Source organism: Aquila chrysaetos, chromosome 24, assembly GCF_900496995.4.
Source record: "Aquila chrysaetos chrysaetos chromosome 24, bAquChr1.4, whole genome shotgun sequence".
NCBI classification, from domain to species: Eukaryota; Metazoa; Chordata; class Aves; order Accipitriformes; family Accipitridae; genus Aquila; species Aquila chrysaetos.
In genome coordinates this window covers 17177607-17315426 of record NC_044027.1, presented here as the reverse complement: position 1 = coordinate 17315426, position 137820 = coordinate 17177607, and the positions used below count along the sequence as shown (strand labels likewise).

The 137820-nt window shown below is 53.7% G+C and overlaps 6 protein-coding genes, 2 long non-coding RNA genes and 2 other non-coding genes across 13 annotated transcripts; 4 read left to right on the top strand and 6 right to left on the bottom strand.

Moving 5' to 3' along the window:
* The first annotated feature begins 36817 nt into the window (after nt 1-36817).
* EGFL7 (EGF like domain multiple 7) lies at nt 36818-56576 on the top strand. Its single transcript, XM_030000161.2, has 10 exons — nt 36818-36975; nt 41836-41904; nt 47872-48057; nt 49775-49897; nt 50126-50238; nt 50980-51075; nt 52542-52706; nt 53622-53686; nt 54042-54204; nt 56248-56576. Exons 3-10 carry the CDS (start codon nt 47978-47980, stop codon nt 56268-56270), a joined length of 828 nt encoding a protein of 275 aa, XP_029856021.1. The 5' UTR covers nt 36818-36975; nt 41836-41904; nt 47872-47977; the 3' UTR covers nt 56271-56576.
* A 1305-nt stretch (nt 56577-57881) lies between these two features.
* Nucleotides 57882-68435, bottom strand: AGPAT2 (1-acylglycerol-3-phosphate O-acyltransferase 2). The gene is made up of 6 exons (XM_030000162.2): nt 68152-68435; nt 63872-64005; nt 63144-63319; nt 62870-62965; nt 61077-61149; nt 57882-60144 (listed from the first exon to the last, which is right to left on the bottom strand). The coding sequence occupies exons 1-6, from the start codon at nt 68337-68339 to the stop codon at nt 59993-59995; spliced, it is 819 nt and encodes a 272-aa protein (XP_029856022.1). The 5' UTR covers nt 68340-68435; the 3' UTR covers nt 57882-59992.
* A 2649-nt stretch (nt 68436-71084) lies between these two features.
* On the top strand, nt 71085-73568 carry LOC115335044. Its single transcript, XR_003921341.2, has 2 exons — nt 71085-71172; nt 73245-73568. It is a non-coding gene; the product is annotated as an uncharacterized LOC115335044 (long non-coding RNA).
* Nucleotides 73569-80761: 7193 nt separating this feature from the next.
* DIPK1B (divergent protein kinase domain 1B) lies at nt 80762-88744 on the top strand. 3 transcript variants are annotated; one of them, XM_030000355.2, is made up of 6 exons: nt 80762-81063; nt 83462-83584; nt 84035-84169; nt 86388-86495; nt 86695-86871; nt 87504-88744. In XM_030000355.2, the coding sequence occupies exons 1-6, from the start codon at nt 81001-81003 to the stop codon at nt 88314-88316; spliced, it is 1419 nt and encodes a 472-aa protein (XP_029856215.1). In that variant the 5' UTR covers nt 80762-81000; the 3' UTR covers nt 88317-88744. The 3 variants fall into 3 exon arrangements, with proteins under 3 accessions (XP_029856215.1, XP_029856216.1, XP_040975807.1); XM_041119873.1 differs by lacking the exon at nt 80762-81063 and adding an exon at nt 81594-81691; XM_030000356.2 differs by lacking the exon at nt 83462-83584 and having other exon boundaries at nt 80764-81063.
* Nucleotides 88745-90355: 1611 nt separating this feature from the next.
* On the bottom strand, nt 90356-96485 carry LOC115335119. 2 transcript variants are annotated; one of them, XR_003921365.2, is made up of 6 exons: nt 96421-96485; nt 95974-96151; nt 95349-95405; nt 94485-94534; nt 93259-93308; nt 90356-91298 (listed from the first exon to the last, which is right to left on the bottom strand). It is a non-coding gene; the product is annotated as an uncharacterized LOC115335119 (long non-coding RNA). The 2 variants fall into 2 exon arrangements; XR_003921364.2 differs by lacking the exon at nt 96421-96485 and having other exon boundaries at nt 95974-96414.
* Nucleotides 94311-94444, bottom strand: LOC115335504. The gene has a single exon (XR_003921448.1). It is a non-coding gene; the product is annotated as a small nucleolar RNA SNORA17 (small nucleolar RNA).
* Nucleotides 95025-95157, bottom strand: LOC115335503. The gene has a single exon (XR_003921447.1). It is a non-coding gene; the product is annotated as a small nucleolar RNA SNORA17 (small nucleolar RNA).
* A 515-nt stretch (nt 96486-97000) lies between the features above and the next one.
* Nucleotides 97001-98946, bottom strand: MRPS2 (mitochondrial ribosomal protein S2). Its single transcript, XM_030000023.1, has 4 exons — nt 98847-98946; nt 98694-98756; nt 98328-98457; nt 97001-97935 (listed from the first exon to the last, which is right to left on the bottom strand). Exons 1-4 carry the CDS (start codon nt 98872-98874, stop codon nt 97392-97394), a joined length of 765 nt encoding a protein of 254 aa, XP_029855883.1. The 5' UTR covers nt 98875-98946; the 3' UTR covers nt 97001-97391.
* A 135-nt stretch (nt 98947-99081) lies between these two features.
* C24H9orf116 (chromosome 24 C9orf116 homolog) lies at nt 99082-101303 on the top strand. Its single transcript, XM_030000024.2, has 3 exons — nt 99082-99213; nt 99292-99370; nt 99600-101303. Exons 1-3 carry the CDS (start codon nt 99101-99103, stop codon nt 99783-99785), a joined length of 378 nt encoding a protein of 125 aa, XP_029855884.1. The 5' UTR covers nt 99082-99100; the 3' UTR covers nt 99786-101303.
* On the bottom strand, nt 100934-113946 carry PPP1R26 (protein phosphatase 1 regulatory subunit 26). Its single transcript, XM_030000022.2, has 3 exons — nt 113805-113946; nt 106474-110586; nt 100934-101692 (listed from the first exon to the last, which is right to left on the bottom strand). Exons 2-3 carry the CDS (start codon nt 110523-110525, stop codon nt 101644-101646), a joined length of 4101 nt encoding a protein of 1366 aa, XP_029855882.2. The 5' UTR covers nt 110526-110586; nt 113805-113946; the 3' UTR covers nt 100934-101643.
* Nucleotides 113947-137820: the final 23874 nt, after the last annotated feature.

The following is a 137820-nucleotide window of genomic DNA, read 5'->3' as shown; positions in this document are numbered from 1 at the left end:
AACACGTGCATGCAAGCCCGAGCCTAGAAACCTGCCACGTGGAGGGATGGAGGAACCCAAAAATCCCAACTTCACTATAAAAATATCAATCATCTCTAAACATCCGTGCGATGCTGATCCTTCCCTCCCTGCCTGGTATTTTCTCACGCTCCGAAGCTGGCAGCAGGCACTGGGAAGCAGTGTTGGAACTTGTCCTGCCGTCCCATCAAGGCCGTTTATCTCCACCATCAAGCCCTAGAGCTGGAAGAGCTGCAAGTAGAGGCAAGGCACGCTCCTGCTTGCCGCTTTCCATTGCGTCACTTCAACATGGGCTGAGCGAATGCCCGAGGGCCAGATCCCACACACACCACCTTGCCTGGTCCTGCAAAGCACAGCGTCGTCCTGGCAGCCTGGTGCTACCCTGCTGATTGACAGGATGCAGGGACCCTGATGATACCCCTGAGCATCACTGGGAACCCTCCCTTGTCCTCCCTTCCCAACAGCCTGCAAGGAACCAGTGTATGACTGCTCTGCACCTCTTCCAAAAGTCATTGTGTCCAAGGGTTGCACACCCAGGGTGACCCCAGATGTCACCCTTGCTGTCTGATGGGGACAGGGAAGCTGCTTGGGAGCCACCTTCAGAGAAGAACATGGCCCAGGCCTGGCTGGATGCTCCCGCTGGGATGGTGGGGACAGGAGGGGACGGTGACACTGCTGGGGCACAGCTGCCCGGGTAAGGGATGATAAGGCACCTGCCCTCGGCACGGACAGCACAGCCCCTAACGTGGCGTGCTCAATGTGGGATCCTGCTCGGAGCGAGCCTGGTTAATTAACGCAATTAAGAGGCAGGCTGCTCCCTTGCCCCTCCCTTGCTGGCTCCTCCGTGAACCAATGGGTTTGAAAACCCGGCCAGCCTGCTCCACACCCTCCTGCTGCCACAGCGCTCCCGGCCTCAGCCGCCCATGGCTTTGAACACAAACAGCTGAGATTCCTCCTCCGAGCCCCGGCGAGCGCCGGCCTGCAGAGCCCCGGCCCTTCACCTCCTCGGGGCTCCTCGCCTGCACCAGGGCTTGGCCACCATGGCACGGCGTGGCTTGGCCGGCTGTGTGGCACAGCGTGGCACGGCATTGCTTGACGTGGCATGGCTTGGCATGGCATGGCACGGCACATCATGGGATGGCACGGCATGGCATGGCACCACCCAGCCTCTGGGGTGGGAAGGGTCAGTGCAGATCTGGGGAGGGGGACGCCTCGGGCTCACCTTCCCCATCGCAGGCCAGACCGAGGCATTTGGTTCCCTGCCTTGGCCACGTTGCCACCAGAAGTTTGTGGAGATCACAGCGTGATAGTCAGTGCCACCAGGACCACAAGTCCCATAACTGGATCCTTCCCACCTGTGCCCCAGAACAAAGAGAAGCCCATGCCTCCATCCTGGGGCCTGGAGCCCAGGAGCTTTGGGGCAGGAGGGTGCCTGCTGGAAGGAGCCCCCTTTTTTCTGGGAACCTGGCCCTGGGCACTGGCCAAGAGCATGCTCTTATCAACAGGGGAAGCAAGAGTTCAGCAAAACCTTCTCTGGTGTCACGGCAATTCCTGACAGAGCTGCACAGCCATGGGCACCGCGGTGGGGGCAACTGCCGGTGCCCCCCAGCAGGGCAGAGCTGCCGTGATCCCCATGGCACTGCTGTGCCACGCTGCATGGGAGCTGGCACGGAGGAAGCTGGGCCTCATGGCACAAAGCAGTGCCGGGAGCAGCAGATCCGAGACAGGAAACCAGCCTGGTTTCCTACGCACTTACCACTCAGAGGGTTTCTCATGTGTGGGTGCTCTGCTGTCTAATAAGAAGGCTGAGCTCCCCATGCAGTGTCTTTCTCTGAGGTGACACCAGCAGTGACACCAGTAGGGCCTCTCTGACCTCTTATTCCACCGCCTACGTGCACGAAACTTGCTGGCAGCAAACAGTTTTGAGCTTGTCACTCCCAGGTCAGAGGAGGCTGGATTTGGCCACACGCGCTCCTGCGCAGATGGAGCCGCGCTAGGCACGAGGTGGGGGCAACTTGAGGGCTAGTGGCATGGCCAAGTGGGCTGTGCCAGCAAGCTGGGAGGGCAGGAGGAGTGTTTGGCTTGTGCAAAACCCACATGGCCAGAGAAAGCTTCTCTTCACAAAGCCAAACATTAAAATGTGATCTTTTGGGACTGATGAAACAATTTTTGGTTTGATTTCAAGTTAATTTAAAAAACTAGCAACCCCACATTTGAGGAGTATTGCAAGGTGAGAAGCTCTTGTTAAATGGAAAGGCACAGATGGCTGGTGCTGAAAGCGTTAAAAGCAAACACTCAGAATATTTGTCTCTGGCCAGCCAAGTACTTGTTTTTCTAACAGAAAAAATAGTTTTATTTCAAAATCACCAGAATCCTTTTGCTCCCCTGGGCCTGGATGTCCCGGCGGGTTAGCTCTGGGGCGGGCTTTCCCACCCTTAGAAACAACTGAGCCCTTTCAAAAAAAAAAACATCTAAGCAGTAAAAAAATAGGCAAAGCTGCAAACGCTTGTTGACTACATTACTTTCCCATTTTGGTCATTTCCCGGCTTGCCCAGCTGGGTGTCTGTGTGAGCGGCATCCCATCCGCGCAGGGCAGATCGTAGGGCTCTGCTGCGAAGCGGTGGCCGGCGGGGCTAGCTCAGGGCTGCCTCGACCCAGCATCCACATACTGCGTTGGCCACCTCACCTTGGGGCAGCTGGATACAGGGAGCTGGGATTTGATGGGCAGGAAGAAGGCAAAAAAAACCCCAAAACTCAAACCGGGCTGTTTTGATGGCAAGAAACCAAATGTCCCTCTGCACCCTGACCTTCATTGTGTGGGGAAGGAGGGAGCTGCTGAGAAAACGTGATAAGGATTGCCAGCAGCACCCGGGGTTGACACCGACGCTGGGTTTGAGCTGCGCGTGCCAGCGCGTGCAGCGAGCTTGCCCGTGCTCAGCAGCGGGGGAGCATCGAGTTCTGGGTGCTGCGGCAGCGGGCGGCTGGGGACGGCAGCGTTGGAGCCAGCAGGACTGCGGCAGAGAGAGGGGCTGGAGGAGAAGGGTTCCCGACTGGCCGGTGCCCCAGAAGCAGACGTGGTGCCCGAAGAAAACAGACCTCGCTGGAGGAGTCAGGACCAGAGAGCTGTGGGGGGAAGATGCTGCTCTGCGGAGCTGCTCCGGGGGGAAGACTGCAGCAGCTCTTCCCTGTCCCCAAACTGGGGGTGCCTGGGCAGGACAGGGTGGGAAATCATCCCCTGGGGGCTTCTCTCATATGGGACCCTCCCTCATCCCCTGCCCATGGGGTGCAGTGCCAGCTCGGTGGGGGCTGACCCGATCACAGCACCGGGGCTGGCAGGGAGCGGGGGGCCGGGAGTCCTTGCCCCCCCCGAGGGCTGGGGGGGACAGCATGCTGTGCCACCGCCTGCTCCAGCATGACAAACGGCGCAATTAGGGCCGAGGCTTAACTGAGTGTGCTAATTTGACATCTGGCGATTTGATCGGGCTAAAGAAACTGTTTACGTTCACCTTCCACTATGTTTGGTTTGCGATAGGAGCAGAACAGAAGGCGATGCTGCGGGTGTCCTGTTCTCAGCGGTTTTATGGGGGTTTCCTATGAGAAAAGCAGCGATAGGGCTGAGCCCTGGCAGCCGCCCATCCAGACCTTCTTTCCCTGATTTTTTTTTCCTATATTTAGCCTTTACCTCATCTCAAATAAAAAGAGTGATTTAAAACTCTTCGTAATAAAACAATTCAAACAGAAGTCAATCTACAGCACTGTATAATGGGGGAGAGGGCTCATGTTATTTGCTTAATTACAGGTTTTTGTTTGTCGAGTACTTGTGGGTGAATTGTTTGCAAATAACAGGTGAGTTTATTCATGCTCAGGGCCCTGTGCCCTGAGATTAGAGCTGGGCTGGGAGATTGGAGGCTGGAGGGTGCTCAGGGCTGTGGGTGACCTCTGGAAAGCCCCTGCTGTCTGGTCCTGGAGGGCTCGAAGGACCTGGGATCAGGGTGCTGGTTCCTCGGGGGAGCTGACCGGGAGCTGACCGCAGAGGGCTGCAGGGATGCGATGCTGTTTTGTTGGAGCTGAGTGCACTGTATGGTCTTAATCATGTGCAGTTTATCCTTTTATAAATTGCAGATAAGGATTAACTGCTTTATGGAGTCACTGTGTAAAATGTAGTCCATTAATGTGTAGTCCATTAATTACAGTGGATGGAGGCTGCCTCAGCTTTGGGAAGCCTGGATTTGGCACATCAGTCTAGGCCGCTCACTCCCAGGTGGTTCCTGACCTCCTGTATGTCCACCAGAGATAACACCTCTCCTTAGGACTTCTTCCCTACTTTATGATACAGATAAGGGCATTTTAGGGTGTTGGAAGGAGAAACAGCTGCCGGGTGCTCTGCTGATGCAATGGTGAGAGTAGGCGGATTCAAGCTTAGAGGAGTCAGATGTTCACAGAGTTGGGATGGACATGGGATCTGTGTGACCACATCTGGTCTCAGGCATTTCTGGGCCATCCTGCTGCTAGTGATGTCCCAGCACTGGGGCACGGGTATCTCCCTAGCGTGTCCAGACTGATGGAAACGGCAGCTGCCCTGTGTGCGTGGAGCAGGGAAGTGACACCAGGCAGGGGGACATGGCCCCAGCCAGAAAAAACAATGTGCAGGAGGCAAACACGTCCCTGCAGCCACCCACCTTCCTCTCCAAAGGCTGCAGAGAGCAGAAGTCCAGGTGTTCAGATGGAAAAGTGTTCCCAAAGCTTTGCCGGCAACCAAAGAATACCAGTGTTTGCAGCCCCCACACCAGGAAGAGGTGCACCTAAAATTGTAACTGTGCTTCCAGGGCTGTGGCAGGACTCTGAAATGGAGATTGAGGCTGAAGTGATGAGGAATACGTGAAAGGGCAGCAGTCACACCTCTACCTCCCACCTTGCTCATCCGGCATCTGCCCAGACCCCGCTTGGTCAAGCCCGTGTGAGCCCTGCAGCAGTGTCCGACGTGGGGGCGAAGGGGTAAGAGGCAGCCGCCCGCCTGCCTTGTGCTCGACGCAGGTGTTGAACTGGGATCAGAGGGGAGGCTGAGCTGGCGCGGCTGTGACTCAGGGCCAAGTCACGCAGCACCCACTTCACCCCGCCGGCTCTCTTCAATTGCCGCTTCGCCTAAGTCTGCGCTTGCACATTGTGCTGGAGGTGATATGGAGCCGGCACGGAGCCACGGGTGATTCCTAGCCATGATCTGGAGTGTGGGAAAAGCGCAATCGCTGCAAACAATCAGAGGCAAAGCCGGCAGCAGCACGCAGCAAGCCAGCGAGGAATTCGGAGGCACATTCCAGCGGGGATGACAGAGGAGGAGCTGGGAGCTGGGAGCTGGGCCGGGAGTGCGAAAAAAACATGCTCCGATTTGTTTTGGTTTTTCTCCCTCTTTGCAGAGCCGTCACACCCTGCTTGGCTTTCGAGTAAAGCCATCGGGCGCTGCAAGCGGGTGGCATGGCAGGGACCCGGGTCGCGGTGAGCCCTGGCTGGGCACAGCACTGTCCTGCTGCCAGCAGGGACCTGCCGGCACCGGCATGGAGGGCAGCTCTGCCTTCCCCTCCCACACCTCAGCCTCACTCCCCGTGACTGGGATCTGGGCCACGGGGACCCAGCTCCACTGACTGCGTGTGGCCATAGTCTTTTGGCACCAACTGCCACCTGGACGGTGCTAAGGGCCAATAACACATGTGTCAGGAGTCACCCACGTGGCTCAGCACCCATCCACCAGCAGGTACGGCAGCGCTGGCAGGTTCTCCTCCTACCAAGGCTGCTGACTTTGGGCAAGCTGCTTCTCTGCTCTGTGCCTCAGTTTCTCCTTCAGTGCAATGAAAAAACACATCTCTGCACCTCAGAGACTGACAAGGCTTTGCCTTGGAAGGAGTCAGCTTTGGGCATGGGGACATGTCTGTGTGCATCCCACGTCCGCTTCAGGCAGTGCAGGCAAGAGTGCTGGCACACAGGAGCCGTGGTGGCCACGAGCCCCGGCATCACCACGGGCCAGGGGAGCACGTCCCCTGCACACACTGCCAAGGGGCTGCAGCACAGCCTGCGACCTTGCAGCTCCCTCCCTCCCCTCCCAGCGGCTCCTCCCGGCTCTTCCTGACCCACTTTCTACATCGCACAATTAAAGCAAAGGAAAATGGAGCAGGAGGGGGGGGACGCTGGCATGGCCACCAGCGCATTGTGCGGTCACTGCCAGCACAGCCCGCTGGCAGCTGCTGCATGGCATGGGGCAAGGCATGGTCATGGGGCAGGAGAGCGGGTGGTGCTGGATGCTGCTCAGGCTCAGAAAGACCTGGGGTTGCATGTTCTTTTCTTGCCCGCTGCCCTGTGTGGAACACATACAAGGCTGTGGCTGCCTCAGAAAGCCCTGCATGCCGGCAGTCACTGACACCCCCACTCATGTTGCCGGTGTCCACTGACCCTCCTGGGAAGGGAAGGTGTGGGGCAGAGCTGGAGGGCCAAGAGGGGACAGGAGTTCGGAGGAGCTCTCAGCCCCTCCAACTCACAAATTCACAGCCACCTCTGCACCCTTGGTGTCTGTCTTCATCCCACCCCACCAGAGTCCTCATCCCTTGCATGGGTGCCCAGTGGGCAGAGGCTCCTTCAGAGGCACAAGCGAGGGATAATTGCTAGAGTGTGCGGGGTGCCCTGTGCCATATTTCACTCATTGCTTCAGGCAGCGCAGCCATCCGGGAGCTAAAAGCATTCAATTGTTCACTGATGCTTTTCTTTGAAGCCCTCATTCATCCTCCAAGGTCTGTATTGATTGGGGACTCCAGGAAAGCATCTGCCCTTCTCTGCCTTCATCAATGACTTTCCCACATTAATCCACCTCTTCCCTTGATAACCACACTAATTACTCTCAGCTAAGTTGACTCTGGCAGGTCACTGGAGGCTGGGAAGAGCAACCTGCTCTGTGGCCTGGCTGTGCCTTAAAGCTGCAGATCTGTCCAGTAACCGGCCCCAGTGCTGGAGGGAACTGGCCATACTGGGAACATGAACACTGCAGCATGGGTCTGACCATGAGGCAGCACAGGAGTTCGGCAGGGGCCATACTGGGGATGTATGCTGCTGAGAGAGGTGTTTGCTTTCCATTTTTGAGGCTTGTGTACCTCCCAGGGAATCACTGATGATTTTGCATGGATGGGGACCCTGGATCCTGCTCTGGTGGGGTGCACATTCGCACTCCTCGCCTGCCGTCTGCCCAGGCTTGGGGGTTCAGCACTGTGAAGGGCTTTCCTCTGTTGTGCTGCAGGGTGTTTTAGACCACCATGGGAGGTTCACACCCTTCAACCAGGGGTGGTCTAGGCATGAAATGAGATCTTTTCCATTTCTCCTCCTGGGTTTCCTTGTTGGGGGGGGGAAACGAGAGGGACACAGTTCTCTGACCTCCTCTCTGCTCTCAGCCATGGCCAGGCTGCGCTGTGGCTCAGGAGCAGCCCCGCAGGAAGGAGCTGCGCAGATGGAAGGCTGGATGGGCTTTGAGGGGCCGATGGCCGTAGGGCACGTGCCGAATATCCTGCTGGAGGGCTTCCACACTCACACCACTCCCAGCAGGGTGTAAGCTGTCTCACTGTCACTGCTGCATTGCAGTAGGCAGCTCCCAAAGGCTTCCAGAAGACATGGGAGGTGCAGAGGGAAATGCATGGAAGAGATGATCCTGGTTAAGTGACGTGGAGCCTACTCTTATCAGGAATTAATGCAGGAGGGAGTGTCTTGACCTGTGAAACCAGAGCAGCAGAGGTCACAAACGTGCCAAAGTGACCTGTTTAAGGGGGTATGAAAGCCTGAGGACAGGAATTGGGTCAACAGCTGGCAAAATGGGAAGGAGACCTCAAAGGACAGACAGGTTTAGCCCTGACTCATCTGGGATCAACTTGGCAGCTGTGGGACAACCCCATACCACTCTTCAGGGTTATGTCACATACCCACTGGCTTTCTGAGGCAGGCTGACTTCTTTTTCCATGACATTCTGCTTGTTTAAAATGTAGTGAATTAAAAAGTATGTCAGTCTGGCAAGGGGAGGGAGGAATTTTATCCTGCCACGTGAGTCTGCTCATGACCCAGAAGATACTGGCTTTTTGCTTTAGGCCTCCCTCAGGAAAATCCTTCTTGCATCTTCTAACTCAAAGCCTGTCTTCCTGTCTCTCTCCAGCTGAGTGTATTTTGCCTGCAACTTTAATGTACATCATGGGCAACTCAGCAGCTAGCAGATGAACATGCTGGTAAGTGGGGTTAGATGAATTCCCTGGGATTTGTCTAATGAATTCGTGCTTCTTCTTCCCTGGGAGCAAAAGTAGCCCTTCAGGCTGCAATAGACTCAGATTCAAGGGTAGAAAAGAGAGACAGAAAGTAAAGCTTGCAGGAGGGAGGTGACTGCGTGCGCACACGAGGAGTGTGCTGGAGCCGTCCTGAGGACAACGTGGCTGCTGAGGTCTTGAGCATCAGGAATGGTCCTGTAAGGTGAGGCTGCAGTGAGCAGAAAAATAAAAGCCTCCAACTTCACGAGGTGAGGTATATCACGTCTTTATTTACTCACGGGCGATTGCAACATGGGCCGCCCCTTCCTCATCCCTGCGTGCCATCTGCTGTCCTGGGTGATGGCGGTAACACCCCATACCTGGGTAAATACCCACAGGCGGGGTCTCACACTGGTGGATGAGCGGTGCCAGACCACCGGGTCCCATGAGCAGCACCCTGCTGACCCACTTCATCCCCCGTGGGGCTGCGGGGGCCCGGGGACCCATGCCAGCTCAGTCTGTCCCGGCCCTTCCCAGTGAGGAAAATGGCAGCTGATGAGGCCCCAGCTCAGCCACAATCGCTCCTTTGTCTCCCTGGCAAGACAGCGTCAGCGAGAGCCCCTCGCTCCTGGCTTTGTCCGGGCGGCTGCGGGGCTGGGGGGCAGCGGCAGGGCCTGGGGAGGATGAGCGCTCTCCTCCATGCTGCCGCCTGCCACGGTGCCGCCGGACCGTGTGCCTCCCGCCATGGCCTCGCGCGAAGCCCTCCTTCTCTGGTGCCGCTTGTGCACCCGCGCTGGGCTGAGAACCAGGGGGCAGGTGGGCAGGATGGCCACGCGTGTCCTCCTCCTCCTCCTCCTCGGGATGGCTGCAGTCTCTGCAAAGATGCACATTCCGGCCTCATGCCGGCTGTTTTACCACAGACTTCTTCCCCCACAGCGGGAGAATGAGCTGGCTCGGCAAGGTCTCCATGGCGGCCTCCACTGGCGTCTGTGGGGACACCGGAGTGCCGGGGGGGGGGGGCACGGGGGCTTCACCGGACCCCTCCAGTAGCCCTGTGGGGCTGGAGGTCCCCCGGGGTCCCCCTGTGAGGACAGGAGACCCCCCAGGCTGGCCCCCGCCAGGCCCCCACGGCCATTTCTGAGGTGGCACCGCCATCTAGTGACACGCAGCCAGGCTGCCCCTGCTCCCCCCGGCGGGTCCCCAGGGCGGGTGGTGGCCCCGGCCCCGGCCCCGGCCCCGGCCCAGTCCCCGGCCCCGTCCGAGTCCCTGTCCCAGCCCCCGGCCCCGGCCCCGGCCCAGTCTCTGTCCCAGTCCCCGCCATCCCCCAGCTTCTCAGGGGGGAAACAAGGGGCTGGGTGAGGGAGGGAGCAGGAGTGGGCTCCCCTCCACGCTGAGTGCCTTTTCGGGTGAGGTAGTGCAGAAACACCGCAGTGCAAACCAGTGTTGGTTTATTTTGTGATTTTTTTTCTTTAAAAAGCTCATTTCCTCACAGGACTTTTCGAGGGAAACCCAACCCTCTCCGAGGGCCTGGCTGCAGAAACCAGCCGCAGGGCCGCTGCTCTCCTCAGGGTTAGCCGGGGTTTCTCCAGACCTCCCCCGGCTCCTGGGGGTGTGTGGGAGCCCCACGGCCCATGCGTGGGGACCCGGCCGGGTGCCCTATCTCCCCCCTGAATACCACCCATGAGCGCAACAGGACAGACCCAGAGGAAGACCCCTGCCCTGCAGATGCCCAAAGTGAGGGGCTTGGCCCTGTCCTTGTGCCCAGCCCGCCCAGAGCCACCGGCAGTGACGACCAAACCTCGCCTGGCCCCAGCCTTGGCAGCCCGAACCCTTCCCACCCCATGCTGCTCCTTCACCACATTCATTATATCTTTAAACCCCCCATAACGTCCTCTTTCTGCCTCCGAAAACTGAACAAAGGCACTGGCTGTCCCGCTGGCTGCAGGAGGGGGCACGGGCCGACCCGTCTCTTGTCCCCCCTCCATTTTCCTCCCGCTGGCTGCCGAGAAAAGAGATTCAGCCGTGCCCACCGCATGTGAAAAGCCCCCGCCTGCCTTGTGTTTTATGAAGGAAAATCTCCTTGGGAGAGCAGCCAAACATTCCCAGCCTCCTGCTGGGTGTTTCAGACGGGCGCGCTGGAGGATGCAAGGGCACGGCGGTCCTGCGTGTTTGGGGGGAGAGCGGGGGGACGGGGACGGGAGCTGCTGGGCTCTGCGAAAGCCGCCATCAGATTGCACCGGAGGACGAGACGAGGAGGTCACCGCCTTGCTTGGGTGACTAGAGCCTGCTCTGTCTCTGCTGCCTGGAGGGAGGGAGTTTCACTGTCAGGCTGGGGATGCTGAGCTCCATGTACATCCCTCAGTAAAGAAGTGGAAAGACGGCGTCTGGCTCGTGTCTTCTGTGACCTGGGCACTGGCTGGGCCACTGCGGGCCAGGCAGGGTCCCGTGTCCCTGCCATGAGATGGGCTCCGCGGTGCATTGTGCTGGGTGCAGCCCCAAGGAGACTGGCTCTGCTGGTCCCTCTCCTGTCTGGATGTTCTCCTTTATTATCGCCATACTTTTCCTTTCTCTTTCCTCCTGGCCTTCTCCCCACACCCCCCCACCCAGCACCTCTCCTGGACCACACAGCCCCACGCATTAGAGACCTTTCAGACCCAGCAACTATTTCAAAGGCAGCCAAGAGGCCCCCAGGGCTCCAACCCGCCAAATCAAACTCAAATTTGCAGCTTATATGCAAACATAATGTATCTGGACGCAGGGGCTCCGCTGGCACACAGAGCAAATAAACAGAAACACATGGCTAAGCCTGAAAGAGCAACAACCTCAGCTGTAGTGGAGAGCTGGGGTTTGTGGAAGGCTCTTAACTAGCAGCACCCAAAGTGAATTAATCACACCCGACTGCACCTCCAATGGGCACTGCCAGGCTGTGAGGTCCCATGCCTGTCTCTGCAGCAGGGCTGCACTTGAGAGCTCAGGGCGAGAAATGGGGGGGGAACGGAACGGATGTTTCTACTCTGTAGCTGAACCAAAAACCGCAAGGACAAAGTCAGACAGGCTCAGACCCAAAGAGAGAGTCTCTGCCATGTTTCCTTTGCTGGTTCATTGTGCAAATGTTGTGTTCCACATGAAATTAAAACCTTCCTTTCTTTCTTGGGGGCCGTTTAATATCATTTAAAGGCTTTTTCTCTTGCTTTTTAAGCTGGGATCAATTTCTCAGGGAAAATGCCACTTCCCAAAAGCACGTTTCATATCTGAAAACGATGAAATAAAACATGTAGCAGCTCCAGAATTAAACTTTTTATTGGCAAGCCCTAGTGCAAAGTATTTCAAGGTTTTTATTGCATACATCCTCCTTCCCCTTCCTCCGTGAAGCCGCTGCCTCAATTTGACCCACACAAGCAGACAGCTTCACCCATTTTCAAAATTTGAATCTCTCATTTGCAAACCCAAAGAAACCTCAGCTCTTAAACCATTCAGCTCCCACTAGCGTGGATCTCCCACTCCACCTTCCTGCCGCCTGGAGATGCTGCTCCTCCTTGCTTTATACATTTACCCCTCTAAAGTTTCCTGAAATGTATTTCTGAGGTTTAAAACAAGGTCCAAAAAAAGCCTCTGGTCCCCCAGCACGCTCCCTGCTGCCTTTTGTAGCCCAGATGCTGTGGTGTGTGACCCTGAGGTGGGGACTCAGCTGTGCAGCCGTGGCAGGGGCCGAGCAGCCCGGCAGCAGCTCAGGACATTCCCCGGGGAGCTGTCTCCTGCCTGTGCTGTACAGAGGGGCAATGGGATACACTGATTTTTCTGCACAAAAGCACAGCCCTTTTCCAGACTTTTTCGCCCCTCCGAAGCGGACAGAGTGAAGGAGGGAAAACCTCCTCCCAGCAGCTATCCCCTTTCCTCCCTGCCGCCTCTTCCCTTTGGAGAGGGGTGGCACGTGAAGGGCAGCTCCCAGCCCTTACGCTCCCTCACTGCAGAGTTTTCCTGCTGGAAAGTGTCCTTGTCCCCTTGGTGGATGGCATCGAGAGTTGAGACAGGTGCTTTTCTGTCGATCTTCGATGCAAACCACCCTAACAAGTGCGCAAGCAGCCACGGTGGGGTGTGCTTTTCCTTGCTAAGCGTGCTGGGAGAGAGCAGTACAGGCAGACACTGGCAGCGCGTACAGGCAACTCCCGCTCCGCCTAAGGAACTGCACGTGTGTCACTCCCCTTCCCGACTCTTGGGTCTTGCTTCCTCCTCCTCATCACATCATGGTGTCTATATTTAGTCCCAGACGCTGCAAACACTTTTGCACCACTCCCGCGGAGCGCCTGGCAGGATCAGGGCTGGGATTTCTTAGGGTGATTCTTTGGACCAGGAACACCCTGTTCAGTATTAATAACAAATAATGAGGGCAGTTCCTGGAGCGCAACATAATTATCCCTACCACGCTGGGGACTTCGTTAAAGGTCTGCCTCCACGTGAACAAGCAGGCTTTATCCAGCGCAGCCCATGAGAATGATCCAAGGAAAACCTCCCACGGACACCGGAGGAGGGCAGAAGGAGGCAGGGGGATCAGGGCCCCAGCGAGCCGCTTGGCGTCTCCTCTGATCAGCCTGTGTGTCCCAGCTTTGTGTCTGAGCTCCTCCGTGGCCCTGGGGACACGGCTGAACTGGTGTGACGGGCGGGCGGCTCTCAGGTGTCACGTAGTGCCTCCCTGTGCATGGCTTGCAGAGCGCTTGGGCTGCAACCACTGCCCCCTCGTCCCGTGGCTCTTGGGGTACTCGGCCCTCTGCCCAGCCCCTCCTTTCCAGGGATGCCTTTTGGAAAGCGTGTTTTCCCACACCACTCATTCACACCAGGGATAGAAGAAAAGGGAGATAAGGGGTCGCATGGGATGGCTCCCTTTCCCCTCCACATCAAAGCCCTGCGTTTATCGCCAGGTCCCGGCTGGGTGCGGGGCTGCTCGCCAGCTCCTTTTAGACAGCCTGGAAGGGGAAGGGGTCAGGGTCTGTCTCACTCGGTGACTTGGCCGAGGTCTGTGGTTTAACCACGGAGCAGCACTGCCTGCAGCCCTGTCATAACTGCTTTCCACCCCAGGTCCCCTTGACTGACCGAGCCTCACCAGGCGGACGGCCAGGGACCTGCTGCTGGGGTCCCATTGCCCTGCGGTGCAGGGCAGGGTGAGGAGGGAACTGTGGGTCCAGCCAAGGTTGCAGTTGTAAGCGAAGCTCTTTCATCCTCATTGTAAGATGGGCTCGTGGGAAGACCTGGGGACCTCCAGCTCCAGCAGCCCCTCCAGCAGCAGGGAGATGGATGGGTTTGGTGTAGAGAGGAGGCAGCAGGGGAGAGTTCAGCACATTTAGGAGGAGGAGGAAGCACAGCAGGGGGTTAAAAGTCAACCTCTTTCCCCCTCCCAGCTCCTTCGGGTCAGAGGGAGCTTTCCAGGGTTATCAGCCGGGGCCAGCTGCTGGGAGGAAGGTGATGAGAGGTTGGGGGGCCTGGGGCGCCAGGGTGGCTGTGCCCGCTGGGCGCCGGGGCTCAACCCCACTCAGCAAGAGCCATCCCTCTGACCTGGCTGCTGCCTGCGACGGTGCATAGCGAGACAACAGCGTGACCTTGGGGTACAGTTACCCTCATAGGCATCCTTTACGCTGTTCCTCAACAGCTGCCTGGGAAAGGGCACACACAAATTCATGGATATAGAAACAGTGAGGGATGAACCAAACCTCCCAGATGGAGGAAGCAGGACAGCAAAGAAAACGCAGGGCTCTCTGTGCAGTCCGTGTTGCCAGTGGTCAGTGGAGAGCTGGCCCCGTTGTGCACAACGCTGTACAAATGCCATCGAGGCACAACTCGTGCCTTGAGTCCTTTGCATCCCGCCCAGGTTTTTGCACAGCAGCCGATCAGCCCGGCTCCAGGGGAAGCTCTGCGGAGCCCTCTTGGCTCGGTGGGTGTGAGATGAGGCCCAGAATCTGCTGTAGTTGCCCTGTTTTGATGTTGTTAATGTGACATGTTGAATTAATTAAGTGCGTTTGGAGAAGGCTCTGGCGTTCCTCCCTTTGCAAGGGTTTTTACTTCAAAGGAAGGCAAACGACGAGAGTATCTTGCTCCCTGAAGTGCCTCAGCGTATCATGTCAAGGCAGCCCTTCTCTGCTGACCCTAGGCCTGGGACACGTCCTACCCTCCAACGGCCAGAGATGAACAGCCACAGCGGAGCCACGAGCTCTCCCATCGGTGGGGGGGCTGGCTCAGGCCCTGCACAGCTCACAGCTGAGGGAAGATGCTCTGGGATTTTCAGGAGCATCAAAATTGTGTCTATGCAGATGGCTACCAAATCTGAGGTCTAGCCCGTAATAGCCATGTCGGAAACATGCCTGGAGCTTCTCTGCTTCCCACACGGGAGCTCCCCATTGCCCACTGGACCTGCTGTCCCCGCAGCTCTTCCCCAACACAGCCAGTGAAACGCAGCCCTGTGCCAACAAGCAGCTTCTGACTCACTTTCTCCAAAGAGCTTGACCCGCTGGCTGTGACATGGAAGTCTGGAAACTTCAGGAGAACAAACTGGCTTTTTTTAAAGCTCCCAAGAGGCTGAGGAGATGTTTCACACTCCTGCTGGGTTTGTCCTCACAATGTTTTGCAGTGTTTGGTAGCAAAATAAGGCTGTTATAGGGCTCCTTTTGCATCTGTTTCCTTTGCCTGCATATCTTTCAGAGTCTTTTGCCCCAGTTTGCTGATTTTGTGACGATGGCCTTCAAAGCCCCTCCAGAGGGGACGGCAGCTGCGAGAAGAGCACTCACCTGCATTGGCAAAGAGCAAAAGGGTTTCAGAGCTGGGGGAAGCGCTAGTCTTTATATCAAAATAGCACCTGGGAGTGTTGCCCCATGGCCATGGAGACAGCCCTGCCCCAAGGAGCCTCCAGTCTCCCCAGGCAAAGGCAGATCATGGCTCACCGGGAGAGACAGAGACATGCAGCAGGGACGAGTGCCCTTGCTGTCCCCTCATGCAGCCTCTTGCACATCAGGGCTGATGTGTTACCAAATCACTGCTCTCCTTGATTCCCCAGGATGGACAAGAAGTGTTTTACCCGTGACATTCAACAGCAGCTGGTTGATGTGTATTGGCAGGTCACTTAAAACTGCATAAAGGCAGAGCTAGTTACTGGTGGAGGCTCCCTGGGCTGTGATGCAGCATCCCTTCACTGGGGTCTGCACGCTGGCAGCATTGTGTGGGAGATTTGATATTAAAGGTACAGAAAAGTAAAAAGCAAAAGTAGGAACAGGGAGTGCACAGGTCTCCCCTCCCTTCCCCAGGGAGTTTACTCCTTATCTAGCCCCACTCCCGTTTCCTTCTGGGATAAACCAGGAACGGGTGGATTTGATTTCCTTCACTTTGCAATTGATGTGGCCAACCCAGACCTCGCCACAGTGCTGCTGCCACAGGCAGATGGGGAAGAGCCTCCAAAACTGCTGTCCGGGGAGGTTTGAGAATCAGCCGCGCTCCAGACCCACGGCTGCCACGCCGGCACGGGAACGCTCTGGAAAATTCACTTACCAGGGCCTCTTCATCTAAAGAAAAGTGGAGGCACCAGGGGTCCAATTACAATGTATTTAACATTTCTGAGCTCGGTGGGGCCTCACTGTCTCACAACTGGGTCATGGAATCAGCCCGAAGCTGCAATGTCAAACTGGCTCAAGGATTAAGTGTGTTGTAACTGGAGCCGTGAGCCCGGCACGCTGGGAGGGGGAGAGTTTTATCTGGCTGTGATTGCAAAGTGGGAGCAGGTCTGCCGACCTGTGCTTTGCAAAGCGCTCAGCCATGTGTGGTCGCAGGATATCTCAGAGGGCTGGCCGGAGCATTTGTGTGGCAGCGTGTCCTCGCGTCTACTTTGTGGGAGCTGAGCCCTCTTGCAGAGCTTTTGATGATGTCTCTGAAAGACAGCCTGGTGCTGCCGGGTGGTCTGGCCGAGCACTTTTGGGTGAAAAGGAGATCTGTGCTTGCAAAGCCACCCTTCAGCCCCAAAATAAACAGTTGCCACGGTCCCCCTTTGCAAGGATGGTCACAAGCGTTGGGTCTGCTTGATACTGGCTGAAGACTGGTACCCACTGCCCTTGTATTTCCCCCCTCCCCAGAGCCCTGCTCACGTTTCTTGCTCTCTGGCTTGTCCTCATTGCAGTAATGTGTGTGTGGGGAGTTTCCTGTTGTGAAGCTGGCGGGGGGAGACCTGGGTTTGAATGGTCTATGGAGGGATTTCTGACTCTTGACACTCCCATAATAGATGAAAAATGAAACAAAACCAGAGCTGAAATGTCATGTCAACCCAAACGAAAGAGAGTGAAACACCCATCATTTTAGGTTGATCAATATTTACTTTACACTTTGAAATCTTGAAAAGTTACAATAGCACCATTTCCTAGCAGGGAGAGGAGTTGGTGCTTCTCTGAAGGAGGTAAAAGGCAGCAACCTGCCCTGGCTGGGATGTTGCCCTAAAGATGTGTCCACGAAGGTCTGCACAGCCTGGGCCAGGAGTTTGGGGAGAGCTGCTTTCCTCTGCTGTCACAGAAATCCCACCTTCCTCTGCCCGACATTTTGGGAAGCCAATTCTCCTTGCCTGTGCAATGGGGCAATATGTGCTAGAAAGGGAGTTTGGAGCCAGTAGTGGAGAAAGCCCTTCCATGTGTGCAGGGAAAGCAGCAAGCCCTGAGCTTTGGTTGACCTGGCTCCATCTGCTACAGCCAAGCAGGAGATCTAGCTGCAGTCGTGGGGAAGTCCAAGTGAGAAGACAACCCTGTTGTCGTGCTTGGAGAGGGGAAAAAAAGAGTTTGAATCAAAGGCTCAGCTTTGCTTTCCCGTGCTGGGCTTTGCTTTGTTCTGTGGCTCTGCTTCCCCCCCCTCGGCTATCAGATCCTCTCCCCAGAGGAAGCTGGCAGCCGTGCCTGCTCTGGAGGCATTGCACGGCTATTGTGTCTGCACAGATGGACAAACAAACAGGCCGTGGGCTCGGGGCGCTCGGGGCAGCCCCCTAGTCCAGCCCTGCACGCCTCGGGCTGGGGGGGGGGGTGTCGCATCCTTTCTAGCATGGTCCCCAGGGTCAAGGACTGCGGGGAAGCGTGATGGGTTGTAGCAGGAAAACAGGAAACGGCGCTGGTGGCAGGAATTTGTTTCATTTAGCGTTTCATGTCCCAGGGAGGTGTGGGGCTGAGGCTTGTTGCATCACACTGCTGGAGGCCGGGTCTCGAGCAGCCACACGCCAGGCAACCCTGTCCTCCTTCATTAGCTAAGGTGTCTTTGCGGGGAGTCCTTGCACCCCAAGCGGGACTGGGTGTCACGGGGTCTGCCATCACCCCTGACGTACCCATGTTCAACTCCGCTGGGGTCGGGGCACTGTGGATGCCACCGGGGAATGGGTCAGGATGTATCCAAGCAGAAGGTAATGCCCATTGCACATTCTGCTACTCCAGCTCCAATACAAACGTGTCCCGCTGATGCTGACTCTAGGGTGGGTGCACAGTGTGGGCCCTTGCCCCATGCTGTGCCCTGCACCTGCCTGGGTGGTCCTGGGTGCCCTAGGGGATGCCTAGGCTATGAACCAGACCTTTGCTAGTCCAGACGCCCCATGCAGTGCAGATTGGCTCCCTGCATTGTGTGCCAAAGGAGAAAGGGCCAGGGATCGTTCATGTGGCCAGCGGGCACAGTGCCGTGATGGGGAGCAGTGCGTGGCCAGGTCCAGCGGGACGCCCTGTGTTATCTGTGCTCAAACATCTGCGCCGCACTGTTACACCAGTGTTTACTCCGTAAAGACACGCCGCGGCAGCCACGGGTTTTGCTCCAGGATGCCTTCCTGTGCGGCGGGTGCTTGAAATCCTTGCTACTGCTGGGCTGCTGTGGTGGGAAGTGCCAGGGCTGGATTTCTGGTTCCTGGCTCTGAATCGCTACCTGTGGACGCGTCAGCCTGTCCCATGGCTGCGTGGGCCCTGGCAAGCTGCATCTGGGGGAGCGGTGCCCACTCGGAGAACTGCCTGGGTCCGCATGCCCCCTCGGACCCGAGCACTGGCCCCACTGCTCACCCAGAGCAGCCACCGCCCCGAGGCCCTGAAAGCCCTGCCTTCACCTGCTGATAATCCGCCAGACTGCCAGGTGGCCCTTGTATAAACCGTATTTGTGTTCCTGGGGAAACAAAGCTGCTCGCATTGTTTAGGGCTGAAATAGTGTCCTGGAGAGCCTTGGAGCCCTTGGAAAGCTCTGGCATTCTATAAATATAGAGAGGCAGCTGGGAAGGGGGAATGGATCTTGCGACAGTTGGTAGAAGGAAGGTTTCTGCCCATCTCCAGGTTGTCTCACACTTGCTTGCGGTCCTGTGTCATCTGGACTGCAGGGAGCCATGGCCAAGGTGCCAGCTTAGCATCCTTCGCCCGTGGCCAGACCCAGGGGAGCTGAGAAAGGACTGCGCCTGCCTGGGAGGACCTTCACGGGGCTCCTGGTTGCGACCTGCACCCCTCCCCGTGCGCACACAACTGCAGGCACACGCACACGCGCCCCACTCCCGGCCCCGCTCACACCAGCTCCCGTTTCCTCCCCGAGGCGGCCACAGCAGGCGGGATTAGTGATTTATTAATGAAGCGGAGTGACTGTGCCGCTGGGGCGTGCCAGGCGGAAATGTCTGCTCGGGGAGATTGGATAACCCTCTGGCCTGTTTCCCTTTGCAGCCTTCAAACGGCCGCAGCTCCCAGAAGCACCATATCCTTTTCCTCTTGCTGCCGGCTCGCTCCCTCCCTGGGGCAGGCTGGCTGCCGCTGAAGGCAGAGGGGGGATGCAGGGACGTCCTCGCTCAGCCCAGAGGGGTAAAACCCCATGGTGGGAGCTGCTCAGGGAAGGGACAGGTTCATGAGCTGATTCTGGAAGTGATGCGCAGGGTGATGTGAGCCCTCCCTCCTGCACCCGTGGGGTGTGGGAGTCCCACCGCCTCCACCAGCCTTTCTCTGGGTCCCGTGTCTGCACCCGAGTCATCTGGACTTGGGTTACTTTAGGGGATGTGGGGAACAGCTTTGCTCTTGGGCTGGGCTGGGTGGCAGCTAGTTCAGGCTCACAGGTAGGGTTTCAAAAGGAAAGATGCAAACTGCAGTACTTTTGATAGAGTTTCTTGGGGGAATAATTTAATTTAGTGTGTCCTGTGCAGTGGGCATCTGCTTTGGGCTCATAAGCATATGCACAAACATCCCAAAGCCAGTCAAAACCAAACTGTACAGACAGTTTTTGTAGCCTTCCAACCTGGGAGACCAGAGCTTTGCTTTGCACCCACAAACCTCAAACCCCAGACTCTGTACGAGGTATTCAGAAGGTAGATAAATGTTCCCTGAAGCCCTTGTCCGAGTGTACGGCCTCGGCCCACATGGGGGAGGGCAGGACCTCTGCTCTCTTGAGTTTAGTGTCTGATCAGTGGCACCAGTTACAGGATCATCTTTTGTTATTTGGTTGCCACAAGATCCATAATTTGTTTATTATAATAATTGGTGATAACAGATATTGCCATTCCAGTTGCTCTAGGAATAAAGCTGTGTTTAACTCTGGGGAACTCTAAAAGTAAACAACCAGAGAAGAACTAGCTCAGTGAGCAATCGCTCTTGGGCTGAAATCTTGCCTGGGAAAACTGCAGCCAGGAGCAAATATTTATGGCTGAACTGTAAACGCCTGTGAGGAAAGCTTTTATATCGGGAGCCACGTCTGTCCATGCTGTGCCAGTGTACGCCCTGCTCCGATGCTGGGTGGGCTCTGGACTATGTACACCAGGACCTGTCTTCAAGGTGCTTGGGCCTCCACTTTATGATAAACATAAAAAAAGTCTTGTTCCAACAAAGATGCATTACCTGGGGTTTCCAGGCACGGAGAGCCAGTGGCCAGCCGCAATGCAGCGTGTCCCCAGCGTGGCTGTAACCTCAGGCCATTGAGCGTGGAAGGAATGTCTGTGCACCCGCACGCACACACGTGGCCTGTGCATCCCGCAGCAGCTCCGCTACGGCCCGCGGCCGGCTCCTGCCCACCTCTGTCAGCACAAACCGCTTCCAGGAAATGGGCTGGGAGAGGAAACAAGCACTAATGAAGAATCCCTTGGTGAAAAACGTGTTTCTAGGACCGTTAGATTATTTTGTCCTTGAGAGGTGGGGGAGGGAGATAATAAAAATGGCCTCGTTGCATTCCAGCCTTGGCTTTGGGGACGCTGATGCTGTGCTATCCAAGGGCCCTGTCTGGGGGTGCCCCATCGCCCTCTTGTTCCTATCGAGCCCCCCCTTGCCCTGTGCTGCTGTGGGAGCAAAAGCATGTGCTGCAGGGCTGCTCCTCCGCAACCGTGTGCTGCTCCTGCATCTGCCCTGCCTGCTCCTGGCTTTGGGGACCGGGGCTCCCACCTCGTCCCCATCAGGCAGCATCCCTGGCAGGGTCATCCTGCCCCGGTCCTCAGCTCGCGGCAAATGCCGCACTGGCTCCATGATGAGCAGCAGCCCTGGGGCTTTGGGCAGGGCTGAGGGACCAGCTGTTTGTTGTTATTCTGTACCGGCGAGGAAAGGGCATTGACTTAGATCTTTACTGAACAGAAACAGGGGTGGTCATAGGGCGAGCTGCATCCAAAGAGCCAGACCCAGAGTCCGCTTTTGAGAAGGAGCCTGGGGAAAAGTATAGCCTAATTTAAAAGGTGGAAGTGCTCCTTTCAGATCAGAAGGGTCCCTCTGGGATTTATGCAGGGGATGCATGTCCTCTGCCAGGGATAGCAGTCCCTGGGGGGTGCCCCGGGCTGGCTCAGCGGGCACCAGGCCAGGGACAGGCAAGTGGCAGGGACTGTCACAGCCATGAAACGCCCTGTGAGCACCCTCCGGCCACGGGCTGGGGCATTTGCTGAGGCTGGCAGGGACCAGTGCTGTGCCGGGAGCTGAAGGCACATGTAGGACAGTAGTCAGCACTGGGGCTGCTTGCTGGGGCTCTGGGGCTGCCCCGGGTTCCTGAGTGGCATTTTCTCTGTGAGCCCCCGACTGCCTTTCATCTCCTGCACTCAGGAGTGACTCAGGCCAGGAAACCGGGGGACGTGGCGGCCTGTTTCCACCAAGTCGGGATGACTCGCGTGTCCTCCTCAGGCTCCCGTGGCAGCTCCCAGCCCGGGGCTGCCGGCCGCTCTGCACACTGGGTTGCCCGGAGCATCCACGCCCCAGCCGAGCCGGCAGCGTGCTGCGGGCAGCGCGGCCGCTCGGCGTTTCGTGGGCGGACGGCAGCAACGACATTCCTTCGGAGATGGGACGTTTCTGCTCAGGAAGGCCTGAAAAAAGCCAGGGACAAAGGGGGGAAGTGATGGCGGCTCTATCTGGAGTTATCTTGCCGCTGCACTTGTGGGGGCCGCTGAGTGACAGCGCTTTTCTGTTTCACTCCTGAGAGTCAGGAAACACTCATCTCCGCCGGCTCCCTTCCTGCCCTGCCTTGCCCCGCGCTGCGGTTCGGCGGGCCCCGGGCAGGGGGACGGAGCCCGGCCGCCTCTCCCGGCGGTGCCTGGTGCCTGGTGTCGGTGGGCACCGCTGAGGAAGCCCTGTGGGTCCCAGTGCCAGCACATCCTAAATCTCCAAAGCTAAAGTGCAGAAGCCGGGTGGGCTTCTCGTACGTGGAGCAGCTCATCAGCCAGGGTGTCAATGGAGCGTAAATGCCTTTTACCCGAACTAGCTTGCTCCAGCGGGTGGGAAATCGGTCAAACAGCCCCAGTCAGCTTGAAGAGCCCCAAACCAGCTGCTTTCCACCGTTTCCTCACTCTTGGTAGTTCATTTAAATCAGATCATTTCTCTGACTTGGCTTCTCAGCAGAACCCTGAGTGAGGAAAGCCGGTAGCGGCACCGCTGGCAGTTTGCTGGCTCCCGGCCCCCCGCGCCGCGGGGCGGCAGCGGGGGTAGGAAAGGGCAGGGCATTGCATGTGGTCCCCCGGCTGGCGGGCACACGAGCCTGGGATGGGGGAAAAACCAGCCCAGCCATGCCACTGAGCTGCAGGAAGCCGGCACATCGCAGGGCTGCGAGAGAGAAATCAAGCCCCATTCCTGCATCCGAACTGGCTCTGGGGGGACCCGGGGACAACTGCGCAGGGAGGGGATCCCCCCCAGCACAGCGTTAGTGCAGGGTGCAGGACCATTGTATCATCTTCCCTGAAATGGGAAGCGAAAGAGTAGCAGTAAAAGGATGTTTAGCTTAACCCTGTCTGCTTTGGAGTATCCTGTGCTGAAATGTTGCTTTACAGCTTCTTCCAGAGCATGCTCAGCTCTGGATGCCAGCAATGCACCTGGGACTTCAATAGAAACAAAGGAATCTGTTTTCTCTCCCTTTAGGAGTGGAAGAATCACAATAATATTTTCAGTTGGAAAGACTGTTTTTTCCACCATGAAAAAAGTGTTTTATTTTGGCTAATAATACTTAGCATGTCTCGAGCCAAAACCAGCCCCAAAGGTGTTGGCTGGACTGAGCTATAGCTTCTCCTGCTTTCCTGCTGCCTCTGTTTCAGTGAAGCACGGTCTGCCTGGCCTGGTGTTGTGGGGCCCTTGGTGCCAGCGGTGGGACAGGAATAAGGATTTCTCTTGCCCGTGTGCTCAGAGCCAGCGCACAAACCCCAGGTCCTGCCATGGAGACCTGAAGGAAGGAGTTTATACAGTATAACAAAACACAATGGGAAACAGTTTTATCACTAGAGCAGGTTTCAACACTCACCCTTAAACTGGTGTTTAAGGTGCATTTCAGTATCTTTCAAACAAGTTTTTTTTACAGCTCACTTGTCAGCCAGGTTCTTTGCCAGTGCTGCCCCAGCCAGGAGATCCCGCATAGCTCCGGTGTGATTTCAACCCCACTTTTATTACTTTTACAACCGTGTTTGGTCTCATTTGCTTTGCTGTTGCAAACAGCAGGTTTGACAAGGCACCATTTGCAGCAGCTTCTCCAGCACATGGGATTGATAAAGAGCAGCGGCGATAGCCTCAGCCCTGCGAGAGCTGAGCTGCCAACCCTGAGCGAAGGGGAAGGGAGGCAATTAAGAAGCCAGCGGGAAAGCAAGTGATTTCTGTCACTGCCGCACCGTGCCTCAGCTCAGCATGAAATTGCAGCGGCCACAGGGGTCAGGGAGCCTTGGGAAGCTGCGGCAGTGTGTCCCCGGGCTGGGGAGGGCAGGGTGTGCTACACTGCACGGATCTGCTCTTCCTGGAGTGATTTTTAGGGATCTCCATTTCTGGGGCAAGTTCAACTAGGGGGATTGTAGCCAGGCCCTACTTTCAGGTAGTGAAAATACCATTGCTGGAGAATCCGGTTTCCTTTTCAGGCTTTTTAAAATTATTTGAACACAGAAGTTTCCACAGCGACTTACAGATTTGGAAATGCGGGCGTTGTGTTTTCGGTGACATTATGGACTTCAGAGAGTTGCCACATTTCAGATCTGAAACAGAGACATTTGCTTGGGCACAGGCTGGGGTGCACAGCCCACTGCTAACCCCACCGTGTCCAGAGATGGGGTACGGTCTCCTCCGCTGCTCCCACATCCCGGACGGGGCCACCTCGCTCTGAGCTGGTGTCGGCTCCCTGTGATGGAAATGTCACAGCGACTGGCTGCAAACCTGCCACAGTCTGTGGGCTGAGCAGTTCTACACTAATAACAGATTTTTCTAGGGCCAAGTTCCTAAAGTCCCGCAAAAACAGGGCTTTGTCATGGAAATGCTGAGACGACATTAATGGCAGTGTCCTGAACACAACTCTAATTAAAGAGAGGAAGGAGAACTGAAGCAGGATGTCCTGTTTGGCTGCCCAGGATGGAAAGCTTGTCACAAATAAAGTGCATTCTCGTACTTTGTCTCCGTCCCTCTGCACAAGGCTTTCCCAGATTCTGCAAACATTCATTTTCTTATCTCTCCTGAATTCTTGTTTCTTTTCTTTTGAAATAGCTCCTCACAAGAATGTTTTTTCTCTGCTGTATTCCCCACCGAGCTCTCAAACACACCAATCAAACAAATGTCATCTCCTCGAACACAAAGTGAATGTGCTTTTTATTCCTTGAACAAAATCACTTGGGCACAATAGCTGGTTGGCTCCGCACAAAGAAACTTTCCTATTAACCTCTCAGAATAAGCTCTGGCAAGCAAGCAGGGACAGGCAAATCAAAGCTGGGAGCAAGATGGCAAATGTTTCCTTTCGAAAACAGGCTTTCCACTGAATTAGCCCAGGGTATGTCACAACCGATCTCTGAGCTGCTTCTTATGATAGCAGAAAAATAAATCAAAATCAAAACAAAGCCCAAAAAAGAAAAAAAAAGGAATTCAGAAGTAACAGACAAATAATTTAGTTCCCTGTGCCACAGGAATCCTGATCCAACCGATTTTTGTGCTCATGTAGAACCTATTGAGTGTTGGTGGCTTTGCACCTGGGACTAGTCTCACTAAAGCTCAAATTTAAAGCTGATACTTGAGCTCAAAGCACTGTCCCAGCAGCGCTCTCCTGCAAATCCCGGATGCAAAATCTGGTATGTTTATGGAAAATAAGATGCACGATCCAAACTGAAGTGTTCATTTGTGCAGCAGGAGGAACCGGGCACGTGACGATGTGCTGCTCCAATGACTTATTTCTCTGCTACCAACTGGCTGATCTAGATGTTATCGCTCCCGCTGTGACATTGGCTGCGGTGCCTTTGCTGACCTGCTCGTTTGCTCGGAGTGCAGACCCTCTCTGGGCTGGTGCCAGGGAGGCAGCAGCTCCAGGGCTGGTGTGCAGGGTGGATTTCTATGAATAAAGCAACTGAAGGCTCCCTGCAGCACGCTGGGCTGGCACAGCCTCCAGCAGCCTCACTGAGCCCTGGGTCTTCCAGGAGTAGAGGGAAAGTGCCCTTTCACTGCTCAATGAAAGTTGGGTCGTTCCCAGGGTTTCTGCTAGACGAGTTGTCTCCTCTCTGTTGGGGCACTTGGGTGACACTCACCTGCCTGGAGTGGGGTAGAAATCCTGATGTCTGTGCACAGCCCTGGTTGGGACTGAATTCTGCTGCCTTCTGATGGGCAAAGCAAGGAGTGGGGAGGCAATGAGCTTACTCCAATCCCACAGGGGATCTTGCAGCCCTACGGGTGATGTGGACCTCAGGGCTTCTCTCATTGCACCTCCAGCTCTGCCACTATCCCTGGCCTTGCACAAACACTCATGACCCTGTGGCGATCTTCCCTGCCTCGGAGTCCCCATGGGGCACAGCCTGCCTGGTCCCACCACAGTAGCGCTTGTCCTCCCAGTCTGGCCTGGAGTCGCAAACCCAGTGCCGTGACTCTGCTAAACCCATCCTTCTTGTGAAGGCAACAAAAAACCTGCTGGTACCCAGCCTTACACATCCAACTCCACCAACGCCAGCTCCCTGCTCTTCAAATAACCCACCACTGGCTTTTACACTGCAAACCAGTGGTGCCTCTGTGTCATCAGCCTGACTGTTACGCAGCACTTTCTCTTGGCCGATGGGGATTGCCCCACCAGGGAAAGCCAGCAGGTATGAGCAAGGTGAACTGGGATTTGTGTTGTCTTTTCCCTGACCATGCCCTGAGGGTGCCCTCTGGGCTCTCCTGGACTTTGCACCTTTCCCTTGTCCTTCTGCAGCCCTCCTTCTCCTCAAGCCCCTGCTCAGAGGGTGCATTCCTGCAGAGCTATGTACACATCCCCCACATTGCTGGCACTGCTCCGAGAGCCTGTCCCCGACACACCGGCATGACTGTGAGCTGTCGCAGTGACTAGGGGAAAGTTTAAGCCTCCTCATTCTTGCAGGTTAATGAATTACCTTTATGCACCAAGGTGCTGGCTGGGAGTTTAAGGGGAACAGAAATAAGAATAGAAAACCACGGGGCTGGCAAATTCCTATGCACATGGTGCACTGTAATCCTTGCCTCCTCCATACACCACTCACACCGCTCTTCTGCTGACATCCCGGGCTGGACGTGGGGATGGGCTCACCCAGCTTGGCTCCCTTGGTGTCAACAGACCCATAAGCAGAACCTGAGTTTCACTCAGGCTTCACCTGGGGGGGCTTGGTCTGAAACTTGTGGTAGTAAAAGGTAAAAATGTGTGTTGGAGGTGGTAGTGGCAGTGGAGGCGAGGGACCAGACCTGCTGCAGAGAGCTGGAGGATGACACCATTTCCTCATGCAGTGAGTCATCAAAGCCACGGCATTTCCAGATGCACCTTTGCCTAGCGCCAGGCTCTGCAGACGTATGACCTTAGCAGAGACGATGCCCGACCCATTCAGAAGCGATTGTGTTTGTCCCTCTGGCTCTCCATAGGCTCCGGTTTTGTCCCTCTGAGTGCTGGCGGGGGCATCCCTCCAGCTGCACGCATTGAGGCCGGACAACTTTGGAGAAGAAAAGTGGAAGCCTGCCAAGATATATTTGGAGAACCGCAGCTTTAGTATCGAGAGGTGATTTCATCCGAGCTCAGCTGTGAGGTGTCCGTGATGTGCTGTCAGGGGACTCTGCACCCGGGTTGCTTTGCTCCGGGATAAGTCACCGGAGCCAGGTGAGCCGCTGGGCAGGCAGGCTGGCTCCGGCCAAACTCGGTGAGGCTGCCTGCCTGGATAAAACCAGGATGGAGGCAAAAAGAGAGCACAAAATAATCTATTTAACCATTAGGCCACAATCATCCTTCCTGCAGTGATTGCAGAGGAGCTCCCCCCGGGAGAAATTTGGCCCATTTTGTCTAATTAGTTTCTTTCCTGCTGACACTTGCTGACATTTGCTGCTGACATTGCCCAGCCGCGGCTTCACGTTCTGAGCAAATATTTTGCTTGGATGGGAGAAAATCAGCTCCGAGGAGTTTGTGTGAGTATGTGGGAACCCAAACTGGAGCTGGATCCCCTGTGCTCCCTTGGGCCCCTGCTTATTACCTGCGGCCCTGGAGGAAAGTTGGCCTGGGAAAGCGATGCTCTTGCTGCAGCCTGCACAATGCGAGCTGTTAACCTGAGCTCTGGTTTTAGGGTAGAAACCCCTCATGCAGGTTTGTGCCGGGGATTTGGCACAGGTCTGACTGATGCTGTGAAAAGTGGTGAGAAGGAGGGAAGGGCGATGAGTCCCTTGGCTGCAGCGGGTTATAAGCTAATGCTCTTTACTCAGGGTCACTCTGGCAAAGCGCTGGGTACCATGGGGATGTCCCAGACTGTGGTACCCACCTCGACTGGTTCTGGGGCTGACTGCCTCAAACATCCTAAGGTGCTTCGTGCCCTTGGAGGTAGGATGCTTAAGCATCTTATCAAGGTCTAAACCCCTGTATTCACCAGCCTACTGGAGCTTCCTCGGGAATCTGGCTTGCATGGGGGGAGAAAGAAATATGGAGAAAAGTACTCTGTGGATATTCAGGGCCCACTAAAATGGAGACTAAAATGGTGAGGACTGAAATGGTTAGGACTTATAGACGAGACCACAAAGATAGTGTATTGACACGTAGTCAAGCCCCTGAGGCCTCAGTTCACATCCTCTTCCCAAGAAGCTGGGAGAGGGTTTTTTGGTTGACTGAAAAGGGACCAAAAATGGTGGGGCCAGTGTGAGGTCTTGACCACATAACAGGTTGAGTTGATGCCCTGCCTGCTTGTACAGACAGCTATAAGTAGGACTTTTGGGCAGAAAGGCAAGGGGATCCACTAAATCACATCCACCAAATCTCATCTGACCCACTAGCCTGGCAGCACTGGGGAGGGACAAAGAGAAAAATGGTAAATATTTTGCAGAAAAACCCAGGGACAGTCCCTCCTAGGAACTGTTGACAGGTTTCAGTGACGCCCTTCACCTAGGATAACTAATTGGGGAGCACGCGGTGCAGCGTTTGCAGTCGGGCCCCGCCGCCGAAGGATGGCGCGAGCAATTGCGGGAGCCCTTTGTCAGGAAAAAGCCTTTATGACTATATTTGTGCAGGCAGCTCTAAATGCTCAGACCTTTATTCTTTCAGGCTTTTAAACTAAAGGTCATTTTCTCTTCCCTTCCAGAAAAAAAAAAAAAGAAAAAAAAAGAAAAAAAAAGTGAATTCCTCTTGACGCAGATCCCCTTCCCCTCTTGGATGGGAGTTCAATTGTTCTTGCAAGCAAGCTTCAAATCTGCCCCTCGCATTCACTTCCTTTTTCCTGCCCGAAAGGAAACAGAGATTTCTGACTGTGTGAACTAGTCCTTTATTTAAGGATACAAGAAAATAGCTAAATGCTAATTCAGTGTAGCGCTATGCACTTTAGCATGCTGCATGGCAAAACAAAAGAAAGAGAAACATATCCCCGCCCTTCCCAGTTGAATTGTAAACTGCACACTGATTTGAGTATAATGGGTATTTATGAAACTTATACTAAAACATTTACTGAAGTCCAATGCAAACCAAAAACTTCAGTCAGGAAGTTTTTAGCTACCAAAAATAATCACCAGGCCCTGGCTAATATTTTTAACGATCATGCGTTCTTGGGAATTTCCTCTTCCCTCCATGGAGATAAGTGATTAAACAAAATAAAGGCAGTGGCCATTTTGATACACTGCAACATGTCACAGAAGAGACATATCAACAGTTCTTTTTTTGTATCTTTTTCCTAAGTCTTGACTTCTGCATTCACTGTCTGACTTTTAGGCTGAATTCCACTTCTCTATTATGTTGCTGAAAACCAGTGAAGTCAGCAGAAAAGCCATGAAAGTTCCTTGGGTAGGACTTTTAAGCCAAGGTATTAGATCCACTAATGGGCCAATCTATTACACGCCTTATTAATTTTACAAAAAAGACATTGAGCGCTATTCAGCTGCATGTTATTTGGCTTAATCATTTCTGTAGAATGCTGTTAGTGTAACGTCCTGTCCATTCTTCAGGTCTTCTCCATGGAGACCTCCTCTGGACTTAGTCCCACACAATGAGATCAGAACCAGCCTTTTGAGTGCATTTTTCAATACACCAAGTATTTTTGACATAGAAAACTTTTAATCAGTTGTAAGTGTTTTGTTCTGCAACTGGGCAGTTTTAAAATTTCAATTATTGTTGTCTGTAATGACCAGTAAGAGTTGCTGGGAAAGGGAGTGTCAGCTGCAGGCAGGGAGGAGGAGGGCTCTTAGTCCTCAGGACTTTGGTGGAGGATGGAGAAGACCAGAAGAAGTTGCCTTCTCAGGATCTAACACCATTTTGTGCCAGGCAGATAGCTTTGTTGTGGTGAGAAGGAAATGTTTTCCCTTTTGGTGCCTTCACCCAGAAGCCAGCGTTGTGTGAGCGAGCATGAAGGTGCTGCTCAAGCCTCCGGCTTTAGGCACTGGGAGGTTCGTGCCTCTGCACCACCTGAATTGCACAACTGCTCTGGTGTGGTGCATGGCTCTTTTGTCAGACCTTTCAAAGGGATGGCTTTTATTCCTTATCCTCTATTTTCATGATACGCCTTTTCCTCCCAGTCATTCCTGATGGTGTTGCATAAGGATTTCATAGAAATAAATGGTCACTAAAGGTCTTCCAAACCAGGTCCCTTGTAGGGGAGGGGAGAGCACAAAGAGAAGAGCTGAACTCCCAGGTGGTGATAAATCATCCTGGAGAAATCCAGCTCATCCTTTTCAAACACACACTTATGTCAAGGACATTAAGGTACGTGGCTTGTTGCAATAAGGTACAGTTTTCACTGACTCATTAAAACAAAGGTTAATCTTGATTAGCTCTCAAGATGTTCGTGTATCCCCAAAGCAACCCATTAAGCTTTGAAGCAGTGAGAGGACGTTTTCTTTTTGCATCCTCAGAATGAAGGCAGGTCTGTAGTGGTCCTCACTTGCTTGATCATTTGGTATTACTTTATTAGAATTAAAAATGCATATTTTGGATCTTTGCTGAAATAAAAGTTCTGCATTTATGATCTGAACTCTGTTGTCAAAGGATAGTAAAAATAGAAGAATGACTGTAATTGTATCCATCTGTAGAGATGCTCCTGGTGCAAGAAAGGGGCAGCTGGATTAACTGAATGAAATTTTGGCAGTGGAAAATGTTTTCCCATCTTTCTGTGCTGGTGGGAGCTGGCTCCAAGGCAGGCACCAGGGACGTGCAGGGACCGCATCTCCTTGTACCTCAGGGAGTCGGGGGGGAACGTGCCGTTTTCCCAGCCCAGTAAGGAGCCCAGGCACTTGGGTCCCTATTTGGTCTGTGGTAATTCTTCTCCGTAGGGACTTGCAATGAGAGAGGCCCTCACAGCCCGGTCCTCCAAGCTGAGGAAACCTGCTTTGTCCTTGCATGGACAAGGAGACACTGAAACCCCTGCAGTGTAGATCTAATCCACCCTGTGTGTCTTTCCATTGCACATGGGTTTCAAAAAGATACGGTCTTGCTCAAATATTTTCTGAATGCCTGATACCTTTCTGCTGCAAGGGGAGGTATCTGTGAGCGATACAAAGCTGCTCCGGCAGGACAACACTGAAACCTTATCTCACACCAAAGGGCAGATAAAGGAACATTTTACCAAGCTGGCTTAGCAAAAGAGAGGCTCTGGGCTTTTTCCTGTCTCTGTTCTTGATGCTATCACAAAAGCAGCAGCAAGGCATGGCCACATCCCCGACCTTGGGTACACAGGGGTCCCAGTGGTACCCCAGACTGCACTGCTGCAGAGCAGGGGAGTTTGTCCCCCAGGCCAGGGTTAGCTGCCTGTGTGCAAGACAGCAACTTGCACAATATTTAGTCTATGCTCCCTGTCTCCCTCACTTTCTCCCCCTCTCTTATCAGGCTTTCCTTGAACTCTTTGTCAAAAGCAAGAGTGAGAGGGAAGGCTGAGCCCGCAGGGTCGCTCAGATGAAGCACACCAAGGGCTGGTGTGCCACTCAGCCTGCCTGCACAGGAGCTGCCCACCACCAGTCTTACAGGAATGTATTTTTCACGGGAAATTACACACAGGCTCTCTTGGTAACTAATACACAGTCCTTGGCAGCTACGTGTGTGGGAGTGCTTCAGCAGTGTCTTGAGGCGGCTCTGATTCAGGAAAAGTACAGATGTACAAGGTGCTTTATGGTAAGGTCTGGCTGATCTTTTGATGCCAGTCTTAATTTTGCTGGAGTTGATTTATGGGCCTGGACAAGCTGACCTTGATGATACAAGCTTGCTGGCGCTGAGGTTCCCCCGCACCTCTGACACAGCACAGAAGCACTTGCAGGGTTTTAAGCATGCACTCAAGCATTGCCCACGATAGAAATACCTCCCTGGCTGGGGGCTGTGTCCCACACATAGCCTTTGCTTTGGCTTATTTCCACGTTAGAGATGCCCTGGAAGAACCTGCCAATCTTCTGTAGGAAACACTACTTAAAGTTGGCATTATAGAGGTCAGCCTCTAGTTTTCTGTCATCACAATGCCAACTCCTTGTGCAACATGGTGTTGAATATCTAATTAACAAATTGGTAGCAATTAGTCTTTGGTGTTAATGAGCAGCTGCTAGTAAGAATGGGAGGGAGAGGAGACCTTATGGGTGTCAGGACACCTTGAAAAATGTCTTTATTGCAAAAGTGGACACTTCCATGAGGAGCGAGAGACGTGCACAAAGAGGAGGTCTTTGCCCAAAGTGGGCCCAAGCTGACTTCTCCTGGGGAAGAGACCCAGCCGCTCTCCGGTGGCATCTGCAGCCTCCAGTCCTGGCAGTGGTGGCAGCAGATCCAGCCATCCCTGGATGATGTTGCATGGTGCTTCCCAAATGTTGAAAATCAGGAGTCTTTTTGACTCTTACTGTCAGAGATAAAATAAGCATTTACTGTCATATAAAAAATCTAGAGACACAAAAAGCCTTGGGCAAGTTGAAACAACAGAGAAAGACCTCAGAAGAGGCAGCTACCCCAAAGCATCTTTTCTTTACCTCTCTTTATGATTTTTTTTAAATGAAAAGACTAATAATCAAAGAGCTGAGGGAACAAATATTCCCCAAACAGCTCTGCCAAAAGAGCCTTCCCCAGTGCTGTTTCTCTGTGCCTAGCGGGAGGGTCCCAGTGACATCACACAGCATCATCGTGTGCCACAGCTCACGGCCTCCCCAGATACTTCACTGGCAAGGTTTTGTTTTAACAATAATGCTTTTTTTAACCCTTAGGGAAATTTGAGTGGGAAAAATCCAATTTCAACTAATCATTCAAATTTCAGGGCTCTAAAGTTCAAAACTCAATTTTTGAACTGGGGGACTTTGATAGTTTCAGAGGAACTTTTTTCCTGAATTCTGATTTCTCTGAAATCTGCAACATTCTCTGTAAAGCATGGATAAAATTCCTTTTCACAGAAGATTTTCACCAGGAGAAGACAGATCTGTTTCCCAGCCAGGCTGCGGTTGCCTGCCAGACTCCCAAGGCTCTCCCTGCACAGCGAGAAGCGCTAATGGAGAATACAATCTCTGAACTTGATTAATTACGTCTGCACTGCGCGGGTATTCCCACGGCACCCTCAAAACTTCTTGGTCCTGCCCCGGAGTGCAGGAGGCACACCGTAATCTCCGGGCTGGACTCTGCCTAACGCTGTCCCCTGTTGTTTTCACCAGCATCCTCTCCAAAAGAACAGGCTGGAAAATGGCCAAGTAGGGTTTAGAGGTGCCACTCCTCCCCAGCAGCTCATGAGATCTGGGCATGCAAGACCTGGTGCTTCGCAATAAATATCAGCAAGGGGATGAGTTGGCTGGGGTGCAGCTCATCCAGGGTATGGTGGGCTGAACAGGGCATGTAAGAAATGCCCCCACTGCTGAAACCTGACCGCTGGGGGTCTTGCATTGGTACTGGTATTGGTACAGGATGCTCTGAGCATCCTGGCAATGGCATGGGCACGCTGCAAAGCAGCGCCAGCACCTGGCTCTAGGTCCCTGCAGGTGCCCTGTGCATCCCATGTGCAGCATCTTCCGCAGCCGGAGAAATCAAGAGGTTGTTAAAGCATGAGGGTGGCAACCTGGGTTCAGTGGAGGACGAGCAGTGAAGGGTTTTGCTTTTCCTCCCCAGCTCCCCAAAGAGGTTCAGGTTTGAAATACTGTTTCCTCTTACACTTTCAGGCTCAAGCAAGCATCTGCTTCTTCTGCTGAGAAAAGAATTAAACCCAGTGAAAGCTCGTGACACCTAAAATTAGCAGTTAAATTTATGTAGCAGGTTTCATGCAGGAATCTAAAACCAGTTCATGGATGTTACTCGAGCAAGCAGCACAACATCCCTGTGATGGGACTGGTGCTTTTATTATCCACTGATGAGAAAGCAGGCAAGGGATGGTAAAATAGTTTTTCCATGGAGAATACAGGATGTGGGTGGAAACAGCACCCAGGCAGCCTGGATCCCATGCCCCTGCCCGATGGCCAGGGACCATTCCCAGATGCAGTGTGCTCCCCAAGAAGAAGTCATCGCTCAAGGATTTGGAGTGGCCCAAGCCTGGAAACAGTTGGCATGGTGTTTCTAAATCCGACAAAGGTCTGGGCCAGCTCTGTGAGGGTGCAGCAGCACTTTACGCTGGCTGAGGCTCTGACCCTGTCCCTCTGCAAGCAGCCTGCGCACCCCTGCCAGGCAGGGCTGGGCTGCCCTCGGCTCAATGCACTGTCAAAAGCTGTACAGACTGAAGGCAGAGTTTTTGCCATCTGATTTTGAGTGCTGCTTGGTAATTGACTTTATTATTTGAAGTATCAAATGTTGCTGTGGGACCGCATTTTCCCTGATACTCGCTGGTACGCTGATTAGACCCTGACTGACTGCAACATCACAGCGAATGGCAGCAGGTTAGCAGAAAGCAGCACAAAAAGGCCAGTAAAACAAACCAGGCAGGACTTAGTTTCTCAGGAGTAGCTGAGACTCAGAGGGAAAAGACAGACTTAAGAGAAAAGTTCCTGCAGCAAAACCATGGAGAAAAACCGATCATAAAACAAACACGGCCTCAAACTTAAAGGGATCAGCATGGGCAGGGGGTATTCAACGGCAGCCACATCAGCTGACAGGAGAGCAGCATGCCACACTAATTGACTAGTGCTAATGAGGAGCTAAAGCCCCCTCCATCCCCCTACTCAATTCACGCCTGACAGGCCCTGAATGCCGCTGAGCCGGGGCAGAGCAACGGAGCGGGCTGCACGGCCTTTGGAAAAGCACGTGTCCCGGCTCGGGGCTGCCTGCCCATCTGCGTGTTCTGCCCGCTACCACCTGCCACCGTGGGCTACCAAAAAGATGACCTTGTGATGGGCTGGGGAGGCTGCCGGGGAGCCTGCGCCTCGGCGTCTGCCAGAAGGGATGCCAGCAGGAGGTTTGGGGATGACAGGGACGTGCAGGCAGAGGCAGGGCTGCAGGCATGGTCACGTATGGGCAGGCGTGCGGCACCAACGCCCTGTGGCTCCCTCCCTCCCTCTTGCACACCGTAACTGAGCCTTGGCTGATGCCCAGGTTTTCCCCAACACCGACTTCCACAGGAGGCTAGCGGCGGCTCTGCAAGACGAAGCGTCACAATTTCAAATTTAAAAATACCCGTTCGTATGGCCCCTGCTGACCGCTTCCCGCTCCAGCAGCTACTACTAAAGACACTAAAGACTGGGTAAACAGGAAACGTTTTCCACACATCCCGTTTCACTCCTGCAGCTCCGCTGCCAAGGCCAGAGCAGTCCCGCTCCGTGCCTGGCTCTGTGTGCGCATGGAGGTGTGGGTGGCCAATGTCCCAGCCATGCACCGTGACCTGCGTTCATCCTGGGGCAGAGGACATGGGAGAGATGGCATAGGACCAAGTGGTGGTTGCTGCAACTGGTAAAATTTGGGTCTAGAGTTTTTCCCGAAGTTCATAGGCTTCAGTTTTGTGGGAGGATGCTAGGAGCCTTTGTGAAGGCTCTGTACATTGCAAAGGCTCAAGCCTTTGTGTCTGCTGATGGTGGAGAAAGCTGTCAGCTCTGGACCTGAGTTTCCAGTGTCCAGCCTCTCTGATCTGAAAGGAGCATCCAGTGCTGCCTCTTCTCGCAGGCAGCACGTGCCGTCCGTGCAAGCCCTGTAACTTTCCATAGCAAGCTGCTGCTTAAAACTCAGCTCTGCACTGAGCACAAAAACGGATGGAGATAGACCCTCCCTACAGGTTAATGTAGCATGCACACACAAACACACACGGCGCTTCATGCACAACTGAGCACAAACACACACTTGTGCCTAGAAGTGACTCCCCTGGACAGATGCACTCCCATGGAGTCCATCAGCTGGCAATGCTTGCAGCAAGCAGCACACAATATAAAGTCACCTATTGCTGGTGAGAGTGATGGGCGGCAGAAAACAGCCTTTAAGAACACGTCTGCCAAGGAAAACAAGTGGGGTCTTTCTTTAGCCATGCATTTATATAAATAAACACAGGAATATTTTGCAACTCCCAAGGGACTTGCCCAGAGTAATATTTTGCTGAATAAGGGTGGGAGTAATCCTCTGCTCACCGTAAGCCTGCGCACAAGCACTCTGCGCTGCCCAGAGCGGGAGGACCCAGGCGTGTGCGGCACGAGCCGGGGACACGGCTCGGCTCCAGGGGAGCCCCAGACGACACGCGTCCCCAGACCCACGCCGTGCGCTCTGCCGAGCCAGGAGGAAAGCATACGTGCTGCCGTGGGCAGCAGCAACGGCCTGGCAGCCATGGGGCCACTCGCTTGGCAGCCTGATCGTGTCCTCTGTGAGAATCAAGAAACAATTATCACCTTCACAGCCCTCGTGTTCCAGAATGCCTCCTTTCCTGCCATAAAGTCTGGATCAAAGTTTCATATTCCAATTAAAAAGTGTACTATTCCTCCTTTGGCTACCCAGAACCAAGGTCACACATCCACATATATTAAATTTGAAATCGCAGTGAGCTTTGCACCAGAACAGCCTTGAAAATTACAAAGTTGGGGCAGTTGTTTCCACGCCTCTCTCTGCTGCCCGGTGCTGAAGACGCCATCTTTTCTGGATGATGTCCTGCCGGTTTAGTGGCCCGAACTGCATGTACCTCGCTCTTTCCCAAGACAGGGACAGTGTGACGGGGGTGACAAGCCATCCAACAAACTGACTGACCGCTGTGTTGTAACCCAAATTTCAGGGGCTCACAAATACCCCAGAACCTGCTCCGCTGGTGCCTAACGTCAACATGGACCCCTCTTGAGAAGATGGCCGCCAGCCTCGCCACGCTTGCCACGGGCTGTGAGGGAGGCCCCAGCGCTGCGGGGTCCCCCGCTGGCCCCCCGTCCGTCCCCTCCGAGGGGGAATGAGAGGCGGCTGTGGCGGGGGCCGCCGAAATGTGCCCCGTGCCAGTGAGGCGGGAGGGCGGGGGGGCCAGCAGCCATCTTAGGCCTGGCGTGAGGTGCAGGCGGGGAGCCCAGGCGGGCAGCCCTCTCCCTCCCCGTGTCCCCGGGGACGCGTGGCTGCCTCTTCTCCGTTTCGGCACCCCGTGGCCGTCCCCGGTGGGCACGGTGTAGGGGTGCCGCCCCGCGGCCCCTCTCCCCCTCTGGGCGCGGGGCGGCCGTGTTTGTTCTCCTCGCGGCGCCCGTTATCAGCGCACAACACACACAGGAAGTCCTGTCTGGGATTGTCCATCCCCGGCCTGATTTATACAGGAAGAAAAGCATAAAAAGCCGCCCTTCCACCTCGGCAGCCACCTCCTGCCTGTGCGCGGCCGGCGGCCGGCCATGCCGGGGGTGCGAGGCGGGTGCCCAGGCCCGCCAGACCCGGGGCGGTCAAGCGGGGATGGCCGCCGGGAGCCATCGGGGAGGACGGCGGCGGGGCTGCTCCCGGCGCAGCGGGGGACAGCGGGGCGCCGCAGGTACCGTACGAGCCGCAGCCGTCGCCGCCGCGGGGATGGATGGGGTGGACGAGGATGGGGTGGACGGACGGGATGGGGAGCTGGAGCCGGGAGGAGTGGGATTGTGTCCTCGCCGGGCCGGACCCTGCAAGCTCCGGGTGGGTTTTTGCCCCTGCTTGGGCAGAGACGACGGCGGGATCCTCAGGGGCTGGTTGAACACACAGCACTGGCAAAGGGCTGCCGGGGCGAACGGGTTTTTAAAGCATCCTTCGGCTGCTCCCGGCGAGGCTGGCTCTGCTGTCAGCCATGCACGTGCTGAGCTGAGGAGCGTCTCCAGCGCTGGTTTGCTCAGAGCGGAGCTCAACCTGCAGCGCTATTCTTTTTAATTCACCCCACTGGCACTCAGGCTGTTTTCTAGGAGCGGAGAACTCAGAGGGTAAATTTTACCTCCTGTGCATGTAGAGGAAGGCTGCAAACACTTGCACAAATACCTGCGAGAGCGCTGGAAATTCTCAGCAAATCTCCTTTCTTTCCATAACTCATTCTCTTTTTCCATCTGCCTGCTCTCCGAACACCTCTGATACAACACCACGTTGTTCATCCTTCTGCCCGTGCTCCCCCCATCTGCTCCCTCTCCCCTCTGCGCAGCACGTGGCGGTGCCGCTCGCTCTCGGTGCGGCAGGACCCTGATCCGTGACACCGCACTGCTCATTTCAGATTGCACCGCAGCAGAGTTTGGCCCCCGGACGCAGGCAGGACGCGGGGCTGGACGCGGCTGCGGGCAGGGACCATCCCTGCTATCACCCAGACCTGAGGCTTGCCCTGGCTAACGGCCGAGCCTGGAGCGTGCCCGTGTTCGCACACCAGGAGCTCAGCAAAGCCTCTCTAATTTATAAGGATGGAGCTGGGTGATTTGCATGGTATCTGTTTTCAGCTACCTGCAGACCCGTGGGTCCCGCCGTCCTAATCTGTGGCATTACACAATGCAGGCAGGAGGCTTTCTGTGAGGCACCTGGGGTATTTTGGGATAAAAGGCTGGCTGTGGGTAGGAGCAGCTGGGATACCCAGGCACTGGCTGGCTGTGCGGGAATATGGAGCAGGACCACACCAGTGAATGGCTCTCGGTAGAAATAACCAAGCAAACTTTTTCCCAGGGTCTAACATTCATGGAATCAATTCACTGGGCAGAGAATCAAACATAAGAAGAACTAACAAGGCTTTGTCAGTGATAAAATTAAAAGCGGATTGGGAAGCTCTGCCACCGCTTGGGAAGCTGTGCGAGGCAGAAGCCCAGATGCGGTGGCTGGACCCTGAGCCTTCTCAAAAATCCGCCTCTCCTCTGGGTAGCAGCAGAAAACACTGAGTCTGCCCTGTCAGATTTTTAATGTTGTTCCCCGTGACCCAGCATTCATTTTTCCAATTGAGTTAGTCCCCCACTACGCTGTTAAACTACCAGCTCTGAACAAGTTTCCCTAGAGGTAAGGAAGAGAAATTGAATCTGGGCTGCAGGCTCATTTGAGCCATTTCCCAGACTCTACTGCTGCAGATGGGGCTGGCTCTGGGGAGACAGATTTACAAACTGCAACAAATTAGAGTAAACGAACCTGACTCACAGTCACACCAGCAGCAGAAGGGCATGGCGAAACGCAAGGGAAGATTTAACTTGAGGTTTCAGACCAGACAGAGAAAGAAAAGGGTCTCTGCAAACAGAAGAGGATGATCAGAAATGTTATTTCATTCTCCGTCCTCTCGTCCGAAGTGAAGGCTTGGATTCCCGTCCTGCCCCTAGCCTGGGAGGTGACTGCAGAGGGGAGCTCCGCTTAGTGCAGGTTTCTGGAGCTAGAGACTTTCTCCTGATAGAGAAGGATAATGAGAGCAAAAACCAGTCTTGTGAGAGATGCTCTCTCCTGAGCTGCTCACTGGGATGGCTGTGATGAAGGGACCGAGCCGTGCATGCAAATCACAGCGATTCCCACCGCGCTTCCCATGCGCTTCTTGGGGAGTGATTCACTGGGAAAACGCAGAGGGGAACGGCGGGGTGGGGGACCATTCCCTGCTGACTAATGCCACTTTTTGCCAGGGAAATTTCACAGAAAGCCGCGAAATTCAGTTTATTCCTGGGTGAGATGAATCATTTCCCAGCTTTTACACAGCAGCCATTACTGCCTCCTCTAAATGTAAATAAGAACTCATCTGCATGCCCATAGGAGAAAATAAACCTGGCTACAGGATATTGCCCTGTTCACACATTTGTTTTTGCACAACTACAGCTCGGCTGCTGTATGTCTCTGTGGTCACATTAAGTTATAACATACCGGTCCTGAGACACTTAGTGCTTGTGAAGTCCTTACTCAGGCAAAAAAAAAATAACTTTGTGGGAATCAGATCTCAGTTGTAATATGCATAGCACTGGGCAACTGGTGTCAACAGACTGAGAGCTATGGGCCAAGTACTTTTCTTGGTTTGACCTGCTTTGATCCCGCTGACATCAATGGACTCCTCTCGATTTCCACTGAGATAACTGGTCTTCAGCTGACGCAACCGAGAACAATATGGGACATAATAGAATAGTGGGAGGTTGTTTTTCCTTACAGAGCTCTGCAGAACAGGGGCTGCTCCAAAGCCTAAACTTAAGTGTAAAGTTTACAAGCAGCCTTATAAAAAGCCTGAGCAGAAGAGTTTGTCCTAAAGCAGGAAAAGCTATTCCCCCTTTTTTCAGAAGCACCAAAAATTCCTATTGCTTTAGCAAGTGCTTCCAGTTCTGTGCAAGACCCCTGTGGAGGCCAGCGAGAGCCCATTGTACACAGCAGGTATGGGGTCAGCCATGGCTTGTAGCAGCTGAAAAGTTTTGCATCTGTATGTGTGTCACTCTTCTGTCTGTCTCCCCATCCATCTATCTCCATCTGCCACTTCAGCACCTCTGGCCCCAGTTTAGGGAAGCGCTCGTGTGCTCGGGCATGTCCCATTTACTGTGATGGGCTGTAAGCACTCCTCTCTTAAGAGAGGGTTCCTGATGTGGAACCTTAGTGCTGATCTCCTATTAATTCTCCTCTGTTAATCATTCCTTTTTCACGCCTACAGAGCCAGAGCAAAGTTGAGTCCCCCCACCCCAGCCCCAGACACCCTCACACCCTCCGGGCTCACCTACCACACAGGGGACTGGCTGGAAGCCCAGCACACACCTCCAGCCCTCAATCCACCACGGATGCTCTCAGCGTCGTGTCGGATCTGGCTCCACTGCCCGGGCGGGTGCGATGTGCTTGGCAGCTCTGTGGGATGGGCTTTAGGAAATGGGGAGGTGGGTGAAAATCTCACCTTTGCAGCCAGCCCGGTGCTCAGCCTGAGACCTGCTCCTGGGCCAGCACTCAGCGTGCCTCGTAGCTCACACTGGTGGTAAAACCAGTGGGAGACGAGGAGATTTCGACACTGTTAAATCTGAAAGGGAGGTTGGGCAGAAACATTTCTTTCTTGGCCTGGAGACAAGCATTAATATTAGATGTCGTGGGAGTGCTTTTCTAGTGTGCAAGGGAGAAAGCTTTGGAGGAAACATGTAAAACACCGGTCCAGGGAGGACTTCAAATTCAGACAAACTTGCAGTCAGGAGCCAAAATCCCATACTGCCTTTGTCAGAAGCTCATCACACCGATATTAACAGAGCCAACAGATCTGATCTTCCCCCACTCTGAACTGGCATAACTCCTCTGGTTTCAAGGGAACTTTGCCAGGCAGTGTCCTGGGGGATTTCCTCCCTTCATAATGAATATTAGCATATAAGACACTGAACCCTCCCTAAGAGCAGAGGATTTAAATGCTTTTTTAATGGGCTATATGCAGTTCTTAAGCAGCTGACGTGGGCACTTGCTTGAGCAAAGATTTGACCCAGTAAATGGAACTGAAAAGCAAACATTTTGCAATTAAAATACTTGCAGAATTTTAAAATGCTGAGTGTACTTAGGGAATAATTGCCTACTGGCTGAGAAGGCTTTAATGGAGACCCTGAAAGGCGGCTTGCTTAGTCCTGTGCCGGGTGGTGTTGTCCCAAAAGGAGCTGAAAGATGAGGGCCATGAGGGACACTGGGTGCCAATGAGTCCATCCTCTTTCTCACCATCAAATTTACACTTGGGATCCCAGGGACTTGTGCAAAGGTTGCCTGGGCAGTTAGGGGTCTTTGTCCTTAAATGAGTGTGTGTATATACTGAAGATGGTAAAATATAGTATTGGGGTACAGCAGATGGGATCACAAACCAGTGTAAGGGAACTTGGATATACCCAGGAGAGTCTCAGCGGGAACATGGCACCCCATTCTCTTGGGTTCTTGGAAAATCCCAGCCTTGGACACTGGGGAAACTGCTGGAGGGTATAGCTTGGTATTCAGCAAAGCCCTGGCGCTGCTTTAGGTGGAACCAGAACTTCTGATCTGCTCAGCTCTTGCTCATATCCCTGCCTGCTCAACCCCAAAGGGTGCAAAGGCACCGTGGGTCTGCCTGGCCTTTCCCACCCCAGTCACAGCACAGTGACCTACACTGCAAGCTCGTGTGAGCGAGGGGAGGATCAGGACCCATAGGATGCTCCTAAAACACCCGCTGTGCAGCCTGCACTGCACAGCAGGGCAGGGATGGGCCTCCCTGTGCCCTGCCACGGTATCATGGTGTCCGTGCCTCTCCGGCACACCAGCGAGCCTTTGCGGTGTGAGCTCAGTGCCAGTGCCACACACGGGTACTCTGTAGCCACGATCCTGCTTTCATCCTCCATCCTGCTCCACAAGGACCTTTGGGAGCATCCAGGGAACGCCACACCAGGTCCATGGGCAAGGGCTGGGTCACTGATTTCTGCCTGCATGACAAGGGGAATGTAACAGTGGGCTTTTTCTGTTCTGACAGTAAGAAACCAAGACGCTCCTTAAGGAAAGGATCCCTGCCCAGGACAAATGATGGAGCACCACGGATAAGGTGAGTGTCTTGGCTGCGAAATGAGATCCTGTGCTTTCAGTATGGTCAGATGGAGAAGCTTTCCATTGGCTTCAAAATGCATTTTGCAATTATTAAACAAGTTGAGTATCAGGCTCTTCATCTCCCCAATACACCAGAATAAACAGTAACACTCTCTGCATAATAAGATAATTACCGTCCCTTCAAGGCTCTTGGGAAAAGTTGCCTGTGCTTCGTGCTTATGAGATTAAGTGAGCTGAAATCATTCCCCAGAGGTAGGCTGGATCCAGACAGAGCGAGCAAACCTGTTTGTGCCATGTGAGATGCCGTGTAACGCAGAGTTGTGCTTCCACCAGCATCAGCAAGCCTTTCCCTTGCTGCTGGGAGGGATTCTGTCTCCCACGAGCTCTGTCCTCCCTGGCAATGGAGCTCCGTCTTCACCAGCTTGTCCCAGAGCTGATTCCCCTCTGCTCTGCTCCCTTCCCGAGGGAGGATCTCACCAAAGCAGTTTATGCTCCTTTTATGTGGGTCCACCTGAGAGCCCCACACCAGCACATTTAGCACCCATCAGCTTCCCCGGAGGGTGCAGCATGACCTGAGACAGCTCCAGTTCAATCAGCAACCTCAGTGTATCCATGAGGAAATACAGGGGATGGGCCGGTGATCTCAGTTGCTCTTTTGGAGCCATTATTGTTTAACTGGTAAATATTTCTTTTAAATGCCTACATGCTTTCAAAAAAATTGCAAAGCTTAATGGGAACAAATATTCCCAGTGGGTTGTATCCTGCCATTCATTTGCACATCAGACCCCTGCTATCTTTAAGGCTGGTTCTGTGCACGGGCAGGCGCCTAAGTCATTTTAAAAACAATAAGTCTCTATGCTCTAATTTCCCAGAGAAAAATGTAGACAAAACAAGTGGCATTTTGGCACAAACTGAACTGCAGAATTTGCTTTGATAAATAACCAGGCATTTAACTGGAGAAGCCTGTAGGCAGCTGGGGGATCGGCCTGCCTGATCTGTCCTCGGGCAGGTGTTGGCAAGCCAGCAGAGCTGCACCCTGCGTGGGTCTGTGTGTTGAATTTGGGCGTCTCTCCGGGTCAATCCTCACACTGCTCCACAGCTATGGGGGCGTCTGAGGAATACTTTAAGCATCCTTTAGGGCTCGCTGGAAACCAGCCTCGGCGTCCTGGCAGTTCATCGCCTGCTTCTGGAGGACTTTGCTGTAGTAATGAGCTCAGGGGGATTAACAGGGCACGGCGGGAGGCTATGGACCAGTATGGTGTGTTAGGTCTCTAACCTAGGAAAAGTTGATGTCTCCTCTTATAATTAATGTCCTCTTGGGGAGCGCAGAACCAGCTACAGTATTTTTTTAGCAAGGGGAAATAAATTTGCCCTGGCCACTGCACTGGTGATGGACCATTTCACCCCGGAGTCTGAACACCCCTGGGCGAGGGGCTGGGGGCTATGCTGGGATCTCCTTCTCTTGCCATTAATCCCCTGCCCACCCAGGAGAGCTGGTCTGGGGGGGGGGGGGGGGCAGGGACCTTGTGTCCCTGTAGCATAGGGCATGCAGGAACGGGCTGGCAGGGCTGTGGGGCTCAGCCTGCCGTAGGGAGTCTGCAGGTAAGGCTCCAGATCAATGCCAGGGCAGGGATCCCCTGCAATCCCACCGCCACCGGGGTCAGGGCGGCAGCAACAACACATGGGGCACAATGCCAGTATGCGCCCCCCACCCTGGGCTGGGCTTCTCTGGGAGGGGGGGTCCTGCCCTGTCCGTGCATGTCCCCCCAGGACCAGACTTCTCTGGGTGGGGGGTCCCCCCAGGACCAGACTTCCCCGGGGGGTCCTGCCCTGTCCCTGCACTTCCCCGCAGGACCAGACTTCTCTGGGGGGGTCCTGCCCCGTCCCTGCACGTCCCCCCAGGACCAGACTTCTGTGGGGGGGTCCTGCCCCATCCCTGCATGTCCCCCCAGGACCAGACTTCTCTGGGGGGGTCCTGCCCCGTCCCTGCACGTCCCCCCAGGACCAGACTTCTCTGGGGGGGTCCTGCCCCATCCCTGCACATCCCCCCAGGACCAGACTTCTCTGGGGGGGTCCTGCCCCGTCCCTGCACGTCCCCCCAGGACCAGACTTCTTCGGGGGGGTCCTGCCCTGTCCCTACCCATCCCCCCAGGACCAGACTTCTCCGGGGGGTCCTGCCCCATCCCTGCACGTCCCCCCAGGACCAGACTTCTCTGGGGGGGTCCTGCCCCGTCCCCTGCACGTCCCCCCAGGACCAGACTTCTCTGGGGGGGTCCTGCCCCGTCCCTGCACGTCCCCCCAGGACCAGACTTCTCCGGGGGGTCCTGCCCCATCCCTAGCCATCCCCCCAGGACCAGACTTCTCTGGGGGGGGTCCTGCCCTGTCCCTGCACGTCCCCCCAGGACCAGACTTCTCTGGGTGGGGGGTCCCCCCAGGACCAGACTTCCCGGGGGGTCCTGCCCTGTCCCTGCACGTCCCCCGGGGATCCGGGGCACCTCGGCGGGGGGCGCGGGGGCAGGTGGCGGCTGGCGGGGGCCGGCGGGGCGGGGGCAGGCGGAGGCTCCCCGAGCCCCGGCGCTTCCCCCCCGGCCGGGAGGCTCCGCTTTCCTCCCCGCCGGGAGCTCATTGGGCCGGGGCGGAGGGACCGGCTCGGGCCGGGGGAGGAAATGTGCGCGGGGGGCCGCGGCGCGGCTCCCACTCCGCGGCTCCGGCACCGCCACCGGTGAGTCCCGGCGGGCGGCCGGCACGGCCGGGGAAGGGGCGGGCGGGGGGGGGGGGCAGCGGCCGCATCCTCCGGCGGGGGGGGGACGGGGACGGGGACGGGGCGGGGGGCGGCTGCGGCGGCAGGGCTGCGGGCAGTGCCCGGACCGGCGGGCGGGGCTCCGCCTGCCCCGGGGGGGTGCAGCGCCCGGGGGAGCGGGGGTCGGCCTGCCGGAGGACCGGGGTGGGCATCCCCACGCCCTGCTCCGCGCTGGCCGTGTCCCTGCTGATGGTAGCCCTGTCCCTGCTGATGGTAGCCGTGTCCCTGCTGATGGTAGCCCTGTCCCTGCTGATGGTAGCCGTGTCCCTGCGCCCTGCCCCGCGGTGCCATACCCCCGCAGCCTGCTCCGCGGTGTCCCCTTCCCTCGTCCCCAAGTCGCGCCCGGGTCCCCGTGCCTGTGCTCCGCGGTGCCTGTGCTCCGCGGTGCCTGCATGCCAGCCTGCGCAGAGAACAGCTGGAGGTGGTTTGTAAGGGAAAAATCCATCTCCCTGCTGCTGATGCTGACCCTCTCCAGGAGGGTTGGGCTCTAAGGGCACAGGCGAGGTCCAGTGCGCGGTTTGGGAGCAGCGGTTTCACCTGCAGAACCAGGCCGGGCTGTTTGAAAAAGCGCAGCTGTCGTGTTCCCGTGAGGGTAGTTGCATCCTCCTGAGGGACTGGATTCTCTTGTACCACTTTGCAGACAGACCCCGATTCCTACTGCTGCCATCAGCTTGGTTTCATGGGCAGAGCTGGACGAAGCGCTGCTCACCCACACGGTGGGTTGTATTTTCCTGTTGGTGCCTGTGGTGGGTTAGGCGAGAGCAGACTCAGGAGAGTAATGGGAACGTTTCTGGCTGGTGGGAGAGGGACCCCCAGACTCAGAGGAGCACATGGCCAGCCGAGGAGACCGCTGCCCCCTGAAACAGCAGAAGCTGAGATGCACCCACATAGTTTCACTTGCCAGACCATGGGGCTTCACCTCTTCATCTGAGAGACTAGAAAGGCAGTGACAAAAACCCTCTTTTTTTTCTTAAGCATGAAAAGATTTTCTTTAAGTTATGTGCTTTAAAAGAGGAGTATTAGAATAGGTAGTGGCAACAGGTTGGAGGATCTTCAGTGGCTTTAAAAAGGCTGATTTTCATAAGCTCATAAAAAAGACAAGTACAGACTATCATATTTTCCACTTTTGAAACTTTTTCTGGTATGAAGCAACCATAATTTTATGACCCAGAGGGATACTCTGACCCACTTGAGGTAGGGCAATGCCACTCCATTTCAAAGCGAAAAAACAAACTGTCTATATTTTAGGCTTGTGCCCTGCATTTCTTGCCTTCCCCACAGGGAAAGCTCCCACAGCAGTCACGGGAATCCTGTGGGAGAATGGAGATGGTTGGCAGAGTCTGACTTACAGACTTCTGGAGAAGCACCGCTAGTCTAGGGCTTTGTGATTGTAAGGAAAATATGTGTCCCAGCATAGCCCTGGGAAAAGCCGGCTGGCTGAGCAGTGGGGAGTTAGTACGCCTCCGTACACTAGTGTCCCTGGGATGTCTCCAGGAGGGTTTCTTCACTATTTTTTTAAAACTTTCCTGCAGGTCAACCAAGATTTGATTTCCTGATGGTGGAGCTACCATATATTAAACATTAGAAGATGAAATTTATTGCTGCGTTTGGAGGAAAATGGAGGACTACAGGCTTTACGTCACCAAAATCCTCCTTACATCCTCAAAGCTGGGCTTGTACGGAGGTTAAGATGGGCCCGGGCATCTGCAGCTCCCTCCTGGGCTGCGGCTCCATGGGAATAGCTCATACCACTGTAGGAGCAGGGTGGGCACGTTGCTATCCCTCACTGTCCTGGAGCCAGACCCTCAGCTTCTGCAGTCCCGCTGAATTCAGGGACCAAGTGTTTTATAGCGATGTAGTCAATTTGCTGTGACACGAAGCCTCCTTATTGCTCGGCCAGGCAGAGCCATGTGCCCCGCTCATGGACTGAGATGAGTCCCTGGCTGGGTGAGGAGGGGAAGGGGCTGCTCAGCCAGCCGTCCGCCTCGCTCAGCGCTATCACTGCATGGAAACATGCACAAGACATTTGAGATTAAGGGGCAGGAAGGCACCAGGCTGGTTTCTCTCCAGATGCGGGTCTGCATCTCTCCATGCCTCAGTTTTTTCACCTGCACAAAGGAAAAGATGATACTGAGTCCCTTGGAGAAGGGCTTTGAGACCTGCAGCATCTACAGATTTGGGATGGTTATCCCTAACAATTTGGCTCGGAGTTAGGAATTTTCCCAAAGGAGTTTGGGGATGAACCTGCAACTCTCCAGTCCAATCCCGCCCCACGTCACCTGGGGATTTTAGAAAGTTCATTTGCAGTTTCAGAAGGATGTTTCGTTTTGTGTTGCCTCCCCATAAAGCTACTCCTTTCCCAAGGTTTAATTGGAAAGACTGATTCTTTCTTTAATTGGCATATATTTAAGGTGGGTTTCTTTATTTCTTCCTGCTTTGACTGCTGCCATCCGGAGGCCAACTATTTTGTTTAAATTAGATATTGTTTAAATTAGATATCGCTATTGACCTCCTTCAGCCTTGTTTCGTATTTGTCCTCTGCTAGAAAATCAAAGCCTCTTTATTCGCGACTTGGTTAGTACTGACTCTGCAGACAGTATATATGGCCCTTACAGCTCTTTTCTCTGGCAAGAACTTGTATTTTAAAGAGAAGAAGATCAGATTTCAGTGTGTTATGTGGTGGGAAAATGCAGCTTTACAATTCTGTATGGATTAAGAATTACAGGCCATTGTTTTGCCCTCGCTGCCTGGAATTGGCAGCGTATTTCAGAGCAACACAGGTCCCTTCCCTACCACTCGCTCCCCGGCGCCGTGAGAGCATCTCCTATGTGCTGGGCCAGGCATCCCCCTGGGGTAAATCACTGCCACGCCGGTGACTGGAGTGGAGCAAAGCTGGTTTATGCCTGGAGGAGCGCCCGCCTTGCCAGGGGTTCACTGGTCGCTCGTGTCCCCTCTTCCCCTGTGCTTTGGCATGTCACACTGCTCTGTTGCCACCAAGTGTGCTCCTGCCCCAGCCCCTTGCGCTGCCCTCGGAGGGTCTCTGCACACCCAGCGCCGTCGCTCTTACCATGGGAGCGGGGGCTGGCCCTGTCCCCACAGCTCCATCAGACGTCACCGGCCGGGGACAGATGCCACACATTCACACCGCTCTTCTCTTGGTTGCAGGGTTCCCCGCTGAAGGGCGAGACATGCGGTAGGAGCCAGCGCATCCCACCAAAGAGCGAGAGTCGGTCGTGCCGCACAGCCTGGGGCACAGCGGGAGGGACAGGACATGCGCCGCATCGGCTGCCTCCTCTCGGGACTCCTCTTCATCCTCAGTGTGACCAGCACGGACGGCTTTGCCCGGGCAGGGTAAGCCCCCTTTTTGTCTGCATCTCCCGGGTGTGCCCATCTGCACGTCACGGCAAGGCGCATCCTCTCTGGGTGATGAAGAGCCCTGTTCAGCCAGCTGGCTGCACGTGCATAGGCAGCTCGTCGGGCTGGCGAGGAGGCAAGAGAAGGCTCTGCTGAGTCCTCCTGACATAGCTGGGACTCGGCAGCCCTTCGCTGGTGTTTGTTTGTTTTGTCACTGAAGCAAAAAAACCTCTCAGAGAAAATGTCCTGACTCCATTTAGCTCCATGCAGGGGACACAAAGACACTCTGAGCTTTTTGTCCGGGAGGGTCAAAAGCTGATCAGGCCCTGAGCTGTTCATTAATTATTATTGTTTCTTTCAAGCGCATCCTTGCACAAAAATATGCGCGCAGTCTTGCTATCACACCAGTCAAGCCTTGCAAACAAGCCATTAAAGGAGGATGCAGCCTCCCAGCTCTGAGCGGACGCACCTTCCAGGGGACGCAGGTGTGGAAAGCCCCGGCGGGCTGTTGCCTGCTGTGCCCTGTGCTCCCTGGGATGCTGTGGTGGCTGCGATCCATGGTCCCGCAAGCCCGGGAGCGGCAGCTCCAGAGATTCCCCTTCCCTTTGCGGGAAATGGGTCCGACACGATGCCCTGGATCCCAGCACAGCTCAGCTCCCACTGGGTCAGAGGAAGCCCAGAGCTCGGTGCCCCAGTTTCTTCCCCAGCCAAAAGGACCTCAAGCTCAACACCCTCTCCCCAAATACAGCTCACATTTTCTACAAAGTTTGTTTTCACACTGAAATACTCTCCTCTAGCGTTAAACCTATTGCATTCTGGTTGTGACTAAAACTGCAGGCTGAATTCCTCGTTTGCACGCACAGGCTGCAGCTTTAGCTTTATTCTAAATTTTGCAAAGCAAACAATTGCCATTTAAAACTTGCGTGTTCTATAGCATTAATCAGTGAGGCTGAGAGGAGTTTTCTGGAGTTAATGGAAGCCATCTGATGTCCATGCTAATTCCCAGGCTTTTTATTCTAGTTTCTAATTGGGCTGGGAGGCTGAGACAAGTAGACGAGTTCCTCAGTGGAACTGACCTGCTTGGGGTGGAAAATGTTGGAAAAAAGAATTTTTAACCAAGACCGCTTTGGCTGTTAACCTTGGGAAAGTTTTTGACTGGATCACAGTTATCCTAGGAAGACTGGAGGGTGACTTTCGTCTGGCCTCTACTTTTTTGCGGTGAGCCTGACCCTTCCTGTGAAATCATTAATTTCTTGGTGACCACAGGGACATCCATTTCAGGACTGCAAAAGTCTCAGAAAAGAAAAATCCACCCAGAAAGTGAATTAGTTTAGGGGAAGGGAGGCGATGAATGGAAGGAGATCTGCTTTGAGTAAATCTTCCCCTAAATCTGGGCCCCGACTGCTCCCCCGGGACGGAGGGACTGTGCCGGGGTGAGTGTACGAGGAGACGTCAGCGCCTTCGTGCAGGGGCTGGGGAGAAAGAGCCCGTGCAGCCTGCAGTGCTCAAGCTTTGTGTCGCCGCCCCAAAACAGCTTGAAGTAGCCTCCTGGGTCACTCGGGCAATTAGCCGCTGCTGTTTAAATAGCCCTCTGTAGGGAGGGACTGTCAGGCCACGTCCTGGGCTGATGTAAATCAGTGGAGCCCCTTTGCCCCGAAGGGAGAAGCAGTGGGTTGTTTTTTAGCCGGTGTCTGACCCGCTCCCCTCTCCGCAGCCGCAGAGTCTGTGCCGCTGCGCCGCAGAGCCGGACGGCCGCCTACACCGAGTCCCACGTCCAGCCCGTCTACCAGCCCTACCTCACCACCTGCCAGGGCCACCGCCTCTGCAGCACCTACAGGTGAGGGCAGCCGCCTGCACCACGGACCTGGTCCCTGAGAGGGAGCCGGATCCGTCCCAGCGAGGCAGTGACCCACGGGGGCTGCGGAAGGGGGGAGTCCTGCCTTGATCCCTAGGGAAGGGGCTTCCAGCCCCTGGGCAGGGGGTCTGACCCGCTGGCGTGGGAACGGGATGGGGGGCTGGGGGCAGACGCTCAGTCACCCAGCTCAGCCCCATCCTTGCGTTGCAGGACCATCTACAGGGTTGCCTACCGGCGGGCGTACAAGCAGCTGCCCCAGCCCGTGGCCTCGTGTTGTCCCGGCTGGAGCAGAGCTAACAGCCACACGCTCAGCTGCGACAGAGGTAAGAGGCTGCTGTGCCACCCCGGTGCCAGCGCTCGCCCTTCCCCCAGACCCCATGGCCCGGGTAGCTCAGGTCCCTGGACGAGGCCCCGGCAGCCAGCTCTCTCATTTAGCAGCACTCTGCCTGTCAGGCGGATTCTCCCTGTAGGAAAGCATTTAAATTTTCGGCATCACAACCAAATGTGGTTCAATTTCTGATTAATTCCCAGGCTTTCTCTGCTGCCTCGCAGGCCTTTTTCCTTTGGGATCGCCTATTAACTTTATAGTTACCAGAGGATAAATAAAACGAGTAAGTCCTTTCCATATAAATCAGCAGTAATAGAAGAGAAATGCTTTCAGGAGGCAATCATGATGTACAGCACAAAACAAATGCAAACCACATCAGCAGCTAGTCCATCCCCAGATGGGCTCAGAGCGCAGCACCAGGGGCTTCCCAGTGCCTGCTGCTGCCCGTCAGCCCTCCTCCCTGCTGGCTGCGCTGGCTGCAGGCGCCTCGGCCTCTTTCCAGGCTGCAAAACCACGGTCCTGTTATCCCACCCATCCTGTGCACCCCAGTCAGCTCAACCCCACCACTTTGGGGCTGGGGCAAAGCATCCTGGCCCTGGGCTGGTGCTGGTGTGTGTTTTGCTGTGTGTGTGTGTGCGCGCTGTGTGTGTGTCTACACATACCCACGGTGGCAGGGGAGGAAGCTCAGGGCCCCCAGAGCTGCCCGGTGATGCTGTGCCCATGTTTTGTCTTGCAGCTCTCTGCTGGGTGCCGTGCCAGAACGGTGGGAGCTGCACCTTCCCCGGCAGATGCGCCTGCCCGCCTGGCTGGACGGGGCGAGCCTGCCAGACAGGTACGAGCTGTGCTGCTCCCCTCCAGGCTCCCTGAATCGGGCCTGCCCCACTGCTGCCAGGAGAACTTCTCTGGGGAGCAGCAGAGCTGCCATGGGGCTCTGGAGGTCTTCTGCCCACAGACTGAATCCTTGGTGGGGGACGGGGACCAGCACCGTGGCTCCTCACCAGGCCTTGGCACATGCCTGGTACTACTCAGACCACAGAGGGAAACCAGTGTGTTATGCCTCCGCACGCACACACACGTGCACACCTACACGTATTGCTCCAGGGCAGCGCTGCCTGATGGTCTGGCCAGGAAAGGACGGGAAGCTTGGCTCCCAGGGGAGCTCTGACCTCCCTTTGGCTGCCTCAGTGCTCCCAGCCCTCATGTGCAGCCCTGGCATCCACATTTTCTCTCTGCTGCTGCTCCGCGCTAGGTCAGCGTGAGCAGAGGCTGTACTCTGCCATGACTGTGCAGCAAGCGAAAGGCTTTCTGCAGAGCAGCCGTTTTACACTTGTGGGGTTGGCCTGAGATTGTGTGTTTGTAATGACCCATCTCCCAGGCTTTGCAAATTCTCGCTGTAAACTAAGACACCCATTTGCTGCAGAGACTAAATCTGTGAACTGAAAATATCTGGGGGTGGAGGGGAAGCCTGGCGATCTCCAGGCACAGAGCTCCTCTCCAGCATGAGCGCAGCCCGGTGCTCCTCACCGGAGCACAGGGAAATCAGGCAGCATGGTGCACACCAGCATGGTGCAAGCCCCTGCCACGGCATTTCCCGGCTTTTCGCCCTCCTGTAAAGCAGAGGAGGAGCGTGTGGCATTGACCCATGCTGGGCCAGGCAGAGCTGAGCACATCGCTGACAGCTCCGGCTCCAGCGCAGGGGGGAAAGGATTTTCCCACTGCCTAAAACAGATTCGCCTGGGCGTGGGAAGCGGTTCAGCTCATTTTGCTTTGTGGGAACAGCTTTAATAACTCCCCCGTGTGAGGAGAGGTTACTGGGTTTTGTACACACTTGAAAGGCTGATAGCTCCTCGCCACGGCTGGCTGGAACCAAAACCCCGGCCATAAATCCGGGATGAGAGCTGAGCACTGCCTGCGCCTGCCCAGTTAGAGCTGGGACATTTCTGACCACAGCTTTTGTTTCTGGCTCTTTTGTGGGGGGAGCGGGTGGAGTTGGGGAGGCCAGATCCCCCTTGGGGTTAGCCCAGGTTTACTCCAGCCGGGTGCAAGAGGAGAGGCTGTCCCAGGCACTGGCGGGTCTTGTACTCACACCCTGCAGTGCTGAGAGCACCCAGAGCTGTCCCCAGCACAAATGCCAGCTCGGTCCGGGGTCCCATTGCATCCCCACCCTGCGCGAGCCCACGCGGCTCTAGCAGGGGCAGCAGGACCCCGGCTCGCGTGGCTGAGCCATCCGCGCCTCTCGCCCCTGGTGAGCACCTCCTCACCACCCCTGTCCTCGCTGAGCCGTACCTGTGGTTTCAGACGTGGATGAGTGTGTCGGCCAGAGCCACGGGTGCGGTCAGCTCTGCATCAACACGGCTGGGAGCTACCGCTGCGCCTGCCGGGATGGCTTCAGCCTCACTGCCGACGACAAGGTGTGCCAGCCCCTGGTGCCAGCGCCCGAGCCAGAAACCTTCAGCCAAGCAGGTAACCTGTCCCACCCCTGTTGCAGGACAGCCCCGGCTGCTCGGGGCCTTCGATGAAAGCTGGGATTAACACTCAGCATCACAGGGTGGCTGGAGCGGGAGTGGCAAGAGACAGGAGAGGGGACGCCAGCCAAACCCACTCAGCTTTATTCTCAGTGACCCAGGAGTCCCTCTACCTCCCAAACAACCTCCCCTGTGCACAAGTCCAGCCACTGCTCCATCTGCAAGGGTGACAGAGCCTGGCCGTGGCATGCGGCGTCCGGGATGTGGCTGTTCTCTCCATCATCGTCATCCTTCCCACAGGGCAAGTCCGGAGCCATGAGGAGCGGCGGGCGCCGCTGGTGACGGCCCATTATTACTTTTGGTACGCGCTGTGACACTTCAAACTCGTACCGTGAGTAATAATGCGCTGTGGCCAGCACAGGCATCACGCAGTAAACACCTGGGAGAGCAGGGCACCATCTGCACGTGCCCCACAAGCCACCTGCCTTTATCCCCTGTCCAGGGCCCTCAGCAGGGACAAGCCTTTGTGCCCTCCCTGGGACAGGGCAGACCCGGGTGCTAACTACTCTAACAACACAGGCACGAAAGGCCAGGCTTCACCAGACGTCTTATCCTTTAAGCATCACCCCACTGCCTGAAAAATTCCCCACTTCGTTGCAGGTACTCCAGCAGGAAGGAGAGGCTTGTGCGCGTTAGCAGCAGGACTAGATGCCAGTGCTTGCAGCAGGTGTTGGATCCCATTGATGCTCTGGGGCTGGTCCCAGCGGGACAGACCCTGGGGGTTCACTAGGAGAGGAGTGGAAAGCAGCAGAGCTTGGCCTGAGCCCTGCAGCAATGTCTCTCCCCAGCACCTTCCACTTCACCTCAGGCAATGGGCTTTTACCCACTGACCTTCTCTTGGTCACTTTTTCAGGTCCCCCCAGTGAAATGAAGGAAGAAATGAAAGACTTGAAGAGCAGAGTGGAAGCGCTGGAGCAGGTGAGCTTTCAGCACACACCTCTGTCCTGCCCTCACTGCCCTGTTGCAGCTCGAGGCTGCTCTCAGCCAGCTCCCACCCTGGGCTGTTTGCAGCCAGGGTTTCCCTCCGCCCCGGCTCTATTTTTAACATCATGCTGGCCTCACGCCGCAGCGATCCCAGCTGTGCTCCGCGCTGCCGGCAGCACCCACACAGCAGCTCTTCCAGCCCAGCGGCCCTTTGAATGCAACCAAAGCCCCACGAGCCGGCTGGCGTGCCGCCCCGGTGGGGTGCACCCCAGCAGGCAGCATGCTGTGTCCCACCGGGTGATCCTCCTGGCTGGGGAGGACACGCTCACGGCTCTCCTTCTCCCTGCAGAAACTCCAGTTGGTGCTGGCCCCCTTCCACAACCTCATGCCATCTGCGCCGGAGGATGTCGGCGCAGACCCCATCAGCCGGCTGTCCCACTCCCTCCAGCAACTGGACAGAATCGACTCCCTGAGCGAGCAGATCTCTTTCCTTGAGGAGCGGCTGGAGACATGTAAGTGCCTGGAAAAAGCAGGGTTGAAGTATTTCACTCCACCCACACTGGCCACGGTGAGCAGATGCAGGCCAACGAGATCAGTAACACATAAACCACTATTAATCTCTATCTCCCTCAAGCTCAGCAGCCTGTAATTAATAAAAGATGAACACAAACAGCCCATTAGCTTCATTTCAAAGCTGTTTCTATGGCTGCACCATCTGACCGTCCTTGTAGCAGCCAAATCGTAAGATCGGCACATGGAAATGTGGCTCTGGGGCAGAATCAGAGGGAGCCCACTATGAGCAGTGGGTCACGTCTCCCAGTCTGCACCCTCGCCGGCTGTGTTCCCTTCCTGTACCGTTATAACTTAGCCCGTAGAAAAGAAACCCTAACTCTTACGAAATTAACAGCCCAAAAAGTCAATCAGGAAAGTGCAGGGAGCGTGCGGAAATTGGCAGATTTACGAGCCTGGGAAGTTTTAGGCATTTCTTTTTGAAGTCTACAGACCAGTCCTTTGCCAAGCAGTGGACCAGAGAGGGTCTCTTAAGTAGCAAACTCTGAAGAAGAGACACTGGTGAGAGCTCTCGTGTGAAATGGCTGAAGGTGGGGGAGGTCCTGCCTGGCATGCTCCCCCCCAGCATGGCAGAGCAGGGCAGCATCTCCTCGGGTCCCTGAGGTATGTGCAGAGCTCTCCCTGGAGCACTGCAGCTTGACTCAGAGCAGAGCATAAACCATATGAACACTTTATTTGATAGGCAGCTCTTTGCAGCTCTTTTTCCCATTAAATAATTCCAGTCAAACACACCCAGAAACTAGGCACGACTGGGCCGGCTCAGGAGGTGGTGTGCAGCGGCAGCCTGGTGCTCATGGCAGAGGCGTGAGGATGCTTGGAAAGACTTAAGGGGAAACTGTGTTTCAGGGCATATCCAGTCCCAGTTCACTGCTTGCAGTAATGGCTTAGATATAAAAAACTTCAAAGAACTTGTTTGAAAACTAAGTAGCTGCAAATAGACACTTAAAAAACATCGCAGAAAGGGGTAATCATCATGAGTGTTCCAGCAGAACGAGTTTCCTAGTACTGCCCTATACATATTATTAGTGACAGCACCGAGGAATGTGAGCAGTATCACAAGGTAACATGGATTTATTCCAAGGGATGACTCCAAAGTCCTGAAATTAACTTCTGCCAAGCCTGTTCCAGCAAGCAAAACTTGTTTTCGTCCCTCTCATGGTCCTGAAAGTCCCTGGAGGACTCAAGACTGTCCTTTCATACTCCAGCAAGCACTGGGGCTTGAAGGGCATCCCATGGAGAGTAAAGCAGCCATCCATTTTCTGTGCCTTGTGAAGCATTTTACAACTGAATGCTAAGATACAACTGCACCCTCCAATTATCTGCCCAGTGGGGATGTGTGTAAGGACTAAAAATAATTTTCTTTTCTTTAAACCACCAGTGAAGGCATAAGACCAGATCTCTTTAAGCCATAACCATTTTAGCCCCTCTAAGTCTGAATTACCCCCAATTCAGCACAGACTGTCAATGCTCAGCTGTGACACAGCCAGTTAACAGCAAGACGGACCCACAACAGCATGTAGCTGTGGCACAGCCACCCCGTGTGGTCCCTTCCCCAGCCCAGGAGCTCGCTGGGTGCTGGGGACTTTGGTGACCAGCAGCACCTGCTTCTGATTACTGTCACACAGAGCCACCAGCTGCGTCCGTGGCAGGGACAGGCTGGTCCCAGCCTCCCATCCTGGGGCAGCCAGTGGTATTGTCACTGGCTTCGCCCCCCCCCCCACCTCCAACCTTGGGATACTTTGCACAGGACTTCCCAGGCCCAGGCGAGGCTGGTGAGGACTGCAGCACGCTGGGGAGGCGAGGGTGACGTTCCCAAATGTGGCAGGACAGAGCCAGCCTGGGGTTGTTTGGCAAAGGGAAAGCATCAAGTGTGGGTGACACTCACAGAGGTTGAGGTCAACCTCATCCTTCTCAGGGAAGGAGACAAAGCAAACCCAAGCTAACAATATTACTGGATTGTTGGGGGTTTTTTTCTGTCTTCCCAGGTTCCTGCAAGAATGAACTCTAGCCGAGCACCCAAGGAATTGGAGCAAGATGCATGCATCCGCAGTTCTTCTCTCACTCTCCAGCCCCAGGCTGGGGCCGAAGCCACATCATCTACAGGAAGGCACAGGGTAGCAGGAGAAGGCTGGTTTCCCATCAGCATCTCCATCATTTTCTCTTCCAACTCACCTTATCAAAGGTCACGCAGTTACTTCCATACTGGACTCTGAGCCCTCAGCATCTCAGCCCCTTCCTGATGGAGAGGCAGAAAATAAATGCCTTACCTCGTGCCATTAGTGCCGGTCTGGCTGTGCCAGAGAGACAAGCTGTACGTGAGGCCGTGTGGTGCTTAGCTTTGCCTGGCTTTTACTTAGCATTACCCTGGGACACCATCTCCCAGGGAGCAGGGGGCACAGGGCTGGTCGTGCTGCCTGCCCAGCCGAGCACAGACCTGGCCGGGGCAGGACAGCTGCCCCCACCACGCTCCCCCTACCTGCTCCCACCCAAGGAAGGCAGGGACAAGTCCTGCATTTGGAGGGCTACGGCCAAAAAGGACTTGTGGCAGAGGGGGTAACCCCAAGCCAGGCATCATGGCAGGGGACGGGTACAACTGGTCCCTGCAAAGGTACGGCGCTGGCTGGGTACAGGGGGCGGGTGCCCATCGCTGCCGCTTCTGTTCTGCTCTCTGGGACCAGCCTCCCTCCGTGAGCGCTGGAGGTGGCTGGTGCCTCACCGCTTCTTAGCATGACAGCTGCAGCAGCTTGTTCTGAATTTACCTGCTCCTGCTCGCAGTCTTCTGCACCATCCCTGGGCCCTACAGAGCAGTAACAAGGCTGATGGTTTTACATGGACCTGAAGGTGCAGAGAGTCTGTTTTTACTTGTTTTAATAGAAAAACCTTTCTATTGTGACACTCCCATCATCGGCACAGAGCAGACAGGGACAACCTGTGCCACTCAGTAGCGTCAACAGGGTGAGGCCAAGGAGGGAGGGAAAATCCTCTGCATGCCTGCATTGAGGACCGAGGCCTGGCAAGCCCAGGTGTTTACACTGACAAGAGCACTGGCTGTTGGGTTAGCTGGTCTCTCCCAGACCCAACAGCCACTGTGCTGTCAGCCCACGGAACATCTACCTACCTCCCCCCCAGCACCGTTTGCTCAAGCCCAAGGACACTGCTACAGCACAGCAGACATGACCAACCTGGTACGCTTTCCTCCTTGCCTAGAGCAGAGATGCAGGAGGAGCCACATGGGCAACAGGGTGCTGCAGGGGTTGTACCAAAATAAAGCCTCCTGCTGCGCACGCTGAGGCTGTGGGATCGTTACTGGCTGGACAGGTGCTTGCTCCAGGGCCCTGCTTTGACATGGGCTCCCATCCATACAGGCACCACCCTCCTCTTCCCCTGGGCAGGTCCCTGCCTGCATTTGTCCTCCTAGTTCAGGCCAGGCTGTGGCTCAGTGTGAGGCTGGGGTGCAGAAGGACAGCCCTTCTGCCTGTGGGGCACAGGGTGGGGACAGGGACCTGCCATTGCTCCTCAATCACCAAACCCACCCCCCGCAAGAGCTGACAGGTCAGCACCCTTCTTCCTCCTACGGCAGCCCGCCTCCCCCAGCTCCCACACAAGACCAGGAGTCTCCTTTATTTAAATAACCAAAGGTGTACTTTTTTTTTTTTTAAAAAAGCACATAACATTATTCTCAACCCAATTAAAAGTGAACAGCAGACAACTGCACACAGAGGCACTGCTCCCTCCTCCCAGGGAAGGATGCTGCAGGAATCACTCCATGGACATGGTTATCCCCCCCAGGAGCCCTCCCAGGACCCTCCTGGGTTTAACCTCCATGACAGCCCTTTATCTGCCGCTTACACAGTGCTAGTTTGGTTCCCATCCTCCCACCCCGACCCATCCCACAGCGGGTCTGACCCCTGAGTCTGTACTGTAAGGCCCCTCTGATAAAGCCCCCTGGCCCCCACCAGCACCAGCTCAGCCCGAGGGCTCCCTCCCTTGGGGACCGCTGGCTCTACAGGAACTCCCTTCCATTCCCAGTTGAGGCTTTAACACCAAAATGCCATATGACCGCAATTCCACCAACGCAGCCCCAGACAGGCTGCAAAAGCCAGTTGCATTGGTTACCCGAGTAGCCCAGGTGGCTTATCTCAAGGTTATATACACCCTGCACCACAAAAAGGAGAGCTAAAGCCTCCCTGAACCCAAATTGGAGGTGAAGGTTACCCCCTGGAACCATGGACCTTACCCGGCCTTGCTCTTCACAGAGGGCATCAATGCTTCTGCAGCTCACAGCAAGGGATCCAGGAGCCCTGCTGGTCCATCACCCCAAAGCACAGGGGAAACCCCTTTATGTGAACAGGGAAAGGAGTCCATTTCCCTCAAAGGGAGAGCTGAAGCCTTCCAAGCCCCATTACAGTTGCAGCTCACCCACCCTGCGGCTCTGCAGGAGTTTTACAAGCCTTGCAGAGCAGCAGCTCCACTGAGATCAGCAAAGACACACGAGATAGGCACCATCTTTCGGCCAGTGCTGACCATGACAAGTGGCAAAACGAGCATGACAGAGCCCTTTGCATCTGCAACGGGTACCGTAGGCACCAGCACGCCTGCTGCAACCAGGCTGAAGCACCACCACAGCAGGGAGTTGGCAGCACAGTTTCCCAACACCAAGGAAGCTCTGAGCCAACCCAGGTACATGTCACACATGGCATCCAGAGGCATGCCACAAACAAATCACACACAAGGACAGGTTTGCCCAGGACTCTGACAGATCTGTGCAGTTTTTAAAATCAAGCTGGTGGCTCTGAATGGTAGAAACAAGTGTGGGGTTTCGTTTAGAAGATGACTAAACCAGCAAGGCTGGACAGCATTCAGCTAAACTCTGCCCAGACCATATATGCTGGTTTGGTCAGACTGCAGCTTCCCTCTCTGCTGCTGCACCCCTCAATGAGCAAGGACACTTGTTCAGACAAGGCAATCAAGCCTGAAGAGACACTACAAGGCTGACTGGCCCCACACATTCCCATTTGCAGCCCAGCTGAGGTTATTGGCCCTGGGTGCTTCCTTCAGAAGTAAGAGACTTGGCTCTAGAGTACCTGGGCAACGCAGAGCCCCAGTACAAGATGCTGCTGTGACCCTAGGGTGTCTCTCAAGGAGAGAGGCCCTGCCCCAGAGACCACCCATGAGCTTCACCACGCTGGATAGCAGTGCTCCAGGGAGGATGCCACACCCCCAGTGCTGCCAAAGAGCCAGAGTCTGGACTTTCGTCTGATTCTCAGCCCTGTTTGAGCAGCACCAAGGTCATGCAGATACAAACCACTGCCTGGTGGTTTCCATCTGGGAGAGCACAGGGCCAGGCCAACACTAGCTGAGCCTGCAGGAACACAGGTGCAGGGACACTCACATGAGGCAGAGCCCAGCCTCCAGCCAGGTTTTCATTGTCGCCCCACACTAGCTGCCTGAGCTGTGGGAACTCACCTCTCTGGTCATTCAGCCCTTTGGTAGCACAAGTTTGATGCCTGAGAAATTCAGAAAAAGGAGATATTTCATTGCGAGATAATGAACCCATAAGAGAAATCCACTCAGTGGGGAAACTCAGCCCTGGCTCGACACCCTGCGTGTGCCAGTCCATGGTGTTCCCAGAGTTAGAAGTCACTGCAGAGGAAGAGAAGTTCCTTCGGTATTTGGCAACAGACAGGTCCCTTCAGCCACCACCACATGGTGATGCCACTGGAGAGGCATCTAGGAGGAGTCCTTTGCCTCGCTTGGACAGCCTGACAGCCTGAAGAGGGTCTCCCTCATGGTGCGGAAGCATCTGTCAGTGAGGTCAGAGACATCACCTGATGTCAGGCCTTTGGTCTCTATTGCAGGCAGAACCTCAACCTTGATTTTGCCTGGGAACAAGAGAAGAGCCTATGAGAAACCCACATGCCACAGGAGCACCATTCTCTGCCCTCCCAGGACCCCTGCTCCCCCTGCCCTGGACAGCCCCCGCACAGCCCTCATGCCCCCACAGGGCTTCAGGCATCCATCCCTGGAGCACGGGCAGAGGCTGCACTGGTCTCAGGGGTGAGAGATTGCTCTGGGGATTAGACACGGCCCTTGAACAGCTGCACCAAACAGAGTATATCCATTGTGCCCCAAACTGACAGACCAGCCAGAACTTGCCCTTTTCCAAGGCCGGTGTCCCTGCTCTGCTCCCATCTGCTGGCCAAGAGAGTAGGGGGACCCCAGGGCCATGGACCCACTCAGCTCCAGGGCCATGCCAGGCACAGCCTGCACCCGGTGCTCCCTCCATCTGCTTCTGTCTAACCCTCCTACCTTTGGCTGGCTCCAGCCATTCAGGCAGGGAACATGACAAGCATGGCTTCCTCCCAGAAATGAGTTACTGCTCCAAGTTGACTGAAAGCCAACTTTCTGCCCAGCACTTGTACTGACAGACTTCAGAGCTTTGATATGAGCAGCTTCCTTGGTTTGCCTGCAGAGAGGTCCTGGCTTTGAAAGGTCAGGAGGCAGAGCATGCTTGCTTCTTCCCCCAAGCCCTCACCAAATGACTTGGGCTGTGCCAGTTATGAAAAGGAGAGGTGGTATCCAATTTTTAATGAAAACATCCCTCACTGTACTTAATTACATTCTTTCCAGAGTTAACCCAGCTCAGACTCTGGTGCCAAGTGCTTTGAACTGACTCCACACATCTCCCAGAAGGACTCCTCCTGTTCACCCTAGCTCCGCTTCCCTCCCACACCCTTGTGAACCAGATCTCCACATGGGTATGGCATCAACCCTGTCTCCGAGTGACTGTAAAGACCCTCAGGCTCTTTGGTACCTGATGTAAATAAATTCTTCTTTGGGTTATAGAAGGTTGTGAAGGAGGAATACACCACGGGGATCACTGGAACCTTGGGGAAGAAGACGAAAAAAGAGGAGTTACTTGCACTGCAGCAACTCAGGGCAGGCCAGAGATAAGCAGCAAATGCCATGCAGCAGAGCTGACCTGGCCTGGCTCTCAGATATAGAGGGCACACACAGCCCCACAAGCAAAACCCAATTCCAAAGGTTGGGACAGTCAGGAGTCAAATGGGATTGAAGCCACTCCCCAGCAGCTCAAGGCACAGGGACATTCAAGGCACTAGGGCCAAGTTACACTTCAACCTCAGGTCAGCACTGGCTCTCAGGGCTTCTCATCCCAAGCCAGGCTTCAAAACTCAGGTATTTTCTGACCTGCAAACATTGGAGGATGCCTGTTTTGACAGGCCTTGCCATGCTGTACAAGCACATGTTTGGGGCAGGCTAGCTGGTGTGCCTTCAGCTTCTAAGAAAAGGAGTCGCCAGCTGCAATCACTTGCTCCCAGGAAAGCTTCAGACAGGCAGAGACACAGCCAGGAGGGCAGGCACAGAGTCATTATTTCAGTGCTGATAACACAGACACAATTTACAGTCAGTGACTCAGGGGGAGGGTTAGCAGAGGTGGGTACCATTTCCACTGTTGTCCCTTCCTTCTAGCAGCAGCCAGCCCCTGCTTTGGTTGCATCACCCTGGCAGGAATGAGGATAGTACAATGCAGGCTACACCCTGGGCTTGGCCAATTGAACCCAGCATGAGATCTGGCACCTACTCCCTTGTCCAGGATCCCTGCTATAACACCTCTTTTAGGGAAAGCAGTTTCCCCTCAGGCCTCAAGTCATCCTAGTTCTGAGAAGCAAGGCAGAGCATGCACAGGAAGGCAAGGCACCCATCTCCTCCCAGCCACCTCTCCAGCACCTAGTCCCCAGCACCTGGGAGCCGAGCAGGGTGGCCCAGCTTCCAGCAACCACCTGGGCCCAGGTAGCGCAGCCAGGTCTTCAGCATCCCTGGCACACTGCCCCAGAGCTCTGCCCAGGCAAGCACCACCGCTCCTTCAAGAGTGCAGAGAGATCTAGCTCTCTGAAGCCAAGGAGCTGTCTGTCTGCTCCTCCACTACCTGCTCATGGATCTTGTCATTTTGGAGAAGGCATTTAAGCAGCACCATATGGTTGTCTGGGAGGGAGCAGCTATTTCCACACAGACCAAGCCCAGATATTGTTCTAAAGCACTAGCATTAACAATTCTGAACCAACACTACACTATTGCAACCTGGGGGATTGAGAAATGCATCAACAGCTTTAGGATTCACCAGGCAAGCTCACAAAGTGCAGCACCCACCGGGCTCCCTGCCAGAAGCAAGCTCTGTGCTGCAGCTGTGCTCCCAGGAGCAGGTCACAGACACTGCACCGCCACACTGCCAGGCAGCTGCCTGCAAAGCCTAGAGCTAAGGGGTCAAGTGTGCCTGTCCCCCACACTCTGCCCTCCAGATGGGAGCCTGGGAAGGCAGTGCTGGGGCAGTCAGGAGAGAGGACGAGGCAGCTTCTCCACTGTCTGCAGCCACCCGTCCACAGAAGTCATTTCACTCCTGCAGGGCATGGAAAAAGGCTCCTGCTGGGCAGCACTTCTGACACCTAATGGTGGTTTGGCTGAGGAGCTCAGCTGCCACCTGGGAGCACAGCTCACTTGAGAGCAAATAAACCATACCACTGCATGACCAGTCTACTGTGCCACTGCAAAAGCATTCAGGGTCCCCGTGCAGGAGCAAAGCGCTGTTACCTGTGCCTGGACAGCCAGGTGAAATGCTCCTTTCTTGAACGGCAGCAGATCCCCAGTACAGTTCCTTGTGCCCTCTGGGTACACCCACACCTTCACCTGCACATGGGGAGATAAGGCTCTGCTCCAGCAGTCCATTTGCAGTGCTCCCTTCCTGCTGGCTGAGCCACCAGCCAGCCTTGCCAAGAGCTGCAGGTGGCTGTAACTCCAGGTGAGCCAGCACCAGGAGTTCCACATCCCCCCATGCCACCCCACCAAGCCCCACAGTCACACTCACGTTGTCAGCTGCCATAGTCTTGGCCACCTCTGCCATCACCATCTTGGCACTGGTTGTGCTCTTCCTGTTGATGAAGATGACACCACCGAGGTAGATGATGAGCCCCACAGTTCCAGCATACATCAGCTCCTTCTTGCCCACCTGGACACAATCGTCAGGCAGGACCTCCATCAGCCCTAACGTGACAACAGAGGGTGAGACCCAGCAGTCACCCCCCCACCTGCACTCAGATGGGACAAGAAACACAGTCTGGGGTGTGGAGGAGAGTACCAGGGTCAGGCCAGTGCCTCGTTTCTCTGCTGGCTTCTGCTGCCATCAACAGAGCAGAAGGAGACTTGGCACACAGCAGAATTACAGTGGCAGGGTGGCTGCAGGTCATAGCAAGACCCCTCAAGAGGCAGCTTGCTCCTTGGCCCCAGGGTGCCCAGCAGGGCCACCGGGCACACTGACACACATGCTAGGCCAGCCAGGCTATCAGCGAGGCAGGGATGTAAAAGGGAGCTGAGAAGCACCTGAAGCTGAGCAGTACCTGGGATGCTGCACAGGGGTGTGATAGCTCAGAGTGAGGGGAGACCCTTCCTGCAACCAGCACTGACAGAGAAAGCTGGACCAGCTGGCTCAGTAGCACAGACTGGCCAGGGCAGGCGGCTGCTTGGCCAGGAGATATGAGCAGGATTTCTCTGATGGTGAGCAAGAGAACTGCTCCCTCCCTCCCACCAGCTCCTCACCCATCATGTCGAGGATGCTCTGGTGGTTGGACACAATGATAGCAGGGCCCTCCATCTCAAAGTTCTCCAGTCCCTTCACCTCAAACCTCACGCCAAGGAAATACTTGAAGGTCTTGACCACAGTTTTGATGATTCTGCAGAAGAGAAGAGCAGTCAGCAGCAGGGCAGGGAAGCCACAGGGTCTGCTATACCCAGGGTGGGTGGAAGCAGACAAGAGCTCTGTGACAGAGAACATCCAGTCTCATTTGCCCTGTGGTCCACCCAGGTGTCTGTCCTGCATGGTCTCATGTGCACGAGGTGCATCAGTTGCATGCTAAGCCCTGTCCACTCCCAGTGTGGGAATTTTACAGGAAGCCTGGGGGAAGCTGATTGCAACTTTGAGGCCAGTACAGCCAGACTCGACAGTCCATGCTTCCTTCAAGCTGACAGCATCAGCTCACAACCAGGCTCACTACAGGCTCTTCAGAAGAGGCAAGTCCAGCCTAGTGCAGCTGCAAGAGCCCTGCAAACAGAGGGCAAACTGGAAGCCCTCCAACATCCAGGAGGGATGGACACTGGTTTCAGCACTGGATCTAGGACCACTCCTCCTGCTGCCCCTGTGTGCTGCCAGCTTCTGGCATTTAGTGCTGTTTGCTTCCCCCTATGCCATGGCTGTAGTCTGCTCTGACACTACCAATGTTTTCTTCCTGAAATCAGCAGAGCCCCTCAAGTTTTTCAAACATTTCTCATAGGAGCTGCCACTCCGCAGCACATGGGTATTAGCCTGCATACCCGTCACCCAAGGAAGACTCTGCCAATTCCACTCCTTGCACTGCTGGAAGATGCTGCTTAATGATACAAACAAACACGGGGTGCCATTACCCCAGGGGATTCCAAGAACAGAGGAGAATGAAGGTGAAAAACACTTCCCTTTACAACTCAAGGATGCAAGCAGCAAACAGGATGCTCCCCACGTAGCTTGGCAGAGGCTAGGTGCCCCTGGCAAACCCACCTGCAAGCAAATAGCTTCTGCCTGTCAGTTCACTTCCCCAGTGGATCTACAGGTCTGTCCACAGAGCTCACAGCTTTCTTCCCCTGCGCTGAGGGCTGGGGGCCCAGCTGGCAGGAGACACCAGCAGCTCCACTCAGCCCTGCCAATGCATCAAGCAGGTTGCCATGCCCTTGCTGAGCACAGCCAGCCCAGGCTCACCAGCCCGGACCCTGCCAGCCCATGGGAGCAGGGCCCATCTGCGCCACCCCCAGACAGGTGGGAGCTGGGGACCCTCCAACTGGGCCAAAGGACGCAGCCAGAAGCTGGCAGCACACAGGGGCTATTTTGGGCAGGGGAGCAGCCATTTGCCAGGATAGGAGGCAGAGGAGCGTGCACATGAACAAAGATCCCAGAAGCAGCCACCAGCTCTGCTCTGCTCTCCCCTAGAGCAGATTCAGGAGCTGACCTGCCCTCTGGCAAGGAGCTGGATGCCTTGCCTCAGGGCCCACCTTCTCCCTGGCAGACAGGGGATGGAGCCTTCCTCCTTGCAGGAGGAGACTGAGGGACAGTGTCAGCTTCTCCCCCACCACAGCATCCAGCCAGAGAGCTGTGTAGCACCATCAGCCTGGAAAGCACCCCTGTCACCCAGGGTGGGAGATGAGCACCTGGCCAGCATCTCATCCTGGCCTGGCAGCAGCTCCCAGCATCTGCTCTCCAAAAGTATCCCCACCCCTGCCATCAGCTCTTCAACCGCACGCCTCTGTCAACACAACTTTCCCCAGCATGCTCCTACCCACAGCAGGGTCCATAGCTCCGTGGGGTGCCCCACCATGCAGATGGCCCAGGCGCTGGCTTTGATGCTAGAGTTCAGGCCAGGCCAACGTTCACAGGTGACACAGCTGAGTGATACTGCTGCTATCGGTCCCTCAGCATTGAAACTTGCTGCAAAGGTTACAGCCGCACTCAGGGAAAGGACACGGGGAGGTGCACAGGCTGCAGAGTCCCCAAGCACCACGGGCCTGCACTGAGGTTAGAGGAGTGCAGTCTGGGTGAAGAGATGAAGGGGCAGGTAAGGAGAGGCAGGGTGACACAAATCGGTGAGGTCATGGGGGATGCCATGCCACCAGACTGACCTAAATCCGACTTCTCCTCCCTTCTGACTGCCAACCAAAAAAGAGGTCACTGCTCTGGAAGTCACACTGCTCAGTAGCTGCCGGGAGAGGCTGGTTACACATTACTCAAGACCAACCATCCAACTTCCTCCTGCCAGTAAGGAGCAGGCGTTTCCTTGCACAAGATGTGGCCTGAGCCACTGAAAGAGGCAAAGGGGCAGAGCTTAGAGCAAGTGAAGAACCACCGGGTGACTGGCAGCCCTGCTGAGCTGGCCACGTCATCCACAGGGTTAAGCAGATGGGTCCTACTCCCCTCCAACCCTGCAAGCAGCTTCTCTTCTGGTATGAACGATCCTGACTTGGTGCAGTCACAGCTGCAGAGAGCTGTAAATCTGATGCACTTATTGCCAGACACAAGGAGAGAGTAGAAAAACTGAGAGGGAATGTGCCTTTTCAGTGCATCCGTAACAGCCTGAGTCTGAAAGCCAACAGCCCACAGCTTCATGTGCTCTGCTCCACAGCCTGTGACAAAGGCCTTTTTAGGATCCTCTGATTTTCAAGGATTAATGAAGTGTGCTTACCAGATTGGAAGCTCTTGCAAGAGGTTTCGCCGCTAGATAAACAGCTCTATCAGACACAGAGGGCAACCTCTTCCAAGTCACACCAGCTTGGCACTGGAGCCAGGAGCACAGCAAGGACGGGGTGTTCTGCGCCAGGCAGCGACACTGTTATCGCTGTCTGTCTACCAGCACGTGCTCTGCTCCAACCCCCTTTCCCAAGCCGGAATAAGCAGACTGGGTTGTTGTAGAAATAAGGAGCTCATTGGATCACCTCAGCCACAGACCTCCCAGGGGCTGGGATACATGACCAGGATCATCACCCAGTGCCAGTACATGGAAACGATGGGCTTAAGTTACAGGAAAAGGGTGGTCCTGGCCAAAATTCAGCTCTGAGTTTCAACATGAGGAGGTGTCCAGTGCAAGGAGTTCTTGTTCCCAAAGAATCCCTTTAAGTTTACAGGAGATTTACAAAGTTTTAGGGGTGGGAAAAAGAAAAAAAAGAATGCCTCTATAACTGACATCATAAATTCTCCCAGCTGCGAAGCTGGCTGTGCATTGGAAAGCTGCTCCTGAGCGAGCCAAGGCAACCAAAGCTGGAGACAGACAGCTGTTTCCAGTGCCTGGGGCCACAGCACCAGAGTGGATCGCAGACCATCAGCTTGGGCAGGCAGGGCTGAGCCCACAATGCAGCACATCAGTACCCTGCGCCCGCTCACTCCACCCTGAGTCCTGCCTGCGAGAGCCACACTGCAAAACAAAGTCCAGCTCCACCAGCTGAGATGCTGCCCAACCTTTGATCCAAAAGGACGTATAAAGGCAACAGGGCTCGCCTTTCCGCCACACCCATATAACCTGGCCTAGACACAGATGGTTAGAGTAGGTAAAAAGCTGCCTACGGGAGAGCAAAGAGCCCAAGTTCTCCTGTGCTGCCAGCAGAAGTGCCGGCTCTGCCCTTAAAAATGTGCCTTCGCATGTAGAAGAGCTGCTTTTCTCCAGCAGCTCCTCAGCCACCGCCCCAGGCATCCTGTCAGAGGACACAGGCAGCAAGGCCTGACAGCAACAAGCATGCCCGGGGCGGCTGCATGGCCGCTGGGCTCCCTGCACCAGGCTGAGGGCAGAATATTAAACACCGTCTGCCAGCGGGCAGCCCTGCTGGCACAGCCTCTGCTTCTGGAAGGGTAAAAAACAAAAAAACAAAAAACCAAACCCAAACAAACACCGCTGTCGTGCGGCTTCCCCCAAAACCCGGCCAGCCCCTGGAGCATGGCTGCTTGCCACCATCCTCACACCTTCCAGGCCCCTCTGAAGGGCACTCATCCCCAAACGGGTCTCCCTGAAGGTGAGGGCACAGCTATGGGCCAGAGCAGCCCCCCCAGCACCCTCCATGAGCCAAAAGGCAACCAAAAGGCAAAGCAGCCACCTGAGGGTCTGTCACAGCCCTGAGGTAAAGGAGGCCACCATCAGCCCCCCCCCCCCCCCGGCCCGGAGGCTGGGACTGAAACCGATCTCCCCAGTTTGTGTTTCACCCGCCCGTGCCTTGGGCCCTGCCATGACACCCGTGTGTGTGTGTGTGTGTCCCCGGCCCCGTGTCGGCGGGGCTGGCTCCCCCCCACCTCGCCTCGGCCACCCCCTCCTCACCTCATGTTCTTGACGGTGCGGCCGCCGTTGACGAGGAGGCAGACGGGCGCCGCCAGCGCCGAGCCGACGACGCACAGCAGGCAGTAGAAGCCGATGCGCAGCGCGAAGTTGACGGCGGGGCTGAGCTCCATCAGGACGTGAAGCAGCAGCAGCACCCCCGCGCCCCACAGCAACCACCCCAGCTCCATGCCGCCGGACCACTGACACCGCACCACCCGCCCGACACGGAGGAGGCGACCGAGACGAAGTAAGCCGCCGCAACGAGCGGCGCGGGCCGGCCCCCGCCTTTATGTGGGCGGCGCGGACGGCCCAGCCCGCCCCGCCCGCCGCCGCCCCGCCGCTCCCCTCAGGGCGGGCCGGTCTCCTCGGGGCGCGGCGGGATCTTGTGGAGACCTGGCGGGGGGGACTTGGGGTCCCCTCGTGGTGCTGTGTGGGTCTCGGGTGCCCGCATGGCACGGTGAGGAGGGCTTTTGGTCCCCTCGTGGAGCCCTGGGGGGGGGGGGTCTTTGGGTCCCTCGTGGTGCCATGGGGGCGGTTTCGCTCCCGTCATGGTGCCGTGTAAGGTCTTTGGGGTCCCCTCATGGTGCCGTGGGGGGGTGTTTGGGTCCCTGATGGCGCTATGTGGGGGTTTTGGGACCCTCACGGCGTGGTGTAGGGGCTTTGGGTCTGTTCATGATGCTATGTGGGGGCTTTGAGTCCCTCGTGGCCTGCTGAGGAGGACTTCGGGTCCCCTCATGGTGCCATGTAGGGTCTTCAGGTCCCTCATAGTGCCATATGGGGTCTTTGGGGGTCCCTCATAGTGCCATATGGGGTCTTTGGGGGTCCCTCGTGGTGCCATGTGGGGTCTTTGGGGGTCCCTCGTGGTGCCATGTGGGGTCTTTGGGTCCCCTCATGGCATGGTGTGCAGGTTTCGGGTGCCTTCTTGGCATTACGTGGTGGTTTCGGGTCCCCTCATGGCATGGTATGGGGTCTTCGGGTCTGTCACGAAAATTCGCAACTGACCGAGGTCAGCATGGGTCAGTTGCGAATTTTTGTGACAGATACCCGCTCGCCACATCCCCCTGCCCCTCGTCTCGCCCGCATTCTCCACTGGTGCTTGATGCTGGTTTTGCACCAGCACAAATGTGCTGAGCGGGATGGAGCTTTCCCCGCTGGCGCTGGGGTTAGGCAGGATCAGGCCCAACAGCTTTGTGGGCGTGAAGCTGGCAAGGGAGATGAAAGCGTGTCTGCTGGAACTGACACAAACTGTTTCACTGGCCTCAGCAGGTTTTGCAACACTTTTTATAGCAAAACCCCAGTCCCGCGGGTGGCGGTGACTTCACCGGGCTAAGATGTGACCCTGGCGCTGCGGTCCCGAGCATCCTCTTGGCATCCACAGCTTTGCAGCTTCTGGAAAACTCAAGAAAAAGTGATTGTCCCTTTCCAAATAACCCTTGTTCCCTCAGCTCTCCCTAAACTCAACACAGAGGTAGCGGCTGTTCCCAAATGAGCTGTCACCAAAATGGAGGGGAGCTCACTGGATTTTCACTGCCCCTCGGCAGCTTTAATGCTTGAAGCAGGAGACAAGCTCCTCTCTGCTGGAGAGCTCAAGACCGGCACTCCCTACAGCTGCCAGGCAATGACATCTCAGAGCTGGTCTCATGATTCCTGCTAATGCCACAAAGAACCCTTATTGTATTAGCATCTCGACACAGCATTAGATTAATCCCTCTGGCCTGCGTCGTGCAGGCTGTTCAGAAAGCCTTGCTCCAGTGCCATGCCAGCCAGCATATGCCTGGGAAGTCACCGAGACCTTTTCAGCTGAACATACGCTGGCCCGGAGCAATACTGCATTATCCTCGTGACTTTCGCTTTTGTTGACACGGGAAGAAAGTCACTGGTGATCTGTCACTGGGGCATCATGCAAGCCGATCTGCTCAACTCGCAAACGCCGGCTGACATTAGGAAACTGAATTGCGAATTCCAGCACGGCCACAGTGCCGACGGCAAACGGCATTAGCAGATATGGCATGGTGGGGATGGCAGTTGCGTGTTTGCTTCATGTGTGGGCTTCTGAAGGAGGTTGGCTGTAAATCCCTTCTCCCCACGCTCTCCAACAGATTATCTGGAGTATTGCAGATGAAATGTTTAATATTAGTCTGTATCTCAAGGAAGAGGAGTGATTTCTGACGCCAGATTAGAAGCCAGACATGGGCCTGCCTGCTAGCAAGCAGAGCTGTCACGCTGAGTTATTTCATAAGGCAAGCAGTTATGCTGCCAGATGACGACACCCGGTGCATTAACATTATCATAACAAACTGCCTGATGGAAGAGGGGCCTGTGAGCCTCAGCGTGCTGCGTAACGCAACGGGGATTGCGTCATCACCCCTGAAACATGGCTGGTTTTGGGCAGAGGCAAAGGCAACCCCTTCCCTGCCGTCCCAAACTCCAGCTGCCAGAACGAAGCGGTTCCGAATTCTTTTAAAAAAAAACCAGCTTACTGGATTGTGCTGCATGTTTTGCATATTTAAACTACTGACTGAATTATTTAGATGTGTTGCAAGTGTACCCTGCAGGTAGGGTAGCTGAGCGGGGTCCAGAAACACTGGCAGGGGCAAGCACCCAGCCAGCACCGAGCAGGCAGTAAATTATCTGCAGCAGGCGCTGCCTGTTGAGGGTGCGTGTGGCACCCAGTACCTTCCAGCACCCTCAGCGGGGACCTTGAAAAGCTGCCTTGAAAAACTACCTCGAAAAGGTAAAAGATTGCTAACAGCAAAGCACAGTGAGCAGAAGGGTCCACACAGCATTGCTGATGGTGGGATTTCTGCAGCTGGGTCTGTGAAAAGCCATAAAGCTGAGAGCATTACCCTTGGCCTTAGTTTTATGATGTCTTATAATAATCTGGCTGTGTTTTTTATCTTTTATTTGTCTTAACTTATTGCTTCCTTTGGAAACAACATGTGACCTCACTTTTGATGACTGTCTTCTGACTGGAAAAGAAATGGAGCCACGGAGAATACCTCCCACGCATGCAGGGAGAAGGTGAGTGGAGAAGGGAAGAGAGCGAAAGCACTCAGCGGGGTAGGAAGGAAGGAGAGACGTGGCCATCGCCTGTCATCGCCGTGCAGGGCTGAGCAGGTTGTAGAGCAGCGGGAGGCTCAAGGCCAGGCGGGTGGGTGCTCGGCGAGGACCCCCCAGGAGGCACAGGCTGTGCCGAAGGAGGGCTGAGTCTGTCTGCAGAGCAGTGTCTCGCTCCCCGCTGCCACACCGTGCGTCTGCCCTTGACTTCCCACGGCGTCTTTGGCAGCTCTACCCGGCGGCCTGCTTCTCTTTGCCTCCTGCCAAGGGACATGTGTTGAAAGCAGCAGCTGGGTTTGGTGACATTAAAAGCAGGGGGAGGAGGAAGCAACCAGCCAGGCTTCTTCGTTCTTGGCCATGTCAAGGCATGCATGTGCATGGCTTGTGAGCCCTCCCAGGAAGGGCTGATAGTGCAGGCGGCAATAAGACCCGGATTGCTCAAGCGCCTAGACAGCAACCCCTCCTGCTGGGTGCTGCAAAGCAGCCTCGATTGTCAGGGACTTGGGGACAGTAAGATGATCCACGCGTCTGATATAACTTCTTCCAGACCTCTGTCAGTCTATCCATCCATCCACTGATCCATCCTCTTCCCTCTTTACCTGTCTCAGCTAGCAGCTGACTTTGAGAGATGTCTCAGAGCCTGGTGTCACTGAGTCTCACCTCTGCGTAGCTTGGGGTACACAAAAGAGCCCAGCATCAGATATGGATATAGTTACGCTGCTATACCTTGCTCCCACATAGCCAGGGCTACGGACTGGTAGCCAGGGCTACGGACTGGTAACCAGGACCATCTTTGCATCGGTAAGCAAGGCTGCCCTAAGGGCTGACACCAGTAGGATGGCATCACTGAAATCTTCTCCTGAAAGCGTTGCCCTGGCAAAGACAGCGAAGAGGTCTGACCTGAGCTGTGCTGTATCTACTGCTGCGCGCAGCAAGGCCCGCTGGAGGCTGCTCGGCAAGGCAAGGATGGCGGCTAAGAGCAGTTTGTGCAAAGGATGTGGGTGAACCCCATTTCCCTCTCACTTGTTTCAGCCTAGAAGGGCACCAGTGCGTGGGAGGTGGAGCCCTCCTGCCACTCCTCATGTGGGTGGCATGGAAGCCCACGGCCAAACCCACACTTACACAGGCAGAGCTTCAGACTGACCCCCAACTGCTGCGTTGGCTCCTGCTGCCCCGTGGTCACATCCCTTTAGTTGCAGTGCGTGTAAGTAATAACACGTCAGCGCTCTGGTGACAACAGAGTAAACACTTGGGGAGGAACCAGGCTGTTAACTCAGTGTGGTTTGTATGTGAGTGCTGCATTTACCCTCAGGACTACCTAGCAACAGGGTTGCACGAAAACCAGAAGCATGAGATTGCTAAACTGCCCTGGTGCTGGGCTTCTGCATGCACAGCCTCCACTGGTCACTGGAAAGAGAAAGAGCCTGAGGGAGTCTGACTCTGGGAACACGCAATTAAGAGAGAAAACATATTGCAAAAGTCTATTAGATAATCAGAGCCTTCCTTCCTGTAATCTTTACTCACCTACAGGTGACTCTTCTGAGAAAGTAACTGCGTTATCTGCTCAGATGTTCGCTCCAGCTGGCTGTGGTTTTATGGTCCTGTTTGTCAGGGACTGGAGCGCTTTGCAGATTTCAGGCCCCACGCAGCCCCTGCCAGCCCCGTAGCAAACGTCCCTGTGCTCTGCAGGTGCCTTGGGACACCCAGCCCTGCTGCTCCTAACACACCTAAACCTATTCCTCAGCTGTGCTTTTTGAAGACTTGCTTTCTCTGAGCTTGTCTTACCTCTGCCTTGAAAAACTCCATCAATTATTTAAATCCACGTAAGATACAAGGCTTATTTAGCACAATGCTTATCCACATGAGGACCGCCACACAAGCAGCCCCATTGAGTGCCACGGCACTGCTTCTCTGGCTGTCAGTGAGGCTGGAGATGGGTATTTGCAGAGTCAATGCACCATCCATCAAGGATTACTGCTGGGGCTTACACCCCACTGTGCCCCCCAGCACTGGTTTTTATTTTTCTCTCCTGGCAGACTTTTCCAAAAACAGGAGGCAGTGAAAACATGAGGCTGCAAGATCTTACTGTTGCATTTGCATTTGTACACCAAGACTGGAAATCCCCCTGCACCTGATGTTCTCTGCAAGACATTGCACCATCCGTCCCACGCTAGGCTCTGAGTAAAATGAGAGCGTACCAAGCACAGGACACAGCCTGGGAAACAGCATCTCGTCTGGCTGCAGTACTTGAGCTCCTCCAGGCCCAAGGCTGTAAAATTGGAATTACTTTTTTTTTCCAGTTGCAATAGTATTAGGCTTTTTCCCAAACGTCATGTGTAAATAAAGGAAATCAAATTGTTTCTAATGGATTGTGTGCTCATGGAAGGGGCTGGGTGGTTGACCTGGAGGCTGATGGACTGAACAGGGAAGGCAAAGCTGTTAGCCAAGGGCTTCTCTTGATGGGCAACCTGGGACTGAAGAGGGGTTTGCTGTATCTCCCACATCAGAGACTCTCATCTAGGGAGCCACCAGCTGACAGCACTATAACTTGCCCCATCTGGGCTAGATTCAGGTGATGGTGCTGAGCTCTCTGAGTGTGTGTCTTTTCAGGGCTGTGACTCTGTCAGATGCTTAAGGCCAGCGTGTGCCTGAGTGTGCCTGCTGCATGCACCGCCAGTGCAACCTGCTTCTGAGACGGCAATCTCCTCATCCCCTCCTCTGCTGCTGCCTTTGATCCCTTTGCTGTGGACGTGTAGCTGTAATTACAGCAAAGATGAAGATCCTGTTTCCCCAGGGAGCTGCAGTAATTACCACTACGCAGTGGCCTGTGAGAGCTGGAGTAGCGGGAGACTGGGGCTTTGGGAGTCGAGGACGAGATGTGTACCAGAGAGGAAAGGGAAGCCGATCTCTGTTGGGATCTCTATCCCCACCTCCAAAAGGGCATTTCCCTTACTCTGAAGCATCACTTGGTACCTGCTTGGTGCAGGTCCTGTTAGCAAGAGCCATGCTCTCACCCGGTGCTCCCTCCAGTACACAGGCAGCAAGCAGCATGCCCTGTGGTGTTCCCATGTTGCCAGACCTGCCGGTGCGGTGCCACAGGGTGTGCCAGCACCTCGCGATTCACTGGTGCTAAAAGGTTTTTGGGCTAAGACCGCAAGTGCAATGAAATATCAGCACAGCTTCTGTGTCACAGGCTATTCCCCAAGCTGGAGTCAGTCCATGTGGGAGCCCACAGCACCTCCACAGCCCGAGCTTGCCCCAGGGCTGCTCTGCCTGCAACAGCACACGCTGCTCGCGGTGAGCAGCCGGTACCACCGCCTCTCGTTGCAGTCACATTTGAAGGCGATCCCGTCCTGCTCCCAAGCACATTTCCAGCTTCCTTCTCTGGCTCTCCAAGGGAAAATGGGCTCCAGCACCTGCACAGACACTTGCTGGGGCTGAGCACAGGAGCTGCATGGAGAAGAAAAATGGGTGTTGCCACCTCAGAGCAATGGAAATGTACTGACACTGTTGGGGAAGGGCGGGAGGGAGGGATGCAGCCTGGGGCACTTCCAGCATGAAGACCGTTTCTCTTGCAAACAACTCCGGCTGAGCCACCGGGCAGGGCCTGAGCTCAAACGTAGGGCTGGATCCCTGAGCAAGCTGCTGGGACCCATCACACCACTGCCAGGCGGCAACTGGATTTAGCACAAGCACGATGTAAAACCAGTACTCAGCACTTTGGACATGTGAAATTAGTACTCAGCTCTTCCTGGGGTACTTGTGTGGGAACAGAGGGTCTGGGCGATTTGGGGTGCCAGGTAGGATGCTGGGGTACCTGGAATTGGATGCCATGAACTCCCCAGCTGGTCCCCTCTCATTGCACAGCCTGGCCGGAGCTGCCAGTGTGTTGCAACTGGCTCAGGATCTCCTCCAAGTGCCAGAGTCCAGCACAAGGTGAATTCTTTTCCTGGCAGGCCTCCCTGGACACTGGAAATAAACCATGTGCACCTCAGTGGGCTAAAATCCACACAGGGAATATGTGTCTATGAAACAAACAGTTTCTCTTTCTCTGTTTCCCCTGTTATTGATTAATGCCTCTTAATGACTCCAGCTAAAAAAATCTTGTAGTTGCCACCTGTCACGGAAGATCAATGGAGCAGCATTAGTGAGAGATATAGAGGCAAACTGTCCCGGGCGAGTTCGCTGCAAAAGCCATCTCTGGGAACAGCACCGCCGTCTGCTCAATCAATAGTTCATCATGACCTCTCCCTCTTGCTTGCTTTTTTTCCCCTTGAGCTAGCTGGGCAGCAAAGTCTGCTCCAAGCTTTCACAAGGACTAGATTATAACCATCCCGATTGATCTGATATGTAAAGAATAAAGGGGCCTCTTAAGCCAGCTGTCTGCACTGGAAAAACTCAAGTGGCTGCACAGACAGGGTCAGACCCTCATTAATTCCTGGATGCTTGGGACCTCGCTCACACGATGCATGAAACCTGTACCGCAGCACTGGAGGGAGTCAATTAGTCATGATGAATCCAATCCCACTTGCCCCGGAGCTTTCCTAGTCATCTGCCTGTGCTGCCAGAGCCTTTTCACGAGTCCGTCACCACCGGAGCCACCATGCCCTGTCCCTCCTGGCCCCCCTTTCTGTGATACCTCCTTGTTTCTCCTATTTCCCTTTCTCCAGAAATCACGGTGCTCAGTATGTGGGGAGGAGGGGGAAGCCCTTGGCTACTTCCAGCATGCGTACCACCAGCCTGTGCTGTAACATGCCATGGCAAGCAAGCACCTGCCCCAGGTGAAGCATGGCCATGCGTGGGGGTCCTGGGCAGAGGAGGTGAGGGGGGGGGGTCTCCTTTGCTCAGGCAGCCGCTGCCTTCTTGAAAACCTTTGCTCTTTGGCACATCAAGCCTCCAAACTGGAGCCTCTCTCCTGCAGCCACCTGAGGTTAATAAACAGGGAACTCCTGGAAGATGAAGGCTGACTTAAAAACCCAAGAGCTGTGTATGTGTTCTCCCAGCACAGCACCACTTAGAGATGCTGCGATATTTCACAGCTCAGATGGCCATGCAGGCTGCAGCTCTGAATGAAATTAATTTCCTGCTCCATGTTGGTGCAGCTGTGTTCTACCGATGCCGTGGGTTACTCGATGCGGTTCAGATATCGGCTGGGAGAGCCTGACCCCTTGGTAACACAGCAGCACGCTGGGCACGACCCCAGGAGGTTGCAGGGATGTCTGTGAGCATCTGAACGGCACTGGTGGGGCGAGGGACCTCCAGCCTTTGCCTGGTCTGTGCCACGCCGTACTGCCACCGGCTCTTGTTTGCCAGGGAGAGGAGCGCTGAATGGCCGGCTGCGAGCCAGCGCGTGTTTGGATGCTGTCCCTCTCTGAGCACACTGGCCTGTGTGTGTCCGCACACCGCGGCCGGGGCTGCTCATCCTGCCTGCACACCTCTGTCTCCTCTGGGGCCAGCTGAGCCCCGTGCCTGCTTCCAAGGAAAGACCCCCCTGCCAAGCCGGTCTTTGGGAGCCAAATGCCCAGGGAGAAAGCCATGTCCTGGCTCTCGCAGCAACAGGAGTGCTCTGGCTCGGGGAGGGCGGAGGGGCTGGGGGCTGGCAGGGGCTGTCTGAGGGCACCAACGAGGGAGGAATCCCCCGGGTTTGTCTCCTACCGCAAGCCGTGACGATGAATAACTCCTTAACCAGCTAAGCCTGTGCAGGGATCTGCTTGCTCAGCCTCCTTGTCCATGCTCCTTTGCAAGCTCCTTTTTCTCCTCGGCTGGGAAGAACCCCTGGTTGGCACATGACAGAAATCCTAATGAGAGCGGCTCCCCTTCCAGAGCCGCTGGGCTGGCAGAGCCGCAGGGCTCCCGGCCGCAGCCACCACCCTTTGCCTTTAACCCTGGCGCTGCCTGCAGCGGAGCCCTCGGGCTGCCCCTTTTACACCCCCTGGTTCAGTGCCGCGGCTCTTGGCGAGGGGCAGGGGTGTCCCTGGGGTGTCCCCCGTCCAGGGGGCTGGTGGTGAATGGAGGGTGAGACCCCCAAACCGTCCCCAGCAAGCCAGGAGCTCTGCAGGGGCTGCACGCCTTGGCCCAAAGCATGCAAGGAGCCCCAGCAGCCCCAGCTTTTGACCCCCCCCAAATTCCATAGTGCTTAATTACAAGTAGCAGGGATTTGGAAAGGAAGCGGAGGGGGCGAGCATAGGACAGATTGGAGGGAAGATTGTGCTGGGGGTGGCAGGGCTGTCAAGCCAGAAACACAAGAGCTGATTAGCATTTCTAATTATAACCGCTGCGCTCAGCCCCATCAGGGCCCGTCAGGCAGGCCGAGGCAGCTGACAGCGTTGTGCGGAGCCAGCTGTGGCTGCCATGCAGGAAGCGCGGGCGATCAGCCTCAAATCCTTAAAAGATGCACAGAAAAGAGCATTAGAGCCCAGATCCGTCATCTCCTGAGCTGCGGCAGCGCCTGGGAACACCGGGTGTCATCACAGCCCCCGGGACAGAAATCCCTCTGGTTTGTGGGCACAGGACTGATCCTGATGGCAATTTGGAGAGGGGAGAGCGTGAGCAGGGGGTGAGCATGTGCCCCGCTTTCGGTTCTGGGTCTTGCAGCCGCCTGCCAAGCAGCGGCTCTGGGCACTGCCGGCGATGGCGTTGGGCCACGCTGTCCCTGGCTGTCACCCACCACTGACATCCCACCCAGAGGAAGGTGGGTGGCAGGGGGTGCTCTGGAGGGGACGAAGGGACGGGTGGGTGGAGGTCCTTGCTCACAAGTCAGGGCTGCTCTGTACTTTGCTGTTAGCACTAGCTGGCAAGATAATGTATTCAGTAGTGAATGACATTATCATGTAATTGGGTAAATATTATGGGCCAGTAAATGGCCATTACAGGGCTGTGGGTGCCCTGAGAGCTCCCGTGTCCCGAGGGCACAGTGCTCTCCGGGATGTGCCTGCAGAGCCACCGCATGGCTGGGAAGTGATCAGAGGCGAGCGTGCTGCACACTGTGGGTTTAGCGGAGATTAGCAGGGCTTTCGTGGGCTGAGTGACCCAGGAGAAACTGAAGCGACTTAATCAAGGGAGTGAGTGAAAGATTCCCAGGGAGGACATCAGCATCGACTGCTTTCAGCATCTCCTGGATGCTGACAGCTCCTGGGGGACCACCTTCCTCACCTCCGTGCCACACAGAGCAGCTCTGGATGTCTGCCGGCTGCCGGGAGCCTGGCCTGGCAGTGCCAGGAGATTTCTGGGAAGGGGAGAGACCCCTTGGACAGGGACAGTCCAGGCTGTGGGAGTGGGGCGGTAATACGAGCATCTCTGGTGGCAGGTCCTCCATGTGCCTGGGATATAAACGGGATACAGGCAGCACAGGGAGAGATCTCACTGCCCTTACACATTGAATATAAGATATAATCACACCTGCAGAATTTTTATTACTCTTTTGATTGGATTAATTAATCATTCAGTGATAACTGCTCATTAGGCATTCCAACGATCAATACTAATCACTTAATTACTTGGCGTATTACAGCTCGGGAAGGCCTGCTCATTCCTAATTAGATTCTCCGGACAATCCACCCCTGCACGTTGCCGAGCCCCACAGCAGAGGTCCGTGGCATTTCAAGCCTCTCTCATCTTTGGCCCAGGTGTGTCATTTTCCATCCCCGACGAGGGTTTAATCCTGCTCACCCCCCGAAATCAGGGCTCAGGGTGCAGGGAGCCGCAGCAGGAGGGTGAACCGGGGAGCGCTCGTGGGCAGCGTGGGATTCTGCTGAGCCCAGGCAGCGGGAGAGAATTTGTGCCATGGGCACAGTGGGGACTTCACTGCAGGCAGCTGCCCCGGCAGGACAAATACCAAAAGGCATCTCTGTGCTTAATCGTGATGGGGCTGGGCAGCCAGGAGTCGGGACAGAAGTGAGGGGCCCAGGGTGGGCAGGGCAGCAAAGCTGCCTGCTGCTGCTCAGCCTCCCGAGGAGGCACCAAGGGTGGTGAGAGCCAAATCCTGCTGAGGAAGGCTCAGGCGAGCGTGAAAATAACCATCTTCAGGCTGGGAGGGAAATAAAGAATTTATTGGTGCTTGAGTAGAAGAGCTATTTCCCTGTAGCTGCGAAAGAAAGCAGCATGTCGCAGCAGCGGGACCCCTGGGGACCCTCCTCATCCTCACAGCTGGCTCAGCTATAGGGCACCCAGCAATGCATCTTGCTGTCCCCGCTGTTTTCCAAATTACCAACCCCACCATAAAAAAAAATAAATCACAGAGGCTCTCTTTTTTACTGCGCTAATTAAAACTATAAATAAGCTGTGTAAGCTCCAGAGAACCATCCTGGCTTCAGCAGGACGTAAAAACCTGCACGAACGAGAGCTGCAGGCAGACGAGGAGATGTTAACCCGGCCCGTTACTGAAGCAACGCCGCGGGCAACGTCTGCTTGTTCCGAGGCGAGTGTGGAGGTCAGGGTGCTGCGCTGGCTTTGCACAGCATGACAGCAGCAGGGATCTCCTCGATGTTAAAAGAAGGCAGCAAACAAGCCGCAGGATTTGGGGTGTTTTGGTTCGGTTTTGTTGTGATGCTCATTATTTATCACCGCTGTTCAGATTAGGCCAGCAAAGGCTTTTTCTCGTTAGTCCTTGGGCACCTGGTGCTTGACACCAAGTAGGAACCGCTGGGTACGAAGCAACCAGCTTGTTTTCAAAGGTCATTTTAAGCCCAGTTCAAATGGAAGGAAGCAATCTGAACCATGAAAAGGGGACAAATGGATCATCCGAAGACTTACTAACAGCGAGCGAGGAATTATCTTAAACAATGGCCTTGTGACTGACCCTCCCAGGCCATTTTCCATCATATTTTTGTCTCTCTTTCCCCCTTGCTCTAGCTCGCTTACATATACTGCAGCCCCCCTGGATGAGAGGCTGTCCCCCGGTGCCGGACACAAAGCAGCCCCTGTCTTGCCTCGAGGTTTCCCTGCCCAGAAGCAATGCAAACGGGGAGGACAGCGGCTGCTGCTGCTCGGCTTTGAGATTGAGAAGGGAGATGGAGAAGAGGTGAACGAGTAGGGGCCATGGCCGGTCCCAGCCCTGGGGTTGTGGGGGGGATGCAGCCCCCCGGCCGTGCTCGTAGGTTACCGGCTGCAGACCGGGGAGGGGGCTCTTCCAGGCTGCCACCCGAACTAGCTTTAAATAAAACCTGAGCTGCTGCGAGTGCTGAGGGCCAGGGCGATCGGCTTTTGGATGAACCCCGCTCTGCCAGGGTCAGCAACGGGCCCCGGGGCTGGGGGACCCAGCGTGGGACCCCAGGACGGTGGGATGAACCTGGGGCTGGGATCCCCGGGTGGGGAGAAACCCCGGGGCTGTGTGGTGGGATGCCGGCTTAGGATCCCCAAATGGGGAACCCTGGAGTTGGGTTGACCCGGTGTGGATGCGATCCTCCCGGGACCCCGGGGCGGGTGGGGTGAGGACTGATACCGCGGGGCCGTGCCGAGCCGAGCCGATCCGATCCGATCCGATCCGATCCCGGCGGCAGCCCCCCGCCTCCCCGAGCTGCGGCGGAGCTGCGTGCGCCGCCCCGCGCCGAGCCGGGCGGAGCCGCGCTGAGCCCCGCCGGGCCGGGCCGGGCGCGCTGCGGCGGTACGAGCGGGCGGCACGGCTCGGTCCCCGCCTCCCCCTTCCCACCAAATCCCGGTGTGGGTCGTGTCGTGTGTGTGTCCCCCCGCGCCCCCCCCCCCCCCAACCCCGGCACCCGGCGGCGAGGCGGGGGCCGCGGCAGCCCGGCCATGCCCCCCGGAGCTTGAGGCCCGCGGCCGCGGGGCGCCCGCAGCATGCGGAGGATCCGGCGGCTGGTGCATCTGGTGCTGTTCTGTCCCCTCTCCAAGGGCCTGCAGGTACCGGGGGGGGGGGCGGTGGTCCGGTCTTGGGGGGGGGGGGGCTCGGTGATGCCCGTCTCCGCATCCTGGCACCGGCCGTGCACAAAGGGATGCTCCGCCGCGGTCCGGTGCGAAGGGGGCTGGGGGGGGTCGGGGAGCGGCACCGGGGGGGGGGAACCTGGACCGGCACCCGGGGGGAACCTGGACCGGCACCGGGAGCCGCAGGCGGTTGCATAACCCGCGCCGCGCTCCGCGGTGCTGCGGGGGGGGGCCGCACCGGCCGTGAAGCACCAGGGCAGCCCATCCATCAGTCCGCATCGGTGAATGGAGAAGCCGATGCAGCAGTGCAGGGCAGGGATGACTCCTTCCCTCTTTTCCTTTCTTTTCTTCTTTTTTTCCCCTTCTTCCCATCCCTGAGCTGGCAGAGGGAGGGAGGGAGGGGGGGTGTTGCTGGGGATCTGTCTCAGTGCTCCGGGGACCCAGCGGTGATGGGGCCGGGGATGCTGTCCTGGGTGTTTTCTCTGCAGCCATGGGATGAGAAACCTTGACTCTGGTGAAGGTCCTGGAGCAGAGAGGTCATCCCGCTGGAGGGGAGAAGGGAGGACACGGGAGGGGATATCTGGTGGGCAGAGGGTGCTGGCAGGAGGTGGGTGCAGAGCTGGGGCAAAGCCCTGGGCTTACGGGGTGCGGGAAGGGCTGCGTGGTCGAGGGGAGCATTTAGAGACGTGGCTTTGTGGGTCCCCAGGACAGCCGAGAGCTGGATGGGTGCTGCAGCTTTGCTCCCAGGGGAGATGGGCAGTTGGCTGCTGAGCCGCCCCCGCAAGCTGTCTTCTTCCAAGACAAAAGGCCTGAGGAGCGGTTGCGTGGGGCCGCGGCGGTGGGCAGGGGCTGGGGACTGGGTCTGTCAGGGAGGGCGAAGCTGGGTGCAGGGCGAGGGTGGGGTGGGAGTTGGGGGTAGCCCTTGCACTGGGATCACCCGCGCAGATACCCCATGGGAGGGGGGGGGTGACAGCCATGCCAAGCCGCCCCTGGGAGCACATCAGCTCTGGCACGGTCCCCGCTGCTGGGACCCACCGTGAAACAACCCCCGTGTTCTCAGAGTGCTGCAGGGGAGCAGCGGGGATGAAGCAGGATTTTGTGATGCTGCATCCATTTTGCCTTTGAAGTCAGCTCCAGCCCAAAGTCACTTCCCAGTCCCCCACAGTCGCCCTAAAACTAAACACAGCAACTCACACAAGCGAAGGATAACACCCTTTGGCGCAGGCTGCCAGCCAAGGCGGTGGGCAGGGAAGGCAGCGGGCAGGGAAGCCCCCCATCCCCTGAGACTGAGCCCCTGGAGGAAACCTCAGCACCAGCTATGAATCCAAAATACTACCAAAGCCCAGTGGAACATCTCGTTGCAATGCATCCCCCACCTCCACGTTTCTTTCTGCCATTTAGGGGATGATGAAGCCAGTGCTCCCTATGCCGTGCTGAGGTCACAGTCCTGACCCCCCCTTCTGCCCCAGAAACGTGATGGGTTTTAGGTCTGAATAAGCAAAAAGCGACATTTTGGCCATTCCAGAGCTTTGCTGCCCCAAGACGTGTCTCTAGTTGGAAGTCCGTGGAAAGGGTCCCTTTGCTGAGGGCAGGGGGCCTGGTGGGTCATGTCCCCACCACTGGGTAGTTTTCGGGGGGCTGCTGTGTTGGCGAGGATCTTACGGGTCGCAGTGGTGTATGTCTGACTTCAGGGACTTGAGCTGGTTTTCAGCTCACAGGAGCAGCCACCCATCCTTTGCCAAGTCCTTGCCATGGTCGGGTTCTCTTTAACAGGCATTATTTAGCGGTGCCATTGCTCGACAGGCAGACCGGGCATCGTGGCCTGCTTCACACTTTGGCATTTCCAATTAACATGCAAAATGTCATGATCTCGAGGCAGACCTGCCTGCTTTCACCCTTGCCTGCCGATTCCTGTGAAGCCCATTCATTTGGTCCGGGGCGAGCCGAGCTGCTGGCTGCAGCCGGTGCTTCAGGAGGGCAGGAGGCTCCACCGCCTCTGGTTACTGCCATCCATGGGGCAAAACCCTTACGGCGCTTGGCAAGGGGCCAGGGTGGAGGCATTTTGGAGGTGGGAGCAGTTTTGGGCTACAAGACTCGAGCGAGGATCCCTGGCAGGTTGTAACGGTGCCGCATCCGCTCAGATCCAGCCCTATCCCAGCAGCAGGTCATGGTCTCACTGGCTCACACAGTGCAAGGAGAGAGGAGGGTTTGGAGGTGGCCACTGGCCAAGGGCTCTCTTGGCCTGCTGTGAAGCAGGAATTATCTATAGAAACTGGAGGGAATGGGGTGTTTGACGCAAGGATTAACTCCCTGCCCTTAGGAACTGCCAGGGATCTGCGCTATGTTATACGGGTCAGGTAAACAACTTATATTGCAGGGAGGCCAGATGGCAGCAGTGCTGCTGTTGCAGGGTCAGAGGGGAAGAAACGAAGCCAGGAAAACAAAATCACGCTGCGAGCCTCTGAGTTGTTTGCATGGAGTATTACCCGTGCGCTTCCAGGTTTGTTACTCGCCCGCTCCCACACGGGAGCTGGCAGTGGCAGCCTCCCATGTCCGTGGGGCTGTGCAAGGGGGGGTCTGCTGAGAAGGGTCTCCCCAGGCAGGAGCAGAGCCTCTTGCAGCCCCGACGGTGAACCCGGGGGTTGCAGAGGGCAGCGGGCTCTTTCCTCGCACTGGCAGGAGAGCGGGCACACGCGGCTGCAGCTCCCAGGCACGGGGATGCGCGGCATCCAGCTCCTCGCAGCCCAGCGCTGTAATCTCCCTGCTTTTAGGGAATTTTAAGTGACCTACTTGCAGCAGGAGTTGCATAATAGACTGGTGAATATATATAAAAAAGGCTGAAGGTTTCACCAGTGCTCAGGTTGGTTTGTATAAAAGAAGTCGTCCTTGTCCAGCCACCGCCAACCCGTGCAGAGCCCTGGCCTTCACCAGCGTTTTCTTTTCCTTCCAGAGTCGCCTCCCGGGCATCAAGGTGAAATACCTGCTGGTGGTGTGGCTGGGCATCTTCGTGGGCAGCTGGGTGGCATACATGCATTACTCGTCCTACTCCGAGCTCTGCCGCGGCCACGTCTGCCGGATGATAATCGTGAGTGGTGGCCAGCAGTCTTCGCGGCCGTGCTGGTCCCAGTTCGGGGTACTGGGGTGAGGGGGGCTGCAGGAGCCCCATTTCCAGCCCCCCAAGCCCTGTGCGGTGCCTTGCAGCCGGGCAGGCAGCGCCGGGGCAGCATCCTGCACTAGAGCTGGGCCGAGGAGCCCTCCCGGCAGCTGATTCCCCGGCACCGTCCCCGGCGTCACGCGGAGCTCGGAGCGGGAGAGGTGACCTTATCCTGCCAGGGCGATGGCGAAACAATTTAATGAGATGTCGGAGGGAAGCAGGCCAGGGCAGGCCAGACAGACGTGGGCAGATTAATGTCTGTGGAGATGAAGTTGCAATGTCAGAGCAGGATCTGCGGGCAGGGAGAGCATCGCGCCAGCACCCCCGACCTCCCCAGAGCCATTGAAAAAAGGGGAGCAGCCAGGCCACGGGTGCCTATCTGTAACTACTGGCGTGCCCTAAAGAAAGCACCAGCGTGCACAAAGGGCAGGCCCCTCGCGAGAGCTTGGCTTGATGCGTTTTGCCCCTGCCTGGGGTTTGCGGTAGGGTGCAGCCTGCTCCCCACAGCATCCCCAGGGCTGGCAGCCAAGTGAGGCTCCTTTGGGACTGCGGTGTGAGCCCCGTGGCAGGGGAGCAGGTCACCTGCCCAGCCTAGGCGAGGAGGGGGACGCCAGGCTCTGTCTGAAAATGCCTCGTTCATCAATCCTTCAGCACAGAAGGGAGGCAGGAATTGCCATAACAACAGCGACGATCGTTTAATTTGATTTTCTGCATGACTCTGACCACGGGGTCCCAGGCTCTAATTCCTGCTCTGAGCTTGGGGTTTAAGATGCCGCATCTGGCCGTGTCCCCTGTGAGCAGGTCCAAGGGTTAATTCCCATCCATGTCGGGAAAAAAAAAAGAGGGAAAAGATGCAGTGAATTTCTGCAGCTCCTGTTTCCAGCCCTGAGGCTGTTGTGCCCTGCTGAGAAGCTGCAGCCTCTCATGCCCAGGGATGCCTCCAGCTCCCGACCCAGCCATCCCGCTTGCGGATCAGAGCCACCGTCTGTCCCTGTCCCTGCCACCGCCTGGACCGGAGCCAGCCCATTTTACAGCAGGGGCTGCTGCTCTGCTGAGCCCATGCATCCTCATCCTCACCCAGCCCCACGCTGCCCTCTCCTCCGGCCCTGGCAGCTCCCCTAACCCCCTGGACTTGCAGCGGGAGCACTCAGGAGCAAATCCCCCTGCGGTCCCTCCAGCAGCTCGGGGAGGGGGGTCCCTGCCAGCCCAGCCCCACCTTGCCCACGGCACCCAAAGGGCTCTGCCTGCAGCCGGGAGCTCTGCCCACAGCTGCTGCCCGTTTGGCCGGGGCTCAGCCCCAGCTGCTCCTACACACTCCTCTCTCCGTGTCTCCCCCATTAAAGTCCTTGCTCTGGGGCTAGTAGAAATATTTGGGTCTTAGAGCAGAGAAGATTTTGGGCTGGGATTTCTTTGGAAGACAGAGTGGGGAGTTTGGGGGTGCTGGAAGGGGCTGGACTCTGAGCAACTGGCACTACAGCTCCCCAACGAAAGTCTGAGCACCAGGCGTTCCCCTCTCCTCCAGACACCCTGAACTGGCCGAAATGGCTGCCAAGGTGCAGACATCGCCCGAAGGCAGCTGAATGCTGTGCTGGCATGGTCCGTGTGCCCTGCAGCTGGTGGCACCCTGTGGGCTGCCAAATCCAAGGCCAAAGTGATATGGGGGTGGTGACCCTGAGCAGCGCCTCTGTGCTTGAGGACCTTGGAATCCCAGGAAGGAAAGAAATGGTCAGCAATTGGAGATACTGTTCTTGCCTCCAAGCAGCCTGAGTGGGTTTGCAATCAGATGTGCCTCTTTTAAGGGGTGTTTTTCTCTTGCATAAGAGACTCATACGAACTCAGAGGAAATGCGCTCACCGGGGACGCGGTGGCATTGATGATGCTTTCTGTTACACACGGTAAATTGAAAAACCAAAGTGCTGGCCCCAGCCCTGCTGCAGGAACGGGGCTTGAGGAGTTTGGGCACAGCAGGTGACGGGAGCAGGGCTGGCTGCAGCATGGGAGGCTGGGGGGGGGCTTGCACGTCCCCAGCGCGTGTGCTTGGGGTGCCGCAGATCATAAGCTGTGGGAATGTGCCTCGATCTGTCGGACTTCTTTGGATGAACGGGGAGCTGCCCCTGCTGAGCTTCTCTCTCTGCTTTCCCCTCTCCAGTGTGACCAGTACAAGAAAGGAATCATTTCTGGCTCCACGTGCAAAGACCTGTGTGAGGAGCGCAGCCTCCTCTTCCAGCACTGCCTCTCCTCCTCTCCCACCCAGCAGGTAGGTCTCTGCCCCGCCGGGGAAACCACCGCACAGCAGGGAATGGGTGCAAGCATCAAACCCGGGAAATGTCCTCCTCCCTGCACCTCTACTCCTCACCCCATCCCTGGTACCCATCCCTAACCGAACCAGAAACTAGTTCTCTGCACTTGCTCTTGTTTTCTCCTGTCTTGGACATATCCCCTCTCCTTTGCTGTAGGTTTACAGCGGGCTCTGGAGAGAGAGGGAGGTGATCATCAAATGTGGCATTGAAGAAGCCTTGAAGGCAGACAGTCACCCAGACTCTGTGCCCAAGAGGGACGTGGTCCTCTTTGACAAACCGACACGAGGGACATCAATGGATGAGTTCAAAGAAATGCTCCTCAACTTCCTGAAGGTCAGTGCGGAGGGTCCCTCCGGGATCCTGTGGGCCTGGGATGCCACTCGTGATTCAGAAAGACTAAATGCGTCTTTCCTTCCCCTTAAACAAGAGCTCCTCTGGCTCATGCTCCCCCATCAGCTGCTGGGTGCTGGGCAGGGCTCCTTACGGTGTTCTGTAGAGCACGTGCTGGATTAGCCGAGAAAAACCTCCATCCCCACGCAGGAATTCTTATTTGCAAGATTTTAGTAGCAGCAACCTTGTAGGCCACTCTACTGCGGCTGCGGGTGGGATCTGTGCTGGGCAGAGCTTATTCACAAGCCCACGGGCAGCCCTGGCAGTGCTGGCACCGCTGAAGCGGTTACCCCTGTGCAGGGCTTCTGCTGCAGCGGTGGGACAGCAGCGCTGCCCGGTCTTTGCTCTCAAAAGCTTGCTCCCACCTGGGTCTAGAGCAGCCCCGAAGCTGGTAAAATTCTGCTGGAGCTGAATCCATCCAACCATACACAATGGTACGGCACTGAATTTGCTCGAGCGTGGTGGCTGTTTCATCCTCTCCCAAGCTCAGTTCTTTGCTTCTCCAGTTCAGTTTTGTGATACAAAGCCCAGAGAGAGCCGCAAGGGTCTGATGCCACTTCTTGTTCTGTTCACAGTCCAAGCTGGGAGATCAGCCTTCTCTTGCAGCCTTGGTGAGCCGGATCATCACCACAGCAGATGTGAACCGGGATGGGAAAGTGTCTTTAGCAGAGGCCAAATCCATCTGGGCGCTACTTCAGCTCAATGAGTTTCTTCTAATGCTGTCCTTGCATGAGAAAGAGCACACTTCCAAGCTGCTGGGGCACTGCGGGGACCTCTACGTCACCGAGAAGATCCCCCACACCTCCCTCTACGGAGTGGATGTCCCCCCCTTCCTCCAGTCACTGCTGCCTTCAGTCGTCCACCAAATCATCCACCAGTGGTTTGCACCAGCGTGGCCCCGGCGGGCAAAGATCGCCATCGGCCTTCTGGAGTTCGTGGAGGAGATATTCCACGGGACCTACGGGAACTTCTACATCTGCGAGACCAGCTTTAAGAACGTGGGCTACAACGACAAATACGACTTCAAAATGGTCAACCTGAGGAAGGTGGCAACGGAGATGACAATCAGGGGTTTCCTCAAGGGACGTCACTGTGAGCAGAACGTGGACTGCACCTACGGGAAGGACTGCATGGCGACATGCGACAAACTCATGAAGCAGTGCAAAAGCGACGTGGTGCAGCCCAACCTGGCGAAGGTCTGCGGGTTGCTGCAGGACTACTTGCTGTACGGAGCACCGCTGGAGCTGAAAGAAGAGCTGCAGAAACAGCTCCGAACTTGCATGACCCTCAGTGGCCTGGCCAGCCAGATGGAAGTGCACCACTCCCTCGTGCTAAACAACCTCAAGACCTTGCTCTGGAAGAAGATTTCAAACACCAAATATTCCTAACGGGGGAAGCACGGCCCTGGAGTTTAGAATCTGCAATCTTGGAGTAAAGTCCAAGGCTTGAAGGCCTGTTTCTCCATCCTCTCCCCCACAGGAAAAAAAACACCCTACACAGGGAGTTCAGCATAGCTGCAGCCCCTTCTCCTTCATGGAAAACCAAGCATCATGACTTCCACCGCCCAGCAGGATCATCGATACAGTCGGCAAGAGCGTGCTGCGGAGCTGGGACAGCAGGAGCTGGGCTGAACGGGCTTGGGGGAAGAAGATGACACGGAAAGCGATAAGGAAGCGGAGCCCAGCTGGACGCATCTAACTGTTTCTTGATTAACAGGAAAGCAGTGCAGAGAGATGAGAATGAATCATTCATGCTGTACTTGTCACATCTTCTTTTGATGAACGTCTCTGATGTAAATAAATAGCTTTTACGTGAATCACACCAGTACATCAATAGCGAAACAGCAGCCTTTTAAGTAACCAGCTTGCTTGTGATCTAAAACGGAGAAAAAGGTAGATTTCCATATTCAAAGGTCTCTCCTTAAGTGTTTGAGTCATCTACTGTCAGATCCAGCTGTAATTTAGGAAGCAGATAAGCTGTCTTTTCCACAGTGGAGAATCCCGGCAATTCTTTGACTCCTTTTTTAAGTGCCTGACCCCAGACGGCGATGTGATGGCTTGTGTGAGGCTCCCACCCAGCTGCTCCTGTTCGCGGTCTGAAATTGGCAGCACAGGCCATTCCCTCTCACGTGTCGGCTTCCGAAGCATCTAGGGCCAAGGAAAAGGGCTAAACATGAACAATCCTGACCGGTTAACGTATGTGTTCCGTGTGTTACTTCCCACAATACTTAGAGCAGGGATAAGCCAACCTCTCGGTTTAATTCTCCTAAAACTAAGCTGGGCTTGCACTGCCGAGGTTAAAGATTAATACCAGAATAATCCAGTGCTTCTCTCATTATTAAAATGAATTTCCAGGCAAGCTTTCAGCTGGTTTCAAGACATTTGTTTGACTGTGTAAATACTACCAGGTCTCCAAATATAGTCCGTTCCCTTTAAATACTCAATTATAGCAACCTTTTAAAACTATGGGTAGAGTATGTAAACTACCCCGAGCTTGCTGTGTTCCCAGCACAATCGTATTCCTGCTGATGGACCGTATGCCAGTGCTCTTGCCAACAATTGCTTAGTGAAGTGGAGCGTGTATCTGAAGTACAATCACCAAGAAAAAAATACATCTGGCAGTATATATAGCCTGTGAAGGCAATCGGTGGTGTCATGGCTGCAAATTTATGAGGCCTTTGGAGGAGAGATACCAGTATTTCCTTCTATTAGTTCTATAGGATCATCATTACCTCTCAGTATTATTTATGGAGGAAATGTTTCAGTGTCAACAGTGCTCTAAATCTAGCAGGGAGCCAGCGTAGCTCACTTCCCGCAGAGGAGTTGGCTTTGCAACATAACTCATCTGTGGGAAGGTTGAGCATTTGTAAGGTTTCTGTGTTTGAAGGGTGGCAAGTTCCTCAGCCCCTCGGAGTCACCCTTAATTCAGTACGAGCAGTCCAGAGGTGGTCAAGGCCCCATGTCCAGGCACAGCACTGGTTCACCTGCACGGGAGTGTGTGGTGGAGAGCAAAGGCGAGGACTGGAATTCGGTAATGAGGCTCCATGCAGCCACCCCAGCTCCTCGTCTATTGTCCTGCATTCCCATGGCAACCAGCTCCACTGACAAATTAATTTTCTTCTGCTATTAGAAAAAGGAACCTAACAACCATGCCAAATCCTCTCCTCAGATTTTCAGGAAAGCCATTTTTCATCCTCCTCTCTCCATTTGTAATTTACTAGTAAATTTTGTCCAGGTAAGCAGCATTCCCATTACACTTAATCCCCACTGCTCCCATCCCCAAAAGCAGTATTAGATAAAACAGGAGGTAAGCACCTAGAAAAGAGGGAAACAACCATGTTCCTTGCTTATCCACAGAATCTTAAATATCAGAATCACTTTAAGCATTTATGATGAAAGATGAAGTTCAAGGAGAAAGACAGCCCCTGTACTTTAAAGAACTAGCCAAGGCAGCTTTATTCAAATAAAGACACTTCTGACAAGAACTGTCACATTACGTTATTAATCTGTACACCCCAGCAACAGGAGTGGACACTCCAGGCATAACTTACGACTCACACACCCCAAGAACACCAAGTTTTGTTCATCACTAATAAAAAGCACAAGTGTTTTCAGACACGTGCTTATGGTTTACAAGCTACACTGCAATATGGGAGAAAAATGACTAAAGGCAAAGCTATTTTACACTCATGCTGTCTCCAGATTTCCCACATTAGCTGGAAAAAGAGGAAAAGCCAGAACACTGAAAGACTGACAACCTGATCTCACCAGATGCTGCTTTAGCAGCACAGATTTATGCCACAAGGGGATGGAGGTAAGCAGCAAGACTTCTACCTTTCATTGTTTAAAGTAAAAAAAACCATCCTAGCTCTCATATCCACAAATAAGTCTTAAATCCTAAAATGGTTAAAAATTAATACTACTTGTGGTGCTACAAATACACAAGCATAATTATTTCAGACTTATTGTAGGTGGCATCTTTATTTAGTTTTTTGGGGTTTTTTTTAAAAATTCTTCTTAACCATGTAGAGAAAACACAGACTGAAACAACAGTGCTTTTAGAACATGAGCCGAGATGACTGGGAGAAAGGCAAGATTGCAACTCCTACGACTATTCAACAGGAGTACAGCAAAAGCAGAAGGGACACTTGGAGCAGAACAGCTGTAATTTTTTTTAGACAGACAGTTGAGTACACAGGTTACAGCAAACATTCAGAACCACAAGCTGCATCGCATGCACTTTGGCTGTAGTGTGCTTGAACCCATGTGTGAGAAAAGATGAAGTTTCAGGAATCTTCAAATGCAGACACTGCCAACCATTTATTTTGCTGTAGCCAGGTTTGCTAGAAATTCTAAAACTCAAGGCACGATCTGCAAATAAAAAAAGCCCAATATGTTAGACAATTTCAAATACAGCCAGCAAAAATTAGCAATGAGTGTCAATACTAGAGCAGCTAATTAATCCATACCATCCAGAGTCCTGCTGTTCACTATGGTACAGTACCTGAGCTAAGGCACTACAGCTAGTTGGGACAGAGAATTGCTTTTCATTTCAGAGGCAACATTTTCAGCTAATTGAAAAATTACATCAGGTTTGTCTTGGGACCGTCCAAAGAATTTTCACAACCCAGAGGAAATAAAAATGCTTCATAAAATGAAACCAAATTTTAGGAAAGTCATTAGCTGGGCTCGGTTATCATGATTCACAAGTAAACTTCAGAAAGCAATTTACTTCAGTCCAGAACCACAGGAACACCTTAACTTACACTAGCTGTATTCACTGCGGTCAGCAGAAGCCAAGTGCCCGCAAACTTATGTGGATCAGGACCTAAAGCAGTGACAGAAAGCAGATGGCACTAATAAATGAGACTACTTTAGGAGAGGCTCTTTGCCACTACATCAGAAAGGTTTTGAAAAAAGTCTTCTGGCTAAGCACAGTGCACTCTGGCAAGTCTAGGAAAGTGATAATTTAACGGCATGATAGCTGGAGCCTGCTTGTGGTTACTCTTTCACTCTTAGGGTCCCTAAAAATCAAAGGTGAGTTTGCCAACTTCAATGCAAAGGCAAACTATTAATAGTGCAGAGGAAGAAAAGCTGGGCTTATTCCAGCGTTCAAAGCCATGACATAAACCAGTTCTAAATGATGAAGGGCTAAGTTAATGTGCAGTAAGATTTTTAATTTCTCTCAAAACCACTTTAATACAAAATATTCATCTTTTCCACAGCTGGCAGCCAGGTAATTCTTTCAGTAAAGCAATATTCATAGCCTGGAATGGCTGCTCAGTCTTGGGAAGGTGGTTAACAGCAAATGCTATTAGGAAAATTTTAATAGCTATCCTATGTCTCACACAGTACAGTTCTAAAGAGAGACTCATTAGGCACTTACCACCCCTACAGGACCCTTGATGCGAGTAAAGTCTGATGAAAAAACTCAAATATGTATTTCAGGGTTAAAAGAAAGTCAGGAAATTTAAATAGAAGAATCACATCTTAAGGCATGCCTCTTTGCATAACCATATCCCCAACAACCTTATTAGCATTCTTTTCCAAAGCCGCTGCTGGTAGGCAGTGACTTTTCCCAATTAAATGGCTCATTTTGCAGCCAGCAGCTACCCGCTTGGTTAATGGCACCTTTGGCCCTCATAATGCCCATTTAATGAGGACATTTTCCACCATTTAGCACTGCCAGATTCGTCAAGCTATTAGTCACTGCAAAGCCTCTCAGAGTTTCACAATACTATCTATGTGTAGCCAGAGCTTCTCTCATCACTTGTTTTAATAACACTAGCACAGGAGAGGCTCATGTGTGCCACATCACCCGAGAAAGGACAGTGACACACACAGCTATTAGGATATACTGATACCTGTTCTCCCTAGCAGCTCACTGCCTTGGGGGTCAAGTTCCTTTGCCATCATGCTAGCACATAAACACAGCAGAAACCAACTAAAAAGTCACATTGTACTCAATTATATTTTTGCTTTTTGTCTGCTGTGTTACCAGCTAGAACATGATGCACAAGGAGGCTAGATCTTGTCTTGGGAAGAGCAGGGGAAAGCATTCCACTGCTGCACTTACTGAAAGTTAGTTTAGAAGGACTTTAAAAAAAGCACTCCACCTGAAGTAGAGGTTTGTCAGCAAAAAAGATGAAGAAATACTGAATTTTTAGTTCTTTCTGCAAGTATGCAGTAGCATTCTTTGTTTTATTTGTCCGTGTCCCATAAGAAGTCAGAAGGACAAGATGTACCAACCCAAGGACTTCTGCGCAGACACTGACTGTTTTGGTAATGCATTGAGGTTAGGTGCATTTCCAAGAAGTGACGTAATACATACCTTCAATATTTGAAGCAAGTTCCAGAACTCAGTCCTGTTCTCAAAAGTAACTGTAAGAAGGAAAAAGACCTTTGGTTTGGGTTTTTTGGGGGAAGAAGTGTTGGGTTGGGTTTTGTTTGTTTTGTTCCCCACCCCAAAAGCAAGCATGATTATAAAGCTGCATTTCAGAAGATTGGCGATTGCATCTTCTGGTCAAACTTAGTCAGCACCCTTGGAAGTCAAGATGCTGTTGGCTGAGTGTTTTATTAGTGTTGGGAATAGGGTGCAATTTTCTCCACATGCTAAATCCACACCCAATTGTTTCTAGATCATGCCAATACGTTGGAAACGACAAACTTGAGTGCCTTTTCCCCCATCTCCTCCACTCCCTGGTGTGATTCTTGGTATCTACATAATGCTAAACCCTGCAACACTCAAGACGTGCCCTTTCACAGACAGAACAGGCAGCCAGCAAGGATGTCTTGCAGGCCATAAAGGACTGTTGAAGGCAAAAATAGAATTCAAGAATAGAACTGTCGGTTCTATTTATCCTTGCAAATAAAAGGACGGACCTTCCCCTGATGCAGTTAAAATTGCTCCATCTTCCGCTGATTCTCTGGAGAAAGAGGTACACATGGAAACATTGTCAAGCTACTAATCTCTGAGCAGTTAACGAGTTTTGGGCACAGGAAGCCTCTTCATCTCTGACCCCTAATGATATTAACGTGTCAGGAGAGCAAATCTCCAAGGACTCAGGACTATTAGAATAAATAATGCTGGAGTTTGCCATTCCTCCATAACAATAAAAGATATGATAAGTGAGAAATCTGAATTAGCTTTTAACACAGTGTGTTAGTAAAACATAGAAGTTTCACTTCTAAAACATAGAACATGACGGCAGAAAAATCAGTCACATCTCTTATCTGTCACATAAACAAGGTATTCATTAAGAGAACGACTGTCTGCCACACTGAAGGACAGGGCTAGCTTCTGTACCCTGTCCCTCCACAGCTGTCCATCCTTCATGATTTAAGATTAACATTAAAGGAAAAAAACAGGAAAAGCAAGAAATAATTGTCAGGTTGTTCATCATTCCCGAGTGCTCACAGGTTTCAGAGCACTAGCAAAGACATTGCCTTTTCTTCTCTGCCACCTAATGACACAAACATGGCACTACAGCCACATCTGCAACACGACTTGGGGCATGGAGCTATTTAACAGGGGAACTTGCATCCGCTGCTGCTCACCTCAGGTCTTTGAGAAGACCTCCTGGGTCTGCCATGTCACACGGCCTTCTCTGAAAAAGAAATGGAAGATACATACAGCATTTATTTTATATATTTAGACACGCTTCAAAGCCTAGTTATATGGTTATTGTTTCACTGGCAACAGAAATTTGAAAGGCCCAGTACGAGAGGGAAGGTAAAGAAATAAATGCATAGCACAGGCAAATTTTTACTTTCGGAGAGGAACAGGGTCAGGGCTGCCAGCATGCAACTCCCAGGATGTGCTCCCAGTGATGTCACCAACTTGCCATGTGGCTTTAGACAGATCACTTCAACTCATTCTGTTGTAATACAAGTCTATGTACCAACAGGATCCTACCGCTTTCAAGGCTAAATAATCAGAAAGCCACGCACAGCCTTTCTGCTACAGAGCCACTACAGATCAAACAGAACACCTTTCCGTTCTATTACGTACAGCCCCCACATTTAAGGCAATTTAAAAAAAGAACAGGGAAGGCTTAGTTTCTCAGGAGTCTCCTATTAACCATCCTATTTATAAATAATGTCAGGCTATCAATCACTCTGAATGCTCACGGGTTTCAGAACAAACGAGCGTAGAATATAGCCTGTCTCTCTCTGCCACCTAATGACACAAAGATGCCACAGCAGCCACCTTTGCAACGCCTGTGGCAGGTTGAAAAAAAGCCCACAAAGACTGAAAAAGGTGAGTTAAAAGGCACTTACAGGAACATTATATCACCTACTCAGAGAGTAGTATTACAAAGGTATTTGGTGCACGTGTAGATGTAAATGTAACACACCTCTTAAGAGAGTTGCCAAGGTGGCTGAAGCTTACTTGGACAGCCTGTGTTAAGCACCACTTACCCTTGATTTTTCAAGGCACAGAATCTTTTTTCACTTCACCCTTTGTCTTCTGCCAGGCTGAAGAGAGACAAATAAGAAGAAAGGAAGAATGCAGTTAATAACAAACAAGTGTTCAGCTGATTGCGTAACAAGCTTCTTTGTGAACTGCACCACTTCACTGAAAACCGTAAGATTAAAATATAAGAAAAAAAATAATTTGCTTAATATTTTCACTTTAGTTACTCAAATCGGTTTTTAAACATTTCCCTCGAAACCTGGAAAGGTGGCAGCCCTCTATTTTCTCCCCTCCTTCACTGGAAGCACATCCCTTTGCCTTATTCACCTTAATCCTAGTACCTTCCTATACATCAGTTTATAACATACACTGAACATCGCAGTGCCTGAAGGAAACTGAGCACCGGACGGGGCCCAGGGGACCTACGGGTCTCTCCCTGACCTTCTCCAGCCATGTGGCTGCGCGGGGCACGTTTTGTCCCGTCTGAGGCCCAGAAACCTGGGGAGGGGGAGCAGGCAAGACTGGGGACTAAAGCCTGATTTTCCTGCGGGGGTGGTGTCACCCAGATCAGTAAGACCAGCAGCTCACACGCAGGCAGCCCACCCAGCCGGACACAGGAACCACCCGTACCTCCACTCACACCTTCCTCCTCCTCCTGCACAGCAAGGGGGGGGTGTCCTGCCGGTCCGCAGCCATGTCCTCACGCCGCAGCTTTCCCTCGTTCAGCGACGGGGGAGAAGAAGCGAAGAGGAACCGGCCGCCACCGCCCTCAAGAAGCTTCGCTGCAACATGGCGCGGGAAGGAGGACCTGGGGAGAGCAGCCCGCGGTCAGTGCGGCAGGAGCCCTGCCCAGAAGGGGCCCACCTCGGCCGGTACCGGCTTCCCGCGCCCGAGGCCTCCCCGTCGGCCCAAGCCTCCCCGCTCGAGGGAGCGAAAGCATCTCCCCAACCCCCGGGCGGTTGCGGCCTCCCCCGCCCGAGGGTACCAGAGACCCTCCCGTCACCCAGCCGGGACGGAGCGGGACCGAGGGAGAGGCCGGCCCCGCTGCCCGCAGAGGGACCCGCCGCCGCTCCTCACCCGGCCGGCCGCCCAGCCGAAAGGGCGGCCTTCTCCCCGCCTTCCGCTTATATACGGCGGGCGGGCGGAAGCGCCGCGGCGACAATCCGCGCAGCGCCTCTGCTTCCGGCGAGCTCCCCCTGCTGGGCGGGAGGACGCAGAGCAGGGAGCGGCCGGTGCCGGGATCGGGACCCGCACCGGACCCGAGACCGAGACCGGGACCGGGACCGGGACCGGGACCCCTGGCCCAGACCTCTTCCCCACGCTGGGCCTGACCCCCAACGCTGTAGGACTGCCCTGAGCCCTCCCCCAGAGACACAAGGCGTGTTAGGGGCTGAATTTCCCTTTTCTCAGCTGCACCCTGCGGTCCCCTACGCCCCACGGTGACAGCAGAGGTTGGACGGTGGGACAAAACAGGGACCCTCCAACCCTGTGACCCACCGGCACCGGCGAGCCTCGCATCCCCCCACACGCCCCTGGCCTGCAAGGCTCTGAGGGTCCCCAGCCTTGTGACACCCTTCCCCCCCCCCCCCATCCCATCACCGTAAACATTTGCCAGAGACTCCCCCGTACCTTCCCATTTCACAAGGGAAGAAAGAAAAAGGATCACGGGGGTCTTTATTTGTCCAGAAGACACGCAAGATACAAGCGGTTTCACGTGAGGTCACAGCTCGGGAATCAGAAGGCCACAGGACAGAGGCACCTCCTTGCAACAGGGACAAACACAAGGACAGGAGCCGGGTCTGGCCTGGCTCCGTCTCCCCTTGCATCGCTCCGGATAATTTGTATTTTGAGCTAGACACCCACCACAGCTGTGACCGCCGCGGGATCTCTGTGCTGCGGCAGAGCTGGCGGGGTTCCCTTCCACAACCAGCCCAGCTCTGCCAAAAGCTGGTGCTCTGGGTGCAGGGTCAGTCCCGCAGCGCCCGCGGGAGCAAAGCAGGACACCCGTCACCAAGCCGCTGGGCACGGCCGAGCCTGTCCCTAGGGCTCTAATTGCCCTCCGCTTTGCTCCGCAGCTCGTTGAAGACCTCGCTCTGCCTCCTCTTGTCCTTCGCGCGGATGATGGTCATCCTGAAGAGCTTGCAGTAGAGCTCCATGGCGGTGGGGCTGTCGTCGTTCCCAGGGATGGGGTAGGTGATCAAACAGGGGTTGCAGTTCGTGTCCACCACCCCCACCGTGGGGATGTTCATCTTGGCAGCATCCCGGATGGCCACGTGGGGCTCAAAGACGTTGTTGAGGCTGCTGAGGAAGACGAGGAGGTCGGGCAGGCGGACGCCGGGCCCGAACTGGATGTGAGCGTTGGTGAGCAGGCCGCCCTGCCAGTAACGGGTGTGGGCGTATTCCCCGCACTCCCGCGCCGTGCTCTCGACCAGGTGGCAGAACTGGCGTTTGCGGCTGATGAAGAGGATGATGCCCTTGCGGTAGGCGATGTGGGCGGTGAAGTTGAGGGCCAGCTGGAGGTGCTGCATCGTTTGATCCAAGTCGATGATGTCCTGATCCAGGCGGCAGCCGAAGATGTAGGGCTCCATGAACCTGCAGCGGCAGAGGGAGGGCGACACAAGGGGACGCGGGGACAGGGTGCTACAGGCATCGAGCAGTGTTTCTGAACGTGGTGTGGCCCCACCGAACCCCTCCCGCACTCCAACTCCCAGCCGATTCCAGAGGTGCTCTCTGCAGAGAACCCTTGTGCACAGCGTCTGTCCCACCCGGCCTCAGGGGGCTGCAGGTCTCACACCCCGCTCAGTGCCCACCTGAGCGGGGTCCCTGTACTTTTGCAGGGCAGTAACCATGCCGAGGCAGAAATGCGGGTCTGTGTGGGCAGTTCCAGACCCAGACCCATCTAGCGCAGCCCCCAAAGGCTGACACGGCCTAGGGAAACACTCCTGATATCAACAAGCGCTGGATCACGAAACAGGGTCACTCACCTATGCCGACATCCCTTTTTGTGCCCCAGGTGCACCCGAGCATCAAAGAGATCTTTCAGGGAGAAGAGCTCCTTCACGTTGAAGAAGTCGGGGTGGCTGAGAGGCTCGGACAGCAGCTTGTCATCCACAGCTAAGAGAAGGAAAGAAAAAAATAAAATAAATCATTATTTCCTCTTGTTGCGTTTGCAGGGGACGAGCCGGGACTGGAGAACGAGCCCTGATGCACCCACGGCCGCTTGACTGCAACAAAGGCCTGGCGAAACCAGCAAGGACACCGCTCACTGGTGCCGGGGGTGCAGGGGCCCGCCTCGGGGGACCCCCCCCCCTCTTTCCCCGGGGAAGGGGCCGGTGCGCGGCAGCACTTACCGCCGGGCCGGGCCGCCGCCGCCGCCGCCGGGGCCGGTACGCTGCTGTAGAGCCGTGGGGCTGCTGCGGGGAGAGAAACACGGGGTGGGGGGGGTGTCACACGGGGAGGGGTCACACGGGCGGGCCGGGCTGGGAAGGGAACGACCCGCTCACCTGCCCGCAGGAGCCGCGGCACCGCCATGCTCGGTGCCCGGCGGCCGCAGGGCGAGCAGGAGGAGGAGGAGGAGGAGGAGGAAGGTCAAGCGGCGCCTTCCGTTTCCTGCGCGGCGGAGCGGGGGCCGGGCCCGGTCCGTGTGCCCTCCTCCCCGGGGCGGGGACGGGGTTCGGTGCGCGGACCGATCGGTGCCCGCCCGCAGCATCACGTCGCCGGGCAACGAGCGGCCCCGTCCCGTTCCGTCCCGTCCCCCATGTCCCGCCCGGCGGCGGCGGGCAGCCCCGGTCCCCGCACCAGCGACTGCTACCGCACCAGCCCCGGCCTGCCCGGCCGCTTCCAGCAGCCCGCCTGCTTCCGCGGCTACGGGTGAGCGCGGACCCCGCGGAGGTGTTTTCCCCCCCCCGCCCCGGGACCCCCGGTCCCATCTCTGCTCTCTTCCCGCAGGCAGCCGGAGCCTCACCCCCGGTACCGGACCGCCAACCGTGCCTACGGCAGCAAAGCCCCCACGGTGCACGAGGTGCCGGTAAGTAGGGGTGTGGGGTGATGGAGGGGACCCCCCCACCCCCCCCCGGGCTCAGCCGGGGGTTTTGGGGACAGCGCCTCAAAGTTTTGGCCTCTGCACCATCCCCTGGCAACAACCCCCCCGGAGAAGATGGAGTGCCATCATCGTTGCATCGAAAGTTCCGCACGTGGCAGGTGCTACCGATGTTGGCGTTTAACATCATCTTCCTCCCCTTTTCTTGCTCTCGCAGACCTCCTTCCACGTCACTTCGCACGCGTTTTCGAATACTCTGGCACAGTGTGGCATGTACAGAAATAACGGGCTCAACACCTCCCTGGAGAAGAGCCACGTCACCGGCCCAGACAACTTCATCACCGCTTACGACCACCTCAACTTCCATCCCAGCTACAACCCAAGCGGCCCGTCGCACTGTTAGATCTGCAGCAGTACCAACGACAGCACGAGACCGCTGCGATATACTGCTGGCTGCCTAGATCAAAACCAAAACCAAACAGACAAAACCATGAGCAAGCAAACAACGGCACTGACCTTACCCTAAATCTGTTGCTAAGCCTCATCTGAAACCATGACAGCAGGCACTACACCATTGCACCGTAGCTGCTAAATGGCTATTTCATCAAGAATAAGGCAGGTTTCCATTACAGTCGTGCCCTGTGCCATCAGGCTGGGACAGGGCACTCTTGTTAGAGCCCTTGGCTTCAGGTCACCTCTCCTGAACGCAGACTTGGGATGTCGCAGTTGTTATCACTGAGGAGAGTAAAACCGTAGAGACCATCAGGAAAAGAATTCATGTGGCCCACTAACTGGCAGCAGATTAACACACGTGCTTCACACTATTAACCATGTAAGTCACGATTTCATGAGAAGTTTTCTCCTGAACAGAGGGGAAAAAAAATCTTTCACCTGGGTAATGCAAGGCTTGCTATTACAATGTGATGAACAGCTACAAAATTAGCAGGCTAAAGGTAGCAGTACATTTCTAATACCCCCCCTGCCCAACCCAAACTGTTATATGTTTTTGGGTTTTTTTGTTTTTTTAAACAGGACTTCCACCAAGTTAAGGTCACAAATTTAGCTTTGGGGGAAAAGCAGTTTAAGACTGTGTTATCAAACCTGAGTTCAGTCATTTGTTGGGAAAAACACATACAGCCACTTTGGTACCAGATGAAAATAACTAATTTACAGAATGAATGTTATTAGGAATAGTATCTTAATTTATAAAGATTGAATGTGATTAAATGTCAGTTGAATAGCTCATATGAACCATTTTACTTGATTTATAGGCAGCATATAGTTATAAACTCTAGAACAATACACATTACATATATATGTATGTTCCCTTAACCTCTTCTCTGTCACTAATGATCCTTTAAACTCTTGGCTCATGTACCACGTATTAAAATTTACAATTTCTAAACTGTTTCTGTACTATTTAATGAATAACCAAACTGCATGTTTTCCAGCCTTTGGATTTCTTGTTGAAAACATGTTCATCTCTCTTACCTCTCAAAAATACGTGTTTTAAGAAATTATTCAAATAAAGACAACTAATAAAAAAGAAAATGTATTCTTAAGTTTTATTGTAACAACTGTAGTTACACAGCCAGTGAAACTGCATCGTTTAGACAGTAAAGTAACTGCTTAAAAACTAGTCTTGAAGAGAAACTAGTCTGCCTGTTTACGGATGAGAAACGGTCCTACCTTACAGGTATAACATAGTGATAGCATACATTAAAATGAGCATAATACTATCCTAGCTGTTTGCTAAGAAAATAAAAAATGAGTGTAATAGTATGTCCAAGTACCCCTGCAAATTATATTCTTCATGTTAGAAATATTCCCTGTTTGTGTCATTTTTATATAGTCTTATAAACTGCACAGGAAGCATGACGACGATATATTTAAACATACTTGCAAGGTAGAGGTGTTCTGTTTAGTTAATAATGTCACTAAGCAAAAATCTCAAGTCCAAAACTGAGCAGGCCTGTACTTGTGCTTTTTCTAAATATTCAAACCTCAGCGTAGCTACATGTTCCTGGCCTCCCCCCCAAGATTTCAATCATGCTTACCAAACAATTCCAGTTTTCACTGCAATGCATTTGGTTATCTCAAACAGAAGAATAGCTGCCTAAATTCACCTTTGCTGAAAACACACCAATACATTGGAACAAGTAAATATACCAAGCAGAAATGGGCCTGAAAAGTTAACTTTTTTAATATTTAACATAAGAAAATAAATAAGCAACCCTCTATCATTCACTGTTATTCTTCTATTAGACTCTACACAATACCTTGAGCTTCTCATAACTTCCCTCTCTTCTCCTGAAATGAAAAATAACATCAAGAGCTGAATTAATATAAACAGTTGTGACAATTTTACATATATTTTTATCCACAGATTTTGCTGCAGGTGGAATAATTTAGGGATAAGACTGCATCTTAAAAATAGAAATTTAGTGGCTTTTGTCACATATTTTCCTCCTGTTTTCATACTTCATCTAAAAACACCCACCTCTTTTCTTCCTTGCCTTAATTTCTTCCCTTTTTGTTTTATTCTTGAACTTAAAACCAGTTCCCTTGAACAGTTTTGCATGCAGCGTACCTTACATGACCTTCATATAGACTGTGTCCTGAGATACTCTGCAAATTCAAAATACCATCCTAAAGATGGCACATTTTACTGCAGAGAATCTACCTGAAACAGTCTCTTTCTACTCTGTATTTTGAAAGCAAGATTTTCACATTTGCAGATAAAATTATGTGAGGCTGTACTATCAAACCAAGAGAAACTGCAGTTCTTAAAGGTTTGTAAAATTAAAAAGCATACACATTAATAAACGAAATGGGGGCAGAGATGGTGTGTTCCTTCCTTGTATAAAAAGCAGCTACACATTGAAACACATGTTCCTAAAATAGCAGCAAAGAACTGTTTATAAAAAATTAAGGTAGTCCTTGTGGTCCCCTGAGGATCCTTGAAGATTGCCCTTCCTGAAGCACAGAAAAATAGTCACTGTGATAAAAATAAAACAATACACCTATTTTCAAAGTCCTGAGCGAGCACAGAGTTGTCTGAGAATTCTGGTATTGTAGTCAGGATGCTGTAACTAACAAGTAACCATAATAAAATATACGGAGTAGTTCAGTAACTTAACATCCAAATTAGCAAGTTCTGTGCTCTGACTGAAGAAGAAAAAAAAAAAATCACTGTGCATTTTTTAAAAATATAAACCAGCACTCATTAAAAAAAGTAACTTCTTTACACGCTTGAGCAGACCTGAGTTCATGGTTCCATGCGTGTTATCTACTGCAATAGATAAAGGATCAAGTTAATGCCTCAGGAGGGTTGAAATAATGGAAAAAGGAGCTTGTTCTGGGCACTTACCAGAGCTATTACTGGAGTGCTGAAAAGGGCCAGGAAGGGCCTATAGTCCGTGCCTGCTCTACGTTTGGCTGCCTGTTATGATTGGTATCAATAGGAAGAAAAAAAAAAATGCTTTTGGTACTGCATGAATCAAGATTCAACCTCAAGAGATTTGTACTGCAGTCCCAAACTTGGTACCACATGCCTGGGACTCTTGCTCATTAATTTATTCTCACTCAATACAATCTTTCTACTCCTCAGCTGTTCAACTGTTAATCCGTAATGTGTACGAGCGATTTCTTATTCCTCCAAGACACCAGACTTCTCTTTTTTGAATGAGTGATGAGAACTGTACCCAGAATGACCATACTGCCAGCAGAGCTATGGCACTTTCCTTATGGCTGTGGCACCAATTCCAGACATGTTCGTTGACACTAAACTATTCAAGTTACATCCCCTGTGGGTGCTCGCTCCTCCTTGGCAAGTCAGCAATTCTCATGGGACAAAGTATGGAAAAATTGCTTGCTGACACCAAAGACAACTGGAAGGACTTGGAGGTAGAAGGGAATACCCACAGCATATTGGTACAGAAACACCAAGGGTGACAGGCAGGTTTGCATATCAAAACAACAGTTTTCCTTCCCTCCCTCCCACCCTGAAGACTAGCTCAGCATCTCCTTGCCTTCTAGGAGAACCTCAGTGCTGGGTGTCACAATGTCACCTGTGAGCAAGAAAGCACATTCATCCTCTCTTTGCACCATCAAGGGCTCCTAGACTCTCCACCACCAGTCTTTGACAGTGGGGCAGAAAGGATCATGAGCTAATCCTGGAGGCTGCAGAAGCTGCACTACAGAGGATGCCATTTAGAAATACACTGAGTGCTTTCCAACTGAATTACAGATCTCACCTGCCAACCTCTGCCTCAAAAACAAGGAACCCCTTTTGCTAACCCTTTTGCTGCTAATGGAGAGGGGCAAGCTCAAGGAAAGACTCCGCTTCTTGACCACAAACTCCAGGAAAGAAAACTGCTGTTAGGGTTTTGCTAAAATGACAAGCACCATTCTCACCTGCCAGAATACCCACAACTTTTTTTGCCTATGTGCTTTGTAGACTCTCCTTCTTAATTTTTTGTTATTAAGAACAACATTCCTTTAAACAGACACATCTTTAAAGATCTGAATTCTGTTTCACAGTCACAAGGAAATCACACGCTATTGTCACATAGGAGATTACAGTCTCAGACAGCGAGTGGCTGAAGACAGTAGGAGACAAGAAGCAAGAGCAGCAGGTGAACTGAGATCCTGTTCCTAGGTTCGGCCAACACAAACGCTGTGATCGTCTGCAAGGGCGACATCCTTCACTCACAAACGTTACTGGCACAAATGAATTACATTACATCTTCTGACTACAGTCAAGAGGGAAAAAAAGATAACACAAAAATACTACTCACTAAAGATGATGACACAAACCATAGGAGCACTCTGGTTTCACGGTCCGTGGTCAGAACCCCATTTATTAAACATTATAAACTTATCAATGTACACCATTTCCTATATACAAATCAAGTTTATCAATTTAAAAAAAGTGCTGTTTGAAATTAGGTTTTATTTAAAGCACATGGTAATCGGAATTGCATCTAAACTGACAGCGAATCAGTTCACGAGTAATATTGAGAACACAGATACATCGACAGGGGCACAAGACACCTTTTAAGTCTTAACGTTGATTTACTGAAAACTTTGAGGAGAAACATTCAGCTTATTTTATACAAACAGTACATAGTGCTTCCATCATCTCTATTAAAATTAAGTATACAGTTTAATCCTTTTAAAGCAAGGTACTCTGAAAACTTCTATTTTAAAATACCAGCCTATTTACCTATTCCAAACAAAAGGCCCAAATCCTGCAACTGAATCAAGGCAGACAAAAATATATGCCTGTGTAGACTGACTGCAGGCATGTGAGCTAAGTAAAAAACACTTTTCCAAAGTATCCTACCACAAAAATGAGATGATCTAGCATACTGATCTTTTAAACAAACCAACCAACCAACCCAAGAACTATAAAAAGGTGGCCGGACAGTAAGAAATGTCAAGTGACCACTATAAACATGTTTAAAATGTAACTGCACAACAGTACAAACACACAAAGGATGTTGTTTATTTCTCTACATGCCACAGTTACTTTTTCTACTCTATGCTACGCCGTAGTTTGCCAACATTCTGCAAACGCAATCACACCAGGGGATACTACGTGATACTGGATCCTTTCTTGACTGCTTTTGCTCCATTTTGCAATATTAAGGCCAGCCTCCAGGAAGACTGCTGAAGTGATTGAGAAACAAAGTGATACTGAGTGATAGTTTGGCTGAGAGAAGTTCTGTAGAAGGCTAGATAAAGAGAATATCAGATCAATTCAGAGGGACAAGATGTAAGAACAAACTACTCAAAGGACTTCACTATACACAAATGAAAACAACCAGCCAACAGCTTAAATTCACACTTTTTGGATCTTTCAGTGAAACCAGTGTGGGGGCACTTTTTTTGTGATAAGTACGTGCTACTTCAATCCCATTTAAAGTTAGTACAAATAAAAAGATAGTAGTGAAAAATTGCTTTATTCTGGCTGCTGGAAATGGAGGCAGAGAAAGCGTTACCAGTATGAAAGAACAGTGCTGAAAATATCCTTGGCGTTTTACATTAGGGACTTCCTACAGCAAACCTAGCTTTGTTCTATTGCACAAAAACTGTAAATGAAAATAAAAGTTCACAGAAATGTAACATTTTAGAAACCACTTTTGAAAAAGGGAAGTAAGGGCACTCGATTCAAGAAAGTTCATTCAGGAAATCAAAAGCCATTTCTGGGTAACTGCAGGGCATCAAAATGAGACTTGAGAATAACGAGGAATTGTTTCAGCCTTGCAGGCCCAACAGTACGTAAATCTAGCGAAATCCACAGAAATCATGTTGTCTGAACAGACACGCTCCTTCACTTTTCTTGAACTGCAATTGTGCTTGAAATCATCTGCTAGCAGGAGGTTTCGGGTATTCAGAAGGTACTTTCAGCAGCTGCTGAGATTGCTTTACACAGGACGTGCAGACAGACTGATCCACTTTATTTACCTGAATTTGCATTTGTATCTTCAAGCATGGATCTCCGCACCACAGCTCTGCTGACTTCACTGGAGTTCTGCTTACTGAACTCGACCACCAGCCCTTGGGGTGGGAGAACTGAGACCCCAGCATAAAACCACAACATAGGCTTGTCCTAAGGCAGCTTGAATGTGAACAGATGTCAGATAACCTGCTTCAAAAGCACAGCATTGCTATCAAATGCTGTGTTTTCCTAGGATCTCTTAACAGATTGCCAAATATATTCTGTGTGCAAACAGGTTTCCTTTTGATATATGATTAGAGGCCTCATAATTTAAAGCGTGATTAGCCAGTATCATCTTATCTACAGTAACTACAGCATCCTGTAGTAATGCAAGCCCTAAAAATCATTATAAAAAATATTTCCTCAGAGCACTTTAAATAATTTACAAAATTCTAGAAAAACTATGTATGTTTATCCATGATATCCTTGTTAAATAGAAGCATTTTTCACATTAGTGTGTATATGATATACAGATATCAGCATTCTCCCACTGTCTATCCTTTCATGTCTCAAGTTTTACCAAGGTAATTACAATGATAGTTATTTTCCAAAAAGACTGTTACTGTAAAAAAAGAAGTGTACTTACATATCTGAAACCTTTCTTTTTAAGAGGGAATCTGGGCAGTCCCCTGCAGGTACGTCAGTAAATTTTGCACAGGTTTTGTCTAAAACTTCCTGCCCTTGGTCCACTTCACAAGCAATTTCCCTATTCTGCAGGACAGGTATTTTTCCTTCCAAACTGGAGCTGGATACCTGAATTTCTTCCTGCCTGTTACTGTCCTGGCATGTAACATTTTCCTTCTTAACGCACATCTGCATACTGTTATCTGTACATGCTCCTCCACTAGTTTTATCTACTGTTACTGCTGTCACATTTAGCTCCTGCAGTGGGCAACCTAAACTTGGATCTGGCCTCTTGTCCTGCTGGTTATCCTCTCCCTTACTGCATGCATGTATACTCTGCTGAGATGTGTCTCTGCTAACTTTATCTGCTTTAACCACTGCCATACTGTGTTCAGCGCACGGGTGATCTAAATTTGAATCGGTCCTGCTCTCTTTGTGGATATCTCCTTCCTCGATCCACATCTGTGTGTTCTCAGCTTTGGATATTCCTCTGCAAACCTTATCTACTTTTACTGCTGCCACACTCTGTTCCTGCAAGGGGAGACTCGAGTGTGAATCCAACTGATCTCCTGAAGTACCAGCCTTTCTGCAACCCTCTGCTTCCTCTTTGATATACAAAGGAGCAGCCTCCTGTCTTTCACATGTTTCTGCTACACGGGGACTTGGCACTTCCACAGTGAGCTTCTGAGAAGAACTGGATTCTTTTATTGCTGTCATAGTCTCCCCACTAAATTCACCTTTTGGCAAGGGGGTTCCTCTTCCCTGGTTAAGTACGTCTGTATCCTGGGAAGCTACCTCCATTCCTAACACACTGCTCTGGGCAAGCAAACGCTCCGCTTTCTGCCTTTTGTTCAAAAGCATGGATTTCTTCCTGTCCCGAGCATATTTTAGACCTGCAATAAATTTACTTGAGATTTTTAGGTGAAAGGTATTCTTTCTTTTAGATCTAGACTTTGCATTAATTACTTTTTGTACTTTACAACCTCCATTTTTGCTGGTTTTAGGTGGAAGCATTTTCTGCGCAGGGTCTGTATTAGGGACAGCCTTTTTACCTGTTGCGTTTCCAGATAACTCAACACTAGCAACACCTTTAACCCCCGCCACTCCTTGCTTAGCTTTTGACTGACCAGTAGTATGAAGACTAACATTCTCTGCAGAGGAAGCAGATTTCCCACTGCCATGTAACATTGCACTTTTCCCTTCCGTTCTCTGAGAGTCCTTCAACTCATCAGCTTGCTGAGATACCTCAGTCTTTTTACTCTGACCCAGCATGAGGTCAATCTCATTTTCAACTGGCTGTTGCTTTGCTTTTCCTTTATTAGCAGTTTGTTTGGTCACTCTCAATAGGTCCAGAGTTGCATCATCTTTTTGTACCTCTGAATTGCTTGCAGAGTCTTTAGCCTTTTCTGCCAAAAACTTCCTAATTTCTTGTTCGATGCTGTCATCGCTGTCCACTGAACTGCTGTCATCAGCATCTGACGCAGCTGTGAAAGTACATTTTTTTTTTTTTGCTACCCGCAGGTTATTCGAGTTTGAAATTGGTTTAGGTTTATATCCTTTTTTAAGCTGTAAGTTAAACTCTAAGTTCTTCATGGTTTCTGGTTTTTCATTGGTAAGTTTGACATTTATGTTGTCTGGAGGATTTCTGATTGCATTCTCTTTCACAGCTTTTCTAGGTTTTGAGAGGCAGCTTTTCAGTAGCATGGGATTTTTACATTTCCACTCGTTTTGTTGGAGGCTACTAAATTCATCTAGCAGCTGAGTTTCTGTCTCGCTAAATCTGACTCTCTTCTTGCACTGAGATTTCTGGTCCTTGGACTTCTTCTTTAATTTTCTTTTAGACCGTAAAAGGTCCTTGATAGCACTATCAAGGTCTTCATCACTATCCAGAGAACTGCTCTCATCATCTGAACCATCCCTCTCTTGAGTTTGGATGGTATTTTTCATAAGCTTTCTTGCGCTACTCTGAACCTGCATAAAAGGGTTTACAGAGTCCAAGGCCACGCATCTGCCATCAGATCCAGACAGTTTGGAAGACATCAGCTGCTGCTGCCTAGTCTCTTTAGTACTGAGCCTTTGAGCATCACAGAGTTCTGCAGGACTGCTCAGGGCACACTCCTCTTGGAGCACAGGAAATTTTGAATAGTTACCTGGCTGGAAAAGTCCTGTCTCCAGCTGCTCAGGTGTTTTTGATGCACCTTGTTTCACTATTCTGTCTTCCCTTTTAAGTCTCCTTTTACGACTCAGTGATAGCTTCAGTGTTTTGGGAAGTGAAGGCTCGAGGGTACCAGTGAGGCTGTTTTGATCAGAAGGCAAAGGCATCTGGATTGAGTGCGACAGGCTGGGAGGCTTTGTTCCAAGGTTTCCTGACTGTGCTTTCAGAGCCAAAAAAGCCCTGATTTCTTGCTCTATACTATCATCACTGTCCACAAGGCTGCTGTCACTTTCACAACGAGAGGATGAGAGAAGCTGGGGAGAAAAGAAGGAGTCTGCAGTGAGTGATTTGTTGTCACTTCCCATTTGGGATGGCATGATTGTCTTGGAAATATCAAGGATAGCTTCCGCACACATGAGTTCTGCAGATGTGTCTGCTCTGCAAGAAGCCTGCAATGTGAGCTCACAAGCAGCAATCTTGTTTTCCGGAGGTGCAAAATGTCTGGCTTTTTTCAGTGGTTTAAACAGGTTGTTAGATTCACTGCTGGCGCTTTCTAACTCTGTTGACTTTGAATTAATTTCTTTTCTCTTGTTGCTTACAGGGCTTTTATGGATTTCTGGTGAGGCACTTTTTGTTGAGCTAATTGTCAGGCTTGCAGAAATGTCTGCCATTCCCTTTGTATCAAATTGTTCCCTCTGCAAAGGGACACAGTCTTTTGTGTGACCTGCCTCCTTCCTGATTTTCTCCAGCTGATAAAGCTGAATGGCTTCTTCAATGCCATCATCGCTACTTGAGTCAGATGTGTGCATGCTCTCGTTGATAAGTGCTCCCCTTGTCTCCCAGTAATTAGCTCCACTTTCTTCATTTTGCTTCACTAACCAGGGCTGGCTGGCAGTGGCCATTTCTAGATACGCTTGGTTCACTTGGCTGAAATCACTAGGCTCTTCTTGGATTTTAGACTGCAAACACTTGGACTGCGTGCTGGTTTTCTGTAGCTTGGGATGGTGTCTCAAGAGGAGCGCATTACAACCTTGCTTTATAGCACCACAGTTTGTTTTGTTTGTTGTTTCTTTGTTGCATTTTAGGACAGGTCTCACATGGGAATCTTTTTTATCCTCCCCAATTACACATCTACTAATTTCTTGCTGCTTCTTCTCATTCAAGAACTGCACTATTTCAGCTTGTATGCTCTGTTCAAAAGAGTCATCGCTGCTGATGCTCTGAGGGGAAGCAGGCTGTAGCCTTTTACCAATTCCCAGGTGGTCAGTCAGGTACTCTTCAGAGAGCATCTCAGCTTTAAATTTCACAGGGAGAAGGTTACTAGCCATTTTGTTCTGGGAGAATTCTCTCTTAAACCTTTTGTCTCTGCTTATATTCTCAGAACACTCTGCATTCCTTTGCAACGACTGGTCACTTTTGCTTTTTGCTTTCAAGTACTCTTGAATGGCTTCCTCTATACCTCGGTCAACAGAATCGTCGCTATCAGACTCGAGCAAGAGAGTCCCAAACCCCACATTCTCTTCCACTTCAGTGTCGTCCAAATCAGCAGGGCACCCACACTTGGTATACTGAGGATGCTTCCGTAGCAATGTGGTGCTAGATGCGACTCTGTTACTAGTGCCCTTTTCTCCCTTTTGTTTCTTCTGCATAATACAATCATACTCATTGTTCATACCCAGGGGAGACTCTTGACTTTGCAGGTTGTTTATGATCATCTGAACTTTTGCACTTACAGAGGTTCTAGTGACGTCCCCTTCAGATTCAGAGAAGCAAACGGGGTATCTACAATTCCTTGCTGGTCCAAAGGACTCCCATTTTGTCTGAAGAGCTACCAAAGGAGAAGCATTCATAAGGAACATTCTAGCAGACAACAGCAAAGTCCACAACGGAACAGTTTTTCAGACTGGTCTCTCTTCCATCCTACAACAACAACAAAAAGAGAGGAAAATATTTTTTATTACGCATCTACCTTCTAGAAGTTCCATGTAATAATACTGGCAACATAAATTGTAAATTATTAATGCTCAGACTTACTCTGCCAGATAATCACAAAAGTTACTCCTCACCATCACTTTAGCGGGTAAATCAGTCACTACTGCCATTAAGGACAAGACAGAGCACTCATCATTTGTGGTTTTCAGTATTTTCTGGCACAACCATAATCCAATTCAGGTAATTATCTTCACTTCCGAAACTCTTCCTGCCCTTTTCATTGAAGGTCATGCTGTCTTTTGCGCACACTCCTAAATACCCATGGATTGTCAAGACCCACAAAGAATCACTCTGATGATAGTTCAGTGCACAGGCGTGTGCGATCCCCTTCTGCACTGATGTTGCCTGAATATTTTTGCAATGAACTTTGTGGCAAGAGAGAAGGAACAATTTTAAGGGAGTCTTTCATAATAAAGTGGAATCGGTGGGAGCGGAGAACCCTGCAAAATATTCTGCTCCCTGTGTTTCCTTTGGCATAATTGCCCTTTTTAAAGAACTCCCGCCACGCATAGCTCAGCTTTTCAGTTTTACAACAAAAACAATGTTAGCTATGTCCACGTGGTATATAATGGGCGGATGTGAAGCAAGCTTGCCCATGATCTGAGATGGTGGAACACAAACCAACTCTTAATCAAAGAGCAGAGTAACTGTGTTAGCATGCCTGGACTCACACACTAGCCCAAGACAGCTTTTACCAGTTCTGGCCTGGCATTAAGCACACACAACTGAGGGACTTCGGGCAGCTCAAAGAGAATGAAAGGAAGCTTATTTCTTTCTGAAACATACTATACAGTAATAACCCTGAGACACCAATCATTCTGGCCTCACTGCAGGATAAAAGCTCTTGGTAAACACAAATCTTTAGGAGTTTGCAAAAGCAGGATAAAGACTATGAACTATTCTTTGTATTATAGTAGAAAACACAAACAGAATGAAGCCCTGTTTTGTGGAATAGTGAAAAAAGCCATCCAGAAAATGCAAGGTAACACCCCGAAGAATCCACAACTTCCATGCAGTCCCAAGAGGGCTGATGGTTGCACCTGCAGCATCACTTGGTAGGATCAAAACAGTACCTGGCTGACATAAGGCATACAGCAACCCCAACAAAAAACTACAGCAGTAGCATGGTTCTTCAAGCCACAGAAACCCAGCGAGCCCCAACTGCAGCATGGCATTGGACTCTACCGACCTACAGAGACACGCTTCTGCCTCTGAATCCTCTCTGACCTTGCCCTTGTCAATTATTCTCTAGTTCTGGTTTCAAATTAATCAGTGGCAATAAATATTTTAAAGAATTAATGATTCTAAACTCTTTAAAACTTGTAAGCATATTTTCTACTGAGAATAAGGTAACAGACAACCAGGGAAGAAAATTCTTTATCACTCTTAAAAAGAGCATGGTGCTCCAGCAAAGAACATGACAAATGCTTTTGTCAAAATTATTCTGGGACCTGTGCTCAGGGAGCAGTTTTATTGACATCTTGTTAGTAGACTAGAATATTCTTAAAGCCTTATTGACCAAGGCAGGGTCAGCCTGAACATGCCTTACATGACGTCTGCAGAGTGGTTAGCTCTGAACACACCACTGATAACACTTTTGCCGCTTTGTTTGCCGGTTCTCTGCCGCAGAACATCTTAGCAGAATACATTGTAGCCCAAGCTCTAAACATCCATTTCTGTTTTGCTTTTCCTCAGTGATAATTAATTTCAAAACATCATTCCAACAGAATTAAAATTTTAAGTGTGGCAATCAAGAACATCCCTCCTCACTGGCTGGTACCTGGAGCAACCCAACACACGCTGTTTTAACTTCCACCTTTTAGTCAACTGAAGAGAGTTTAGACTGACTCCTGCTCTACGCGCACCAGTAAAGCACAGTGCTCCCGACCGTTCGCGTATTCGGCCATGAACTAACTGGGGAAGCCCTTCACGAGCAGCCCGACACAACACGGGTCAGAACCCAACTTTCAGAAACACGTGAATGAATACACAATTTCTGAAGTAGCCTCCAACGCATTCACTAGGGCAAACATAAATCAAAAACATTTTTCCTTGTAATAAGCAGCTAAGGATCAAAAACACAGAAATTAGAATACCTAATTATCCTGAAGAAATGCAATTAACACACTTAAGCTCCCACCTTCATTAAAAAAAAAAAAAACAACTTATTTCCTATTAACCTATTTCCACCGTTTCCAGGAAAGGGCCAGGTGCCTTCGTTATCCTACGCTGGGATTGCAGTCGCCCTGCAAGAATTACACGGGACTGGGATGAACTTTCCCGCCCCAGCAGTGCTTCAGGCCGGGGCACCTACCCAGGGGGTGTGGGCTCTGAGGGGGCACCCACCCGAGGGCACCCACGGAGGGTGGGAGGGGACATGAGGGGACACCCACCCGGGGGGCCGTGAGGGGACATGAGGGGACACCCACCCGCGGGGTGCCTGCAGAGGGGCCGTGAGGGGACACCCACCCGCGGGGTGCCTGCAGAGGGGCCGTGAGGGGACACCCACCCGCGGGGTGCCTGCAGAGGGGCCGTGAGGGGACACCCACCCGCGGGGTGCCTGCAGAGGGGCCGTGAGGGGACACCCACCCGGGGGGGCACCCACCCAGGGGGCCGTGAGGGGACACGAGGGGACACCCACCCGGGGGACGCCCGCAGAAGGGCTGTGAGGGGACATGAGGGGACGCCCACCCGGGGGGCACCCACCTGGGGGGCCGTGAGGGGACACCCACCCGGGGGGCGCCCGCAGAGGGGCTCTGAGGGGACGCCTACCCGCGGGGCGCCCATCCGGGGGGCCGTGAGGGGACACGAGGGGACACCCACCCGGAGGGCACCCGCAGAGGGGCCGTGAGGGGACATGAGGGGACGCCCACCCGGGGGGCACCCGCAGAGGGGCTCTGAGGGGACACCCACCCGGGGGGGGGGACGCCCGGAGGCGGCGTACGCGGGGCCACCGCCGCGGGGCGCCCCGCCCGCTGCCCGCGGCCAGCCGGGCCCTGCCCGCGGCCGCCATGGCTCCCCCTTCCCGCCTTCCGCCGCCCTCGGCCGGCCGCGCCGGGCCCGGACCTGGGCCTCGGCGTTAGCCTCGGCGGAGCCCCGTCCGCCGCGCCGCTGCCCGCCCCGTCCGCCCCCTCCCCGGCGCTCACCTGCCGCCGACCGCCGCCGGGGGGGGGGGGGGGAAGGCCGAGAAGGGGTTGCGGTAGTGGCGGCGCCCGGGCCGGTCTCGGCGCTCCTGCCGGGCTCCGCTCCGCCGCGGCCGCTTGCCCGCCGCGCTGGTGCAGGGGCGGGCGGCGCTTCCTTCCCTGCCCCCGGGGAGCGGGAGGCATGCGCCGCAGGGCTCCGCCGGGGAGGCGGGGGCGACCGCCCGGCCCTCGGCGGCCGCCGGCTCTGCCCGCGGGAGCGGCGGGGAGGGGACGAGCCGGGCCGGGCCGGGCGGCCCCCGCCGCCGGGGCACAAAGGCAGGCGCGGCCGCTCCGCCGGAGCCCGGGAGCCGGAGCGGTAGGGGCGGGAGGCTGGAGCCCGTTCAACGATTGACAGCGGAAGGTCCGCCGGGGAGGAAGGGGCACCCCGCCGGTCCTGTGGAGCTGGGGCCTTTTGCGGAGTCCAGGGCAGGATTTGGGCCCCAAACCCTGATCCTGCAAATGCTGACCGGCTCTGTCCCGGCAGGGACTTTGAAAACGCACTTTACCGGGCGTTCGCGCCGTTTACTTTTGAGACAAGAGCCGAGTACAGCGCGCAGGAGGAGAATTAATTCCTCACGCTCCCCTCCGGGGTGCGATGGGGGCTGCCGAAGGTGGGGAAAACTCAAAACGTGGGGAAAACTCAAAACGTCGGCAAAACACGTCGCCGACTGTCCCGAACCCAAAGTTTGGGGATGCAAAACTAGAACTGAGGCTAAGAGAGCCGAGGCCTGATTTTCAGAAGCTGAAGCGGTTGGTGCTTTGGCTCCTGGAGTTACCAGGACGTCGTAGATTTCGTGTAGAGAAACAGAAAAGTTTTATCGCTCCGTTTCTTTGTTTTGCTGGCGAGCAGGCTTTCCCCGACAATGTGCTGGCAGCCGTGTCCTACCGGCCCTGCGCTCCCTGAGTGGAGCCAAGCTGCAGAATCCATCCTTTCGGGACGCCCGTTTCAACCTGCTCATTCACTAAAAAGCGTGGAGTGAGTCATAGCTCTTGGTTTGTAAATCTTCACAAGCATTTACATTCCTAGTTTCTGGCAAACAAAAACCTGGTGCCTTAACCCAAAGTGCTGCCTGTTTTCAGTTTGCCAGTGCATTTCCCCGCCCACCGTGGTGCTTGAACACCTGTGATGCTACAGAGGAAACCAGCGCCTTTTGGCTGGGTATTGCCAAAATCACAGGGGAAATGCTCAGGCTAGATGTCAAGCGAACAGCAGTGGAGAACAGCAGGTACGAAGGGTCCCAGGGTGAAAATGGGGTGACAGCTTGTGGCAGTGCAGGCGAGGCACCGTGCTCACACTCCACTGGGCTCCTCTGCCATAAGGGGCGTTATTGCCAGTGCATGAGAATGTGGTGGATGTCAGAATCAGGCCCGTTACCCTTAAAAGGTGTTATCACATACAATTGTTCATTTTCTGTTTCACTTTTCATTCAAAGCTCCAGACACCTTGCTTGACTGATGTTGCCGTTTCTGCCGCAGCTTTGACAGCACGTTGCATCATAGCTCAGAAGTTTAACTCAAGAGTTAGAGGGCAGTTTTCTGATGCGGTGTTGAACACTGGTGAGAATTTAGCCAGGCTCCAAGGTGAATCTGTTCTGTCCTTGCAGAAAGAGAAGGTGCTGCTGGAGCTGGCAGCACGGCTAGACTGAATCTGCCCTGTCCCTGTCTCTGGTGTCAGTGCGGAACAGGTGCCGGACACTGCGGCTCTGAGCTGCAAGGCTCTTCAGATGTTTTTGTGCTCACTCTGTGGCAACACATCACAGGATATGGAGCTGATGTATGCCGAGTGCTGTTGGACGGATTTCCACCTGCTTTTACCCCAGAGATGCTTGTTTTGGGGAGCACATGGATTTTCATGCCCTGAGGAATTGTGCCCTTTCCTGGACTCCAACCTCACATTCTAAATTTTTGTTTCCCCAGGAGTCCTCTACCTGCCAAACCAGGTCTGACCCTGGGGATGTGGGACAGGATGGTGCTTCAAACCGTTAGACACAGTTATAGACTCATATTAATTTATCTCCTGCTCTTACAATAGATAAAACAGAGCCAATAAGACATTCGCCTGTGTGTTCTTGTCCCTGGGATATGTAATATGCTTTTATATTCTGAAATGGCTCACTTGAACAAGACTGCTGAAAACAGCACAGCCAGCATCTGTGTGCAGAAGGAAACAATGAACTTGCTTTTCCTTAGCTGCAGAATTGCAGCCCGGAGGTGAGGAAACTTTGCTCCTTTCACCATGTTCCTCCTAATGCCACGCCAGAGCAAAGAAAGGGCTCTTGTATTCATGTATCCTCCCGGGCCAAGTCAATTTACATGTGAATGCTTTTTAAAAATAAAATTAAAGTCAAAGCTATGGCCAGAAGCCTGATAAATGTTTTTGTGCACATGCAGTTGCTTGGAAGGGGGGAGGCTGGCTGCGTGCTGGAGAGCTCTGCTCTTACCAGTGGAGGTGGCATTTTATGGCTCTGCTGAGCAAGTTGCCTCCATGTGCAGCCTTTGACTTGAAAGAAGAGCAGAGCCTCTCCCAGAGGTCCCATTAGGGATGATTTGTCTTCCTGATCCATGATCTTTGCGGAAATGAGAGCAGTGGTCCCCGTCCCTGTGTCCCCGTTGGACGGATGACAAAGTCACGAGCACTAATTGGACCCCTTGTTAGGATGGCTGGAATGGCAGGGAAACATTCATGTTATCAAAATGAAACATCCTGCCTGACTTCAGGATCTGCTCATCCCATTTGCAGCTTATTGCAGGGGGTAGGAACAGGCGCTCATTATAGGTGGCTCTGGATACATTAGAGGTGAAAGCTGCTGTGGGTTATCAGAGGCTGAAACCGGAGCTCAGGTGATGACTTTTTTTTTTCCCAGCAAGAAAAAGGGCAAGATTAAAACCAAAACAGTAAGAATAAAAGGACTCACCTTGCAGCTCCTTGTTGTCAGGTAACCTGTGGCTTCATGGCCAATTACAGTTCCTACATGGAGCCGTGTTAAAGCACCAGGCATTTCTGCCACGCTGCTGTTTCACTGGGAATATGAGTCATACCCGATGCTGGCCAAGGGCACAGCTGTGTCTAGGACAGGAGGGAAGTCGGTAGCCTCAGGGTCTGCAAACCCTTTCCTCTGCTGGTGGCAGTTTTGCATTCCCCAAGCATGTCTTTGGGTTTTGGGGCAAAACCAATCCACAAAAGTGAAATCCTGCTGTGGCCATTGAGTTTTTGGTGGAAGAAGCAGCGGGAAAGGAGGTGGATGGAGTCTAATCTAAACCCTGAGCTCAGTCAGTATTTGGGGTCCGTATATCATGTGGCTCCACTGAGCTTCAGGAGGCTCAAAACTGTTCTGGAAAAAGTAGCGCCAGCATTGACTTCAAAATAAATCAAGCGGGCTTCTTACCTCTGGTTCAAAACAGGGCTCAGGTGGGGCTTGAGCACTTGTTTCCCTCTTGCATGAATTTGCTCATGCTAGGAGCTGCAGTGAGCACTGGGCACATCCCGGGCGGCAGCAGGTCTCTTGGAGCAGCAGGTCGCGGTGGTGGCCCTGCTCCTACGTCCTCCTGCCCTGTTCAGCTCCTTCAGTCTGATTGCAGGTGGCATATTAGATGGAGTACAACTGGATCATGTAGTAACACGGTAAATTGAGGAGTTTAGTTGTTATTTAATAAATGCCAAAGAGACTCATGAGGCCTTGAAGTTATAATAGAAAGATCTAATTTATCAAAAAAGGAACAGGGATGCCCAGCAAACAGCGCTGGATATTGAACATTTCTATTTACCCTCTGAATGGAGCAGAGTTGGTGTGAGCTTCCTCACAGCAGGGCTGGATGCTGCCCGGGGAAGCAGCATCTGGGGCAGGAGGAGGTCCGAGGGCAGGAGGGGGTCTCAGGGCAGTTCTCAGTGGAGCTCAATCCTGGGAAGCTCTGCCGTGTCTTGCCTTAGAAGACACCGTTGCTATAAATTGCCTTTGGATGCCAGATTTTTTTAAGAAGAGACCCACTGGCTCCATGAAACACATCCAGTGGAAAGTACAGCACAGAGACACGGTTACAGAATACATTTAGTGTTTTTAAGTCAAATCTGGTGAACTTCCCATTCATTACTGACCATTATACAAAACGTAGCTGAAGGTCTCTGTGGAGCACAACTGTCTGGTTTTGAAGATGTTCCTTCTCAGTGGCAACTCCCAGTGTATCTGGCATAAGAATACAACCTGAGAAATACAATTTAGTGCTAAGAGCTTTGATTGCAACCCTGACCTTTCCTTGCTACCCTATAGCACAGAGCTGTAAAATGTCAAAGGAAATGCTAGCACCTCTCTCATATTCTGTACCTAGAACTTTTTAATAGTTTTCATACAACTCATTCTTATCTAGGTTAAATTACAGATTTTTCATGTTTACAAACACGGAAATATGCCGTATGGGCTCTTAAGAGTTTTCTTCACCCAAGTCTTCCCTTTCCGTCCAGGTCTGTGGCCTTTGCTCTGAGGCAATGCTGTCTGTATTCCCACGAGGACATTTCCAGCTGGATCCTGTTCTTGTCACAATTCTGCTTGTGCCCATTAGGTGTCAGACTGTTATCGGCACAGTCTCCTCCAGTTTCTGGGGTTTCGAAGAGAGTATGAGAAGCCAGGAGCTGGTGTGGCTTGTCTAGGGTGCCGGCTGCACGCTCACCTGTGGGTCCTACCCAGAAAGGGCAGACTGGGTGGTGTGGTGCTCACTGGGCCACCAAACGGGGACTTTCTGGTGGCCTTGGGCCATGCTTTACCAGCTGCGGTTCCTCCAGAGCCACAGCCAGCTCATCCCGGGGCTTCAGGCTGAGCATTCACCGGCAGCGACTCCTGCCCCAATACTGCAGGGTTTTGCAGTGCATTTATATTTTAGATCACGTGTAATTGCATTCCTCAGGTCAGCTCTTCACATTGCAATAGCTCCTTCCTTCTGCTCACGGATCTGCAGGGTCACTGAGGAGCTGCCAGAGCAGTGACGGGCCTCTTTCCACCTCGTCCATCATCCTCTTGGGGATGAGCGGTCGAAGTTGAGTGTTGAAGGTTGGTGCCAAGCCATGCCAGCAGCGTGAGCGCAAGGTGCCGGGACATCTCAGATATTTCCTGCATCTCAGGGCTTGGGAGCGCTGATGAACACACGGGGGATTCATTCAGAGACAGAAAGTCAGTCCTTTTTTTATTTTTAATGAGCCATGTGCAGAGTTTCCCACGGCAACACTTTGATTTCAGCCACAAGCCAGGATATAAACACAGGCATTAGGTGCCATGAGCCAAGGTGGACGGTGATGAAAAGGGGTCTGTGAGCTTTAAAATGGCCTATTTAAAGGGCAAGATCAAAGATGCACAGTGGGATAGATACCTTCCCAGCTACACGAAAAAAGCCGTAATGAAACTGAGATGCTTCACTCGCTATGTATTTCAAAAGCAAACTATTCTGCTTTGACTTTGCGCTGCAATTGCTGAGAGCTTTAGGGGGCTGGGGGAGGAAAAGAAAACACATTGCGCTCCAGCTCCCCTCATTACTGCTCCTTCGACACTTCTGCTGAGAAGCCCCAGCACAGCCGTGGACCTGTCCATCTGCAATTATCATGTCTTGCCTTTACAGAGCGCCTTTCCTGACTGGCTGCTTGCTCAGGAGCATCCCTGGCAGCCACCCGTGAGGCAGGGGACTGCCGGGTGACTTCTGTGGAGCAACTCCTGATTCCCGGCAGAGCCATCCCGAGCACCGTCCCAGCCCTTGTTAGCTCTACGCTAGTGTTTTTAAAAGTCATCTTCACATGTAGGAAAGCTTTTCAGATCACCTTCAAGGAGTACTCTATTATTAGCATCCGTGGACTCTCTTGGCTGCAAACAAGCGAAACCTCTCTGCAGTGAATTCACAACAGGGCAACTGGCAGGTGTTCAAAGTCTCCGATGGAAGAGCAGCACAAAGGGAGCGACTTGTCCCCAAGGTGCCTGTGGAGTGGGTTGAGTCCACGCTACCACCACGGGACCCTGCCTGCCCAGTTACGCTGGGGCAGGCAGCGGGGAAGGCAGGGACCAGGGCCGCAGTGCACAGCAAGTCTCATTCACCGCCTTCGCAATTGCAAAATGCCCTTTGCGCAAGTAGGCTTTGATTAAGGATTTGCAAACAACTGCTGTTTGTTTCAGCGGTCAAAATGCTTCCTTAAATGAGTTTTGGATCAAATCAAAGTTCACCACTGTTTTGAATTTTCTTCAAACTGAAAAAACATGCTGGGCCAGAGAGTCCGTGCAATCCTTTGACTTGGGTTCTTCTGCAGCAAACCAGCACAGAGCAAATCACCCTCAGCAGAGCAGCCATACAGAGCAAAAGCCTCCGTGCTGCTCTGCAGGGTGAAGGGACCTCCCAGGAGCAGTTTCAGGCTGGTTGAAGCAGCGTTTGGCAAACATGCTAAGTTATTTTAAGTATTTATTTTTCCCCAGTCCTCATTCTGCTCTCCCTGTGGGCCAAAGTCACCTGCCAGTGCTGCGGCCAAGAGAGGCGGAGGGCAGGAGCCCTGACCACCCTTGCTTTGTGCTAGCTGCAGCTGCACACACTCCACATTCACACCCACGTGCACTCCTGCTTTTACATGGGGCTTTTAGGGCCATGGCATATGTCCAGTGACGGTAATTTTGGACTAAGTGCAGCATCAGATTCACCCTCCCATTCCGCAGAGCTGTCAGGGATGGAGGAGTATTGACTGGGCGCTGCAAATGCCTTCAGTGCAACAAATCCATAACGGCTTTGGAAACAGAGGAGGAGATCAAATCCTGTCCTTCTGGTAAGCCTTAAGAAAAACATGGTATTTAGAGAGGCACTTTCTCCTGGATGGGTCTTGTGCTGATGGCATTAACGGACAGCCCTTTTGAAGTGTTTCCTCATCCTGGTCTTGAATCCCCTGGCAGTGGTCTGAGGTCCTTGGAGAATGACTCAAACCCTCTCCCATCTGTCCAGCACCCCTAGGGCAGCTGGCTCCATGGCACCAGGAGGCTGGGAGCTGCCAAGCTGAGATGACAGCATGGGGCTACAAACCTTCACCCACAATGTGGCTCACAGAGAAGGTCTAATGATGCACTGATACCTGGCGCTGCCCTGACTGGCCTGGGAGAATCAGAAGGGAAAAAAACCCCAAACCCATTCCCATTTGCATTTTGCTTGCTCCTTGCTGTACCTATGCTGTACAGGGCAAGGGCTGGATTTGACCCTTGGCCAGGCTTCCCTGCCTGCCATCCAGTTTGGCAGAGGCTCAGAAAATCCATAAGCATGGAAGGCAAGGAGCAGAGGCAGCGTCCCAGGCTCCCAGCACCGCCTCGGGCGAGCTGTGCGTGCAGCCTTGCGTGGGACGGGAAAGCTGGAGCAGGTTGCAGACGTACGTGCTGCAGACTGGGAGGAAGGAACCGGCTGTGAGGAGCTCGTGGGAGGAGGAGGAGGAGGAAACTGGGTGTCAGCAAACGAGGCAGATTGAGAGCTGAGATGTGTTAGTGGTTGTATTTGGGATATGATCAACGTTTCCTTGTGACTTGTACAATCTGCAGGGGCCTGAGTGGTACAAAAAAAAAAAAAAAAAGATAAAAAAAAATCAGTGGGAATGGAGCTCCTACATCCCCTTATGCTGCAGGAGGGTGAAACCCTCACACCCTGTGCAAGGGCAATGCAAGCTAGAGCGTGGGCTCATCTGGCTGCCCCAGGGCAGGCGGTGGGCGAGCTGGTGGGTGGCAGAGGACAGCCCCTGGGTCCTGCAAGCTGGTGCCTGCATGGCTGGTGGGTGCTGCCGGCACAGCCAACCCTATGGCGTGCAGCCTCCTTTTCCTCTGGGTACCTGTGGGTATGGCCCTGATGGTTTGGTCCCCATACCTTTCTCCGGGGAGAACTCCAGTGCAAGGGAAGAGCTGCCGTTGGCAGAAACCTGCTGCTTGTTTGGAGTGCTGGGCAGCAGCTTGGCCTCAGCACCCTGCGGAAAGGGGAGCTGGGAACGCAGAAAGGAGCAGCACTGCTGCCAGGGTGGGAGGATGGGGGGGGGGGGGCTTGTCATCACCCGCTCGATTCTCCACCATGGTAATTCATATGAGTGTCACTGGCACATCTGTTCAGAGAGAGAGGAGTAATACAGGTCCAGCTGAGCGACAAAATTGCTTTCAGGGCTGTTGATTCCCAGCTCGGGGGTGTGCGGTCAACTTGACTGCAGACTGGGGATTTTTAATTTATTTTTTCCCCTCTCCCTTGCCCTGTTCCTTGCAGCCAGCAGAGATCAGTCACATGTAAAGCAGCTAGGGCCAACATCTTTGAATCCTATTCCCCCTGTTCCCTTTCTCTGGCAAAGATGGGCCATCTGGGCTCATTCGTGAGACCCTGAAATCCCTCACACCGTGCCTCGCTGAAGGATTTGCTTCTTGCTCACGACCAGGCTGCTCTGCTCATCTTTTTCCTATAGCCCCTCTGCCTGCCTGGATTTGGCCTCTGCTCTGGGACTGCTACCCGTTTCTCCTCTAGATGGTGCAACTGCCATTGAACACCAAAAAAGCACCGAACTGCAGCCAGACCCTAAACCCTGAAGCAGAATGTGGGGTGCAGCCAGCCCTGGGGTCTGTTCCCAGCTCCCCGCGACCCCTTCCAGGTCTCTCCCACTGGCAGGATGGGTGCTGCGGGGCACAGACCCGCACAGATTACTCACCCGAGGGTCTCCGCCAGGTACCTGTGGAGCATCATCATTCTGCCAACCGTGGGCACAGGGCTCCGTGGAACCGAGGGGATGAGAAATCCATCTCCTGCTATTCCTGGCATCTCTGTCCTTGGCAGAGCACATCCCGGCAGTGCCCGGGGGAGATGCTGGCAGAGCTCAGCGGAAGGCAGAGGAGAGGGGGACAGATCCTGGGGGTGACCCCGTGCCTTGCGACAGTCAGGCTGTTTCCCTTCATGCCGGGTGCAGAGCAAGCCGGCCGGAGAAGCCGCAATGCCATCATAGTCTTTTGTTAGAAACCCCGCTCGCCTGCCATCCCCTGACTCATCTCCAGGCGAAGAGGGATGCGGCTGCCAAAACCACAGGACTGGGCAGGAGAATAGCCCCTGCAACGGGCAGGTCGAGGCTGGTACACGCTGAACCGCATCGTCCCACCTGGAAACTCAGCCTCTCCACCCATCCCGTGGCAGCAAGAAGGACACACACACACACACAGATGCTCTTCTCCTTCAGGGCCACCGCTATAGGAAGGAGAGCCATCTCCTTGCAGCAGCAGGACATTTATGGCTTATGGGGTTGTGTCAGGAGAGAGCGGGCTCAGCTGGGTTGGCCAGCCCCTGTGAGCAGGTGAGGACAGCCATCGGCGAGCTGAGCAAATTGGATTTGGGACCCTGCGGACTCAAGGGGAATCCTAGGCACAGTTCTCCCTGCAAGAATCCCCATTTGTTTAGGCTAAACCCAAATAAATACAAGGTTAATGATTTGAGTGAAACAATAGGAGGGATTCCAGCATAAAGAAAGATTTCCTCCTATTAAGCTTTGCTGGCAAGCCTTAGAGACTGTATTTTAAATAAACGTTATGGGTGCATTTAAAAACACACCATATGTTCTCCCATGGATCTTTCTGGTAGCTGCTATAGCGTGGCTCTCGACTGGATCTCCTCCTCCCCGCGCCGTCAGCTTGCCTGGGTGTGTTTTGCCGTGCTGCCCACGGTGCCGAAGCTGGAGCAGAGCCCCGCGCCCCGACTCCTCCTTGCACTGGTGAAGAAGCCACGTGCGGGACTCCCTGTGCCCCGTGGCATGGGCGCCGGTGTGTTTCATGAAGTCTCCACTGTGAACATGGGTTGCAAAATAAATTATTAAAAGTCAGGGTTTTTTTTGCCAGAGAGCTGATTAACTTGCTGGCGACCTGCTCCGCATCCCTGCCATGATTCCTGCAGCTCTGCCAGCTGCAGCCTCACCCTAATTTTTGGGAAACACCCCAAAACCCATCCAGGCTTTTCTGTCTCCAGCGAGGTCAGGGAGCGTGGTCCCAGTGGGAAGGATGAGCAGAGGGAAGGAAGGGCCTGGAGCCGCAGGAGGATTTTGGATTTCTTAGTTCTTCCTGACCGCTGTAGATGGCACTCGGGCCCCGCTGCCTGCCCAGCTGCCAGCGAGCTGTAATGCATGCTGGCAAGGAGTCAGGGGATGAGCTTTAAGTTTACAGCAGATTTTCCCTTCTGACAGATTACTGCTTCATTTGTAAGAGGAGAACTTCTCATTAAGTACATTTTTGACATTTTGTTGAGAGGGGGGAAAAAAATTAAAATCCTCGTGATGCCGAGTGCGCTGGAGCACGAGTGCTGCTGAGTCTTTGCAGGTTTGGGGGCTGGGGTTGAGTTGTATTTTTTTTTTCACTTTGGCACCAAAGTCCCTTTTCATAATTATTCAGCTCCGAGCACAATTGCTGCGGGTGGGAGGCATGTTTAAAACAGAACCCAGCTGAAAAGCCAGGAGGACTTTGTGGTGGAGAAGCGGCAGCTCTCCATTCCAGCAATGCTCGGATTTCAATGCTAATCCAATAAGGTTTGATTAAAGTGTATTTTCAAGGCAAAATCAAATCTAACTGCTGTTATCATTGCTCTTGGCGCTGTGTGAGTGCCTGGGCATGCCAGGCTTTGGCTGCGCTTGGGGTTGATGATCACAAGGCATGAAGTCAGTCCCGGCTCTACCAGGGACCTGTGGCTGCGTGTCGGGGACCTGGGGACGTCCCCTGTGGGGACCCAGTTTGCCTTGGGCGAAGGTCTGGTCTCATCAGGCTCCCTTTGCAAGCTGTCCTAATCATTAGGACAGAATGAAGACTAATTTTAGGGTTAATTATGCAAATTAGCCTTGATGGGAAACTCTGGAGTGAGGTTGTTATCACTCTTTTTTCCAGAGTGGGGAATAGCCCTTTTGGAAAATCCTTCTTCTTGCACAACCATGAACCTTTCTTCCCCTTGGGTTTCTTTCAAGTGAAAAAAATGCTGAGCAAGGTTGCTGCCATAAGATCCTAGGACATTTTCATTGATCCAAATCATACTTTTAGAGAGAACAAGTATCAAAAAGCACTGGGTGACGTTATAGATGTATTTTAATTATGAAAAATGTTGCAAGCAGCTTAGAGAAAGCAAGTGCTTCACAAGAAAAAAGCATTTCACTTCTTTTCTCTCAGAAAACACTTTTTCTCATTACCCAAACTGCTGAAACCGGGTGCTCCTCGGGGGCAAGGACCACGCTGGCCTTTCCCAGCTTGTGCTGAGTGCAACAACATCAACAACGAAATTGTATTAAAGTGCCCTGAGATTTTTGTCTCCTGCACTAATTGCCTTTCCAGCCTGGACTCTTCCCACCCCCAGTGCAAACGCAGGTATAAATCACCTTGTTGTTGTTGCTTTGTACAGCCCAAGCAAAAGGAGACCGCCCCGGTGATGCCTAATGCTCCTGCAAGGAGCTGCTCTCTTGTTTAGGTGCTTTCTTCAAGGAACACTTTTTAATCAGCTTTTGAAAAGCATTTCAAAACCTGGTTTCCTTCTAACAAGAGCTGCGGATGCCGGGTGCTTCTCGCTGCTCCCTGCCCTGTCTGCCTTTCAAAGCCGGGATAAACCCTCAGCCGCCGGCGGTTCAAACCCTTCCCCTTCCCTCCACTGGTCCCTGGGGGATGTCAGCCTCGGCGGTGACATGGGCTGGCAGAGGTGGCTGCAGGAGCAGCCCGAAGCGGCGATGGGCTCGGGGCTGAGCTCGTCTCCGGGCGAGCTGCACTCTCCTTGGCACTGCCAGGTTTGTAGTTCCCCTTTTGCAGAGGTTGCTCGCCCTGTGCAGAGCACCCGTCTCAGCAAAGTTGATCAAATCTTTCTGCCCTAGTGAATGACATGCTCCTGCCCGAGAAAATCAGATTACAATGTCTTTTACCCATGACGGCTTGAAGTACTGCCGCTTACTTGTTTCAGGGAAGGAGTCTTGTAGACAGAGATGATCCTATTGGTGTTTTACCCTGGAAGATGATGTTAGGGCTGAGTGGTAAAGACACACATGAGAAGGTTCTTTAAGCCACGGACCTGGTCACCTTCTGACCCATGGGGCCATTGCTGCAGACATGAGGGGCATCTGCAGGGGGGACAAAATGGAGCCACTTGCCCCCCCCACCCCAGAGAGATGCAAGAACTGCTTAAGTGCAGATCTGTTACACCCTGAGACATGCCGAGTGGGCCCAGGGAAAGGGTTTCAGGGTTTCTCTAGCGAGGGAGGGATGCGGCTCTGCACATGGCGGCATGGCTTCCAGCAGATGGTACACCCGTCTCATTGCACTTGATGGGATGGTGGGAGAAGTTATTATGAAAGACTGCTGTGACATTCACAGCACAGATCTGCCAAATGGTGTCTAGAGGAGATGGAAGGAGCACATTGCAATGCTGCATAAATTGGTGCAGAGATATATCTGATGCTGTATTTCATAGCACGGTGGAAAGAAGCTTTCGGCTAACAGTGGAGATGGTGTGTCCAGCCAGTGCCCTGCTCGAGGCCGGCAGCGAGCCCTCAGAGGGACAGAGCACTTGTATTCCCATTGATGCCTTTTGCCATTGGGATGTTCATAATTTCCAAAACCTGGTCTTTCCGTGACAGTGCCCAGCCTCCTCAGACAAATGCAACTGGGGGTCCTCCCAGTGTCCCCCCTGGCTCTCAGCTGCACGGACCCTCACAGATGCCCTGTCCCAGATGTGGCTTAAGGTCTCACGGAGCCACATGGATCCTCCATCCCATGGGCCTGTGCTGGGGGAGTGAGGGCTGCCCGTCCCAGGCTGGTGTCCCTCACCACCTGCACCGCAAGCCTGGGTCAGAAGCGGGCTGTGCCGTTGCTTTCTCTGTTGTGTGGAGACAGTTTCTCCTGGAGTTCTCATTTCTACTTTTTGGGCAGAAAACAAAACAAAATTCGGAAAATCCCAGCCCCAGCAAGAAGATGGTCCTGCTCAGATTTAGGCGGGATTTATTTGCCTGCTTTTTCCATTGCTTTACTTTCAGGGTCAATTGCCCTCCACAGCTTGCCCATCCTGGGCAACGGAGCAGAAGTACTGCAACGATCCTCCTCTTTCATTTTTGCTACTTGTTAATTATTTCATTAGCTTCCTCTGAATCTTGACGAGGGCTTTTATTTTTCCATGGCAACTGCATCCACGAGACCTCCCCACCCACGGACCCACGCTGTGTGGGGGTGTCGGAGGGCGACTCTGCACCCAACTGGGCTCCGAGGAGGACCCACTCCCCGCCAAAGCACCTGCCCTACCAATGCAGGAGGTCAGGGCACCAGAAAGACTTGCCCTTGGAGGGACTTTTCCCACCGACGCAGCAGAAGCAGGAGGATCCATCCCTGAGATGCCCTGCGCTGCTGCCTCAGTGGGCTCCGCGATGCAGGGGCAGCTGGGGGGGGTCTCCCCGCAGCGAAGGCGAGATGTTCCCAGCTGGATGTGCGCCTTTGCCGCGGTGTCTCAGCAGCCGGGAAGCATCACCCTGAGAGCAGAAGCTCGCCCCATTCACATAAACAGCCGACGAAAATCAACGCCCACAAGGATGACATACATACCTACCAATTATGTCTGCCGTGGAGCTGCAATTAAACATGCCTCTGCTGCAACAGCAGTGTAATGAGAAACCTGTGCAGCTCCCGCCCCACGGTGCCTCCTGTCCCCATCCTTGTCCCCGTGCCAGCTCCCCCGTACCCCGAGCTCCCTGGTCCTCCTCGCCCGGGGCAGGATGGGTGCTCCTGACCCCTCCGAGCAGTGCAAGGACTTGCACAGGGGGGTTATGCGTGCTTCAGGCTGCTGCATGGGGGTGTTTTTAATTCTCCAGGGGGCTTCTGAGGGTGATTGGGAAGGAATCTATCTTGTAGGTTGCAATTCCCTAGATCTACAGCCACAAAAGTAAGATGTAAAAGGGCCTGATCCTGCCCTGACAGCCAGAGAGGCACCGGCTTGAGGAAGGAGACAGAGGAAAAACAACCCTGCACGTGTGGCCAGGGCTGATTTCTAACCCATTTTGCCTATCCGAGCAGGAAAGCCCCAATTTCTGGCCGTTTGCTGTCTCCCAACAAATGCCTATTGGCACCTCCCAAGCGGTGGCATCCTCTGTCCCCGGCCCAGGGTACCCGAAATGTCTCTCTGCCTCAAAACGACAAAGGAGGAGACAGGGACAGGGGGTTCTCAGCAGGGCACGTGGCAGTGAGGGACTGCGGGATCTCAGGGGACCGCGGGATGCCCCAGGGCGAGATGTGAGCCTGGCTCCCTTGGGCTGCCCAGCACCGGTGAGGCAGAGCCCCACCAAACTCCCCGTCATCTTTTGAGGGATTCTTTTCACCCTCCTCAAAGAGCTGGCGGTGGTGGGGGAGCCCCAGGATGCCCTAAATCAGCTCAGTGGGATGCCAGAGCAGAGGCGAGCGCTCCCAGGCGCATTGCAGAGAGGGGGAATTTTGATCCAAACTCTAACATTTGCTCATTGCAGCCTTTTAGGAAGAAATAATTAGCTCTGTTTTTCACCAGGAGCTTCTCCCCCTCCATGCCCTCTTGTGCCAGGATGATGTGTCATCACGAGAAGCTGCAGGATCATTTCCATAAGATAAAAAAATAAAATAGCTCCTATTCATCATCGGCCTTTGTGCTAATAGCCCGTGCTCTTTAAAGAGGGAGCGTGGCCGGGGCTGTTCCTGCTTCCATCTTGCGGGATAAAGGATCTCTTTGCACTCCTATAATAACCTCTTTCATCTGATGCCCTCAAAGTGCTTTTGGACATAAATTAATTAAGCCTCACAACACCCTGTTGAGTTCAAGCTCCCTCAAGGGTTTTCATCATGTGTTCAAACAATTCATCGCATTTTTGCGTCGCCAGTTTTCGGCAGCCCAAGGGTCACGTCCAGCTGGGGTATGAGCGGGGCCTGTTCAATTATTGCTGCCACGTGTCGCCTGCTCCTGCAGGGCTCGAGCTGCCCTCCGGGGTTAATGCTCCGTCCTTAGAGCCTCATCAAAAAGCATCTCAAAGCCACATGGGCTGAACCCAGAGCACAGCAGCTCCCCGAGGCTGTGCAGTGTCGCCCGAGCCTCTCGGCAAGTACCAAAATAGCCCCCCACACGTGACTTTTCATATTTCAGCATTTTGGGATTTATGACCCACACAGTGCCCCATTGGCATCATCAAGGCCAGCTCCAGCCGTCCCTTACGCCGTGCAAGCTGGGGTCGCATCCTGCCCGAGGAGATGAGCTGGGCCCTGCTCTGCTGCAGCTGAGAGTAGTTTTGGAGGAATAACTTGCAAACCCCTGCTGCTGCTTACTGTGCCTGCCCCAGGCCAAAAACCCATCGCACGGGTGTTGGCATCTCATTGCAAAAAGCAAAATGCAGGTGGGGGCAGCGACCCCTTGGTGCTGGCTGCCTGCAGCTGTGCGGGGCAGAGCAGGGCAGGGAGACAGCCCCCCATGCCGATGCTTCAGGTCTGCTCCTCGTTTCCTATCGCCTCTGATGAGGCTCTTGCAGGATTTGTGCTGCGGAGGGATTTGCCGTGTGCCCCAGCTCCGCGGAGCGAAGGGTCCTGCGAGAGGAGAGGGGGGAGCGGGAGCCGCCTGTGCGGAGGCTGCGGTGCTGGGGATGCAGAGTGGCTCATCAGTGGCTTCAGAGTCCTAATTATATCTCTTTAATGAGCACCCACACCATTATCAGGGGTTCCTCTGGGGCTAAGCGGCGATCCAGGCTCTTCTAATTACTTCTGACTCTTAATTTTCATGTCTGTGCTAATCCTTCGTAGTTCCCCTTCCTCACTTGATGCAAAGGACTCATTACCAGGAAATGCATCCTCCTCCTCTCTGCTCCTTGCACAAGCTCTTTTTTCCTTCTTTTTTTCCCCCTGGATCTTACAGAAAGAGATGGAGCAGGTAGAAGCTGCCCACCCACAGGGCCCAAAGGCATGGAGTTAGGTCGGGGGGGGGGGGTTGGCTTTCTGGAGGAGGTATAGGAAGGCGGTTGGGATGGAAAGCCCATCTCCCGCTGCTGCAGAGCCTGGAGCCGAGAGGAAGCCAAGCCCGGAGGCACCGCTCGCTGCTGAGCGGGTGGGCTGTGCTCGCACCCCCCGAATCTGAGCACGCCGAGCACCCGTATCAGGGGCGTCGGGGCAGATGCTTCTCCATGGGCACCGGCTGTGCTCAGCCCCGCTCCCCGGCACAGGCAAACGAGGGGCCGGGCACCGGCTGCTCCTTGTGCACAAGCACACCTTGCCCAGGAGCTCCCTGTGCCGCTCCGAGCCGGGAACCCCAGCAGTTTGGGATCCCAATAGTCCCCGAGCGCTGGCTTTGCTGCTCAGCATCCCGTGATGCCCGAGCATCCGGGCACCGGCTGCTGGGGAGCGGCAAGGGCTACCCCGAATGTGCCATCGTGTTGCTTTTCCCCATCCTTCCCTCTGCTGTGCAGGGACGGGCAGCCTGCGGGCAGGTCTGGCAGCTGCCAGGGCTTGGCTTGAGAGCGCACAAGTGTCTCAGAGAGGTTTTAGTTCCAGTTTTGGATTTTTCTGGCCAGCGCAGGGAGGGGGCACTGATGGATACATGAAAGCGCGGAGGTGCTTCAGAAGGACGGAGGAGAGGAGGATGCTTGCTGGGAGAGAAAGCCCAGGCTCTTAGTGCTACCCCAGCGGTCTTTGAAAGCAGACTGGGAAGGCGTTTGATCTCCAACCAAGTCCTCGATGTTTTTGTGATCGTGGTGAGACCTCTTCTTGCCTGGGGCTCTTGTCAAGCCTCCTGCTCGGGAAACCTTTCTCCAGGAGAAAACCTTCCCTGGGACTCGCAGGCGCTGCTGGCTTTAAACTCCCCTCTCGCAGGCTGGCCTTCACAGCGGGGTCCTGGGGAGCGCTTGGAGGGGGAAAAAGTCTTTGGGGGCATTTCTGCTGCTGGCACCGGGGCGGGAGGGCAGAGGCGGTGGGCTGCCACTGGCTCTAGCGCAGCCGGGAGGGCAGGAGGGGCCGGGGGGGTCTCTGTGTGCCCCCCAGCCAGGACCCCAGGTGCTTGTGCTGGTCGCCACTGGGCAGTGAGAGGGGATGCCCGTGTCCTCGCAGGGTGGTGACGATGCCGGTGGCTTCAGTCCTAGAGAAAAGGACCAACCGAGCGGCAGGGACAGAGCCTGCTGTGGGTGGTCGGGGGAAACTGAGGCACGGAGATGCTCTGAGCCTTACAAAGCACTTAACTTAAGCACTTAAGCACTTGCTTAAGTTAAGTTGGTTCCCCGGGGGGTCCGCACCTGAGCTGTCCTCCCCCCGCACTCTGATGCTTTCCACAGTATTTTCCCTTGACTGAAGCAAAAGGGTTTTCAAAAGTGGGACTTGGGCCTTGAAGTGACAAATAATTGAAGGTGGTAATTAAAGGCACAGCCGAGCACTGAGTGAAAAAAGGAAAAATAAAGGAAAAGTGCCAGTTGCAATTTTGCGATTTAATTAGGTTCGCTTTCTCTCATAGCAGGGAGCATGGCAGGCAAACCCCGAAGGCACGGGACTTTCTGATGCTGCTGAAAACAGGGGGGAGGTGGCAGAGTGCTCTGCAGTCAGCTTTCCCAAGGATAACTGCACAACTCCGCCACACATTAAAAGGCAGAGATTAGCAAAAGGCCCTTTTAATATTTCCCCCCCCCCCGAGAATGGGAGAGCTTCTTGAAGCAGAAACTTTCAATAATTAAAAAAGGAAAAAGGAAAAATAATAACTGCTGGTATGGAAAGTATATGAAAATAGATCTCTGCTGACTTCCCTGCTCTGAGATATTGTCAGCTGGCAATATTTTAAATTTCTCTAATAAGAGAGCTCCAGTTGGTGTCTTTGCCAGCACTGGGAGGTGGAAACCACTGACTTGACGGCAGGGCTCACAGGGACCGTGTGTCCCTGGAGCCACCCGGGCAGTGGGTCGAAGCCAGGGGGTCTGTGCAGCCTTGCAGGGGGACCCTGGGGTGGCAGCTTGGCTCTTGTGGGGCACAGCCCGGCCTGGGGGTGAGCGGGACCCTTGGCAGAGCGGCTCTGACAGCTGCGGTTTGGCATCGGAGTATTCTCACTTGTATAAATTATATAAATCATCCCCCCAGATGAGGGAGCGTGCACATAAATATGTAGATTCAGGCTCCAGCCCTCATGACTTATTCACCAGCAGCATCATATTGTTTCTAACTTCGGAGCAGTTCCTGGAAACTGTTCGTTCTTCAAATTAAAAAAAGATATATGGGCGCTGCTGGAGCGGCCCGCAAGTTCTCTGAAAGCGCTGGCTTTGCCGGGGAAGGGCTGAGCAGCAGCAGTCGCCTCCCACGAGCTCGGGTCGGTCCGAGGGGTTGCACACCCACCCGGGTAAGGGAAAAGGGGAACCGGCCAGCTGCAGAGCCGGGGTTTGCAGGATCCTGCCCCGGCTGCGTTCCCCACTTTCACAAGGCAGCGGCTCTCCTGCCGTGCCGTTTCTGCAGTCAGCCCCTGCCCTAAACCTCCAGCTTGCAAACAAATGGGTGGAAATCTTCACTTTTGCAGCAGTCTCAGTTCTCCTCCACCTGAAGCACCCTTGGTGATGGGTCCCAGGCGACCCAAGAGCTTCTTCCACATCCCCCTGCCTGCCCGATGCTCGTGGTGCCGCGAGGTCCCGGCGATGCTCCCCGCACCTCCCGCCTCGTCGGCTTCCACCCCGGCCGCTCGCCGCTAAACTCAGCTCTCCTTTCGCTACATTTTCCTGAGATCAGGACACGAAGACGCGGTGGTAGCAGCATCCAGCCCGCAAAAGAGGCGGTTTCACCCGAGATGGATGGGTGAGTGTCCTCTCCGCCGGCTCCCCGCATACAGGGCCATTGCCCGGTAAATAAGCAGCCCTGAGAAGGCTTAACGACAGCGATTGTTGCACATCCCAAAATATCCCGCTTAATAGACTCCATCAAGTAAGTATTGTCCTAAATGGTTCAGAGCGAGGAGCGGCGGAGGTAGTAACAATGCGGACATGCCATTTGCGGAGAAATTATGCCTTGCCGAGATTTATCGGAGAGCTCAAATTGCTGTTAATAAAACCCGCTTTTGCTGGTGCAAGGGAAATTGGTTTTCACGGAGGCTGGAGGGATCCAAGTAGAATATTCTGGGTATCATCTCCAGCCCGGCAGGAAAATGAGCTCCCTGCTTTCCTCGCCTAATGTGGGGAGGGCCAGCGAGGCCAGATCCTTCACCCTGTTTTGCCTGGGCTGGAGTTGGGAGGAGACCCCGAGTACAGGGGCTTCCCCTCCTGGCCAGCTGCTGGCTCCCAATCATCACTTAATTCCTTCACACTGTTTTGCCAGCCCTTAAAGCTTATATTATATGTTTTCAATGTATTTTAAATTTCTGTCCGTTCCTAAAGACTCCCCCAGAAAATCCCCCCTCCGCAGCCCCTTCCAAGCTGCCTGATTTCCTCCCGAATTTCTTTCCCTGTGGCTGGCAGCGCTGATCTGCGTAGCACCATGCTGCTTTCACAAGCTGGGAGAGACTGTCCCCTTGTTTTGAAGCACAAATAAAGAAGCCATCCTGTAATTTCTCTGCTGTGATTGTGTTATTTTCCTTGCAACCCGTGTGCCTTGTGCATTTAGGGGAGCGGGTGCTATAGAAAATGTCGCAATTTGATTTGGGAATCATTCTGCTCAGAGAAACCGCAGAGGAGAAGAGTGGAGATCTCTGGCATCAATAAATCATGACAAGTTGGGAATTTCTGAGCTCTGCATAACACATTGCATGGCATGGGATGGATGTGGGCATCCCTTACCCCTGGCCCATCCGTGGTGGGACCCTCGCACAGAGACATGTGAAATGGGGGATTAATATTTATTTTGTTTGTCTGCTTAAGAGGCAAACATTTGCTGATGTATTCTTGGCAAATCTAGGACATTAATTACTGGGTACCAGAGCACTAGAGTGCCTGTAATCCACTCCACACCTCGGCAAGTCCCTGCTCTCATATCTGCTAATCCAATATTTGGAGGACAGCCCACATCGAGAGCATCGCAGAGGAGGCTGAGACTGAGTTTTGGGACAGCCTCTGGGGAAGCCCCATCCCAGGAGATGCTGGGCTCTGCTGCCATCTCCAACCCTTCAGTGGGACCTTCTGCTGCTGTCAGGCCCTGCGGTGGCCTCGGGAAGCTCAGGGCACTGGGCTATTGTGGGCTTTTCTGCTCCTCTGCAAAGAAGAGAGGCTTTCCCTGGGGAGGGACAGTGGTGGGCTCAGTCTTGGGAACAGGCACCGACCGTGGGCTGGGGACGCTCAGGACCTCCTGCCATCTCCCCTCCCGGCGGTGTCGGAGGAGCCGAGCAGCCTGTGCCGACAGCAGTGACCGGGAGATGGCTGGAAAATGTTAAAGCAGAGGAAAAGCCACGTTTCCTCTCCCCTCCTCGTGGAGATTAAAACGGAGATTGAGCCACTCCAGAGAGCTGAGCCGCCCTCACTGCCGCCGCTGGAATAGCAATGACTGCGAGAGATAATTAGTTGAGCTCCTCCGACCCTGATAATCAATTGAACCCCTCCAACCCCGATAATTGACTGAGGCCCTCCAACACCAATAATCAGTCGAGCCACTCCAACCCTGATAATTAACTGAGCCCCTCCAACGCCAATAATTAGCCGAGCCCCTCCAACCTTGATATTTAGCTGAACTCCTCCACCCCTGCTCAGGGCTGGGATGCCCAAGCAGCTCCTTGTTCGGAGGGGGATGCTGGGGGGCACAGAGGGTCCCGGGGAGTTCCCTGGCTCTGCCCACCCTCGGGGACCCCCCTGCACCAGCCGGGGCCGAGCTCCTTCCCAGTGGCCCCCAAAACCATCACAGCCCAGGAGCAGCAGCCACCTTCGCCGCGCCGGCTCCTTTCGGCCAGAGGAGACTTAGCAAAGCGCTGAGAGGATCGCAGGGAATTTTTCTGCGTGATTATTCATGTCTAACAAGAACTGGCAGCTTTTTTATTTTCTGCTCTCCCAGGCTTTTCCAGAGGCGCCGTCCCCCCTCGCCCTGCAAGCGCTTTCAGCAGGTTTCTAAAGTTTTATTGCTTTGATCCCATAATGTGCCGTTACGCAACGAGACAAGCTCTTTCCCGTCACTTCCCTGGCTTCAGCCAGGCCTTTTGCTGTAATAGGCACAGCACTGGCTTGAAATATTAACGAGTTTTACCTTAATTACCTTTCGGGCTTCTCAGGGCTCTCTTCATTTCTCTTCTCACTCTTTTTTTAATATCAGCACTGAGCAGAGCCAGCTGCTTGGCGAAGCTGGGATTTATCCCGCTCCTCTCCACTCTGAGCATCAGATGCTGCCGAGGCGAAGGACGGTCCTCGGAGGTGTGGGCAGCCGGTGTTCCCCGGGCACCGTGCTGGCAAGGCGATGGGGGTATTTTTTATCTTACAGTAAAACATTTCCCCTTTGAAATTTGGTTGCTAAAAAGAAAAGAGTGCCTTACATTTTTCCCGCATTTCAGATAAATTAACCTCTTACCAAGCATGGAGCGTGGGATGCCCCGACCCACACTCCCCAGAAACAGCCTCTCCATCCTCCCCAGCGCAGGAGACTTTTCCCCTTTCCCCGCAGCCCTGCGCCCATCACCGTGGCCTCAGTGGCCGCCCTGGGCTGTGCGGCAGGAGGACAGAGCCAGAGCACTCTCCCCAGCAGGTCCAGGCCTCTTCTCCTTGAGAAATTTGAATGAATCAGGCGATTAGCTTCAGCAGTGCCTCAGAAGGACATGGTGAATTGACTTCTATTACACACCCCAGCCCTGCAAACCCAGCTCCTTTTTAAGACATAAGCCAGGTGGGAGGACTGGATAATTGCTTATTTATTAACATGCTTTTTGGTCCCTTTGGTTTAGTTACACACATATGACATGTTTCCTGCCGTGAAATTCAGCATGGAGTATCTGAAGCTAGGGGAGGTTAGACACTAACAGCTCTGAACAAGGAGGCTGATTCATGGCTCTTTGCTGCAAAACCCCTATTTGGTTCCACAAAGGTTAATTTTACGTTCGCTGTCACGTTTCATCAGACCTGTGGATGTGGGCTGGGTGCTGGGGATGGCGAGATGCGGGGGCCTGGTGGGATGCAGGGGTCAGTGGGATGCGGGAGCCCAGCGGGATGCTCGGCCACGGTGCAGCACTGCACAAGCCCTGCGCAGGAGCGGCCTCTCTCCTGGCCTCTCCCTACGGCTGATGTATTTTATCAGAGTTTTTCTGCCCATCTGCTGGGAGCAGGGCTAGCAGGAGGGACGGTCTGGGAAAGGACAGCATTTCCAGGTGCCAATGTGGGGGCAGTGCCAGGCAAGGCACCAGCCCACGAGCGTTGGCGTCCATGGCACCGGGTGCCGGTGGCTGCGTGTCCCCCCGGTTGGTGACTTCGGTGACGATGACAGCGCAAGCCTTGGCTGAATGTCCCCAGGACTTCGGTGGTGTCTAGGCGTTGAAGAAGTCCCGAGCCAACAGTAGCTGTTTGATTTCCTCCCCCACATTTTAAAAATTCATCCAGGACATCCCAGCCTCTTGCGACAGCCAAGAGGTGTCACCAGCCTGGCTCCCCGGCGCTTCCCAGGCAGCCAGCCGAGAAACATGCCGCATCGCTGCCTGCCAAGGCAGAGCCCGGCTCCGCACCGAGCCGTGCCTGGCAGCGCGGGAGCCGGGGGCCGAGCGTGCCGGCTCATACCTGCTGCTGGGAGCCTCGTCTGAGCTGTACAGCTGAGGCTCCGGTTCCCAAGCCCTTGCACAGACTCGAAGGTGCCCTAGAGAGAAAGAAAGGTTTTATATCCTGAGCCCTGGCCCAAATCTTCCTCTCCATCAGTCAAAACTCAGCGTTATTGCCCAAAGCTGCTCCTTTCAGCTCCTGCCCCAGATGTGGCTGCGCCATGTTGGGCAAAGCAAACTTTTCCTATCCACCCCGGCCAGCGTGCTGGGGCAGCGGGGAGGCGGGCGGCGATTATGTTATTAACGCCAGACAGCTGTGAACCGAAACCAGCCACTCTTAAAATGGTTTATTTTTTTCCCATACAACTTGATCATCTCTTCTGCTCAAATCTGTGGCCGCTCTAATGAGCTGTCTCACACGGCTGAGCAGTCGGGAGAAAAATGGGGGAAGCAGAAAACCGGTGTGTAACACTGCAGAGAGCACCGGCGCCGGCAGCTCCCAGCCCCATAACCCACCCCCAGAACAGCAGGAGCCCCTCCGAGCCCCCGGGCCTTTTCCTTTTCTTACTTTCATAGATATTTTTCTAAGTAGCAAAGTGATAGGTGAAATTCCTTGTATCCCGTCAGCACAGTGGACTGCCACATCAGTACAAAATAAATGATAGATCCTGCTACGGGGGAGTCAGTTTCTAACGAACTCTCTGCTTTTTCTGCTGCTATATTTTATTTGACCCTGAATTTTTGGAGTGGTGGGAGGTTGTGAAGGTGGTCTCAGGTTCTCATTTAAGCTACTGGGCTAGGGGCTGCCCAGGATGCGATGTACCCAGCAGACCCTCTGTGATGCTTTGTACATAAAAGCTGAGGAAGGGGACAGGGATGGGAATGGGGACACAGACCCCCGCTGCTCTGGGGATCGCTGCTTCTCGGCCCAGAGCAGGACTCTGCATTTCAGCATCCCGGCCCTCCTCGCAGGTTGTTATTTCTGCCAGAGCCTCTCTCCCGCCTGTCTTGTCCCCGACAGCCCCCGGCACTGCAGACATCGAGAGCAGCTGCCACCATCTCAGCCTGCCTCGACTGAAAAAAATGTGCAGATCAATACGTTCAGCAATAGATTTTCCTTCGCTCTGTTCCTTACATGACTTCATCAGTGAGAGCTTCTGTTGGGGCAATGTAAACCAGCTCCGAAACAAGCAGCACTGAGAGCAACAAACAGCGGCGCTCGAAGCGACTGAGGCTGGAGAAGGAGAGCACAGACATAAAAAAACCCAATTCTCCCCCACGTCTCAGCATGTATCACTGACTGTGATGCAAAGCAATACAAACAGACAACTGGGACACAGGAATGAATTAAACATTCCCC

Bases quoted from the DNA above. Each gene is read 5' to 3' on its own strand.
- AGPAT2 (XM_030000162.2), bottom strand. From the start codon at position 68,339: ATGGAGCTGGGGTGGTTGCTGTGGGGCGCGGGGGTGCTGCTGCTGCTT. The intron at 61,150-62,869 runs GTAACAGCGCTT...TTCTTCCCCAAG, and splicing joins ACCTGGCTGTCCAGGCACAG to GTTCCAGTGATCCCCGTGGT. The intron at 60,145-61,076 runs GTACCAAAGAGC...TCTTGTTCCCAG, and splicing joins GAAGAATTTATTTACATCAG to GCAAAATCAAGGTTGAGGTT.
- EGFL7 (XM_030000161.2), top strand. From the start codon at position 47,978: ATGCGCCGCATCGGCTGCCTCCTCTCGGGACTCCTCTTCATCCTCAGT. The intron at 53,687-54,041 runs GTGAGCTTTCAG...TTCTCCCTGCAG, and splicing joins GAGTGGAAGCGCTGGAGCAG to AAACTCCAGTTGGTGCTGGC. The intron at 54,205-56,247 runs GTAAGTGCCTGG...CTGTCTTCCCAG, and splicing joins TGAGGAGCGGCTGGAGACAT to GTTCCTGCAAGAATGAACTC.
- DIPK1B (XM_030000355.2), top strand. From the start codon at position 81,001: ATGCGGAGGATCCGGCGGCTGGTGCATCTGGTGCTGTTCTGTCCCCTC. The intron at 81,064-83,461 runs GTACCGGGGGGG...CTTATATTGCAG, and splicing joins CCCTCTCCAAGGGCCTGCAG to GGAGGCCAGATGGCAGCAGT. The intron at 86,496-86,694 runs GTAGGTCTCTGC...CCTTTGCTGTAG, and splicing joins CCTCCTCTCCCACCCAGCAG to GTTTACAGCGGGCTCTGGAG.
- MRPS2 (XM_030000023.1), bottom strand. From the start codon at position 98,874: ATGGCGGTGCCGCGGCTCCTGCGGGCAG. The intron at 98,757-98,846 runs GTGAGCGGGTCG...CTCTCCCCGCAG, and splicing joins GCCGCGGCTCCTGCGGGCAG to CAGCCCCACGGCTCTACAGC. The intron at 98,458-98,693 runs GTAAGTGCTGCC...TCCTTCTCTTAG, and splicing joins GGCGGCGGCCCGGCCCGGCG to CTGTGGATGACAAGCTGCTG.
- C24H9orf116 (XM_030000024.2), top strand. From the start codon at position 99,101: ATGTCCCGCCCGGCGGCGGCGGGCAGCCCCGGTCCCCGCACCAGCGAC. The intron at 99,214-99,291 runs GTGAGCGCGGAC...CTCTTCCCGCAG, and splicing joins GCCTGCTTCCGCGGCTACGG to GCAGCCGGAGCCTCACCCCC. The intron at 99,371-99,599 runs GTAAGTAGGGGT...TTGCTCTCGCAG, and splicing joins CCACGGTGCACGAGGTGCCG to ACCTCCTTCCACGTCACTTC.
- PPP1R26 (XM_030000022.2), bottom strand. From the start codon at position 110,525: ATGTTCCTTATGAATGCTTCTCCTTTGGTAGCTCTTCAGACAAAATGG. The intron at 101,693-106,473 runs GTAAGTACACTT...TTTTCATTTCAG, and splicing joins AAAAGAAAGGTTTCAGATAT to GAGAAGAGAGGGAAGTTATG.